The sequence below is a fragment of the Osmerus mordax genome, chromosome 21, assembly GCF_038355195.1.
Source record: "Osmerus mordax isolate fOsmMor3 chromosome 21, fOsmMor3.pri, whole genome shotgun sequence".
Taxonomy (NCBI): Eukaryota; Metazoa; Chordata; class Actinopteri; order Osmeriformes; family Osmeridae; genus Osmerus; species Osmerus mordax.
The window spans coordinates 2096527-2225013 of NC_090070.1; the positions used below are offsets into that span (position 1 = coordinate 2096527).

The 128487-nt window shown below is 42.5% G+C and overlaps 5 protein-coding genes and 1 long non-coding RNA gene across 9 annotated transcripts; 4 read left to right on the forward strand and 2 right to left on the reverse strand.

Moving 5' to 3' along the window:
* Positions 1-9018: 9018 nt before the first annotated feature.
* Positions 9019-12731, reverse strand: LOC136965548 (putative nuclease HARBI1). 3 transcript variants are annotated; one of them, XM_067259726.1, is made up of 13 exons: positions 12357-12731; positions 12005-12075; positions 11741-11917; positions 11589-11650; positions 11420-11506; positions 11291-11332; positions 11049-11222; positions 10947-10969; positions 10556-10600; positions 10281-10450; positions 10096-10211; positions 9888-9999; positions 9019-9793 (listed from the first exon to the last, which is right to left on the reverse strand). In XM_067259726.1, the coding sequence occupies exons 1-13, from the start codon at positions 12512-12514 to the stop codon at positions 9423-9425; spliced, it is 1608 nt and encodes a 535-aa protein (XP_067115827.1). In that variant the 5' UTR covers positions 12515-12731; the 3' UTR covers positions 9019-9422. The 3 variants fall into 3 exon arrangements, with proteins under 3 accessions (XP_067115827.1, XP_067115826.1, XP_067115825.1); XM_067259725.1 differs by having other exon boundaries at positions 10096-10187; positions 10281-10600; XM_067259724.1 differs by having other exon boundaries at positions 10281-10600.
* An 8608-nt stretch (positions 12732-21339) lies between these two features.
* On the forward strand, positions 21340-55091 carry nup133 (nucleoporin 133). Of its 2 annotated transcripts, none has more exons than XR_010879274.1 (26): positions 21340-21567; positions 21724-21839; positions 21932-22035; positions 22378-22482; positions 25184-25315; positions 25582-25752; positions 28015-28170; positions 38329-38399; positions 38739-38886; positions 39224-39374; positions 40097-40254; positions 40490-40581; positions 41260-41417; positions 43500-43594; positions 43808-44032; positions 47228-47350; positions 47493-47592; positions 49732-49974; positions 51174-51307; positions 51415-51573; positions 51703-51838; positions 52249-52367; positions 52475-52602; positions 52688-52752; positions 54596-54684; positions 54851-55091. XR_010879274.1 is itself a non-coding variant. In XM_067259014.1 (26 exons), the coding sequence occupies exons 1-26, from the start codon at positions 21437-21439 to the stop codon at positions 54985-54987; spliced, it is 3399 nt and encodes a 1132-aa protein (XP_067115115.1). In that variant the 5' UTR covers positions 21340-21436; the 3' UTR covers positions 54988-55091. The 2 variants fall into 2 exon arrangements, 1 of the variants encoding a protein (XP_067115115.1); XM_067259014.1 differs by having other exon boundaries at positions 52522-52602.
* Positions 55092-56993: 1902 nt separating this feature from the next.
* On the forward strand, positions 56994-60344 carry LOC136965039 (actin, alpha cardiac muscle). Its single transcript, XM_067259025.1, has 7 exons — positions 56994-57074; positions 57794-57933; positions 58481-58805; positions 58913-59074; positions 59192-59383; positions 59473-59654; positions 59805-60344. Exons 2-7 carry the CDS (start codon positions 57805-57807, stop codon positions 59946-59948), a joined length of 1134 nt encoding a protein of 377 aa, XP_067115126.1. The 5' UTR covers positions 56994-57074; positions 57794-57804; the 3' UTR covers positions 59949-60344.
* Positions 60345-67306: 6962 nt separating this feature from the next.
* On the forward strand, positions 67307-69500 carry ccsapa (centriole, cilia and spindle-associated protein a). Its single transcript, XM_067259372.1, has 4 exons — positions 67307-67384; positions 67992-68389; positions 68550-68896; positions 69211-69500. The coding sequence occupies exons 2-4, from the start codon at positions 68029-68031 to the stop codon at positions 69388-69390; spliced, it is 888 nt and encodes a 295-aa protein (XP_067115473.1). The 5' UTR covers positions 67307-67384; positions 67992-68028; the 3' UTR covers positions 69391-69500.
* Positions 69501-89926: 20426 nt separating this feature from the next.
* Positions 89927-91513, reverse strand: si:ch211-133l11.10 (rho-related GTP-binding protein RhoU). Its single transcript, XM_067258908.1, is given in 3 exon segments — positions 89927-90391; positions 91017-91075; positions 91246-91513. Coding segments are annotated over 3 exon segments (792 nt in total).
* Positions 91514-92944: 1431 nt separating this feature from the next.
* LOC136965683 (uncharacterized) lies at positions 92945-102531 on the forward strand. Its single transcript, XR_010879321.1, has 5 exons — positions 92945-93017; positions 101596-101646; positions 101801-101918; positions 102014-102075; positions 102384-102531. It is a non-coding gene; the product is annotated as an uncharacterized lncRNA (long non-coding RNA).
* Positions 102532-128487: the final 25956 nt, after the last annotated feature.

The window sequence follows — 128487 nt, forward strand, 5'->3', positions numbered from 1 at the left end:
GGACGAAAAGACAATAATATCATCCAAATACAGCAGTAATGTTTGGAACCGCTGGTCACCAAACATACGCTCCATAAGACGTTGAAATGTACCTGGGGCATTGCATAAGCCAAAGGGCAGACGATTAAATTCAAACAATCCAAAAGGAGTACAAAAGGCAGTCTTGTTCTTATCTCCCTCTGCTACCGGAACCTGGTTATACCCACTTGCGAGGTCCAATGTGGAAAACCACTTAGCCCCACACAGGGCATCCAGTGACTCCTAGATGCGTGGCAGAGGGAAAGCATCCTTCCTGGTCTTACTATTTAAGTGCCTATAATCAACACACAAACTGATCTGGCCATTCTTCCTCACAATCACTATGGGAGAAGCATAAGGGCTACTGCTCTCCCTTATTACCTGGCTCTGCATGAGCTGGTGGATATGTTGTTTCACAGCCTCGTAATCTGTAGGGGGTATGCAGTGATACCGCTGGCGTATGGGTACATTGTCCAATAAAGGAATCTCAGTGGTGATGAGCCTTGTACAGCCCAAATCACCCTCTTCAGCTGAAAACACAGACTTATGTTTGTACAACAACATCCTCACCTGGGCCTGCTCAGTGAGTGAAAGCTGGGACAAGTACATGTCTGAGATCATCTTCCCTACCCGATCAACACCCACAATCTGGGAGGAGCAAACCGCTTGAGCGACAACCTGTTCTTCAGCTGGCATTGTAACAACCACATCTGGCCATTCTACTGCCTGGACTGGACATAATGTCCCAACCACGACATGTGGTTGTACCAGTGCATCTTTCTCCCCCACATTAACTATGGGTACATGGGCAACACCCTTGACCACAGGGACCAGTGACACTGAGGCCAGTAGACCTGCCGGTAGAAAACTCTGCTCCTTTAGTGGCTCAAACAACATCATAGAGTTAGCCCCAACTAATAAAGAACAGGTTACGGCTACAAAACGCAAGGAATCAGCAGGAACCCGCACTGCTGTCCTACTTCCAACCTTTGCTTGTCTTTCCACAACCCCGGTGGCCTCATCCCCCACCTGTTGGCAATATTGTAGGGCACCTTGCCATGCGGGAGTGGCCTGTACACTTTGAAGATCAAATAATTTGCTACCATGTTGGTGGAAAAGATCCTGATAACATTCCTGAATGACATTCATCCCCAACAACCCAGGAAGTCTACTGTCTGAGGCCTGGTTAGGCAGATCCTTGACAATCAACACCCCTTTATTACAGATTGGTTTTCCCAGAACAAAAAAATCTAACTCTAGATATCCCACATATGGAATTTCTAGTCGGTAGCGCGGAGTGTTAACCATCCACAACTATGCAACTTTTCCTTGCCCCATGGCTCAAAATGTTGTCTAAAGAAACTCTCAGAAAGAGTGGTACCATAGACCCAGTGTCTAATAAACATGGAACCTCAACCCCACCCATAATAATAGAAACAGAAGGGCAATTGCCTAATAATTTCAAAACAGCCTGGGTACTACTATTTTCTGAGGCCTGTGAGCCAAGCAATACCCCTCCTGAAGTGTGGCTCCTTAATTCAGGGGAGGGAAGTTTTCCGCCTGCCTACTCTGATCCTGTGACTGCCGTGGAATTGTTGTTCCTTGTTCTACTGACCGGTTGTAGGCTCTTGTACAATCCCGCGCTATATGACCTGGTTGGTGGCAACGCCTACAGATAATTGGGTTATTAGGCCAGGGTCGACCGAGTGCCGGATGTGACCGCAAATGTTGTAAACCCTGGGTAAGTTGATTAAGCTGCTCTTGTTGAACTTTGAGCATTTCTTTCAGTTCAGCCAATTCAATATTTTTAGCTGTCGGGGTGGGGCTACCGTACCACCACCATGTACCTGATATTCGGTGGCAAAGGATGCTGGAACAGAATAGCTCCTTGCTCTCTGGTCAACTGAACTCATTCCCTCGTCCACCCACCTGATAGCCTCTTTCCGCACTTCCAGGAACGTGAACGTAGGACTGAGTCGCGTAAAACGCTTAAGTTCTCGGCGTAAGCCATGGTCAAACACGTGCTCCACAAACTGGTCTCGCAGTAAGTCACCAGAGTTTGGCATACCGCCGGGGGCATGTTGTATGATTTGCTCCATCAGTGCTAAAAGGGCATGTGAGAAGTCTTGTAAGGACTCTCCTTGAGCTAATGATTAAATAGCTCCCCCTACCACACTTACTTAAGTAGAAATTTTGGGTATCTATACTTTACTGAAGTAATTATTTTTTAGACGCTTTTCTACTTCTACTCCATTTTCAGTTCGGCTTGTTTTCATTCCGGCTTGTCATCGTTCAAAAAAACACTTGCCAAAAAATAACCTATCCAGATAAATCACGCCATCCGGATAGAGTGAATTTGATTGTGGTTGGAGAAGTATAAACATATACCATTCCGACACCCTATTGGTTTGTACACGATCCATCGCACCTGCACATGATGCAAATCATGTCACATTCCAGCAAGGAAATAGCAGACGTATGTAGCCTAAGATGTCCGTGGCAGAGACTCAAGAGAACTCGAGCAAAATGTCCCAACCAAGCACCAGCGAGGAGGTTGTACCTGGAAGACGTTTTCGAAATGGTTGGATGAAAAAACAACGTTTGAATGCTAAGTAGTATACATATATGGTTCTTTAATGTCTTTGCATTTGTAGCGGGGATTGCTCGTTTAAAGATAGAAATACTTAATTTATCATAAAGTCTCGGGGCACCACCCTAATATTGGTTTAGGACATTAGGGAATCCTATGTTTAATATGTAATAATCAGTCTCATCTTTAGGAATGAATTTGTTCTAAGTGTAGAGCCAATCGTAACATTAGTGAACATGCACGTCAAAATATCTTTACAATGAATTTATTCAAGTAAGGTAAACAGATCTTATGAACCAGTTAGATTATGGGATTGATATGAGAGATTGGTTTCAATGAACAGAATGAAATGGTCTAACTTAAAGAAAGACAGAAATTGTACAGTCAATGATTACATCCTTACAAATCATAAACAGAGCTCACGCCAATGCCATGTCGAGGAGGAAAGAGCGTTAGCCATAGTTACGTTTGATCAGGGGTTGATCAATGAGGTTGAGGGCGGTTTGCGCAAAAGGTCCATTTGAAGAATCTGAAGTCAAAGCGCGGCTGCGCTGGGTCATGTGACTGAGTCTGCGGAATCTCAGTGAAGTCGCAATCAGTCGTTTTTGGTTCTTCTGTTGAAACGTCCAGATAGTGATGCGTTCACTATGAAGTTGAATCTCAGGAGAAGCTTGGCGACGTCCTTGGAACGCCAATCCTGATGGCGTTCATGCCATGGTCGGTTTCGCTGGAGTCAGAGATTGATGGTCATCTTAGGGCTTTATACAGTTCAGAGTTCGAGGGAGGACCTGTCTGGGGTCAGATGTGGATTGGGGGAAGCTGGGTTCTCAACTCCCCCCTCCTTCCTTCACACCTACCAAAGGTGTGATCTGATCTCTGGCTGGTTCATTCGATTGTTCAAATATTGTTCTGGACATCTTGGTATAGTTACAAAATATAGTTGAATGATTAACCCTTGTGCTGCCTTCGGGTCACATGACCCAAAGGTTCATAACGAACCACTGTTGTGTTTACCCAATTTTACCCAATACAAAAACAAATAAAAATTATTTTCTTTTAACCTTCACAATGTGGGCGGTCTGAGACAGCCCGACGGTTAACAGAAAATGCTTCACTTTGTTTTTGTATGCGGTAAAGTTGTCACAATACGACGGTGGGTCACAATGACTGATAGGTCAGAATGACCCGAAGATAACACAAGGGTTAAAGGTCTCTCACAGTCAGAATCACTGTTTACAGGCAACGTTCGAGCTGGGGGGTATTCGTCGTAGCTCGCTAAGCAGTTTAGCGAGCTAATTTTCAGGCTAAGATAAAAAAACGCCCCTCTTTTTGGTTCGTGGAAGCAACTTTCGATAAATCACCATAGTAACATATCAATTAGCACTAACCTGCTCCAGATCAGGCTAACGTAAGTGTAGCTGGATAAGCTTGCCACACCCCCGGAAAATAACATGGCAGCTCCCTTTTTGAGAGACCCAGTTGACAAAGGAGCTATATTTTAGTTCGATTAGCTTTCCATACCAATATAGTTCTTCGCGATTGCCAAGATCCTTTATTTCACACGGATGAGTTCTTGTTTGAGCAATATCGATTCAGCCGACAAGGACTCATTTATTTGCAAGACCTTCTCGGGCCGTACATTGCAAATATCACACGCCGCAGCAAGCTTTATGCTTTATTATGAGGTTATGCTGCTGTATGTGAATATGTAACGCTATGTTTTACGAAATGTCTTGTCTTATCTGTTGTGCCTGTGCTTTTTATATGTTTCACTGTGGGAGAGTGGGAAACGTCATATCGATTCCTTTTTATGTCTTGACATGTGAAGAAATTGACAATAAAGCTACTTGAAACTTTAACTGTTCTTCAGACTGCATAGCATTGAGGTTTTTTGCGTCAGGTAGGCTATAGGCTACATTTTTATACAGTATAGGCGATGCAGAAAACATTGGCAAAGCCGCAGCATGCGTTGCTGTAAGAAAAGTGTACTTGGCGCTTAACCAGCTGATGAATCAATTCATCATATTCCCTGGCCATGTCCCAGTCAATTAAATCAAAGAGGGATTTACACATAGGCCTACATGCACATATATAGTAGGCCTACATGATATAAGCGCAGTATATCCTCATAATTGTCTATGTATTCGTATCAATTAGATACTCTTTGGCCTTGTTTTTATCTAGCCTACTTATTCTGAGAAGAGTTGAGATCATTATTTTCGCTAGCAAGATCTCATTCGATTATTAATTTCCATTAAGCCTATACCAGCAGGCACATTTAAAGAAATGTGATCTGATTGATTGGGGTAATGAGGCACTTAAAATGAGCCTATACATTTCCCCAAAACTTTCGCATTTAGCTTATTGGCAATTTTTTGCCAAGCTGCTTGTCTTGCTCTGGCAGCGGTGGCGGTGTTTGACTTAGCCATGATAATATATGCTTATTGTCTTATAGAGACTCATTATAATAGTTTGCTCGGATGGCGAGAATAGCCTATCACCGCTCTCTCTTTCGTATTTTCCGCCATCATACCGTTAGAAAATCACGGTTTTGGTGATCGACCTTTCCTGCCTTTTGAAGTAGGACGTGCACGTGCAATTTCCCTGATAAGTTTAGCCTGATTGAAATTAACCACATGATTTGGATGCGGATCAGCCGTTGACGAACCGATATTTGCTATTCTCACTCATCTCGCTAATGTTAACGGGCTAAAGGGACAATTGATTAACTTAGCTTCAACCCTTACGACGAACGGGGCCCTGGTCTTTTGTCAGATGTGTATATATTGACCAGTTTAGAGCTAAATGCTCTTGCCAGAGCCTGGAATCAAACCCGTGTTTTGAGTGACTTTGCATGGGTCTCCATCAGGTCAACACATTTGGATTCAAGGTCAAGTACAGTGGCGGCCGGGACTTTGCAGAGGCCCCCCGCAAAGTTGGAGCTCGAGGCCCCTCCCCTAAATCCACTCAAAATGTATCTCCATCCTATCTTATACATTGCTGTCTACCTTTAAATATAGCCTATATTCACCAATGTGAGAGAAATAAAAAAGTAAAAAAAATAACAAAAGCACAATAGCAGCCTAATTGTGTGGCATTCTGCGGAAACCCGTCGGATGTCGCGGCCGCGCGGTCATTGCTGGCTATAAGCCATAAAAGATCGAAAATTGTTTCCTGTCAAAATTTAGATTTTTGATGTTTTCTATAGTTAACACCCTAAACTTAATTGTAATGTACAAAAAAGTATAGCTTCTGAAAAACTGTTAATTTCAACGTTTTTTGGACATGTCAGCTAGCAAGATTTCACAAATTCACTGATGCAGAAACGGAGAAGACGCGTGCAGCATATTTTTCACCCGCTGAGCAGAAATTAAAAATGGAGATGTATGTGACATGGGTGAAGCATATTATTTGCAAAAAGGGGAATACGGCAGCCGTTATTAAACAGCGAGAACAAGCCTGGCAGACAATCGCTGACCGACTGAATGCGTAAGTAGCCTATTTAAAAATATGTACTTACAAGGAAAGTTGTACACTCTGTTTTAATTGCTTTTCATGTGCTTGTTTTATGTGCTGGTTTTACTGTAACGTCTCTTTGAGTAGCCTACCATGCAAAGCACTCTATAAATAAAATGTATTATTATTAAGCCTACTTTCCCTCAAAAGTGAGCAGGGAATTAAGGTTCCTCGGGAAATTTACCCTAAAGACTAGGCCTAATTTCAAACCCTTACACCATGCGAGAATATGTTTCACAACCATATGCACAAATCTCTATAAGATGTGTCTAATTCTAAATATCTTTCTACAATTAATGTTCATACAGAACAAACATGACTGGACAGAAAAGATTGTGGCAACAAGTCAAGATTAAATATAAAAACATTTCGCAGTCTGGTAAGTGCCTTAACAGTTTGCAAATGGTATGTAGAAATTACTTACACTATGCCTGCTCACATATTTTATCTAAACTGATTTTAGCAGTTAAGAAGAAGGCTCATTTGTCTGGCACTGGGGGAGGGCCACCAGCTCCAGGCTTCACCCCAGCTGAGGAATTGGCCCTGGATTTAAATCAGGGAAGGCCAGTGATGGAAGGGATTGAGGGTGGGACAGCGACAGACTGTGTTCCACCTGCAGAAACTGCCCTCCTTATCCATGGTACATTTTCCAGTACTGCATATCAAACACAATTACCCATTTATACGGGCATATGTGGACTGTCTGACCTTGTTTTGCCTTGCAGTGTCCGGGGACACAGTTACACTCCTGCCACCAGGCGAAGATCCAGTGAGTATTATTCGTTAAAAGCACAAGGCTTGGCACATCCTGTCAATAAAAAGTCTATTCAATATGGCAGGGGGAAGGAACTTCTGCCATATGGGATGACGAGGAGACTGTGTCACTGGATTCCAGAAGGCCTGAGGTATCATGTAAATCATATGGAAATGCATATTTAGACCCTAATGGATGAAAATTCAGTTATATAGCACTCATAATATATATTTGTAACAGGATCCAGACAGCTTGACAGCCAGCCTGGCAACATAGTACGTATGGGCTAAAGGAAATCTGAAGGTTGTTGGTTCGATTCCCGGCTGTGCCAAATGACGTTGTGTCCTTGGGCAAGGCACTTCACCCTACTTGCCTCGGGGGGAATGTCCCTGTACTTACTGTAAGTCGCTCTGGATAACAGCGTCTGCTAAATGACAAAAAAAGATGACAGTAATTACATAATTTTTACCTGAACATTGATACTGTGGAAGGATTTTCGATTGACATAATCTCCCTCATGGGCCCCTGAGGGGCGTTTAATTCGGATGTGTGTGCAGTCCAGCGCACCAATGACATTAGGGAAACCTGTAACACAAAATAGTCTGAGTATTTGGTGACTGTTCTAACGTAACGCTTTTTGTAATCTATAATTCATGTTACCTGCAATCTTGTGGAAATCCTCCTTGATGTAACACATTCTTCTACCTTTATTCAAGGTTTCGGCATCTCCCACGGCATATAAAAACATGCCGCTTGCGAAAAAGCGCAGTGCCACACAGACCATCTGTGGGATGGTGAGAGCAAGGCTTCGCCCTGTGCGGTGCTGAATATTGGGACCCAGCAGTCTACACAAGTAACGGATCCCATCTCCAGAAAACCTATACCTCTCATGCAGGTACTCGTCCGAAAAAGCCAAAGGGTCAGATCTGTCACGAAACACCCTCTCACGTCTGAAAGCACATCTCAGTATCAGTGCTTCGTCGTCCAATACGTCATTAAGAAATGGGCATGCCATGGTACAAGAAGAAATGAATAGGACTTTATATATCGCCTTCATCACTGACTTTATTGAAATCACTGTTGCAACTTCGTCAACCATTTCTAAACATCTAAAAACTGCAATAGTAGGCTAGGGTTTAAAATCAAACTTGTGACAGCAATAGTGACAAAGTAATGCATGTTAATAAAAATAAATCCGAACACATTCAGATGACAACGGAATAACTGTTAAAAACGTTTATTTCGGATAAGAGCGGCAGCTGATTTAACACGAGACTGCAAAGAATAAATCTCCATGGTTACTTGGCTGTGTTTAATTTAACCTGCTTTCGTGCAACCAAGTCAAAGCTAAATTCATCCAGGATAACTTGAATATCCCAACTTAATCCCTTATCCTGGTTTTGTGCAATAGCCCCCAGGGGCCTGTTGCACAAAACTAGGATAAGGGATTAAGCCAGGATATCTTGGTGATCCTGGCTCAATTGATCCGTAATCCGGTTGCACTAAAGATGGATAGGGGGCAGGAGGATATGTTATGGTATAAATTACCATGGAGATTTATTCTGTGGAGCTAGCCTGCTCCAGACCAGGCTAAATTCCAGGATCTATTTAATCTCATCCCTAATGTCAGTCAGCAGTCACCACAAATGGAAACCAATAGTTATTTCACTGCTCACTATACATTGTTATCACATATAACTAGACCCACTGTCATTATTTAAACGTTTGTGATCATTAATTTCAATGATTTTGGATAAAAAATGATTTTTAGATGATGTTGCTATCATTAGATAATTTACAGTTTCCCATAGACTATAAGGCTATATATAAAATGATAGAATATTAGGGCCACAGAGGGGAAAAAAACACAAGTCATAATATTGTAACCAGTTGTTTTAAAGGAGGACAGTTGTTAAAATGACAGATGTGGGGCATTTCGTGAAATTGTACTTCAGTATGGTTTCATAAACAAAGACATGCTGATGTGCCAGAATATTAAGTATCACATTGTCATAAGTATCAAAACTGTAAAAACAATATGTAGCTTTTCTGCAGAAAGAACCAGCCTCAAATTTATGACTTTATCCTTTTTCTTCAGTGTGGCCCTAGTACTCTGTCATATAAACAAATACACATTCCATATGAATATAAAAACACAATGTGTAACATTATGTTCCTTTATTGAATAAGGACAAAACAAAGCAGGTAAACCATCAGCTCCTTTCGAAACTGAAGTCACAGTGACTCTACAAGATGGAAAGCACAGAATCCAAGCATATTATACAAAATGATACATACACATTCAAAGGTCTGTATATAACACACCCTGCATGTCTGCACACTAAAATAAATGCAGGACAAATCCATACACATCAACTGAACAGACAAATGAATGGATGCAGTAGCCTCCCTGCAGCCTTGTATTACACACAGTATACCGCACAAACATCATAAGAGGCCAAATTCGTAAAAAAACGAACCCAAAAAAACCCAAATTCCTCTGCCACCGCAGGACATATTTAACCAAAATTGAAAGCACACATACTAACTAAAATAATTCAACACATATTGGTCCCTCAGCAGCCGACCACTGTCGTCATCAGGGAAGATTGCCGGATTGTCCCAGTCCATGGCTGGTGGCACTCTGGGGGCCCTCTCCTTCCTCAGGCAGGCCACATTGTGGAGGACAGCACAAGCCACAGTAATATCACATGCCCTAACAGGGCTGACCCTTAATTTGTGAAGGCAGTGAAAGCGTGCCTTCAGGAGGCCAAAGGTCATTTCAACTCTGGCCCTGGTCCTGGCATGGGCATGGTTGTAGGCCTGCTGTGCTTCCTGGGGGTCTGTGAAAGGTGTCAGGAGAAAAGGCTGGCAGCCATACCCCCTGTCTCCCAGCAACACACCAGAGAATTCACCTGTCAACACAGAATCTCATCATTACTACCTCATAAACACAGTGATATTCTTGACACAGCCATGATGGTTATAAATAGGGGTTGTGTGGCTTACCTTGTGATAGGCACTGATAGATTTCAGAGGCCCGAAAGATTCTGGAGTCATGGACTGAGCCAGGCCATTTTGCCACAACATTGCTGATCACACGGTCAGCATTGCAGACCATCTGAAATCATAAGATGAGGAATATTACACCAATCAATGCACATCACTGGCAATGCAGAGTGTTCGTCAATGGACAATATCAAAAAGTTATGTTCACCTGAACATTAATGCTGTGAAAGGATTTCCTATTCACAAAATCGGCCTCATGGGCACCTGAGGGGGCTTTTATCCTTATGTGTGTGCAGTCCACTGCACCAATGACATTGGGGAAACCTGTCACACAAAGTAATGAGTATCCTACTATGTGTTAACAGTTGTCCTGTAATTTGTAGATCCTCTTACCTGCAATCCTATAGAACTCCTCTTTGATGTCACAGAGTCTTCTGTGGCCAGGGAAGGAGATGAAGACATCTGCTAATGCTTTGATAGCCAGACACACACTCCTTATTGTGCGGCAAATTGTGGCCTTGTTCAGCTGTTCTGCATCCCCCACTGAGTACAGGAAGGCTCCACTAGCAAAAAAGCGCAAGGCCACACAAACCATTTGCTCCACACTCAGTGCATGGCTCCGTGCAGTGCGGTGCTTAATCCTGGGACCCAGTAGTCTGCATAGATACCTGATGCCATCTGCAGAAAACCTGTATCTTTCATATAGATGGTCATCAGGGAAGGCCAGTGGGTCCAACCGGTCCCTGAAGACCCTTTCTCGCCTGAAGGCTCTCCTCAGCACAAGTGCTTCTTCATCCACCACATCTCGCACGAATGGGCATGCCATTGTCAGAGCAGAAAGGAACACACAATTTTGGGCCTTCATATAGGCTAGTGGCCACACCTGGTGCTGGGGGGGTGGGCAAAAGAGGGCGATGCCTTATAACGATGACTTGGTTGTACTGATTGCTGGGAAAATAAAAAAAACCTTAGAAAGATGCCACCGTCCTGTGTGCTCACAATAAGAGCTCATATGTCATGGCTCACTTGACTTTACGAGAATATACCTAATTTTTATTTTCAGCTGTGTCATCTTCTTGGAGCTGGGGGAGGAAAGAAAAATAATGATTAATACATTTGTGTTACAGTTAGCATACAGTGTACATTGAAGGCATATCTCACCTCCCTCTCAAGTTTTTTTATTTCAAGGTCCAGTTTCCTAATTGTCCTCTTTTTTATTTCGGACTCCAGTGCAAGATTTTCCATCTTTTTCTTCTTGTACTGAATGTCTATGTCTGCCAGTTCTATTTGGCGCCGGAGGTGGTTGCCATACAACTTTCTGATAGCTTGTGAGCTCTGTGAACACAATACAATTAGCGCAGCTGGAATTTGGCAGGATGTGGTGTCCTTTTATTAATACGCACTATGTTGCCAGGCTGGTTTTCCCACTGTATAGCATCTGGGTCCTGTAAAAGAAATTAGATTTTTTGATTTTGATGAGGACTCCTCACCATTGTAGAGTAAATAGTACTTTCACAGTCTTAACATGATACCTCATGCCTTCTGGAATCCAGAGAGATGGTCTCCTCCTCATCATCGTCTCCATCATGTGCTGTTGCTGCTGCACTGGGGCCTTCACCCTATCACATTTAATCGGATTCATATTGAAGCTAGTAGACAAGACATGCCAGGCCTACAGTATGCCTTTGATGGAGTACTCACTGGATCAGCATCGTCTGGTGCTTGTGCTGGTGGCTCTAACAGGAACACAGTGCTGCCAGACACTGCAAGGCAATAGGTAAACCAAAGTCAGACAGTCCAAATTGATTCAATATGAATGTGGTTGTATCCCATGTAGAGATGGAAGGACATACCTTGAATGAAGCGGGTGGCATCTTGGGAGGAACCTATGCTCGTCTCTTTCCCCCCAGGGATCCCCTCTAAGACGGGCCTGCCTTTATTTAGCTCCAAGGCCATGTCCTCTGCTGGGGTAAGGTCAGCCTTTGGTGACCCACCACCCGTGCCTTGTCTGTGGGTATTCTTTTTCACTGCTAAAACAGTACAGACAATGTGTGAGCAGGCACCTTCTGGGTACAATATATGCTTGTGCTTTGTTAAATATTAGTCAGGGACCATACCATTCTGCAGAATGTTCTTGTATTTGATTTTGACCTGCTGCCATGTCCGTTTTGGCCCGTTCATGTTTAATCTACACACACACACACATATTTAATGGAGTCACACTGCAAAAAATTACTTGGTATTTTTGTCTTGTTTTCAGTAAAAATATCAAAAAATTTATCATAGCTTTATACAGTGTGATGGAGTTACTTTACACAATTTCACTCATATCTGCAGTGCATTTCAATAAAAAATTTAACCGTTTCATAATTACAGTACAACTGCATTTTTGGAGATGTGAATTAAATATTTGAATTGTAATTGTGATGTTTCAGCGGAGCGGTGAGTATGTAATTGTGCACTACTTACGCATTCAGGCGGTCTGCAATACTTTGCCACGCTTTTTCTCTTTGCTTTATCACTGTGGCGGTGTTGCCTTTCTTCTTAATTATATCTTTTACCTCCTCGTATGCCTCCATGAGGATTTGTGCTTCCGACGGGGAAAAGTACGCGGCTCTAGTTGCCATGGTAAATCAGTTAATCTGTGATCTGTGGCGGGGTCTATTTGAGTGAGCCGTGAGCGCGCACCTATCCAGGATTGGTTTCACCTGGCTTAATGAATCCGTGTCTGCTCATCCTGGCTTGGTCTTTGTGCAACCAATTAAGCCTGGACGCACATGTTTTGGCTTCATTGAGCTCAGCTGAGTCATTTATCCCGGATGTCTTAATTCTACTTTTGTGCAACAGGCCCCAGGAAGCCAGGAAAACCAATACCAAACATACCAGAGCTCTGCCACGGCTCAACACAAAACCAATCCTCTCTCACACTAAACACACAGAAACAAAGGGCTTTTAAAGGGAACCGGTTGATGGGAGATCTGGAACAGGTGTGGCGACGAACTGATGACCAATTGGACCCAGGTGTGCACATCTGATGACCGATGACATGGGAGAATGAGGCAGTAGGAGGAGACAGAACACAAAACAACAACACAAAACAGAACACAAGACAGGCAGGGCAAACACAACGTGCAAGCACGTAACAAGAATCTTAAATAAGAAGTATACAAGTCGAATTAATACCAAGGGGCTAAAAATGTAAAAGATATAGAATGAAAGAAAATATAAAATGGCTATAGTACATAGGCCTCAGTATGGGGCTGAGGTGGTTAAAAAGTTCCGTGGTGGCAGGGCCCCTGGGGTGGATGAGGTCCGCCCGGAGTTCCTTAAGGCTGTGGATGTTGTAGGGCTGTCTTGGTTGACACGACTCTGCAACATCGCATGGACATCGGGGACAGTGCCTCTGGACTGGCAGACCGGGGTGGTGGTTCCCCTCTTTAAAAAGGGGGACCGGAGGGTGTGCTCCAACTTTAGGGGGATCACACTCCTCAGCCTCCCTGGGAAAGTCTATTCAGGGGTTCTGGGGCCGGTCCTTGTACGACCGGTGCCAGAGTTTGGTCCCCATTGCCGGCAGTAAGTCGAACTTGTTCCCAGTGAGGGTTGGAGTCCACCAGGGCTGCCCTTTGTCACCGATTCTGTTCATAACTTATATGGACAGAATTATTAGGCGCAGCCAGGGCGTTGAGGGGGTCCGGTTTGGTGACCTCAGGATCGGGTCCCTGCTTTTTGCAGATGATGTGGTCCTGATGGCTTCTTCGGGCCGTGACTTTCAGCTCTCACTGGAGCGGTTCGCAACCGAATTGATTCCCATCCCAGCCGAAGCGGCTGGGATGGGTGCTTGAGGGTGGCTGGAGAGACAGAGTCCGGCCCAGCTGCTTTGCGGGGATTCTGCCTCTTGAAAAGTCTGTTAACTTCACCCTCCTGAATGGAGAGAGTCGTCACTGTAGAGGGGGGGAGGTGGGAGGCCTCCTGGGTGGGAAGGGGTAGTTCAGGACTGTCCAATTGTCTTTCAAATCTGCAGTAGAACTCATTCAGGTTGTTGGCCAGGCGGGAGTCGTTAGTGGAGTGGGGGGCTCTGGGCTTGTAGTTGGTAATCTGCCTGAGCTCTCTCCAGACAGAAGCAGAGTCGTTTGCAGAGAATTGGTGTTTTAGTCTCTCAGAGTACAGTTGTTTAGCCTCCCTCACCGCCTTGCTAAACCTGTTCTTCGACTCCTTGAAACTGTCTTTGTCCCCACTCCTAAACGCGGCCTCTTTCTCTGACCTCAACCTTCTGAGTTTAGCTGTAAACCAGGGTTTGTCGTTGTTGTAGCTTACCCTGGTGCGTGTTGGTATACAGCAGTCCTCACAGAAGCTGATGTATGATGTCACAGCCTCTGTGAGCTCATCCAGACTATTGGTAGCAGTCGTGAACATTTACATTTACATTTATTCATTTAGCAGACGCTTTTATCATATCATTTTGATCATAACAACAAGATAGCCAAAAAACATCGCGAGTAGCCAAAACATGAAGCACACATTGTGAACAACCAAAGTAAGTGCCAAAGGGAAGAACCATAAGAGCATGTAGTTAAACAAGTTACAATTAAACAACATGAACCGCTATAAGTGCAAGTGTACCTGTGGAAAAAAGCAAGCAACAGTAATAAAAACAATATATCACAGCGAGAACAAAAATTTAAAACAGTTACCACTAACCACAAGAGCAACAAGTCTCTAAGCAAGAGTCATTGTGATCCTTGAGGAAACTAACATCGGGTCAAGCGAACCATTCCTAAGTACCGTTGTACTCCCGGAACAAGTGCGTCTTGAGCCTTTTCTTGAAGGTGGAGAGACAGTCAGTATCTCTGATGGAGGTGGGGAGTTGATTCCACCACTGGGGGGCCAGACAGGAGAAGAGCTTGTGTTGGGACCGGGCGGTCTTGAGCGGTGGGACCACCAGGCGGTTGTCTGAAGAAGACCGTAGGTGACGGGTGGGGGTGTAAGGCTGCAGGAGAGACTTGATGTAGACGGGTGCAGTCCCGTTCACTGCTCGGAAGGTCAATACCAGGGTCTTGAATCTGATACGGGCCATGATAGGTAGCCAGTGGAGAGACATGAGGAGCGGGGTAACATGGGAGCGTCTGGGTAGATTGTAGACCAGGCAGGCCGCTGCGTTCTGAATCCTCTGAAGAGGGCGGGTTGCACATGCTGGGAGACCAGCGAGCAGCGAGTTGCAATAGTCCAACTTGGAGAGGACAAGTGCTTGGACTAGCAGCTGGGTGGAGTGCTCAGACAAGTATCTCCTGATCTTCCGGATGTTGTAGAGGGTGAATCTACACGACCGGGAGACCGCAGCAATGTGGGCCGTGAGGGAGAGCTCATCGTCCATGGTAACCCCAAGGTTCCTGGCAGAGGATGAAGGGGTCACCGTCGCAGATCCCAGGGTGATTGAGAGATCGTGGGAGATGGAGGGTTTAGCCGGGATGATGAGAAGTTCTGTTTTGGCGAGGTTCAGCTGGAGGTGGTGCTCGGTCATCCAGGCGGAGATGTCTGTGAGGCAGGCCTCAATCCTAGCTGAGATCCCCGGATCGGTCGGGGGGAATGACAGGTACAGCTGCGTGTCGTCAGCGTAGCAGTGGTAGGAGAAGCCATGGGAGGTGATGATTGGTCCAAGTGAGGTGGTGTACAGAGAGAAGAGGAGGGGTCCAAGGACGGAGCCCTGTGTGACACCAGTGGAGAGCTGGCGAGGTCCTGACAGTTTGCCTCCCCAGGAAACCTTGTAGGATCTTCCCGACAGGTAGGATGAGATCCACTGGAGTGCAGTGCCAGTGATGCCCATCTCAGAAAGTCTGGCGAGCAGGATCTGGTGGTTAACCGTATCAAACGCTGCAGAAAGGTCCAGCAGAATGATGACGGATGACCTGGATGCCGCTCTGGCAGACTGGAGGGCAGTGGTGACTGAAAGGAGGGCAGTCTCTGTGGAGTGGCCAGTCTTGAAGCCTGATTGGTTGGCGTCAAGCAGGTTGTTCTGAGAGAGAAAGTTAGACAGTTGGTTAGATACAGCACGTTCAATTGTTTTTGAAAGGAAGGGTAACTGTGATACCGGTCTGTAGTTCTGGAGGACGGCAGGGTTAAGGGAGGGTTTTTTGAGTAGAGGGGTAACTCTAGCCTGTTTGAAGGCAGAGGGGAAGGTGCCAGAGGTAAGAGAGGAGTTTAGGACATGGAAAAGAAAAGTTATGATGGAGGGGGAGATGGTTTGAAAGAGAGGGGAGGGGATAGGATCAAGGGGACAGGAGGTGGGGCGATGAGAGAGAATGAGGTCAGAGATCTCTGCCTCAGACAGGGGAGAAAAAGAGTTTAGACATTTAGTTGGGTCAGTCATGGAGGGTGAGAGGGTACGAAAGGTGGGTTTAGGGAACCGACTGCTAATGTCGGCGACTTTTTTTCTCAAAGAAGGAGGAGAAGTCGTCTGCTGTCAGAGTGGAGGGAGGGGGTGGGGGAGGTGGGTTGAAAAGATGATTGAAAATGTAAAGGGTGTGGAAGCATACCAGACATTATTAGAATAATCTGGTGTATATTTGAGATTTTTTGACACAAGTTTGAAAAATTATGGAGATTAGTGAGGATTTCATGCTATTTTCAGAGATTTGCGATTATCTATGTTTTTTTTTACTTTATTGAAAAAGAAAAGGGTGTGGAAGTAGGTCAGACATTATTAGAATAATCTGGTATACATTTGAGATTTTTAGACACAAGTTTGTAAAATGTATTGAGATTAGCGAGGATTTCATGCTATTTTCAGAGATTAGCGATCTTCTATCATTGAAAAAAAAAACTTTATTGAAAATGTAAAGGGTGTGGAAGTATACCAGACATTATTAGAATAATCTGGTGCATAATTTAGATTTTTTGACGCATGTTTGAAAACGTTATTGAGATTAGTGAGTATTTCATGCTATTTTCAGAGATTAGCGATTTTCTATCATTTTTGTAAAAGCTTTATTAAAAATGTAAAGGATGTGGAAGTAGGTCAGACATTATTAGAATAATCTGGTATATATTTGAGATTCTTTGACACAAGTTTGAAACAATTATTGAGATCAGTGAGGATTTCATGCTATTTTCAGAGATTAGTGATTATCTCCAATTTTTTTTTTACCTTATTGAAAAAGTAAAGGGTGTGGAAGTAGGTCAGACATTATTAGAATAATATGGTATATATTTGAGTTTTTTGACGCAAGTTTAAAAAGGTTATTGAGATCAGTGAGTATTTCATGCTATTTTCCGAGAATAGTGATTTTCTATCCTTTTTTTAAAAAACTTTATTGAAAAAGTACAGGGTGTGGAAGTAGGCCAGACATTGTTGGAATACTCTGCTGTTCGTCTGAAGTTTTATATTCGTAAAAATATTATAAAAGTAAAAAATGTTCTTAATTGTATGGGTAGTTTTCACCCGGTCCCTAACGCAACGCTGCAAAGTAGCGTATTCCGAATGTGAGACAAATGTCGAATATGAAACTAACTTCACCTCGGTCCGTAATATCGTTTTGTCATTTTAGTAACTCAAACACATATTCAGTGGCGGCTGGGAAGCCCCCGCAGCCCCCGCAAGGCGGGGGGCCCCCACGCCCTAAGGGCCCCGCCCTGCATATAAAAAAACAGACTAGGCCTATATTAAAAAAAATATATTTAAAAAAAACACTTTGAGGGCGCTCATTTAGAGCCCCAAGTTTCAACTGCCAGGTAAAGGAATTCCGTAATGTAGGCAACGGAACAGATCTAAATAGGCTAAATAGTCTCAAAATCCCTGAATCTGGCAACAATGGCTTTTGCGTATCTTACGTGCCTTTTGGGCCATTACGCCTATTGAACGCGCACATTTAAAAAATGCTAATCATTAGGCTACATTCTGCTAGATGACGGTAGAGACATGAGTAAAAGAAAATATGCACGCGGTGCTCAAAAGCGCAGCAATAAACTGTTGTCTGAATAAGCTCGAGCAAAACACCCGAAGATTACACACAATTTGCAATTTTCTATCATTTTCTTTTTTTTACTCTATTGAAAAAGTAAAGGGTGTGGAAGTAGGTCAGACATTATTAGAATAACCTGGTATATATTTGAGATTTTTTGACACAAGTCTGAAAAAGTTATTGAGATTAGTGAAGATTTCATGCTATTTTCAGAGATTAGCGATTGATTTGAATGTTGTTAAAACCTTTATTGAAAATGTAAAGGGTGTGGAAGTAGGCCAGATATTATTAGAATAATCTGGTATATATTTGAGATTTTTTGACACAAATCTGAAAAAGTTATTGAGATTAGTGAGGATTTCATGCTATTTTCGGTGATTAGCGATTTCCTATCATTCTTTTAAAAAGATGATTGAAAATGTAAAGGGTGTGGAAGTATACCAGACATTATTCGAATAATCTGGTGTATAATTGAGATTTTTAGACACAAATCTGAAAAGGTTTTTGAGATCAGTGAGGATTTCGTGCTATTTTCAGAGATTAGCGATTATCTATGTTTGTTTTTTTACTTTATTGAAAATGTAAAGGGTGTGGAAGTATACCAGACATTATTAGAATAATCTGGTGTATAATTGAGATTTGACGCAAGTTTGAAAAAGTTATTGAGATTAGTGACTATTTCACGCTATTTTCAGAGATTAGCGATTTTCTATCTTTTAAAAAAAAACTTTATTGAAAAAGTACAGGGTGTGGAAGTAGGCCAGACATTGTTGGAATACTCTGCTGTTCGTTTGAGGTTTTATATTCATAAAAATATTATAAAAGTCACAATTCTTCTTAATTGTATGGGTAGTTTTCCCCCGGTCCCTAACGCGACGCTGCAAAGTAGCGTATTCCGAATGTGAGACGAATGTCGAATGTCTAATATGAAACTAACTTCACCTCTATATTACGGCCCAATTTTACGTTTGTCAACACGGGTTGAAAAATAGAAAAACCAATGGCCACAAGGTACACGGACCCATCACACTCCCGACACAGCATATTACAGAACATACAACAAATAATATGTTACCAATGCCATCATAATTAAACAAATATTATACGGTCTATTAACATTAGCTATATTAATAAAATCCGACCACTGTCTAAAACTAAACTAAACATTCAACAGCGCTGGTCCAACCGCTACATACACTATTTATAAACTTTACAGGACTAAGAACAACAACCAAACATCTTACTTTTATCATGAACACACCATTTCACTAAATTGAAGATTGCGAGGATAAAAAGAAAACGTAGTGCGGTATTAGCCTACTGCAGAAGACCAACCGTAACTATAGCCTAGCTAATAAAAGTCTGTTGACAAGCGTAGTCGGTCTCCTATTGGCTGATCCCACCAGCCTTTGTAATGGTAATTATGCCCTTTGAAGGTTATTGGACACTGACATTTTCATGCTTTCAATTTGTGATAAGCACATCAAAATAATACTTTTTTAATTCGAGTAATAATAAAGAAGCTGTCCTACATTCATTATTCTCACTGTGTTGTGCTTGGCAAACTGCCACATCACCCCCAAAAAATTAAATATAATAATAATATATATATTCATAAATGGTATCGGTATCGGCGAGTACCAGAAGAAATATATCGGTACTCGTACTCGGTCCTTAAAAAATTGTATCGGTGCATCCCTAGTTACAAGTAGCCTAACTGTGATCCCTTGCTTAATAGTTAATGTCATTACTTAGTAGGACCAGTGTGCGAATTACGGGGGGTTTGGGGGGGTCTGACCCCCCCAAAAGAGGTAAAAACCACAGGTCGGGGGGGTCGATACATTTATATATCGTTCTTACCTGTAATCGTAAATATTACAATATATTTACCATATTCATTCAGTAACAGGTTGGCGATACACAGAAATGTTGACTTTATGGCAGGGAATATCACACACAGTATTACACTGACTGCCATCTAGTCAAAATTCACTCAATAAACACAGCGCGAGTGACAAGTACCCAATACAACTCAAGAAACAGGGCGAGTGACCAGGCAGTGTGCTGGTTCAATCACCTCAGTGTAGTTACGTAGCGGTACGTTCCGAGTCGTGAGAAAAGTTTAAGAAAGGCAGACATCCCAAGTCTCCCGGAAGGTCCGGGAGTCTCCCGCATTTCAATAGCGGCTCCCTGACGCCCGCAAATGCTCTACAATCTCCCGGAAATCGGGGGTTTTGTATTTCGAGCAAGCGAGACTGTCCAATGGTAATTTCTGGTAGAGATAGGTGCATATCGTGCGTCCTCATTGCGTCTGGGGGGGTGTACGTGCAGGTTGAGGGGGTACATGATGTCTCGATAACCTAGATAGGTAAATAAACACTCGACGACGACTTACAAAAAACCGTTGCGCCACCTACTCTTCAGGGGTTGAATTGTTTTCAGCACCCACAGCCTTCGGAGTACTATAAATTCAACCAATCCGTCCGACTCCGTACGTCCGTCTGTCCGTAACGGAGTCACGGAGTCCGACTCCGTTACGGACAGACGGATTGATCCTAGGTTATCGAGAAGTCGGAGCAAATTTACAAATTAGCCGTTTCATCAATAAAATACGCACATTTTCAGCAACTACACTGCCCATTTCTCGTCACATTTTAATTCAGATGCTGATTTACATGTACTGTTTAGCTGAACTATGAATTGTGAAAACTTACAGCAATGGCGGTCAAAGGATTCTGTTCGTCCTGTTTATCCCGGCAACCCCGCCCCCGCCCCTGACGCAAGCGATTCTTAATACTGACCAATCACAGCCAAGGGGGTCTCCGTAACTCTCCGTCGCTAACGACGGATAGTTAGAAAATTCAGGAGGTGCACGTCGAGCTCTCCGGGGCTCTCCGAGGGCTGACGGAGAGCTCGTAGAGGGCGTTCCTCGGAGAAGAGGGCGTTCCCATGTGTCCGTTTTTCGAAGCATATATAAGCCTTTAATACGGACCAATCACAGCCAAGGGGTATCCGTAAAATGACAGACGGACGGACAGATAGTCAGGAAAATCAGGAAGTGCACGTAGAGCTCTCCGAGGGGCTCGGAGAGGGCACGGAGAGGGAATTCCTCGTCGGAAAGGACGTTCCCTGTGTCCGTCTCCGTAAAAACGGAGAAGTATAAATCGGCCTTAAGGCGGTTAGGGAATCGGACTAGTAATCAGAAGGTTGCAGGTTCGATTACTGGCCGTGTCAATTGACGTTGTGTCCTTGGGCAAGCCACTTCACTCTACTTGCCTCGGGGAGAATGTCCCTGTACTTACTGTAAGTCGCTCTGGATAAGAGCGTCTGCTAAATGACTAAATGTAAATCTAAACTGTTATCTGTTTCAAGTTAATTTAACTGGATCTCCAGTAGGTGGAGGTAATGCACCTTTCCGCTCTGCCAGCTACCCTAAAAACTGCAAAGAACAACACTTGCGATTGTTGATGACGCATTCTTCATGCGACCGAGATTTGTATCGCGCGCTGAAATAGCTGTCGATGTCTAGTTTGGAGGCAGGGTTTTCTCCGATTAGCAACTGTTTTTAATTTGAGAACGACAAGACGATCTACCATGTTTACGCCTCGTGCCACCCCTGGTGGGTCCCGTAGGCAATCGTCAAGGATAACTGGTAGAAGGAGTCTCGCTAGCACTACACCAACGGGTTTACTTTTTTCCCCTCGCAGGACTTCGCTTGCTTCAAGGTGTGTGCATCGTTGTACCCGCATCTATTTGTATTTTTTACCATGAGTTACCTTATGTAAATTTAACATTAGAATTTGTCTTAAGTTTAGATCATTAGTTTCTACAGTTGTATGTATTTCTTAATGGACTCACTTACATTCTTTATGTAATTGTAGGTCAACTCCCACGCGCGTACAGAGCTATTCAACCGCAGAGTCGGTCCACTTCGATGTCCAAACTTTCGGTTCCTCCTTACCTGTCAAAGTCATGGAAGCTCTGACCATGGCCGAAGGTAGGCTCATTTTGACGGCATGAAGCAACACATGGAAGCCATTTGTTTGAGTTGTGAGCTAACTGGTTCATGTGTTGTTTTGGTACCACTAGCCGACGACCACATTTCAGTGAAGGTGGATGAAAGTGGTTGGGCTTGGATGGTATGTGGAGAGAGACTGATCATATGGAAGATCTGCCAGACGGCTGTGGCCAAGGTAAACATTGTGATTATGGCTGACCTTGTAGTGGTCTGTATTTAAATGTTTAATGAAGATTTTAGGAAATATTATATAGTATATGATATTAGAATTGGATCAAAGTATATGGGGAAGTGTTGTTCAGAATAGTAAAGCTCTCTGTTCTACCCCCCCCCCCCCATCTTCAGTCTATGGATGTATTACCACACTCAACATTGAACAGTATAACCCTACCCCTTTGACTTTGAATGCAGCTATAGTTCATATGTATTAAACTGTACTAACTAGACAAATCTTGCATATTTAGTTCAATTGTTGACAAATATGGGGCCTGTCTTTGTTATACTTGTTATACCATAGTTGTCCGTGTGTAAGGATGTCCAGTTGCCCACCAGTGAGTTCGCCTACAATGCTAATCTCATTGCGATTGTATCTCCTTGCCCATTGGAGTCAGCAACAGTTCAGGTGGGTAGTTCACCATGCTTCTTCACCCATGCCTATTTTATTATGTCTGTAAAAAGACATTCACCTGTTATATACGTTGGGAAATTCAGATACATTTATTGAGTAGCTATTTCTGGCCGGATAGAAGGAACTCATGTTGCCATCGAAACATTTCTGTCTAATGTAAAATAGGCTGTGCACATTAGGAAGCTAACAAATGTAGCTAGCTGCTAACATAATGCATAGGGCTGTCCCCGACTTTCTTTGGTCGACCAAGACTCGACTAAACACTTCTGAAAATCGACTAATCGAAATTAGATTTTTTTAAATATATTTATACATTTATAAATGTAACAATGTTTTTCATCAAACCCTTTTGTGTGATGTTTTACCTCACTGTTTTAAGAGTTAATATGAAAGAAATACATACGTTAGCATGAGCGAAGTAGGCCTAGGCCAACTTACGTTTTTCAGGTGGTAGGCTACTTCATATTCAACGTTGAACTATGAAAAATAAACCGTTGTTGGAGTATGCATTCAACGTTTTTCGAGTCACCCGGTACTTTGTAAATGTAAATATACTTTAATGAAATGCTGCCATACCACAGATTTCTTTGCCATTTTGACTAATAACACCGACAAAGTAGGCTATGGCAGAGTTTGTAGTTCGGCAGCCAATTGTGCTTGTGCCGTGTGCAAAAAAACAAATCAAAGTGCAGATTAACGAAAAGGAAAACAGTAACACCTTTTCTTTTAAATTTATATATTTTTTGAGTTGCTTTATTTGTCTTAAATAATATAATCTACAATTTCAGTAGAATTTTTTTTTAAATTCAGCAATAGTGACACAAGCGGGAATCAGATTTCACACTGCCATACGGCAGCTCGACTAAAAAAATCTTAGTCGACCAAGAGCTTATTGACCAGAAAATCGACTAGTCGACTGAGTGGGGACAGCCCTAATAATGCAGAGCACCAAGCTTATGATAAGGCATGGCAGAGCGTGGAAAATAACACCCCTTGACATTACTTGTCAAGGGGTGTTTTTGAGAAGCATTTTTGTCATATTTACCAAACATCACATCCTGATAGCAATCAATAAATCAAATGCTCTGACAGTAAAATTAAATAAATCTGTTATATGTGCAGTGTTTCCCCTAGGTTCACAGCTCAGGGGGCGGTGGGTTGACGGCGACCATGTAGAGACAGAAATGACATGCCGTCGTGTAAATAAAATAAATAACATAAGGCCATTTAGTTTGTTTAATAAAAGAGCAAGCTATATACCTGTTTTATAGGAAAGGTAACCTTAAATGACTTATTTTGTGATCGGGCGCTATAACCAGTGCGTTCGGACTGAATTCAATGTTTGAGCGGCATTCGGACCGATTGCAATTATAGGACGGCACTGGCGTGCACTGTGCAACTGACGCGTGTTCGTGTGTGAACTTTGAAGGGAGGGGTTGGGATATTTGATATATGAAGGGTTTTTCCTGCATAGAGAAAATGTTGGAGCGCGCCAAAGCCGTTTTCCCGAGCACCAATGACAAATCCCGAGCGCCAAAGGCAAAAAAAAGAGTCTGCGATGAAGAAAAGAAAATGCGTGCAATGCATGTCAGCAAATATGTTCTCAATAGTATGTTTCAAGTAGGCTACAGCCGACACCCTCGTTCTGTTTTGATCAATATTAATCGAGTTGATAAGCGGTCTTCTTGTCTGATCAATACGCAACTGTGAGGTGCGCAAGCAAATGGACAGAGTAAGTAAGACTTTATTTATATAGCACATTTCATACAAGAATTGTAGCTCCAAGGTGCTTTACATAAAAACAATAATACAAGTGATAAAAGTAATAATTAAAATAGAAAATCTATAAGAACAATAATATAACTAATAAAAGTAGTAAAACCCTTGAGATAAAATTACTTAAATGCTTCGGTAAAAAGGTAGGTTTTAAGCTGTTTTAAAAAAATGTCTAGCGTGTTTGCTTGCCTAATATTTATGGGTAATTTGTTCCATAGTTTTGGGGCGTAATTGACAAAGGCCGAATCACCAATCACCAGAGTGGCCACTAAACTGTCGTTCCGCTCCGAGGGTCAGCCCGACGTGCACGAATACACCTGTACAAATGCAAATGAAATTTCCACTCAAAATGCTGCCAAAAGTTTGATTAACGATTTCAAACGCAGCCTCCATTGGTATTCTTAACCTGGAATGATAATATATAGTGCAGTGTTTCCTCTATGGATACATTTCTGCCGCCACAGTATCAGAAATCTGGCTGTACAAAATTTTAGGCCGTCTATCAGCAGTGATTGTTAGAGTGCATGTCAGAGAATTGCACGGACACGCGCTTCACACCGCAATTGAGATTGCGTGTGTGCGTCCTTGAGAACTGTAAGTCGTATAACTTATGTTGTCAGTTAATTTAAGCCTGTTATTGTATATGTCTATAGTTCTTGCAAATTTAAATCAAGTTAAACAAAACACCTAAGATGCAAAACACTTGAGAATAAATACATTGATTAGAAAAAAAAGAATATATATATTTTCTTTTTTGGCACACCGAAGACCCATTTTGACCCAAGAAAAACCCTGTATATGTGTTGATTACTTTCAAACTCAAGCCAAAATTGCTATGTTCGCCAAAATTGCTAAGTTTGCAAAAATGACCTAACCTGCCTCTAATGTAATGTTGGTTGTTTCATTTTGGGCTTTGCAGTCCATTATGGTCTTGGCAGTAGCACCAGAGGGAACAGCCAGGTTTTGGCCTAGCTTGGCCCACGAGGGAAACTACATAGAGACTGTAGTGGACATGGGAGAAAACCTGAGCAACTTTGTCATTGCTGTTAAGGTAAGGTTGTACTGTGGACCAATTTCTTCATTTGTGTTACCAAATAGCATACCTGTACTATCTAATGTTGGCTGTACACCATCTACATAACTTCATAAATCCTAGCATCGTTAAGTCTTTCACATTAGCAATCAAGGACCTGCCTTGTAGATTTATTGTGCCAATGCTAAACAGTGTGCAAAGTAAACAGTTTTAGTGCAAGGGTCCACACACTACTAGAGTACGAGATGTATCAGTTGGTTGACAAAACATGACCTTTCTCTCAGGGTTGCAGTTTTGTAGCTTCATCGTTCCAAGGACAGCTGATGCGTCTTTGGACAGACTCATCAGGAAAGCTCCATCAGAGGGCATTCCAACCCGGTCATGGGATGTTGTCTGGGATCGGACGCAGAGTCTCCAGCCTGTTTGGCATTCTTGCCCCTCCCACGAATGATACAGTAAGCAGTGTCACAGATATGCCTTGGACCTTTTGGTTCTTTGACAGGTTGTATTTTTCCGGAATATGTTAGTCATTAGCATAAATTCAAAATGAGTGGTGGGCATAGATTAATTTTTTTAATCTCACTGTGATTTTGGCGTTAATCTACATTAATCTAGATTAAAGAGGCTCATTTGAATTCTGCCGAATGCATTCAGAATATTTGTGCTACCCAAATAATGACTAAAAGTAAGTCTTTGAGAACGGGTTTCTCAAGCCAGGTGGCGCATTAGACCAGGAGCTCATCTCCTGTTTCCAAAATGCATCACAAACTGCTTGAGAAAGCTGTTCTACTATGATAATTCGTGATGAAAATAAATTATGTTCAATAAGATGTACTTGTGTTTCTTATATACTAGTGTAATAATTGGACGCTGTTCCTATTGGTCCAGAAGACAAAAGTTAATAATACCGTTTATATACCTCCTGAAAGTTCGCAGAGGTACATAAATGGTCTGCTCGGCAACAAAGTAGCCTAAATTGCCCCAAAAAAACCTAAAACAACCAAATATGGTTTCTGCACAGGTCTGCAAACGCCCCGCAATCGCTTCCCGTTTTAAAGAAGTATCTGAAGCAGACAGAAGACGAATTGATGTTGTTGATATGTTGCCTTGGAGGTGTAGTGACGTCACCAGTGCAAGTGCAGCTGATTGCTCTGACAACATGGCGTCTGCTCCAGATTTGACGTGTTTGATTTGTGATCTTCCCACGTGTTGTTGTAGTATATAAGAAACCAAATGTTTACTCCTCGACAGGTCAGCAAACGCTTTGTCTCCACGATTTGTTTGTAAACAAACAAACCTAACAAACGTTTTAACAAATCTCGGTTTACAAAGGCGTTTGCAGACCTGTCGAGGAGTAAACATTTGCTGTTTATTAACTGTTTATTAGATTAGTTAGCGATAGAGCTGTGCTGACGGGCTTGCCTCGGTTGCACTCAAACATCGTAGTTTGACGACGACTCTTCCCCTGCGCTACATCAGTGCTTTGGCCTAGCATCTTCCGCATTAGCTAAGGGATGGTTTGCGTTTAGGTGGTATTTGAAACTGGAAGAACTCCTACAGTCAACTAATTTCTCATAGCACAAGGTACAAACAACCTTAGTCTTGTCGAGGTTTCCATTGGGAAGCTTCTTAAAAATACGTTTTCCCTGAAGCAAACCAGGCGGCTTCATAGCTGCATCCATGTTAGCACGTCACGTTTGATGTGATAATTTCATACACGAGGCATACACACAGGTTCGAAGACTCGTTCTCGTTCTCGTTCCCTACAGTACAATTCGGCTAGGTATACATCCGCGCTAAAATATCAAGGTGAAAGTAATCATAGCTTGCATAGTATAGACTCCCAACCCAACTTTGAGAATAGATTAGCGGCGATATTTTTTTTATCGCCGATAAGAGTCCGGCGGCGTTAACGCTGATAACGGCCCACCACTATTCAAAATACACATTCAGTTGAATTAGACTGCTTATAGGTAACGTTGAATCAAAGGTGCTTGTGCCATTTTAACGATGCATGATACATTTTTACTCTTGATCAGATTTATGCTCCTGTTCTCAAACCAGCACATACATTTATTAAAAGTGAATCTGTTCAATTTCCGCCTAGCTCTTATTGGCTAAAAAAAACTCAGACTACTTCCTCACATATAATATAGGACATTTATATAAATACCTGACCATCTGGTTTGTGCTTGGAACTTCATTTTGATACAGTTAAAATCAGATATAACGTTTTCTTGTAGACCAGGGCTGCGTTTCCCGAAAGCGTATTAAGCCTAAATTGATTGTAGAATCCATCGTACGACGAATCTTAGTTTTACGGGCCGTTCCCAAAGACACCGTAGCTAAAGTATCTCTTGAAAATTCGTAGCTCTTGAAATCGCATAGATTAGCCTACTCCTTCCGAAATGTTTGGGAAACGCACGTAAGAAATATAGATGGTTTTGTTATTGTCCTATCATTGCTACGATCCATCGTTATCGGGAAACGCAGCCCTGGTTGTCCTGAAATCTGGTGACATACTTATATATTTGAGATTGGTAAGAGGAGTTTGTTGGGTTTGAGGACACATCCATCTACATGTGTGAAGTTGCACTGTGCAACATTTTAGTAAAACACCAATCCTTGAAATTATGTCCTGCTTGCACGGATTGGAAAACGTGGGGCCCTAACCAAATGAAAAGTGAGCTAACCCACCCTACCTTCCTCCTCCTTAGCTCCACAGTGTGCTGTGGGTGGGGGACAAGGCTGTCCTGTACACCCTCACTTCCTCCAGACTGAATAAGTGGGAGATGGAGGAGAGCTCTGAGGTGCAGGTCCTGAGCTGGAACACCAATCCTGCCCTTACAGAGAGTATCAGAGATTCCGTTTGGGTAGGTGATACTACTAGTATGACATTCTAGGGCTGGGCGATATGACGATATATATTGTGTGACAATAGAAAAACATTTATCGTTTCATATTATGACCTATCTTTGTTGCACAAACCCCCTTCGTTACGGCAATATTTGTCGTAACGAAATATTAACCTGACCATGATCCGCTGCCCCCTCCTCCCCCAGTTACTGCGCACTCACTTTTAACAAATATATTTTTTAGACTGCTACACATGTTGTACATCATTGGAAAGCTACAATTCTTGTGCTTGTAGATATGTAAACCATTTCAAGATCGAGTCACAACAACAAGTATAGTCAACGTCTTTGTCCAGTCACCAATTTGTAGACAATGCCAAAGCCAAACGTCTCTACTTACCCTCAAAGGTTCAGTGTTGTCCAGGTATGCAAACAACCCATCAAAACTTGATCTCTGTACATTCCCAAGGGTCCAAAGTATCTAACCATGTCAAGTAGTTCGTCCAAATACAATGTTTTACATTCATAAATAGCCATTATCCTTTGTTTCATTATGCAAGTTAGCCGACGGAAGAAACAACTTGTTCACATAAAAGTGGTCTTCAGTGGTCTTTAAGGCCCAGATCCTTCAGAAGAGGATCTGGGCATGCGGAACCATCCGCACAAACAGAATTGGATTCCCGAAAACAAAAGTGAACAGTTTGGATACAAAATCTCCCCGTGGCAGTATTCGCTGGATCAGGAACGACTCCCTCCACTTTGTCCAGTGGCGAGACACAAGGGATGTCTTCCTGTGTTCAACGCTCCACACGGCAAATGCACAGGACACGGTGCAGAGGAGGGTCAAAGATGCAGATCAGCACTGGGTACTGAAAGACATCCCAGTTACGCCAGTGATAAAGGACTACAACCAGTGCATGTCGGTCACCTGACAACACATGGGATATGGCTTTGGCCTGTTCTAGCACCCTGGCGACCATTTTTTCTTTGGATCCCCATCTTGTTGGGCACTCAGTTATGAGGGTGTGCTCAGGAAGTTTGAGCTCCCTCTGTGCCTCAGTCATTGCTGCTTTCTTCTTCCAACTGTGGGAGAAGTGCCCCACCAGCTTGGACAGCCCTATTGCTCTCGACACTGATGATGACACTGTCATCCTTGAGCGCATTTTCTTGAAAAATAAATACATGAAAAGTGTAATTCATACAATTTAAGTTGTTTGATACAAGGGCAACGCTATCACCATTACAAACACTTACGTTGTCTCTATCACTCTGAAAACAGTGTTTCACTCTCTCACACACACAAACACAAACTTACCAATGGCAAGATGTAATCTGTGCCCAAAACACTGGACCATATTTGCCGCGTTGTCTGTCGTAATGCAGACAAGGTTCTTTTCGAGGAGATCACAGCTGGCAAGCCCCTCAGGCCAGCTGCGATATTTTCCCCTGTGTGGTTGTCTGGGAAGTAGGAAGTTTGAAGGCAGCGAGCATTGAGGTCGAAGTCTTCAGTAATAAAATGCACCGTAAGACGCCTATCCATTGTTTTAATCAAAGCCGTGAACCCAGGCCTGGTCACCGTATTGAGGGGCATCATGTCTTTGTAGATGAACTCGGTTATTGCTCGTGTCATTTCCAAGTGTCGTTTAGAAGTACGTGGATAAGGAGTAAGGCTTTCAAATATTTCAGTCAGTGTGCCCCGTCGGTTGGTATTAGGCTGATTTGTGATGTTCGGCATTTTTGCAACGCAACCGCCGTACAAGGTTTCGCAGCCTTTGCGATTACAAAATCTACTTTGTCACATTGCGATATAATCGCAAATGCAATTAATCATTCAGCCCTAGTATGCAAATAGTTTGTGTCTTATATAAACTGCTTTTCCACAATAGCACTTGTTTTGACTCTTATATGCACAAAGTTTAGTTTCAAGAAGGTAAAAAGCACTGTAATGCTTCAGTTACTCTGTTTCAGCAACACTAATGGTGAATCTGAATATGGGATATGATAGCCCCAAGTGTCACCTTTCATTAGAGCCCAAACCTATGACTGTAGGTGAAAGAGTTCAAAAGTTGTAGCCTTTTTATGATGGGTATGTGGCCATGGTTACCCAGGGTCCTTTTGGAGTCTCCAAAGGGCACTTATAGAAAACGCCTGGATGTACCCTTAGAAAAACATGTGTATAACATTCGATTTTCATGGTATTATATTCGACTTTTGAGTTGAATTGGGTAAGGCCTCAAGCTGTGGTCCAATGCTGTCTTCCAGCTAATATCTACCACCTCAAAACAAAATCTAGGCGGACTTAGAAACTTTCAATATCCTTGTGTTCAAGCCTCTATTACTCAACACCAGTAGGACTTACAGGGGTCCTGACAACAGGGGAAATAACTTCAGTGTCAGCTTTTAAAAGAGACCATTTACATGCATGTACTCCAAATGGTTCAAGAACAGCTTTCAATTTACTTTGGGTATGCTGTTTAGGCGTTTTCAGGCAAATTTAACTGGATTTTTAAAAGGTTAAAAGAGAAATTAAAACAGGTTGCACCACAACAATTATCTGCACTTGCACAAATGTATTTTGAGGTCGCACAGAATACGTTTCGGAAGCATATGCTTTCGAGCCTTGATAAAGGTGAAAAATAGAATATAAGTAAGTACTTTTTATATGTCAAGTAGCCTATATAATTGGATGTGCTCAAGCCTTTGGCGAGCACAACCATTGTTCTCTAGTTACCCTCTAGTTCTAATTGTAATAAGAAATTGGCCTCCATATGGTCATTTTATATAGACCACATGTGTCAAACTCAAGGCCCGCCACGTCATTTTATGTGGCCCACGGAAGCTATGCTGCTTTACAGCATGGATTTACCATAAACTACATCTCTTACAATGCATTTTGATTATGTTACGGCAAAGTGATGACATCCCGTGTCTAGAAAGCAGTGTATACACATCAGTGTATACCTAGTTTAAAGGCCATATGGCAGGTTAAACACTACTGTTGATTAATGGGTACATGAAGCACTCAAGACATATCATTTAAAATATCGCCAAATGGTGTTAAAGACCAATTTTTGGTGTTAGCATTAGCATATTAGCGCAAATCGGCGATGACGTCACGTTGGGGAGTCGTGGAGGAGAGAAGCCTCAGCCTAGTACTAGAACTATGGCGACTGACTGGGATGAAGAAGAGGTGGCAAAAACCACTAGTGTATGATGGTGTATGAGAGGGCAAATGAGGAATTGCCGAGACCTGATGGCCGTCAAAGCCAATTAAATGGATGGTCCGAGGAGAATGAGTGGAGAGTTGAAGTGTCCTGGTGAGTTGCTACCATTTAGCAACGCAGCAACGATCTCTGGAGCTAGTCTACGAACAGCAGTGCACATATACAATTTTCTTTTACTGTCAGTGAATAGCACCGAGTGAAAGTCAACGTTTTCTTTATATCTAGTGAGAGTGATCATTCAGGGCCTGACATTAAATTTTTGAGGCACTTGTCCTTATGACAAGTAGCCCTACATTTACGTTTCACTTTTCCATGCACAAAAGTCACGTCCGGGTAAAGATGGTGCCTTTGACCAACGCAGATGAGCTGTAATATTAAAATGATAACAATTGAGGTGTTATAAAAAAACAGGTAACATTAAACATTTACACAATTTCTGCAGAATGAAACACTTTCTGTTAGGTACTGTATTGCAGCTTTGTCCCAATATCTCTACAGACCATGCAGCTAATTTAATGCTCAACACTTGAACGGGGACTTATTACTTGAAAGAGGAATTACTGCGTCTTCTCAGTTACACTATCAGGGCTTGGAAATACTATGACTTGCAAAACTAGGCAAATGGCTAGTAGAACATAACATTTCAACATAATTTCAGTAAATCAAACAGCTGCAAAACCCAGTGAAATGTTATATACAGCTAGCAAACTAACATTAGCTAGCCTCGCTAAAGACATTGGCTAACTCAACTTTGGTAGGCTATCCTCAGTATTTGCAAGCTGGCCAGTGCAAGTACAGTAACATGGCATTTTATTTTGTTTGAGTTTAAACTTGTCCAGTGGGGCAGATACATTTCTCTGCCCTACAAAAAAAAATCCACTTGTCCCGGACAATCATGTCGTTAGCTGTAGTTCAGATAAGTAGACTAGTACTACCGGTAAACTTATCTAGATTTAGAAAGAAGACATAATGCTAGCTATGGGCTAACTTGCTAGTCCCACCTAGAAATCCCCAATTAAATATTTTCCCCGACGTTGTAAACACATTTCCGATTAGATGTCCCACGTTTTGATGGTACTAGCAGAGACCATATTAGACATTCTCTGGGACTAGCCTAGTGTTTATTTCTAATCGATTTCAATGGTCTCTAAGCGGGCTTTGGTCAGTCGTCTCCCCAACGTATTATATTCCGTTTTGTGACACCCAACAACATCAAATACAATGGATAACAGTTTAAATGTTTATTACCAACAAGCAAATAGCGCAAATTTGTTGGAAAAATAAACCTGCCATATGGCCTTTAACTAGGTGAAGGCGAGCATGCAAACGTACCCCATGCACATTTTCAGCCAAGATCCTCTGGCATTCAACCCAAGTTGGTATCGCTCTCGAACTTAGTTAGAGTACTCAGCCAAGCTAGCATGTTTCTGCTTCCCCTGTTGACAATTTGGAGCCAGAAATGGTAAAGACATCACCTTTACTAGACAAGGTTTTACCAATTGGAAAAAAAAAATATTTGACATAAAGCTCAAAAAGCTATTCTGCGCTCAAATGAAGGGCAAAAAACACCCGCTCGCATTGTGTTTAAGTCCATATCTAGCATCACAACAAACCCAGAGTACGTCCTAGGTTTGGGCTAATCCTTGAATTTTTATCAGGCCTGGCTCCACACTTGATTAACCCTGGGATCGATGAGCAGTCTCAAAAATGGTAGGCCGATCAATATAAGAAATAATACGACCCCTTCCATAATCATGATACCCCCCAAAAATGTTCACTGCACCCCCAGTCAAGGCAGGCTGCATCGGCCCTGGATGGAAGGCAGTTTCAATAAAGATGGGAAAGCGAATGTTTGTGCTTCAAGGAGAAAAACCAGTAACTGAACTGTGATTTGCAGCACTGAGAATCGCTCACTAGGATAAGTTGGTGTCCTGGCAACTGCAACGTCAGAGGTTCGAATCCAGCCAAAGCCGACAAGCTTGTCATGTCTCTGATTCTCTGTTTAGCGAGACCTAAAGCCACTGCAAAGGAAGCAAGGTACACAGGGTGTACCTTGGACTCAGGGAGTCAGTTGGCTGAGCGGTGAGGGAGTCGGGCTAGTAATCCGAAGGTTGCCAGTTCGATTCCCGGTCATGCCAACTGACGTTGTGTCCTTGGGCAAGGCACTTCACCCAACTTGCCTCGGGGGAATGTCCCTGTACTTACTGTAAGTCGCTCTGGATAAGAGCGTCTGCTAAATGACTAAATGTAAATGTACACCGCAGTCGCTAGCTACCTGTAGTCAAGCTACAAGCTATAGTCAATGCAATCCTCACACAAACTATCAATGATTTTAGATTTTCGAAACCGTTTGTCCGGTACAGCCAATCAAAATCGGCAGCAGAGCCGCCAAACAAAGTTGTTTCGTATCTCAGCAAATCTTTGATGGATTCACGCCAAACTTGCTGCGTGTACTCGGAACACTGTTCTGAAGATGTCGAAAGTCTCTTCTGGGTCATCTGACCTGCTTGGCCACCCCATTTGCTGCTTGCAGCTATATTTTTTAGTGTTATTGTTATCGGTCCGATAAGAAAATGTGTTCGATAAATTGTTGATTATTTACGCCCATTGAACCACTTTTTTCTTTCAGGCAATATATTTTAATGATATAAAAGAAAGTCGGCCATAGGAATGTATAATTAATTGTAAAATGTAAGAATTCTGTTCATTTTGGTAAAAGAAAGATCTAGATGTTTATGCAGTTAAGGTTTTAATAACATTTACATTTAGGGTGCTTTCACACCTGACATGTTTGGTCCGTTTCAATCGGACCATGGTTCGTTTTCTCTGAAAGTCCGGTTCGTTTGGAGAAGTGAGAACCAATTTTTAATGCTTTAATTAGCATTAAAAATCAAATGCTAATAAACAATATTTTATCTTTTTAATTATTATTATTTTTAGGGGTGCTAAAATATTTAGGAGTGGTTGATTAAGGAGTGGTTGAGCACCCCTAAAAAGGGTCTAAAATCGCCACTGATATATGCTATACGAAAATGTCTTATCCATAAGACAGACTGACCCATATTTTAAAAGTCACAAGCCTTCGCGACCCAAGCCAATAGACATTATTCGTAAATCACAAAATTAAGGTGGATTTGACCATTATTGAACAATAAGGATGATATTTTATTGTTATTTTATTGTTATTTCAGAACTTGTAGGCCTACTGCCATTGTTAATAAACTATCTCAGACTGAGTGATCACTTCTCGCTGAACAATTGAACCAGCAATATTTAAAGAAAGTATCCATTAAGTGCCTAATTGGACATTAAATGTAGGCTATAAAAAAACATATAGCCCATTTCTTCTTATTTTCAACATTCATTTGAACCAGAAATATTGCAACAAAATGTAATAATTACAAAAAGATTACAAATTATACAAAACATGTTGTACCATTTCAACATTGCTAATGGGATAGGTGGGCCTGTCTGCGTTTTTGTTGTGCGTTTCAGTCTGTGCATGCAGGAGGAGAGCGCAACACGCATATCAGGCGCAGCATTGAGTCTGTTTCTGTGCTTTGTCTTCATTTTTGTGAGCACAGAAAATCCCAATTCTCACATGTACGTGGTAGTGAAAGGAATAAGCATAGAAATACTGGCCCTACTGAGAACAGGATATTCTGACGAAATGCTTATCCAGAATGATAAGGTCACAGATCCATAGCGTCAATGCGATCGCAGCTGAGCTGCAACAACTCAGTTTCTTCTGCAGGTCTAAGCGTCAACTCAAGCAAAGCCTCAGGACTCTCAAATTCGAAGGGATTTTGCATCTACCTTTTATCATTCAGAATGGCATACCTCTCTGTTGGAAAATAGCGATCAAAGTTCTCAATAAGCGCAACAACATGAGTTTGAATAGGCGCAGACGGCTGCTGGTCTTTCAAATAGGGGAAGCTCATTTTCGGCCTAAATATATATATTTTAAATTAATTTTCTAGTTCACTGGCTAGTTCACCCCTACGACACTAGCCTAGCCTACTGTATATGAATGAATGAAGGAACGATCAACAAAACAATATTAAACTCGAGGAAAATGTGGGAATTAGGTTAAACTGAAACAAGGCATGTGGTGTAGCTATAATTGTATGAAATGTATGATGAAAATTTGCAAGCAACTTCGCCAAGCAAATACCAAGAAATAGGTTGCAGCAGTTTGTCTTTCGACTACACTTACAGAATCCGCGATGGGACTGAGCTTGAATAGCTTCGGTGACTTTTTATAGTACAAAATTACTGTCAATCAAAAGGAGACGCAGTCTTTCGACAGACCCTCCAATCATCACGCGGAAGCCCAGCGTCCAGGCCGACCCACTCCTCCATTCACCCCCAGAGACGCTGAGCGTCCATGGGCGGGACATAATTGCAGCATATATCCAATGACCGTATAGTTTCGAAGCACTGAAAAAAACTGTTCAAAGCTGCCCCATTGAAGTCCATGGAAGCTGAGCTTCAACAGGGAAATGCACTGTGGCGCTACTGGAATGTATGAGAAGGAAATCAGTCAGACGAAATGCTAATATATGTATCTGATTCTGAATGAACTCGTCTTCAATATGAACGTGTTCAAACGCATTTAAAATGTTAACACAATAGTAAATATTTGACCATTATTTGTTTAAGAAATCGCCACTGGCAGAGATGCAGATCGTGACAAGGCCCAGTCTTTGGGAAACAATGATCTAGGCTATTAATTGTGCTCTCAAAGCAGGGCTCCAGACTGCGACCAAATGGTCGCATTTTGCGACCAATTTTTGAGACAGTGCAAGCATTTTTTACAAGTACTCGCGCATGTGCGACCAATAGTGATGGGAAGTTCGGATCATTTTACTGATTCGGTTCTTTGAATCTTGTTCAGTAAAATGAACAAATCTTTTTTCGAGTCATTCGTTCATTTCAACGGGGGGGGGAGGGGGGAGGCATCACGCATCATATTCTCATGTAGGTTAGTGCATGACATGTGCATCAGCAGATACTATTTTAAAAGAAATTCCTGCATTAAAATAATGTATCATGACAGTTTGTATGATTTGGTCATTTATTATCACACTAGCATTTAATTATTACGGCAAACAATTACACTGCACTAAACTGTAAGTGTAAATATAAAGTGCAAATAACAAAACCAGTCAGTATGATGACTTGAGCGAATATCATTCACGTCTTAATAAAACAGCGGCCACGCGAAAGGGAATGAGGAAACCGTTTCCTGTACTAAAAAATACAATGCGGGTCACTTGAAAAAAGGATCCAGAGACTCGTAGAAAGACCGAGTCGGGAAATGAACGAACCGTTTGTTTCCTCCAGTACAGAGCCTATGCAGGTCACGTGAAAAATGATCCAAAGACTCGTAGAAAGACCGAGTCGGGAAATGAACGAATCGTTCGTTTCCTCTAGCTACCACTACAGAGCCTATGCAGGTCACGTGAAAAATGATCCAAAGACTCGTACCCTCTCTTTGAGAGGACTCGTTACTCCCAAGTCCTTGTAAAGATTCGTTAAAAATGAACGAATCGTTCACGATCGACACATCACTAGCGACCAACAAATTTGGAATTTATTGGGTGTACACAATGTCAGCACACGTTAGCAACGACGCATAGATACCACGTTCTAGTAAGACAGCCATATCAGCGAGCCCTCAGCATTAGTACTGTAGCTAAAAGTCTTGGAATGTTTAGGCTATTTTTCGCTAGGTTCCTACGAACATGTGTTTATCTGCCAGACAAGTGGGTTCCCCTTCGTTCTTTTGGTGAGCTGTCTCACGACCCCTTCTTACCCGGTGTCATGGAGCCGAGCAGCTAAATACTTATTTAGCACTAGCGTTGTTAACTACTGTATCCCTGCATGTGTTTGCGCTGTTGCTCAGCAAGTGTGGTGTAGGACAGGGGCGATTCTAGGATCAGACCTTAAGGGGTGCTCAGCCCCCAATGAGAATGTGACATGAATACAGTGCCTTGCAAAGGTGCTAAACCCCCTTGCTAATAAATCCCTAATTTCACTGGATAACAATTAATTCATTTATGTATTATTATGCAAAATATTGCATGAATGAAAAAACTAAGGACTACCAGCATCAAATGATAATAAACGATAATAATTGTTATTTTTGTATTATTATTTTTAGGGGTGCTGAGATGAAATTTAGGGTGCTTGAGCACCCCTAAAAAGGGTCTAAAATCGCCCCTTCTAGGAGGACTGATTGATAAGTGCATCATACATTTAAGGCATAGCTAAGACTTGCATACAGTACATAATGTCACATTAGATAATGTATTTAAACTCAAGCTTGTGTGGCGCGTCGCTGTATATCAGTTGTAAAAATGACCCATCTGCAACCGACGTAAGCACACCCCACAATTTCCCCAGAAATTGTACCCTCTCTAGTTACATTAATAATTGCATTGCAGGTCGATTTTAAAGGTGTGCCTCTAAATTTTCTGCTTGAGCTCCTATAATTTTCAGTCAGGGGCTACGGTGCTCCTAGTAAAAAAAGTTTGTCTGGAGCCCTGTCTCAAAGTGCACCTGATTGATGCGTTTAACTTTAAAATGTAATACATTTCCTTCCGGGGGAGCATGCCCCACCAGACCCCCCTAGATGGTCGGGGGTTCGCCGTATCCTTCTCACCTTTTTTACCCCTGACCTGTTTGCATGCCTGTATTGGGATATGAAAGGACCTACAGGATGCGAGATTTTGGTGATATCACACAGCCCCAGAACAGTATGGATACTGTTTATTCGGTGGTTATGCTTATGACGATAGTTAGAATATAGAACTCACATTCACAAAGAAGGTGGGTTAGAAAATTGTCTTGTAACTAGATTAAATTCTGAAATATGAACTTTTGAAGAACTTACCGATAAATGTGTGCTGTTCAAACTAACAATATTCTTCTGTTTATTGCTAATCAGGGGTCTGAGAGCAACTATGAGGAAATAAAGGAAGGTGTGAAAGTGGTTTACCTGGACATGCAGCTCAGTCAGTGAGTATTAATTCTAAATTAAGAACCATTACCTGGTTGTTGCCATTAACCAAATACGTTCAGGACACTTCCATATAACCCCAAAAAGTCTGGGGAATTTTACGAGTATTTATTTGATTAAAATGTCAAGTATATTTTCTATGATAGCAAAAAGCTATCAGCTTTGTTTCTTGTCTACACATTTACAATATTATATTTTACGGATACGTGTACACTTAAGTTTCTTGTCCATAAACCTGTGCAGTTTGACGGTTAACCCAAATATATAAACTTTTTCCAAATGTGTATGTGACTTCTGAATTGAAGGAGTTTAATCCCCCTTGATACTTTGTATGGTAGGAATGGTCTGGTGGTGTTAGCAGCTGCATGGCACCCGTCTGATGTGCCCTGCCTGGCATATTTTTGCCTGGTCACCTTGCTGGATAATGGCACCAACATCTCTGACGAACTGTCAGTGGAGGTCACCAAGTTCAACCCACCGTTCCATGTGAGACCTCATGAGTCTTAGAGATTTCATTCTCTTGTGTGGTTTATAAAATGTTTCTTACCACTTTCAAGTATGAGGCACTTTGAACTGCCCTCAATGCAAACTCCGTGTTTGTCCCCTCAGGCAAATGAAAGAGGATGTTTTTACTGTAAAGCCCCAATGAATTGCCAGCTGGAAAATGTGCAGGAAAAACAAATTCACTGAACTAAAATAAGACTAGCACAAACTATTTGATTTAAAAAATATATGTCTTTACTTACTAACAGATCTGTTACGTTGCATTTGTAAAAACAACCAAACATTTAATTTTTGATTGCTGATACGTTCTGTTCCACAGAGTGAAGATGCTCTCCAGACCACTAGGTTGGTGTTACCGAGAGCCTCTAGCACTGCAGCCTTTCTCTACAATGATGAGTTGGTGTTCGCCTGCTCTACAGGCACAGGCAGAGGAGGTCTGCCTGAGGAGAAAATCCTCTTCACCTCTCCTGGTAGGAGCTACAGAAGATCCCTTTTCACATTAGATGTTCATATATGACAGGAGTACTCTTAACTGGGAGTACTCCTGTCCTGTGGGCAAATAGAATGCCATTATTCAATCAATGCAGTGACTCAACGCCACTAGACATGTTCCTGCGTTTACAGATGTTTCTTCTTTGACAAGACACAAACTCGAGCCTACGTGTGACCTGCCAATATGTCCCTTCTTTGCACGTTGTATTGCACAATGCAAAAAAATGCAGCCCACAAATGTGTATGATGTTGCTGTTACGATATGTCGTCAATTGTGCTGCTCTGTGCTATGCACTACTGTTATTGGGATGTTATTTTAAAGGTGTGTTCTTTTGTATTATATTTGGTGCACTGAGTTAGGCTATCAAATTTCAAAGCATTTCTTGAGTTTCATCCTTCTGCCATTGGAGTTGCATTTCTCCAGTTTATGTGCGTACGCAGGGCTCAAAGTTTTCATCTACCTGTCAAGTTATTCATAAATCCTAAAGTTTGCTTAGAAAGTGGCTTACACACTACATAAAGGAGGTCTCTGATCCTTGATCTTCTGCTGTCTTGTCTAGATGCAGTTTGTGCGTCGTTTTGGCTAAGTGTGCTAAATGAATAACGCAACTGCTTCACTGCAATTCATTACAAGCCATGTATACTCTGCACTGTTAGCATCTACATTGTGAACTTGACTTGTGAAATCTTTCTCTGTTAGGAGACCACCTTCGAGGTGGGGGCTGCTGTGCCAACCTGCCTGTGTTTTTCTCCCAGAACAGCGGGCTGGTGGCGGTGGTCTCCAGGGAGAGCGCCTCCATCCTGCCAGAGACCATGGAGGACTCCCTATGCTCCTCGCTGGCTGGGGCTGCACCTGAGGTAGGCATGGTTCAAGCATAGCTAGACCCGAGGGGCCAGTGTGAGGAGTATTGAACTAAGGGGCCATGGCAGGTTAAAACTTTATGGCACAGACCAAACAATATGGCACAGACGAAAATGTGTCTAGATCTATCAAAAAATTCCAAAAGTACTGATTTGGAGACATGAGGCACTTTGAATGTTGTTTTTGTAGCTTGTAAAACAAATGATTAAAGGCCTGTTGCTTATTTTTTAGGCAACTGCCATGGAGACTCCTTCCAGAATGGAGTGTGTTGCTCCAGAGGACAAAATTAAACTCCTCAAAGCTGCTTTCCTACAATTCTGTCGGTAAGTGGTATGACAAAGATAATAGGGCCACTTTAAAGTACTGTGCCGGCCATAATAAAATGGCACCTAAATAATTATAAAAACAGGCTGTGGGGGGAAATACATCATCATGTTTGTTTAAAAAAAATCTAACTCTGAAGTCTTTGAGAACTTCAAACTGGTCACCAACCGTCATTTTTGTTGAAAAACTAAAATATAACTTTTTGGCAACAAACAGCAGATTTGGTGGTTGGTTGGTTTGGTGTAATGTTGCAGCTTGTGTAATGGTGTAATTTGGCTTTGTAATATATTCATGCCACAACCTTTTGTCATATGCTGAAAGTAGGTTATGGGTCTTCCAGCTGGACAATGATCTAAAGTTTACAGAAATTATTTGCTGACCATAGAATCAATGGCAATGGTCCTCACAGTCCCCTGACTGAAATTCCATAGAAAACTTGTGGGTTGACAATTTGAACTGAAGAGGACAACTAGCTGATGAACTTCAATTAACAATTTTATCTCAAATATAAAATTGTAGAGTCAAAAGAAAATATTTGAGCACTTTATGGAATATATTTTTCAGGATTCCAAACAAACGTAATCCTAGACTTCACATTTGTTAAGCATTGTAGGTCTAGTATGCTCAAATGGTCTTGGTTAACCCGTGTGATTCCTAAGGTGTGCTGTATTTGCCAGGCATGACGTGGTTGGGGCCCAGACTATGACAGATGAGCTTTTCCCCCCAGAAGGGGAGGGCGATGGGGATCTAGACGCCCTGGTAACCCGCATCAGCCTGGATCTGGTGGAGGACTACCCCGCCTCGGACCCCCGCTGGGCAGAGTCTGTTCCTGAAGGTGAGAGGGAGGGATGGCGAAAAGGTGAGGAGTGGAAAAAGGAGAAGAGGGACAAACTCAAACAAGGAGGGCTGAGGAGGACACAGATGGAATATATTGATTGATTGGAATATATATGGAAATAATTGTGGTGGAGTCATAGATTGAAGAATAAAGAATATACAGTGGGGTGGAATATTAATTATGAAGCACTATTATCAGTTAGGAATTTCATACATTAATATGTATTAGCTGTTTGTACATAAAGCATATGGAAGCATGCAAATGTGGAAAAAATGATAACTTGTGGCCCCCCATGCAAAATGCTGTTTAGCTGCAAAGCCAGCACGGTTCATAGTTGTATTCCAAACAATGTAAATTGTTGCACTGCACTCTGTTGGATTATAAAAAAGGACACCTGCAAAATATGAACTTTGCAGAGTGCCCGGTTCTCGAGATAATAGTTGGAAACTCACTTCCCTAAAATCTAATTCACACAGATACACACACACAACACACACAGATTCCTGGCATTTTTAGAGATAGCAACACCGCCACATTTCTTAGAGGCATGAGGAATGTGTGAGTACACCAAATCCGGAGTAGACGCTTCACTCAGAGCGGTATGTTCGTCAGGTTTTAGCTAAGTTTCGGTGAGTCCAATCAGGTCCAGACTGCATTCAGACATTAGGTCATTAATCAAAAACAGCCTTTGTTGATAGGGATCTGATGTTTTGGATTCCAATATTCCAGTATGAGTTTTTAGTAGCTTTAGTTTTAGGAGATATTTTCTCGGAAATAGTGACATTGTTACAGTTTTTCCCCTAGGTTTACAGCTTTGGGGGCGACCATATAGAGACAGAAAGGACATGCCGTCGTGTAAATAAGATAAATAACATAAGGCCATTTAGTTTGTTTAATAAAAGAGCAAGCTATAGACCTGTTTTATAGGAAAGGTAACCTTCAATGACTTATTTTGTGATCTGGCGCTATTTGGGGAAAAATGGTGCCAAATAGTGCCCCGCCCCCCTAATATAATGGTAGGGGAAACACTGTGTTAGGTGCAAACATAGTGTTATGGGAGAGCGAGGCTGAATACATATTAAATTGGTATGATTCCTAACAATTGAAGGCTGAGATTATTTGAAATTGGAGCGGGGTACTGACACTGCCTCAATGGGGGGAAAAAACACACCAGCTACCACAATGGCTACATTACAAGCTAAGTTATCGGGCCCCAAACAACCCGCAACATGCCTATCAGACTCTCTAAGAGACTGTGGTCTGGCTTGCTCTAGTGAGTGTCAGGCCTGCTCTAAAATAGCTTCAATGTTCCGAGACAAAAGAAAAGCACCTCTCCAGCTCAGGTGGAGCCTGTCACTTTTCAACAAGCCAGGTCTGGCCCAGAAATGAGACCAGTAATCTATAAATCCTAAACCCTGTTCTGTGCAGAAGCGAGCCAGACAGCAGTTAAGAGAGAAAATTCTGCTGTTGATGTCATCACTCCCCCCTAACAGGTAGTGGACTATTACTCGATGCCGACTCATTGAGCAAGGTCACATGCCTGTGCTATATTAACCTCTGTGACCTTTGACTGCCTCAGCCTAACATCATCTGTGCCGACATGTATGACAATATTCCTGTACCTATCATCAATGCGTGCACCATGTGCCTTAGCATTGGCCTTAGCCCTAGTGCTAGCCAGAATCCTAAGAATAGCTTCTATGTCAGAAGTTCTGGCCCCAGGTATGCAGTAAACTATCGCCGGTGGCTCTAATCTAATGTCACAAGTGGTCACCGATCGTTAACGTCTGATGAGGCCACTCCCCCGAGTAGACTAAGTGCCCGGCCGACCGGTTGAACCATAAAGAGGAGAGAAGCGTTTTCTAACCTCAATATGAAGCTCAACCAATAATGCTACCGGACGGGCAACGTGCCCCTGAGGGATAGCAACAAATCCGCTGTGCTGCTAAGGCAAAACCGTATCTTTCGTCACGCTTACTACTCTCTCTCGAGCTACTGGACATGACTCTCCTACTGGTACTTACTATTTTGTAGACTATCCCAACAGCTCAGTCTGTGTTTCTCTTCCATCCCATCCAGAGAGTTCTGGCTTCCCTCTGACCTCCTTAATCATCCTTCACCAGCTGGAGGACAAGATGAAGGCTCATGGCTGCTTCATGGACTTCTTGCTTCAGGTACGGTCGCCCACTGTTGTTTCACAGCGATACACCCACTGTAACTTTAGCTTCACACAGACGAATCTCTCACTGGCAGTATTTGACCAATTTATGTGCAGTAATTTGACATGCACAACTACACACTTTCAACTGACCATATTTGGCATTATGGGCAATTTCACAATTCCTCTCTCTCCCCTCCCTTTGTGTCTGTGTGTCCATCCTGTTCAGGTGGGGCTCCTGGAGCATCTGGGCCAGTCGTCTGTGCGCTCCTTGCCCATGGCCACGCGGCTGCTGCTGTGCGAGCACGCCGAGATGCTGCAGGCCGCCGCCGTGTTGAAAAACCACCACGCCAAGCAGCCCCAGTTGCTCAACCGGGCCATCCTGGCCGCCCTACAGAGGGCCCACAACACCATGCCCCCGAGCCTGACACCCGCAGATGTGTTCTTCAGAGAGGTATGCCTAACTCGCTACGAGTTTGTGTGAACGAGATCCACAAAATGTATGTACACTGCATGCCCAGTTTGAGGTGGACCACCCGTCTCAAAAAGGAATCGCTCTAAAAGCACAAGTAGCTCTGAGGCCGTGGCTCGCTTAGAAAGGTGGGAGACGGCCATTACAGTTACTGAGTATGTTCTTAAGAGAGGTGCACCTAACTCACAGCTCACAATGTATTTATAATATGAACATTTGTATACATCTTACATAAAATGGGCTTAGATTGAGGAGTTAAAAACTTGAGGTTAAAAATATGTCTAAAGTCGGGGGACAGATCAAAGAAATACAGTAATGGAGGCAGTATTTATGTGAATGATATCCACGGAAATGTTTTTTTTTAAAAGAACAAAATATTCAGTAACTGAATTATGAAATAAGACGTTTCTCCAATGGCAAGCATTGTCAGAATTGGTCCAAGCTCAAACAGCTGTAATTCAGTCATATTTTCGTATATCAAGGTGAAACTTTGCACGGTACTTCAGGGGGTTGTCATCTTAAAGCAGGGGTGGGGAACGTCCGGCGCCCTGGCCGTATGCGGCCCGCGAAATCATTTGGGCCCGCCATGGCACTGCAGGCACCATATTATTAGGTGCATTATTCGTTGGCAGCAGCACTATTAATATGTGGAGGAGGACCGTGGAGGTGTGCAGCGTTGTGTACCAATGTACCAAAACAATTTGCGCTCTGCGCGCTCTCATTAAGTGTGGAATTTCTTTCTAGCAAATCAAACCCAGAATACGTCGTTGGTTTGGGCTAAGCCACGAATGTTTACAATGCCTGGCTCCACCCCTGATTAACACTCGGATCGATAAGCAGTCTCAAAAATTGTATCAATATAAAAAATAATCCGATCCATTTCCATAATCATGATACCCCCCCAGATATGTTCACTGCACCCCCATTCAAAGCAGGCTGCATCCGGCCCTGCCAGCTAACATCACAAACCTCACCAAAGAGAAGCAGTTCCAGCCATCACATTAGGGGTGAGTTAATTAAATGTTCGAACAAATATAGCAGGCACATTTTTAAGTTGATAATTCTTTACGGCCCCCAAATGATTTTATAAATATCCAAATGGCCCTTGGCAGAAAAAAGGTTCCCCACCCCAGTCTTAAAGCCTATTAGGTTTATCCATCAGGAATATCCATCATGGTGGACCTTATGGGTCCTTGAGGCTTTTTTGTTCCTCATGAAAGATGAAGCATGTACACCAAGTTTCAGAAGAATTGGAGCAATGGGGTTACAATGCCATTTCTTTGAAAAGTGGACTTTGGGCATGGCCTGTGGCGCCCCCTAAGGTCTGATGTGGGCCATTTTTTGTGTGGGCGTTAGTTGTGGCATGTTGTATCAATGTGCCAAATCTCAAAACGTTTTACCCATGGGTTCATGAGATGGGTTACTAGAATAATATTAATAATACCAACAATTCCAATAGGTTTCCTCCTGAAGGAGGCGCAGCAGTTCTGTCGGTGAAAAAAAACATTGATGGAAGGGGTTAGGGTTTGAATTGTGCTAGCAAACAGACAAGCCACAAACTTTCCAATAACTACGCAGAACAGCATCTGAACACACGCTGTCCAAGGCATTCAGCCTTGTCGCAAACTGTTATAGATTGACCTTACTGGTTTAAGCGCCCATCAGCTAAAAACAGCAATCAGAAACACTATCACCTACAATTGTGTTGAAGTGATGAAACGACAATGAAACAAACCTCGTCCATGAAATCCAGGTTCCTGTTGCATTTACCCTTCATTATGCGGTATAATTTTGGAAACACTTAGGGTTTCCCACACGTGGCAATTTGGCATTCGTGATCTTGTCAAATTGCTCTTACTCTTGGCTCTTGACGAAGGCGGTCGCATTTTTCTCTCCTCCCTTCCCTGCTTGGCTGTGTCTTGTCTTGTCTCAAGATACTCTCTCATCATCACTCTTCGAAACTAGAAGCATGGAATTAATTAGCTGGTCTCTCAATGCTATTGACACCATCTTCTCGAAGAGAAGCTCGGGTTCGGGGGAACCCAACTGTCCGGACGGGACGTTCGCAGCTGGCTACACGATGGACGCGTGGGAGAATTGGCGTGTCGTGTGTCTAGCGGCGCTTTCCGTGGAGGACGTTGAAGACATCTTCATATTCGGAACCATGATTACAGGCTTTCTGCTGTTTTGAATAGGCGCTGGCTTTGTATATCGTAAAATCAAGGAAACGGCTGCAGCCGTCAAAAGCCCCGTTAGGCTGCCCGATATGATTGATGCGGTGGGCAGAGTTGTTGGAGCTCAGTCTGTGAACTTACAACGCAGCATTGATTACAACAGGGATAAGTTTGCGGCTCTGCAAAGGAAGATGGAGGACTTGGAGACCTTCCTGAAGGGTGGACGCGAAAATTGAGTTGCGGCTACTCGTCAAAACAACTACCCCAATCTTATCCTCTTTCGGCCCCGTAACCAGCACAAGCCCTGGCCAAGGTAGTCGCTGGAAAACAACTCCCCTGGAGAGCGCTGAAGCGAGACTATCTTGCTCCTCCCTTCCCCCCCCCCCACCCACCGACATCTGTGGTTTGGTCTCTTCCCGGGTCATGACCAAGGATGTCTCCTGGCCAACACAATCTGCATAGGGAGAATCGGACTGATTGTGGCCTAGGTCAAGGGCGCCAACCCAGACCTACTCACACATTAACTTTCACCTACTACAGATATCACCACCCCCCCACCCCCATCCAACGCCTTCGCCTGCTTGTTTCCCCAGGGTGGCTGGCGGATCTGTGTCCAGCGCCTACCATGGCTGCAGGTCCAGATGCTGCTTGTATACCTCCCCCCCCCCACTCCCCGTTGCAAGTATCGTGTTTTTGTAAATGTTGTTGTGCTTATGTGCTGAGGTTTTTGTCTGTTCCCACACTGTACTCCTCTAGGAGCATTGTCTGGGTGTTGCCTTTTTCTCTCCTCCTCTCTCCTCATGTTATGCTGTAACTTTCTAGTTGGCGCCGAAAATGGCTGTCTAGGTAGGCTCTCCTGCCAAAGTAAATTCCTTGTCTGTGCAAACTTTCATGGCGAATAAAAACCCATTCTGATTCTGATTGGACGTTGTTCGTTACAAATAATTTTTCACAAATCTAAATCAAACACACTATTTAACTTATTGCGTGCATTTGTGTACAGGTGTCTCAGATCTCCTCAATCTTCGAGTGTCTCCTGGAAGAAGAGGAGAAGAGCCTGAAAGAGAACCCAACGGATTCTGCAAACTGGGCCGATGTAGTGCTTAGTGTCAACACAATCATTAAGGTTCCCCTCCCAAAACAAGTGTTGTAGGATTCAGGGATTTTTAGCCGTGCGTGATAGTGTGTTCTCCTTTCGGGAAGTTTTTGTAAAGTGCAGCTGGATTAGAGTGTGTTCATTACTGTGTTCTGGATGTGTTGCTGTCAAGGACATGCTGCAAGCTGCAGGGCAGTACAGGGAGACCAAGGCTTCCGTCTACAGAGCGCCTGAGAACGCCCCTGCTGAACCTGAATACATTCCATGGACAGGTAGGATCACACTGCACACAGGCTCACTCACCTCACACACAGATACCTTCTGTCTAGGGCTGCAACGATTAGTCGACATTATCGACAACGTTGACATAAAAAAATTGTCTACATATTTCTGTTGTCGACAAATCGTTTGATCTCATAGGACCTATTTTAAGTGCCTGCAATAACGTGATTTGACCAGTGCGGTGCTGTAGCGCTAGACTAATGCAGCCCTCCCGTATGCTATCCAATAAAAGAAAACAGCGCTAAAATGTCAGCGTGCAAACGGAGCAGAACAAGTCGCGTCACTAAAAATACTGTCATCTGTAATGTGTGCAAGGCGGAACTTGCTTTCCATGGGAGCACAACGTGCATGCTGGAACATTTAAAAAGGAAACATCCTGGCACGAGAGGAGATGGAAACGGTGAGGAGTGTGCTCCAGCTGGAACCAAGGCTGGACTGGCCATCTGGCATACCGGGCCGACGCATTTTGGGGCCGAATCCCCGATATAATTTGTATGCTTTTTATTTTTTTTGTCTGGCCGGCCGGCCCAAAAAGAACTGACAGCGGCCCATTGGTTAATTTTCTTTATTGGCACTGGCCTGACCCAATCAAATCCAGGAACCCCCTTCCCCTGAATCATGATATCGCCTCCCGCAGGCCTTGAGACACGAGCTGTTGGCTAATGCGTATGCTGGTTTAGCATCGTTAAAGTTTTGCATCGCTAAAATGGAGAAACATTTAGTAATTTAGCAGACGCTCTTATCCAGAGTGAGAGAGAAACGACTACCAAAGCGCAAGGGAGGTACAGAAAAGTTAAGGGAGAAAAAGATAACAAATCTACAGGTGAATGCCACAAAATGTGCAAAAATTTCGAACATGTTTTGGGGGGGCTTTAGCTGCTTCAACATCAGCATTACCTGTAGAGGAAGGAGGAGAGGTGGCTGTCTCAGAGAGGCCGAAACATGGCTTCTTCCCTGACTCTGTCAGTAGCCTGAGGAGCAGGAGAGTGACCATGACAGGGCCATGGGAGCGAGTGAGGAAAAGATGGAAAAAAAGAGTAGTTGACAACGTGGTAAGGAGTAGGCAAATTAACAGGGATTTAGGAAGGGAGGGATGTTGTGTGTGTGTTTGTATTGTATTTAGCAGATACTTTTGTCCAAAGCCACAAAATATGAATCTTACAATAATTTCAATTAACAGTAAACAGTTTTAGAAGTTGCTAAGCCAATATTAAGCAAAATAGTAATAATAACAATACAATATCAAATATCTATGTATATATTGTTTTATACCATATACAAATCATAACTCTAAGAATTAATTCATTATTTAAGTGTAAGATCAACAGATAAGTCTTGAGACCCTTCTTGAAGGATCCAAAACTATCACATGAACGCAGAACACTAGGCAACTCATATTATAGAATGCACGCATATGTAAAGGACTGTCGGCAGGGAATGTGTCTGACCAGTCACGGTGGGTGTGGGCCGCCTGGGACAAAAATGCCAGGGCCGATTTTTATTTTTTTTCCCCAGTCCAGCCATGGCTGGAACTAAGCAAGATGGCCAGTTAGCGACACCCGTTGATAAAAACGCATTGCGCAGTATTTCACGCATACTAACACCGTAGCAACATGTCCACAGACAGCAGTTAGACATGCATTACAGACATAAAGCTAGGAATGTAAACAAATCTCTTAAATTAGGCAGCAGCATTAAGAGCTTCATTTGTAAGACAACAGGGTTATGTTCAATGAAAAACGGTGAGTAATCAGACAAAAAGAGATTAGCTCAAAGTGCAAAGTTTTTTTTCAAAAGCTGAAGTGATTTCCTCGTTTTATTTATTTGTTAGAATAAGTATAACTCAATGTTTTAACAAATTGCAAAAGCTGAAATCATTCAGAGCCTACTGATTAATCAGTGAAAAAATAGATTAGTCGACTAATCGTTCTAATAATCGTTCGATTAGTCGATTATCAAAATAAACGTTTGTTGCAGCCCTACTTCTGTCAAATGCTCCTAAAAACATTTGAAGTGAATATGAGAATAGTTCAAATTATAGGTTTCTTCCTTCTCTCCATTCCCTCCTCTTCCACCTCATCTTCCTCATGTCCTCTTCTCCCCCCTTCTTCTTCCTTCCCCTCCCCCAGCCTCCAGCAACGTACGAGGCGTCATCTCTCGCCAGTACGAGCTCATTCTGCGCCAGGTGTACCCTCAGGCCGACTCGGCGCTTCGCGGTGCCCTGAGCGAGCAGCTGGGGGCACTGTTGGACATCTGCCTGGGCAGCTTTGTAGCCCAGCTGAACTCTCTGGCCCGGCCCGAGTTACAGGAACGCTACAACACCCTGGAGATGGAGTACACCCAGCGACGCTCCCAGCTGCTCTCGCCACTGTGTGAGTGAACACCTCGTCAGGGGAACATCACCAATGCCTCTTCAAACACTTGCCACTGAAATTATACCAAATATAATAATCATTGTTTGTCATATATCTAAGTTAGTTGTAATTGGTAAAACTGATAATATCTTAATTCAGCAAGCGCTTTCTTCCAAAGTGGTGTACAGGGGGTACTGTATTTTTCGGGAAACAATACCCATTTTCTATAACCCGCACCCCACCAGAATAGGAGCTTTGTGTTTGTAAATCGGATTTTAATCCGCACTGAAATATATGCCACACTTGATATGGGAACAATGATACCAAGCAATGCACGAGTAGGCTATAGGCAATCTTACAGCATGCTGTAACACACTTCGGTTGTGGATAGTAGTTATGTCCATGCGTGGCAAAATCCATTGTTATGTCTACAAAATGATTTTAGATATACTATAAATTTAGCTAGCTTGCAAATCCTGAGCATAGCCTACTGAAGTTGAATTAGCTTTATTGAATTATGTTGTTAGCAATGCTAGCTAGTGGTTTGCTACCTGTATATAACATTTCACTGGGTCTTGCAGCTGTTTGATTTACTGAAATTATTATGAAATGTTATGTTCTACTAGCCATTTGCCTACTTTAGCAAGTCACTATTTCCAAGCCCTGATAGTGTAACTGAGACGACACAGTAAATAATTCCTCTTTCAATAAGCCCCTGTTCTAGTGTTTAGCATTAAATTAGCTGCACATTCTGTATCTTGGGACAAAGCCATTTTTTTTTCTAAAACCGGGCTATACGCCGCTTCGAAATATAAGCCATACAACCTCAAGAAAACTGTAAAATCGAGGTACAAGCCGTGGTTTTATTTCCGAAAAATACGATATTTGAGCTTGAGACCTGGATCTGCAGTCAGAATCTCTAAGTATGCGCTGAGCTATACAGATCTTTTTCGTTATGCAACAGAAGACCCTGCTTTTGTAGCAACCATTCATTTCTCAGTGTGTTTTATGTAGGTCTGTTCAATCACATTGTGCCTTTTGCAAACAACTATTACCTGGACTGATTAGACCTACCTTAACGGTACATCGTCATTTGCTACGGTATCAACCTATTGCTCTTTTGCATTACCAGGCCTAGTTTGGCATGGTAGTGTAACTTACACTTATGACACTTACACAACTGATGTTCCAACGGTTAATGAACGGTTGCGTTCCAGTGGAGTTGGGTCAGTACCAGTGGGCGGCAGCACTGGCTGAGAAGTACTGCGACTTTGACATCTTGGTCCAGATGTGTGAGTTAACAGACAACCAGACCAGGCTACAGCACTACATGACCAAGTTTGCTGACCAGGTACTCAAAACATCTCGCACACCACAAAGTTTTCTGTAAACTTGTCATTTGGCAGCCTGTATATCAGGAAGAAGTGGACTTTACGTTGTCACATAATTTTCTTGTAGAACTTTGCAGACTTCCTTTTCCGCTGGTATATGGAGAAGGGGAAGCGAGGGAAGTTGTTGTCTCAGCCCATCGCCCAGCACCAGCAGCTAGCCAGCTTCCTGCAGGCCCACCAACATCTCAGCTGGCTGCATCACATCCATGGCCAGGACTTCCAGAGTGTAAGAAAAACCCTCACCTTTTCATTGCCTGACCTACATCTGTTCGCGCACTCGGCTAGCTTGGTGTCCGACTGCAGTCTGCTTCATGTACAAACAGCATTCTTGAGGGAATCCCTTTAACCTGTGCAGGCTCACAGAACCCTGTACAGCCAGGCCGGCATGGAGACCCGCTACTTTGTGAAGAAGAAGACTTTGATGGCTTTGAGCAAGCTGACTGCCCTGGCCTCAGACATGCCTGAGGCAGCCATGCAGAAACACATTGAAGGTAAAGGCTGAAATTTTACTTTGTAATGAGAACTCCTATATCCCTTGTGTTATCTTCGGGTCATTCTGACCCATCAGTCATTGTGACCCACCATCGTATTGCGACAACTTTACCGCATACAAAAACAAAGTGAAGCATTTTCTTTTAACCGTTGGGCTGTCTCAGACCCCACACATTGCAACGGTTAAAATAAAATTATTTTTATTTGTTTTTGTATTGGGTAAAATTGTGTAAACACAACGATGGTTCGTTATGAACCTTTGGGTCATGTGACCCGAAGGCAGCACAAGGGATATTCTTTCACTTTTAAGCGGTCAAAATGTTATGTTATCTTCTGCATTGTAGCATCCTTTAACCAACAGGCAAATTTCATGGGTGATATAAAACGTATAGATGTGTGTGTGTACCAGACATTGTAGAGCAAGAGAGGTTCCTGTTACACCAGGAGACTCTGCCCAAACAGCTACTGGAGGACAAACAACAGAACCCCAACACCATGCCTCTGCTCAGCGCTCACAACCTGATCAATGTAAGAAACACTCACCATCTACCCCTGCTTAGTGCTCACAGTTTAGTTTGTTTACCTGCAATTTCACATCCCTTTACCTCAATTTAACCACTCAACTGAAACTACAGTTTCTACTTGGACCAACCTCTTTCCTACCTTTCTGCCCTGACACCAGCTGTACATTTGCGATGACAACAGACGAGCTAATGAGTATGACTTTAAGAAGGCTCTGGATCTGCTTGAGTATATAGACAAGGTACCGTCCTCCTTTTCTCAGCACGTTTAGTTGAACCAGTCAGGAGACGTTCAGGGGTCTCTGACAGGCTGTGCTCACTTTGCAGGAGGATGCCGTGGACGTAGAGGCACTCAAGTGTGAGATCCTCTGCAAAGCCCTCAAGAAAGACAAGTAAGAACCCCCATTCTACACAAGTTTTGTCTGTTGACTGCCTATATGAAGTTAAGATGTGGTCAAACAATGGGAGTAGAGGGGAGAGGCTAGGGGTGGAACGGTACACTGAAGTCAAAGTTCGGTTCATACCGCGGTTCAGACATCACGGTTCGGTAAGAGTTCGGTACAACGGAGGGAAAAGCAAAACAAACTAAGTTCCTCTACGACTGAATATGGGCGCATTGAAGATGACATGTAAATTCCAATTGCGTCAGTAATTTTTTTGGCCCTATTTGTATCTAATGGCTGGTTAAGCACTGTAGGGAGGAGAAGTTGGACATTTTTTTTGGTCTCGTTCCAGTGATTGGCACACCTGGGTGATGGCGTCGGATATTTTTAGTCATTTAGCACACGCCAGCGCATATGTTAGCATGTTATATGTATTTCCACTCACATACCCCACAAGTTATGAAAGACAGATTACCTAATTACATTTACATTTAGTCATTTAGCAGACGCTCTTATCCAGAGCAACTTACAGTAAGTACAGGGACATTCTCCCGAAGGCAAGTCTATTAATTACCTAATTAATTACCTAATTTTTTGAATAAAATCGAGCTTGGAGAAATTCCTCAACTCCGTGATATCGGCAGACACCGCTGCTGTCATTTTGACTTGAATTTTGCGGGGATTACGCTTACAATGTAGCTGGTGTAATGACGTTAGCTGCGCAAATGTCCAGTAATATCTCGATTTTAATTGGTTCATGTTTGATACATAACGTAGGTGATTACTGGCATAACATATTTACGTGCAAAGGCACAGCAGAGTTGTGCTTTTCAACGTACATGTTGAAGAATACAGGATCGAAGTGCTTGTCGTCCGCAGTGAACGGACAGTAAAGGCTTATTCTACAAAAAAAAATTGTAGCCTATTTGATTATGCGTAACTGCTACATTTGTCATCGTAACGTAACAATTGGAATAACACACATATTGCATAAACAGTAAAAATACAAGTTTATTAAATAAAATGATTTAATAAACATTTTTACGTTTGAATTTTGGCAGGGTAGGCAGTGCCTACTTTGCGTACCCAGACTGCGCGTCACTGCCCACAACTGCTGAACAATGCCGACACACAGTGCTTGTCTTATCCACCACTCTCTCGCCTGTACTACTGTAACTAAATGGGAAACCGAAGTTTTCCCAAACTTGCAATCTTAAAAAGGCCGGCGGGTCCTCTATCTCTCGTGTGGCGCCACCACTCGCCATACTCGTCCTTAGTGCTGCTAGCTAGCCTATCTCTGACTCACGGCGGTGCCAATCAGAGCTACAGATTAGATGTCCCTAAAGAACATGAGTATCTAACAGTAGTTCCGCATTACATTAATTAATTTGCACGCAAGTTTTATTTATTTTTATACAGTGTATTCTCCGTGTAATTTCATGCACCAAACCGTGACGCCCGTACCGTACGGTTCGGTACGAATACCGTTCCACCCCTAGGAGAGGCTATTATGCTAAATGGAAGTCAAATGTACTACAGCAATCATTCAAAGATACCATCGGGGGTATAACATTTACATTTAGCAGATGCTCTTATCCAGAGCGACTTACAGTAAGTACAGGGACATTCTCCCCGAGGCAAGTAGGGTGGAGTGCCTTGTCCAGGGACACAACGTCTTTTTTTTTTGGGCACGACCGGCAAGCGAACCAGCGACCTTCTGATTACTAGCCTGATTCTCTAACTGCTCAGCCACCTGACTCCCAGAACAACAACTTATCATAGCCTGAAATGTGTTATGTGGTTGTATTGAATAGTTGTAATGACATTGGCCTTTTGTCTCTGTTGACCAAAGCTGGTCATCTTCTGATGGGAATGATGATCCATTGGAGGCTGCCAAGGATAGCATATTTGTAAAGATCCTCCTCAAACTCATTCAAGAAGGTGTGTACTGGCTATTATATTAAATAGAACATTTTATATTTATTTAATTAAATGACTGAGTGTTAATGTTTTTGTTTTTTATATTAAACATTTCTGGTTTATTTTTGGTTTACACTTGTGCGTGACATTCCTAGATGTACTTCTTACATTCTTTCATCATTTCTAGGAGTTCCTCTACAGACTTACCTACCTGATGTTAAAGATCTGCTAGAATATGAGGAATTGGGAAGTTTGAAGTCGAAGCCCTACTTTGAGTTTGTGCTGCGCGCCAACTATGAACATTACCTGCAAGCACAGATTTGACACCTTTACCCGGACACCCACTTCCACAGTTGCACATGGGCACACATTTGTCATCCTTTGATTGACAAGATTGCATTTTTGAAATAAATTGCATATTTCTGTAATTGTTTTTCCAGTTTTTTTGATGGTAGAAACAGGATACACAATTGCACCAATGTACAAACAATATTACTTAGACAGATTGAAAATTACATGATTTTATTTGTTCTATACTGGTACCTAAAGAAAATATTTTAGAAAATTGACTCAAAAAATGACTTTAAGAAAAAGGTAGTTTGGCCATCGAGTACCTGAAAATACCAGCTTGTTAACTATTGAGTATATTGGTTTTTAATAAAGGTAGAAATGATAAGCTATCACTAAGTGAACAACAAACTCATACACATAAAGTAACCCTACAACTGGCTGGTAGTCTCCATATTAGATTTCTTTCGTGGCATAGTGTGTAGGGTTCTGCTCATTGGTGGTGCAGATGTTGATTATAAATAGCAGGACCTAAACTCCTTGAGTGTCTCTCCCACCCAGAGAGGAGTGTGCAGCTGATCCACTTTCAGTGATGGTAGGAGCAGATGGCCTCTACAGTGTCTACAGCCACCTAAAAATAGGGAAAGGAGGTTAAATTGGGGACATCCACAATAAATTACCACTGCCTTTATAGCAGTTTTCTGTGTCCCTATATGGGAAAGACCTAAAAAAAATATTTGCAAAGGTTGTTTTTAAGTTGTGCCAAGAAGTTAATTGATTTCAAATATATAATAAAACTCAAGTAATATTGAAATACATTCCTTTGGGGAGAAACTTAACTGCAACTAAACGGGTGTTATCTGTGATCCTGGTAATAGACGAACTACTCAGGACCCCCAATCCTGTTTTATCTCTAGACATCCTTGTGGAATATATATTTGGGTAGAGGTATTTATTGTTATGTATGGTATGGAGGTAACATTTTCTTCTGTTCTGAGTCATATGGTAACACAGTTTGTAAGTATAATATAGCTTCCGCATAGTATAATATCTCAGTAAATATTAGTTAACAGCTGGATAAACAGGAACCAACATTCACTTATTTGAATGCATATATAGTCTAAAAGGGAATAGGGTGAGGTAGAGGGGCTGCAGCTGTTCAGCTGTGTTTCAGGAGGGTCCTATCCGCTTTCACCTACTCCCTGTTTTCAGAAACTGGAGCATGGCCACTTCAGCTATTGCGGAAGTTACGATTATCTCAGCTCTTAAAAGAATCACACCCCTACCTCAAATTTTACAGAACCTCACGGTCCCCTCGCCCTTTTGATGCAGATTAAAGTTCCTTTCATGGAATACCCATGTTGTTTTCAGCAAACTTGTGTAAATGAATGCTTATGCTTTGGCTGTTTACTATGTTAGTATTTAAAATATTTTAAAGGTTTTACCAGTAGTTATCACTAATCCAGTGAAGTTTCTTTTTTCAAACATAAGCATCGATAAAATGCTTGTGTGATAAAAAAAAATAATACGAAATATATATATAAACCTTATTGTATTGGACCACTTCGGCCAATATTTTCTAGAGAATATCACACTTGCGGCTGATAAACTATAGCTGAGATAATAAATGAAATACAATACAATGCATTAGAATAGGCTACCTTGACAAGTTGCGTTCTGGTCAGTGGCAAACAGACGAGCAAAGGTAGCGTTCCTATGATATAGCATAGAATATGGATGTGTGTAGTCCTGCCTCAAGGCGCGCCTGTGTTCACAATGCCATGCAGGAGTACGACGGATTACAACCGTTGGCTCTCCATACACGGGCTGAGTACTTCGTTTTGGAATCGGGACTACCTCTCCATTTATGGACAGTCCTGCGCACTAAAGGCGCGCGGCGCTTGAGCGCTCGCACACAGCTTGCCCTTTGCGCATCTATCCAAGAACCAAATATGGATGAAGGGTAGGGAGAATTCCTGCGGAATACATGGACATTCCTAATGGTTGTCAGGAGAGGAAAAAAATTGGGAAGGCGGCAGAGTATATAAGCTTCTCGGTGGTTGATGTCATTCTCCAGCTGGAACCAGTTCTCTACTGAGCTTCTTCTAAGGCAGGAACAAGAGGTAAGAATTGTGGAATACAAGACCACGCTGTTGCTTAAGAGGGAGCAGCAGCATTGAATATTTACGAGGAGTGGATGTCTTGCTCTCTCGGGAACTTACTTAGCCTGCATCATGGACTCTGGATAATGTTAACAGAATTCAACAAAGATAATGAACTTCAGGACTGGGCTATTGAAAGGACTTGGCAGTCATCTGATTGCTAAAGTTTACTTTCAAAACCATTAACAATTTGATCTGTCAATGCAGAATAATTATTAACACATTTTGCATGACAAGTGGCATATCAAAAACGAAAAAGAAAGTTTGGTTATCTTAAATGATTCATTTACAGAGTTCAATTATTATTTCCATATTGATGTAATTTTAGAATCTGTAACCTACCCGATGTTATCACTTAGCAGGGTAGGGCGTATGGCCCTTCAATGCTGACTCAAGTTTTGTTTTTTAGGTCTAAATAACGTTAGTTTATTTAATTGTTTTGTTCTCCATACAGTTGAATGTTTTCATCACTATAAAGAAATACGTGCAACCAAAATAGCGTCGTAATAATTGCGGGAACAGCTTCGAGCTATGATTTCTGCATGGTCTAACACTCCCCTTGAGTAAACTGTTTCTAGCCTATGTCTGGGGCATCTAACATAATTTAAGATACTCTTGTGGCTGTTACAAGGCTCGTTGCATAATTCATCACAATAAATCTGGTTTCTGTCTTGTCACAGAACCCACCAAGATGTGTGACGACGATGAGACTACCGCTTTGGTGTGCGACAATGGCTCTGGCCTGGTCAAAGCTGGCTTCGCCGGCGATGACGCCCCTAGGGCTGTTTTCCCATCCATTGTCGGTCGCCCTCGTCATCAGGTATGTGAAGAGATTCAGTCCTGACATATACACAGAGAACCCACCATCTCACAACACTACCAGATCAAGTCACTTCACATGTACAGACAGGCTTATGTTATTCTTAGTTTAACTTAGTTGAGGTAGGCTCTTCTCAGTTATTAGGTGAATTATTATTCTGTGGACCAATGATTCAATATTTTATTTGTATTGTAAATATTGTTCATCAGAATAGCAGCGCATATAGAATTACGATTTCTTTAGTTTAGAATAAAATTATATTAAAGGTTTAGAAGGGACGCTACGAATCTGTCAGGAGGAGCAGGACCAGAGAATGTAGGATACCTGTCCTTGTTGCAAATGGCAATAAACTTGAACTTTGTGAGTAATTGAACCTTTTACAATGTATTGATTTATGTAGGGGAGTATCAATGACAAATCACGTTTTCGTGGTCGAAAGTGTTGAGTTAGTTCCGAATGAGTACAGGAGTAGTGTACCGTTGGACTGTGACATTCCGTATAGGCCTATACTCTTATGTCTAAATGGTTCTTGTTTTGTATCCTTCAGGGTGTGATGGTGGGTATGGGCCAGAAGGACTCCTACGTAGGAGACGAAGCTCAGAGCAAGAGGGGTATCCTGACCCTGAAGTACCCCATCGAACATGGCATCATCACCAACTGGGACGACATGGAGAAGATCTGGCACCACACCTTCTACAACGAGCTGCGTGTTGCCCCCGAGGAGCACCCTACACTGCTCACTGAAGCCCCCCTTAATCCCAAGGCTAACCGTGAGAAGATGACCCAGATTATGTTTGAGACCTTCAACGTTCCCGCCATGTACGTGGCCATCCAGGCTGTGCTGTCCCTGTACGCATCCGGTCGTACCACAGGTAAATAGATTACAAGTAACAAGTTTAAGTTTTTGACCAGTTTAAAGTTTAAAAACTTGATCAGAGTCTGTCATAGCCTACTGAATTAACCCTTTATTTGTTTACAGGTATTGTACTGGACTCCGGTGATGGTGTGACCCACAACGTCCCCATCTATGAGGGTTACGCTCTGCCCCACGCCATCATGCGTCTGGATCTGGCTGGTCGCGATCTGACTGACTACCTCATGAAGATTCTGACCGAGCGTGGCTACTCTTTTGTCACAACTGGTGAGCTATCTCTTCACATAGGCTATATTTTCTGTTTCGAACTGTGGTTTATGTGTCGCTCAAAACTAAGGTGCGCATGGATAACCTTTACGCACTGACGGCAATGTCTCCTTGCAGCCGAGCGTGAGATTGTGCGTGACATTAAGGAGAAGCTGTGCTACGTGGCTCTGGACTTCGAGAATGAGATGGCCACCGCGGCTTCCTCCTCTTCCCTGGAGAAGAGCTACGAGCTTCCCGACGGTCAGGTCATTACCATCGGTAACGAGCGTTTCCGTTGCCCCGAGACCCTCTTCCAGCCTTCATTCATTGGTGCGTATTACATTCCACTAGCCTCAGTAGTATCCAAACCAATTCGACAACCTTTTAATTCTATGTCTTATCAATGTAAATTTAAACAGGTATGGAGTCAGCTGGTATTCACGAGACTGCCTACAACAGCATCATGAAGTGTGACATTGACATCCGTAAGGACCTGTACGCCAACAATGTGCTGTCTGGTGGTACCACCATGTACCCTGGTATTGCTGACCGTATGCAGAAGGAGATCACAGCCCTGGCCCCCAGCACCATGAAGATCAAGGTGAATTCCATATAATTTATGATATGCCCACTTTTACGTAGAAAGGCAGTCAATACAAAATACATTTTGTACATTTAGTTAAGGTGTGCTATTAATTGTGTAGTGTATATGAACTACCATAATCGTATCTAATTGTTATGTTGCTTATAGATCATTGCTCCACCTGAGCGTAAGTACTCTGTATGGATCGGTGGCTCCATCCTGGCTTCCCTGTCCACCTTCCAGCAGATGTGGATCAGCAAGCAGGAGTACGACGAGGCAGGTCCCAGCATTGTCCACCGCAAGTGCTTCTAATTGCACTGTCACCTGTCCCCATCTCGTTCAGGATCAAAGCAATGGTGCATAGCCTTGCTTTCGACTGACAACTTTTTACAACTATAACATTGTGACAACGCGTTACACAGTGAAAGTACACAGAGAAAATAACGTCAACATCACGGCGTGTGAGGAAAATACCAACATGTGAATGTAAAATGTACATAAATGTTATTTATTGATGATGTCCATGTGGTATTTTTGTGAGCACAGTCTGTTTGGGAATAACCAAGAGGGACAGAGGGTGCCCACCGCGTTGTTTTCTCTGGTTACCCGGTGTGGGCTCCGGATAACTGTACACCTGTACACGAGTCAAAAGACCATAAACCAAAAAGAAGTCAACAGAGAAAATAAAATGAAAAACATTTTCAAGTATATTGTAGCTTATTATTTCTAGGATTTGTTGATATGGAATTCCGTGTAGGCCTGCCCACCAAACGAGCATTTGGTGTGCTGTGACGCGCCAATGTAAACCTCATAGGACATTGATAAGTACCAGATAATATGTAGCCTGAATGTTATAAGGTGGATGAGACGCTTGTTTATTGGGTGTGCTCACACCTTCGGCGAGCACAACCATTGTTCTCTCACATGTATATTTATTATTGTTTATTTTCGCCCCCCTAAGGATCAGTCAATATTTGGACTACATAGACAACGTCTTTGTCAAAATGTTCGTCTTGCTCTCGATTGTATGGAAGCAAATCGTTACCAAAATTCAAATGCTAATGCATTTCCAGAAATGCATTTGCATTTTAAGAATGTTGCTGCATTATTTGACTCATAAATGAAATTAGTAATCAATCATCCTATTTGCATTTTAATTTTCTTCAAGAGTGCTCAATCTTTCACTTAATTAAAATGAAAGACGCTCTGGATAAGAGCGTCTACTAAATGACTAAATGAAAAAGAAATAGACATTTGAGATTTAATTTTCAAAACATGCCCCAGCAAATAGATAACAAAATTCAATTTGAAATGTAAAATTTGAAAATTAAAATGCATTTCCAGAAATGCATTTTCATTTTCAAGAACGTGGCTGCAAAATCGTGACCACAATTCAAATTCAAATGCATTTCCAGAAATGCATTTTCATTTTAAGAACGTGGCTGCAAAATCGTGACCACAATTCAAATTCAAATGCATTTCCAGACATGCATTTTCATTTTAAGAACGTGGCTGTAAAATCGTGACCACAATTCAAATTCAAATGCATTTGCAGAAATGCAAAATGAACGAAAAAGCATTCTGAGCGGCGCAGCAGAGTGACGTCAGTAGCCGCTCTTCTTCAGCTCCCTGCTGACCGAGCTACCCATCTTGTTCGGTAGGGAGCGGTGCACATCTGCATTGCAATACATTGCAAATGTGCCGGGAAATTGATTGAATTGCCGGGTCTTTAGAGGACGCATCACAGACTGAGCAACTTGATGTCAAACAATGAATAAAACAGTGGCAGAGCTACTATTAATGTGTAAATCTGTGACGGCAGAGTATGCAGCCAAGCTCTCTATGACTTGTTCTACTCGGTCACGGGCATCAGACTCAGATATATCATTAGATTCTACCTGTTCAGCTAATTCTAACAGTGTTTGCACAATTTGAGGGAGCGCCATGGTCTGTGATGCGTTCTCTAAAGCAGCGGTCCCCAACTTTTTTGCGCCACGGACCGCTTTCATGTAAGACATATTTTCACGGACCGGCAGAACGGACTGGGAGGAAAGATAGGCCCTGGACAGCTGCGCTGCTAATGCATGTACATTCTGGGTTTGACGTGATCCTAGTTAGTGACTTCCACACCTAATGCGAGCGCGCGAGAAAAATAGTTTAGCTGATTTGAGCGAAAAATAGCTTTTTGAGTTTTATGTAAAATAAACAGCCGTTTTTTCAATTGACCCATCTTTAAGTTTCTTAGCCTGGTTTTCCATCGTTATATTGTTACTAGCTAGCTTTCGATGTGTCAGTCCCACTGTTGTGTGTGACTATAAGCTACGACAGTGACACCCGAAGTGCGTTCCTTATATCCAGTTCAGGCCTATTCCAAAATTTTGTTTGATTGCTGTCACGGCAGAAAATCCCGCTTGATGTTGGAAATGGAAGCAGGGTTTTCAGTGCTTTAGTGGCGATCTCAGGATAGCCTTCATCCAAAACACCGATAGAGTTGTTGTCTCAAACAGGCTTCATTGAGTGGTAACTATCACTTGTCATGTGTCAAGAGGAAGAGACGCGCATGATAACGTTCAATAAAGCCCACAAACTTGCAAAAAAATTAGTAAACACGTCTTTGCAGAGCTTTTTTGCTCAGGGGGAAAGGCCCACGGAGAAGGAGAGAATCATTTTTCAGAATAAAACGTCTTTCAGACTCTGATAATCAATTAAAAGGAAATAATGTTATTAATTGGGTGTGCTCAAGCCTTCGGCGAGAGAACAACCTTTGTTCTCTCACATATATATTATTATTATTATTTTTTTTATTTTTTTTATTTCTTTTTGCCCCCCTAAAACTCAGTAAATACTTGGCCTACATAGACAACGTAGGTGTCAAAAGTTTCGTCTTGGTAGCGATTGAGTTGCTTCTATTGGAATTTACGTTCCGTTGCATGGTTTGGGCGTAGGTTAAGTTTTTGTGGCGAAAAGTGAAGCTAACGGTGGCTAATTTGCTAGCCACAGTCACTGACGTTACTAACGTCACTGCGTCACTAACGTCACGAAAACACGCGTGACTACCTTTGCCAGAACATTCGTTTCACATCTGTTAACTTGGGGGATAGCTAGGCTAACTATAGCTTTACTGCAAGGCAGCTGCAGAAACGCCACAAGAAAAGAGGCCAGGGTGATAACTATTTACTCATTTTACTTTGTGATATGACACACAATTGTGATGTGTAATGTACAATATAAGCTGATATTATTAAGGAAGTACATCTACTTTCGGAAACAGTAGTCTACTATTTCACTGAAGTATTAGCATCATGACATTAGCCTGTGTTGCCCGGGCAACACATACTACAGTGGTCTATGATGTATCTGTTTTCAATCGTTAAAATAAACATTCCTCACATATACATTTTCGTTGTAGGATTTATTATGACATTAGATTACAAGTAAACGATTTGTGGGTGAAATTATCATTACCTGTGGTTTCAATCCAGTGTATAACTGCAACGCTGTAGCCTACGCGAGACACTACAAAAACATCTACACAGCTGTAGGAAGTCAAACGGCGACAGAACATGTTCGGCACTCCCCTTATATCGCATTTTGCGTTGTTACTGACAATGATCGCTACCAGTGAGCTTTTTATGAATGAGCGATTTTCCACTAAGTAAATGTCAAGCTTATTTACGTTTTGGGGGGCATATTTTCAGTTAGCAGATGGTACGGTTTGAATCGCGATTCTATCTTCTGCCGGTAACGTCGTAGAATAATCTTCAAAGGGGGTTCTTTATTATGAATGAATGCAATATGAGTAGGCTAAATTCCTGAAAATATCACGAGAAGGGAAAACTTAAAAGGACGTTCAAGTCATAGAGATTAGGTCCATTTTTACACCGGTCTGCCAAATGTATTCGTTTTGATTCAGCCTGTCAGCTGCCTCTTGCAGGGGAAATGAGAAGACATCATATTTCATTCTACACTTCACTCGTATTTTGAGTTGTAAATGAGCAGCAAAAAAAAGATGCTTTTAAATCTATGTAATCTTTATAAATAATAAGTAGGCCCGATGCATTTTTATATAAAATATACAGACCCCTGTGCAACCGACGCAAGCAAGCACACCCTACAATTTCCCCAGAAATTGTATCCTCTCTAGTTCTTTTTTGTGAGGCCCGGTACGAAATGACCCACGGACCGGTACCGGTCCGCGGACTGGTGGGCACCGGTTGGGGAACGCTGCTCTAAAGACCCGGCAATTCAATCAATTTCCCGGCACATTTGCAATGTAATGCAATGCAGATGTGCACACCGCCCCCTACCGAACAAGATGGATAGCTCGGTCAGCAGGGAGTTGAAGAAGAGCGGCTACTGACGTCACTCTGCTGCGCCGCTCAGAATGCTTTTTCGTTCATTTTGCATTTTTGCAAATGCATTTGAATTTGAATTGTGGTCACGATTTTACAGCCACGTTCTTAAAATGAAAATGCATTTCTGGAAATTCATTTGAATTTGAATTGTGGTCACGATTTTGCAGCCACGTTCTTAAAATGAAAATGCATTTCTGGAAATGCATTTGAATTTGAATTGTGGTCACGATTTTGCAGCCACGTTATTAAAATGAAAATGCATTTCTGGAAATGCATTTTAATTTTCAAATTTTACATTTCAAATTGAATTTTGGTAACAATTTGCTTCCATACGATTGCGTTGCTTGTATTTTTATTTATGTTCCGTTGCACGGTTTAGGAGGTTACAACGTTTTTGTGGCAAAAAGTGCCTTTAGTCAACTAAGGGTACTCAGTGCTAGCTACGTCAGCAGACGTTAGCAACGACGCATGGATTGATGTGCTGTTGCACAGCGAGTATCGTATTGTGCCGTGATACTACTAGCAGCATCATACATGTACATTTAAGCAAATCAAGACTCGCATGTACATTAAATAATGTCACATTAAAGAATGTATGTAACGTTTAAACTCAAGCTTGTGTGGTGCGTCGCTGGCTTCAGTGCCACAGCCTAAACTTTGTCAAAACAAACGTGCTCATTTCTGGCGCGTTCAAACAATCCCCTCACTCAGCTAGCCTTCTTTTGAATTAGCCATTTCTCCCTAAATAGATGTAAAGCTTATTTACGTTTTTGGGGGCATATTTTCAGTTAGCAGATGGTACTGTTTGAATCGCGATTCCATCTGAAATACTGCCGGTGACAACGTTGTTACAGTAGCTTGTTTCAAAGGGGGTTCGCTTGTTTCAAAGGGGGTTCTTGAGTAGGCTAAGTGCTTGAACATATCACTGGATGGGAAAAACTTAAGGGGACGGACCCACCTGCAAGCGAGCACACCCTACAATTTCCCCAGAAATTGTACCCGCTCTAGTTTTAAATGTTTTAAGTAAGGGAATAGTCATGACTAGAACAAGTAAACGGTGAACTAAAATCCAAGTGTCCAAATTTCACCCTATAGTCCAGGGCTGCGTTTCCCGAAAGCGTCGTAAGGCTAAATTGATCGTAGAATCCATCGTATGACGAATCTTAGTTTTACTGGCCGTTCCCAAAGAGACTAGCTAAAGTGTCTCTTAAAAATTCGTAGCTCTTGAAAGCGCATAGATAGCCTACTCCTTACGAGCATGTTTGGGAAACGCATGTAAGAAATATTGATGGTTTCGTTATTTTGCTCGATCGTTGCTACGATCCATCGTTATCGGGAAACGCAGCCCAGGGGTGTTCAAACCTGGTCCTCAATGTCTGCCGTTCTGTATGTTTTGGATTGTTCCCTGCTCAAGCACACCTGGGCCCCGTTCGTTGTAAGGGTTGAAGCTAAGTTAATCAATTGTCCCTTTAGCCCGTTAACATTAGCGAGATGGGTGAGAACAGCAAATATCGGTTCGTCAACGGCTGATCCGCATCCAAATCATGTGGTTAATTTCAATCAGGCTAAACTTATCAGGGAAATTGCACGTGCACGTCCTACTTCAAAAGGCAGGAAAGGTCGATCACCAAAACCGTGATTTTCTAACGGTATGATGGCGGAAAAGACGAAAGAGAGAGCGGTGATAGGCTATTCTCGCCATCCGAGCAAACTATTATAATGAGTCTCTAGGCAATAAGCATATTGTCATGGCTAAGTCAAACACCGCCACCGCTGCCAGAGCAAAACAAGCAGCTTGGGGGAATATTGCCGATAAGCTAAATGCGAAAGTTTTGGGGCAATGTATAGGCTCATCTTAAGTGCCTCATTACCCCAATCAATCAGATCACATTTCTTTAATTGTGCCTGCTGGTATAGGCTAAATGGAAATTAATAATCGAATGAGATCTTGCTAGCGAAAATAATGATCTCAACTCTTTCAGAATAAGTAGGCTAAATAAAAACAAGGCCAAAGAGTATCAAATTGATATTCATAGACAATTATGAGGATATATGTAGGCTACTGCGCTTATATCATGTACTATATATGTGTATATGCATGTAGGCATATGTGTAAATCCCTGTTTGATGTCATTGACTGGGACATGGCCAGGGAATATGATGAATTGATTCATCAGCTGGTTAAGCGCCAAGTACACTTTTCTTACAGCAACGCATGCTGCGGCTTTGCCAATGTTTTCTGCATCGCCTATACTGTATAAAAATGTAGCCTATAGCCTACCTGACGCAAAAAACGTCAAGGCTATGCAGTCTGAAGCACAGTTAAAGTTTCAAGTAGCTTTATTGTCAATTTCTTCACATGTCAGGACATAAAAAGGAATCGATATGACGTTTCCCACTCTCCCACAGTGAAACATATAAAAAGCACAGGTACAACAGATAAGACAAGACATTTCGTAAAACATAGCGTTACATATTCACATACAGCAGTATATAGCTCATAATAAAGCATAAAGCTTGCTGCGGCGTGTGATATTTGCAATGTACGACCCGAGAAGGTCTTGCAAATAAATGAGTCCATGTCGGCTGAATCGATATCGCTCAAACAAGAACTCATCCGTGTGAAATAAAGGTTCTTGGCAATCGCGAAGAACTCTATTGGTATAGAAAGCTAATCGAACTAAAATATAGCTCCTTGGTCAACTGGGTCTCTCAAAAAGGGAGCTGCCATGTTATTTTCTGGGGGTGTGGCAAGCTTATCCAGCTACACTTACGTTAGCCTGCTCTGGAGCAGGTTAGTGCTAATTGATGTTACTATGGTGATTTATCGAAAGTTGCTTCCACGAACCAAAAAGAGGGGCGTTTTTTATCTTAGCCTGAAAATTAGCTCGCTAAACCGCTTAGCGAGCTACGACGAATACCCCCCTGATTCAAATGAATTGTTATGTATGTTTCACAGTATATTGGCTCAAAGGATAAGCATGCATTTTATAGTCTATGTATTCACCTGTTCAAGCAATTATAGAGCCTGCTTCTCACAATAGCATCACCAGAATGAGGGGTGAGAGTAAGCTCTTGTGAGCATGCGCACAGCACCTGCTCGCAACTATCAATATTCAAGTGCTATTCGTTGAGAACTGGACCCAGAGGATGTTGTGTGCCGGTTCGTTCCTGCAGACCAAAAATATGATTATCTGCTGTATTTTTCCACAATGAAGACGCCTGAGTTTGTGTGTGTGTGTGTGTGTGTGTGTGTGGGGGGGGGGGGGGTTGGTAAGCCTATAAGCACAAAACAATTCTGACCGTGTGTACATACGGAGCTTTAGCCTACTGCGCCCAGGTGAAAGAAACATCGACGCAATCAGCAGCTCCATGGTTTCGACAATCCTAGTCGTGAGTATTCTGTCATTTGATTAGGCTATTTACACAGCTCTAAGCAGTCATAAAAACAGGTCTATCTAAAACTCAGAAGCCAGGTGCAGCCAACGATTGACAAACCCTCAAAGTAGCTTTGTGTATACAACCAGTCAAAACCTACAGCGGTTTAAAACGCTTAAAATAAACAAATATTCGGGAGGTCACAGAAAATATATTGTAATCTCCAGCACAAAATGTTTTTGTTTCCTATGACATCTTTTCGTAGCCTGAAAATGTGGTAAAGGGAAATTCATTATTTATTAGATGGCCGTTGTTTAATTAATACAATATTTTTGAGAAAAATGATTCCGTCTATAGCAGCTGTGTTATAATATGCTTGATATAGTTTTAAAAACAGAAGCCTATGGACATTTTGCTTGTCGCTGCTGGTGTTAACCACAGTGGGTGTTTTCAGATGACATAGGCTAGTGGAAGGGGGAGGGGGAAACCATATCATTTGTTTTTTTCATTGTAGATTAGACTGCAATTCAGCTTAGTTTAACAGTGGGGTTTTAGACAATAATGCCTTATAGTCAATTGAAGAGATATAAACACATCTTTCATTCCTCTCCATCTCTTCTAGTTTAAGAGGATTTTACTCAGTAGCAGTAACAAGAAACATGGTGACCAAAATAATCCGGACTGAGTACATGAAGAAATTCAGAGATCCGAAATGGGAGACATTTTCCAAATACTATGAGGACTCATTAAAATACAGGTTAACTCGTCGAGTGATGGAGCATGCTCACAAGCCGTGGGTGTGGGAGGGATGGGATAGCGGCTCGGACTCCAGCGGAAGATCAACTCCAAATATGAAGAACAAAGTTGCGCCCATAAATGTTACCTCAACACCCTTAGAGTTGAAAAAAGAAAGGTCATCAGTACCAAAGGACGCTCCAGAAAGGGAACTTAATTTTGAGAATGATCAGATGGAGTTGAACACTACTTACACCGATGTCTTGGATAACTTGCCTAATTCAGGTTTGTAACTAGTAAATAATTTCACTATGCTGTTTTGACTTCAATGTGTCAATTTTCCAATAGGTTGTTTTAACATGGAGTCATAACAGACTACTGTGTACTTTCAGATTAAAGTTTAATTTGTTATCCTAAATGTAACAGCATTTTATCCTCTTTATAGAACCTGTCATTGAGAATGGACTGACTGAATCAGATGAGGGAACTGGAAAGGAGGTTCTACTGAGCAGTAGTCTGTCAGATGAAACACAGACTGACAACAGACCATTAGACAACGGATCCTCAGATGAGGAAACAGTGAGGATGCAGCCTAAACGCTGCCACCGCCTTCGCACCCCTCTGTCTGAGCCAGGTTACAGAGACAGTCTCCATGATGACAAGCAGATCCCTGTCCAGAAGACCATCAGGGCAAAAAGCCAGCCTCCCACCAGCAAGGAGAACAAGCAATGTCTCAGTCAGGCCGACTGGACAGGTAGACACATGGCCTCTGTCAGAAAGACCCCAAACGAGGTTAGTGTGTCTAGGTAGATGTGATGTCAAATTTGATTATATTGAGCTTCAGACTTTTTAACATTAAAGAGGAACCTATAGATGGCTGGTTATACAGGACAACAGTTTTCCTCATGTAAGAAGTTATGGATCAACGAAGAGACACAACAAACTCTGGTTTGTATCAGAACCAGAGACATTGAAAGAGAACCTACAGCAGTGTGTCCTTTTAACATTCCCCCCAGAAACTATTAATAATAGAGCAGTGGTATTTATTACCAAAGCAAGCACCTATCTCATTTCCTTTGACCCACCGGGCACCTCTTTCCACCCAGGGCCGCATGTCAGACGCAAGCATCCAAACCAGACGGGAGTCAGATAAACAGGGCTCCAACCTGGATCGCAGGAGGGCACGGTCAGCTGACCTTGAGAAGATGCAGCGCTCAGAGTTGACGGTCGCAGAGGATCGCTGGATGACTGAGTACATGCGTTGCTTCTCTGCCAGGTTGAGGTAGAGTGCCCAGGACACAGGTATCAGGCACAGTCTGCCAATGAATCTGAACATCATATTCCTCATTAAATATGGGATGACAAATAAATATGTTGAATGATTTATATTTCAAGGGGTTTGGTCCTTTTATTCTTTTAACTTTATGCTTATAGCCAACAGCGGTTGAGGTAACAACACGTCTAACAATACTGATCTTTAAACAATGGTTAAATGTGTTGTTACTTCATTGAAGTTGCATCTACGCCCGATTTTAGTTGAATTTATGACTTGTATCTCCTGTGTTTTCTACTTCACATACTTTTTATTGACTTGTGGAATTTGTCTGAAACTAGATGTATGATATTGTTATTCAATTACCAGCTTTTTCATTTTTATTCCACTGGCACTAGATGTTACTCTATGAATGTATCTTATCTCTGAGTCTTTATATTACAGTTAATTGGTGTTTAGGTTCTCTCACATAGGCAGCTGCATTTATTAATGGTATTAAAATATGAACAAAGGTGTATTCATGGTTTAGCAGAAAGGACACAAACATTTAACAAGTTCAATTGTTGAGCATTTGAGAGCTAATTCAGTCTATAGGGTTTATACAGTAAATACTATACGATATATCTATCTATCTGTCTTTCTTGACATCAACATCGATTCCAATACTGCAAGACGTTTTTTGTACTTTTTAGTAGAAGAGTTAAGTGTAGCATACTTTTATTATACATACACATACTTGATTGTGTTCCAGCAAATTGGTCTTAACATGAATTTCTTTAGCAAATTACAGTATAACATGCATTGTTTTTGTGGTATTGATGAAACCATACACATTCACAAGAGAAATTTATTAAATGGCTAGAAATTCAAAGAAGATATTTTGTTTTTTAACATTATAACATAGCTGTTAAATTCACCACAGTTTTGACTTGCTGTATGTAATGTATTTTGGTATTGATGAAAGAGTTACAGAATCATAAAGTACTGTATGTTTGCTCACCAAAGTCCTTCACTTCATTATAACTGTCCTGATTGAGTTTGCATTATTGGACTTTTTTGATAGTTGTTTTCTGAATTGTGAGTGAAACTCAGTTTCTTATAATTATGAGGGCTGATGTTAAGAAAGTGGTGTACCGTGTTGTGAGTTGTCAGTGATTCTCAGTTTACACACTATTTGTATTTCTGGATACTTTGTGCATAATATTCATTTAAAAATGTTTACAGCCCATCTAACATCTTCAAGGTCTTTTGGGTATAAAGCTCAATTCCCACAAGCTACTTAATTAAACATGTAAAATGTGATGTAATAATGTAATTAACTTGAATCACTGTCGTGATCAGGTTTGCTACTATGCTAGCTGGTATAGACCCACTGCATGTATTATACCAATGTTTTGCCTATGCTGTGTGTGATAGTAAAGAGAAGAAGAACCGTTTTGTTCCCTTAAACCTCTCAAATATATTCCTAGACTGTAAAAACAACACAGTTTGGGATATAGTAATTGATTGGACTGTGAACAAAAGCTATACCTAAAGTATCAGAATATATAAAAGTATTTTTAATAAGTATACATTTTGGATTCAGCTAAAAAAGTTTACATTTTGATCACTATATTTGAATTTAAAACCAATCACTACATATTTTGTCCACTTTCAAATTATGCTGAATAAATTGTATTTGAATAGGTCATCAGCAGTTGGATTATTTCCATCGTTGTTTTTTTTATATTGTAGTAGAAAAAGCATTTAACATTAAGCATTGTTGCTTGATACACTTTGTCCTGTTAGTGTCCTAGTGTGGTCAAGAATATTTAACGTATCGACCAGCCATTGTCTACAGTGTATGATGGCACTGTCTTATATAAGTATCAGGGGCAATAGAGAGAATCTAATCAAATCTAATATAGTCGTATTTGTATTGCCCTTTTTACAAGCAATATCAGTGGATAGGGGTGAGGTCCCCAATGATTACATGTGATCTAGTGCAGCAGTTCAGTTGTAGGACTGACTAAAGAGAAATACTTTTAATTAAGCTTTAATCACAGAAATCATGTCTGCCCCCCTGACTGAAACAGGAAGTCTGTCCCAGAGGAGAGGGGATCTATATAAGACAGCCCAATCCCGCACTGTTATCTCCTTAATTTACCATTACTACCATATATTTAGCATCTTTAGTGTCTTTTATCAGAGTTGAGAATTCAGAAGTAATTCGTCCATTAGGGGCTCAAGAAGGAAGCTGATGGGCTTTAGATGCCATTAGTTTGAAGAATAAATAGAGAAATAGAGACTTCAACCCTTTCAATAGAGAAAGGGTTGAAGTGGAGAGACAGCTTCATTTTGTAGGGATCTTGTTATTAAGGATTAGTTAATCAGGTCCATATTTCAATGGCTAGTCTGTAATTGGTCACTGATTTCTTTTTTTGTGGATGAAGAATTCCAGAAAATCATGAGTCTGGAAATCTGTGCCAGTACCAAGTAAACATTTTCTTGGGAGGTTAGAAATTGTATTGTGGTGGCTAGCTTCCGCTAGAACCAGGTTGCGTCTTAAGAAAGGCTCGGAGAGGCTGAGTTCAAGTTCAGATGAAAAGTCTCGTTTATTGACATCAACAAACAAGGGACACATTCGCTAGGTTGCTCTGCCGTGAGCCAACCTCCCAAACATGATTTTCAACAAGCAATTATACCCCACAGGAAATCCCATAATTCGTCACATTGAACCCTAGCATGTGTGGATAACTTTCAGTTATCGATCTGAACAGTGTCTGTCAGTTTGCCTCGGTCCCAGAAATCTGGGCCTATTTGTACTAGCCGTTCAAAGTCTGGTCTTCGTTAGCTATCTTTCACTATCTGGTCAGCAGGACCCACTCAGTGTCCTTCAATGGAAGATTTGTATTCATATGCTAATTGTCTCTGTACTCAAATATGTAATGTTCTCGTTATGACCTCTGATACACGATCATTTCTCTTACATGATCGTGGAATCAATAGTGCTATTTAGGTTTTATGCTTAGTGGCCTATAGTTTAAGATAAACTCGTTCAGTTGGTAGTTTTCCATCTAGTTCCCTAGATAGGCCTAGAATGGGGTGTTCTATCCAGTTTTCGGCCCACAACAGTATCAAATAAGAATATAGGATTATTCTCAGGATGATCAGATGGGTGTGCTGATCTAGCCCTGGTGAGGGCATGCGTATAGTTCAATAGGCTTTTCTTCTAAGCCAGATGGAATACCTCTAGATTTGAGGTCCGCAACTTCCGTTCCATTTTAAGTGGACTGCAGTGCAGGTGTCCTGTGAGCAGGGTTCCCGCGGGGTCTTAAAAAGTCTTAAAAAGTCTAAAATTCGGAACTTTAAATTTAAGGCCTTAAAACGTCTTTAAAAAGGCCAGATTTTCATCCGAGGTCTTAAATTTCATTTAGTCAGGTCTTAAAAAGGTTTTACCCTGGTTCATTTCCAGAACCGCTGGCCGCAGAAAGTTATGACAAAGTAGCAAAAAAAAGTATTGAGTCGCAGCCTACAAAGCGGAGCTCTACAAACGAAACCAGCAGAACGCTGCCCTCAGAACGTTGGTTCGGTGTGTTGTATTTCTTTCTGGGGGATATTGGTGTTGGTATGTACACGGTGATAAAACTACAAATCCTGTTATAAATGCAATACCTGCCCGCGTAATACGTCTGCGCTTGCACAGAGTTTGTTAAAGTTCGGCTACGTGTGGAAAATGGGAAAGTGTACTTTCAACGAGACATGGCTAGATCACAGCGATTTCCGCTGTTGGTTACAAGCGGTACCCAGCTCCAGGTACAAGGCTCGCTGCAAACTTTGCCCAATTTTTTTTCCAAAAGTACTAATGTGATTGTTTTATCTGTCAATTACATTTATGCTTTTTCAATGACTGAATTCATTTTTTTTTTTTTTTTTTTTTTTTTGAATTTCTTTGATTTGAATTTTTTTGGGGGTGATGCGTCGTGTAGGTCTTAAATTTCAATCTTTATGGTCTTAAAATGTCTTTAAAAGGTCTTAAATTTTACTAACTGAAACCTGCAAGAACGCTGTGTGAGTACCAAGGGAATGGAGGCACGGAATGAAGAACTATATTCAGAATCAGATTATCAATGTTGGCATCCAGTGATTCATTTTGGACGTTGAACATTTTCCTGATATGATGCTGGCCAATTCCAGGGCTGTGGTTTTATAAAATGGCTAGAATGTAATTTTGAGAATAGAGCATGTCCATGATTCTAACAAAGTTCCATTTGGAAGGTGATCAGGGAAGGGTCTGTAGCATCAATTCCCTATTTGAGGACTATATCTATATATGCCAAGGATAGCGAATTACATTTTGGGGTGGCACCTGGGGTGGCCAGTCCGATATCAGGGGGGTCCAGTGCCACCCCAGCCACCTCTCTGGCTCCGCGATTGATGCCTGGCCAGGGACATTTTAACACATTCCTCATGCCTCTATGAAAGGTGGTGTTTTTATGATTGATTTCAGATTAAACCTCACCCTGAGGTCTGTGAATTCATTTAAAACGTTTGAGATAATCTTCCCAATTTCTACTGGAATTTTCTGATTTACAGTATTGACACTGACAACATCCTAACCAGGGCATGACATTAGCACCCACCCACCCGCCAAATGCGGGTAGAATTCGGCTGTGGCGGGCAGTCGCGGAGCCAGAGGGGTGGCACTGGACCCCCCTGATATCGGACTGGCCACCCCAGATGCCACCCCAAAATGTAATTCGCTATCATTGGCAATTGGATGCTGATTGACATTTAATTTATCTTGATAAAAGAACCATTTCTTTAGACATATGACAGCGCATTTTTTCAATCGAGGATATTTCCACAGTTCACTAATCAGTCACAAATCACTACTCCAGCGTCTGATACAGCGCCAGCGACGGAAGACAAGAGCATCATATTAGTTATCGTTTTAAGGTTTAGCATTGGGTTTGAGGCTTCCTGAACAAAATGTTATGAAAGTTGAGTTGCTGGGCCGCAGAGCCATAGAAAAAGATTCATATTGGCAATTTGGTTCCATAACAGATAAGAGAAATGTCTCTGTTTTTGTTTAGCACGTAACACTACCTTAGTAGCTAACAGTGCAGTTCCTACTGTGGTGTAGTTGATTCAATTTCATTTTCATTTATATAGCACACTTTTAAAACAACAACAGTATCATTTAGCCATTTAAGGAACAATCGTCCAGGCATAAGATGAAGTTCTCGAATTGACGTTTATTAACCACAGGTACACAGGCTACTAGTAAGGCAAACAGCTGTTTGGCCCTAGTCCACGCTAAATAAAATAAAGGTAGCCCACAAAACAATAGTGACCGGCTCTTGTGAAACCCAGACGTAACAGAAAGAACAGACGCTAAACCTGGTCTAAACTTCGAATGCGCCATCCCACCTCAATGCACCAACCACAAAGATGCCCGGCATTCTAACATTCCGGGCATTCCCGTGATTGGCAGACAGCAGGTTGATTGGCATGTCGGACCCCGCGAACACTACTGGTAAACAACCAACTAACAGCCTTATAACACACGTCTTACTGTGTGGGTACACTATTTTGATTACTTTAACTGCTAAGATTCCTTGATGAGATGCCTTATCAATCTATTCACGTTACAAAAGATTAACACTGCAGGCAGATAGCTACCCTGTTTGCTATTGTATAATCAGGGCTGCCAACTTTTCCAAAAAGCTTGGCGTGAGATTTGGTAGCAACCCCCTCCCCCACCCCCCGGGGCGAGCTATCGCGAGCTTCACCCCCCACAACCCCCCCCCCCCCCCCTCCTTTGGCGAGCTTTCGCGAGCTTCACTCCCCCACAGGCGAGTTTACACGGCTGTTTGCGCGTCAATGATGCTTCACTCCGTTAACCTGCGCCTCGTCCGTTACTGTTTACAACGTTAGCTTGGCTACTTGTTTGGCGTTGCCTTTTCAGCATGAGATATACAATGTGTGGCGTGAGAGCGTGAGATTTGTTTGAAATGCGTGTGTCACACGGCGTAGCCGTGAGAGTTGGCAGCTCTGGTATAATGCCTGTTTGAAATACGTATTTCAGAGTAGGGCTAGCCATGATCTAGTAACTTAAAGGCTGGTATTTTGATTGAAGATAATAATGGGGATATGTTTAAGATTGAGATTAGACTCAAATGTGGGTAATTGGATGTGTAGGCCTACATGTAATTTATTATTATTTTTGCTTCACTTTTTCACTTCAAACATAAAAAGAAAGATTGAGATAGCAGACTTCTTCAAAAAGCTGAGCAAACAGGATCAGGTGGAAATACACCCCAGTCCTTGCACCAACCCAAGACCTCAGAGCCGCTCCCTCCCCGAGGCTACAGGCACAAGGTCAGAGCATAGGCAGTCAGTCACGTGCCAAGTTCAGCTTGTGTTTGTAGGCCACACATGTAAGCCTACACAAAAGTTTTTTTCCGATAAAAGCCTCACTTTAAAATGTTGGTTGTTGATTCATGAGTGTTCTTGTGTTGATGGCTGTGGCATTTTTTGTGTGAGTATACACTAATAGTTATGTTTTACTGTAAAAGAAGGATTCTAACCTCTCACCTGGTTAGACCCAGATTATATATTCATGAAAACAAAGTGACAAAAGTCTCTCCAGTTTGTGAGTAGCCTACAGTACAGTGTGTGTAAGAAAGAAATTAGTTGCAATTCAGATGTAGAGACACAGTCTATTCATAGTAAATGTAGAATTTGATTAAAGTAACCCTAGTGGACCATACTAGGCCACACTGAAGAACTCAGGCTTAAGTGAATTTGAATTTATATTTCTCATCAGCAATCACATTAATATTTTACACTGCTTAGATGCCAGGCTAAGGTTACACACACATTTTCAGTCTTGGTCTGTGGACCCCCTGAAGTAGCCCTGGCCACCCCTTGGCCACCCCACATATAAAAGTCTGGTTCCACCACTGCCAGGCATGAGGTGAGCACTTGGACTTGACCCCCCATCGCCTTGGAACCTGGTCAATATGGTTGATCACACCTATTGGCTGCCCTCGGAGGAAGGACAGCAAGAAGAATGTGTCGCAGGATTGACCAATGAACCACAGTTCATTTTTTGTCTGTGTTTTATAATTTTACAATGCATTGTATATAGTATGTATCTGCCATATATGCAGGTTCTGACAACACTGCAAGTACTTCTGCTGATAATGTTACCCTCCAGACGTCTTAGATCTCTATTTAAAGCTACCTGGCATTTTGACATGCAAGTGAGCTAAAAAAGGGGTCTTAGGAACACTAGTATGCATAGAAGGGTGGGGGATCTTTTGAGTAAAAATAGCCCCCTCACGTGGTCCTTTGCCAAAAGAGGACTCATGCTAAATTACTCAAGAAGAGTGTGTAAGGGCAAGAGAGAGAGCCGGAGGGAGAAAGAGAAGGAAAGGCGAGAAATAATTGGTTAATTTTTTTAAACAATGGGAGTCTGGGTTTGTAAGTCAGAGTGAGTCAAAGACAAGTAAAACACAAGGACTGGTGTGTCATCAACAGTTGGTGTTCATAAATGAAGCAGTGGCTTTGAATGGAGCTGCTGAAAGCCAAAACACACTGTTCATGGGAAGGTGGAGTCTTTAACTTGGTCAGTTTATCTCAGAGCTAATATGCCATTGGAGAGCCCTGCTAAGACGCGTGATGGAAATAGCCTCTAAAAGCCTGTTCTTCATAAAGTGCGAAACGTGGAAGCATTTCCTTAAAATTAGGAAGGTCCTAAGAATGTGTTTACTTGCATTTGTGTTTGTGTGGAAGACTTAGAATGTGTGTTTTTTTGTGATACCATGGAGTTTAGTCCTATGATAACATGTTGACCCAGAATAGTTTTCATTCTGATGGGTCTGGACACGACAAATACAATATGTTTTACTTCTCTAATAGATGAACAAAGACGATGAGCTCCCCAAAAAACACTGATGGACCATGTAGGATTAAGGGACTTTTATACTGTATTTAAACTGTACAAATTATACTGTATTTGTGACATCTAGTGGAACCAAAAATAGCTGATCCTAACAAGCATTTCTTGGCTGGAAGGATATTCATTCTTCAGAAGCATCAGTAGCTGTCTTAAAACATTTGTTAAATCATACTAATTTTACAATGTGCTGTAGAATTCTGTATTCATTTACATTTTGGGGAATACAATGTTGATAATCACGTTGAAGTAGCACTCCTTAAGACAATCAAAAGATTTATTCTAGGACAGACATAATTGTGTGGCAAATTTCAATTTATCTTGCAACTACAAAACAACAAATTTGCTAAATACAGTAAAAAGCAAAATATTCAAAATGTCTCTATAAGTAGATCTAACAAACCCATGAAGAGTCCATAGGCAACTTGTCCATCTCATGTCTACCCTTAAGTTTTAGGCATGTTAACAAGTGTCTTGTGTTTTAAGTCCTAAAAGGTTAACTCTGATATTGTGGCAAAATGTTCTGTATCATTCTGAATCTAAGTTACAAGCTGTTTGGCGATTAGCTCCACTAGTCAGATGCTTGTAGAGTTAACTACACCACCTTGTCTACATGCCATCTCAAGCTGCTTTCGTCATTGTGATGTATATAGGACAAGGGAAATTAGGTCACATCCCCATATTTTTCTTACTCCATTAAGTTAACAGTGGATGTCCACTGCGCTACTGAAGATTACTCACAGTCCACCATTAGTCATTTTCAGTGTTATGAATGTAATTATATTTGCTACGCTGTCTTAATTGTTATTAAAACAGGTTGAAGGTGTGTTAACATTCAGGTAACAAATCAGGCACCATATGTCCATCTAATCCAATCCAGGTGGTCTTGTCTTGTCCTATTAAGAAGACAGTGTGAGGTCCACTGAAAACTACTACCAGACAAGGGATCAAGGGGAAAAGCCAAACAAACTGATCTTCAGCTTAGAGTAAGATGAAAAGCTAATTGGCCAAGAGACTCTCCCTTTGCGTCCGTAGATAACTGGAAATGTCTGTAACATACAGGAATCAAATAAATAGAGGCACATAGTACATGATTAAGTTTTTAATACCAAAAGCACAGACTTTGTACATGATGCCAGTTATTTGGTGTTGCTGTTTCATTTGGTCACATTTGACTCCTGATGGCAGTTAAACATATGGCAGGTCATCACTATTGCTCCCTCAAGTAGAATTGCACAAGATAATTAATTACAGTAACCTGTCTTGCAAAGGGTACAAGATTTTAGCAACACATGATGGCGCACAATTAATTATAAAAAATTATATCAAGAAAAAAACTAAACTAGAAAGTGCATTTGCTGCAGAAAATGCTTTGGAATGCTGAAAGCTGAAATGAATAAAAAAAAAAACCTTTGATCCATCCCCCCTCTCCGCTGACCCCGCTCAGCAACTGCAGGAATGCGAGGGACCTGATAACCAATAGAGGAGGTGATACTCCCTTGAAATTACAGGATTGGGTGAGGGAGAGAGGGGGTGAGGAGACAGATTCTGAATGTTTGGTATATAGACTTGCAAGTTTTAAAATTATGCACCTCATTACAAGAATTACATATAGAATTCCTTCAACAGGGCTTTTATTTTGAAATGATGACTCCCCGTTGCAAGTCACGTGTTTTTGTAAATGTTGTTGTGCTTATGTGCTGAGGTTTTTGTCTGTTCCCACACTGTACTCCTCTAGGAGCATTGTCTGGGTGTTGCCTTTTTCTCTCCTCCTCTCTCCTCTCTCCTCATGTTATGCAACTTTCTAGTTGTCGCCAAAAATGGCTGCCTAGGTAGGCTCTCCTGCCAAAGTAAATTCCTTGTCTGTGCAAACTTTCATGGCGAATAAAAACCAATTCTGATTCTGATATGTGCGTGTGTATGTGTGTGTGGGTGGGGGGGGGGGGGAATATGTCGGAGGTATGCAGAAGCAGAAAAGCTTTAAATCGTGGTTTTAGAGGAGAACACCCTCTTAAAATACCTGAGTGACAAAAAAGCCTGATTTATTTAGAGATATTGGGGGGTGGGGGGGTCAGTGTGGAGGAGGGAAGGACAAGCGAGGGGTTTGCAAAATGTCAGTCTGAGTTGACTGAATAGCTCCGTCAGACTCCATTAATCAGCTATCAATCACCTGTGTGAGAGACTGAGTGGTGAGTGTCTGTGTGGTTGCCACGGTGATGGCGTAGCTGTGAACATTAATGAGCTGATCAAAAGGCAGAGAGAATAACAGAAATGTACCTAGAATCCACACCTCAAACAAGTTAACCTAGACGCAAAACTATAAGTACAATCCAAAAAATAAAGATATTTTCAGAGAAAAAAAAGGGTTAGGGTTTTGTCAACATTTTAAAGTTTAAAGGTGGCTGTAGCTGAAATATTGAAGAAGAAGAAGGATTTGAAAGTTGAAGAAGTTTAAGAGGATTTGAAAAAAAAACCTCAATTGGAAAACCATGTAAAAAATATTATGAATATTGATTTATATTACTTCAAGTATAAGAGGTAGAAAGCTGTAAAGTATAAGCTGAATTTTTTATTCGAAGAGAATGCGAAGTTACGTCACTGTAGGTTAACGATACGTCACGCCGTGTTGCATGTTTGGACGTCGCCGCCATCTTTGCAGGTACACGCCCTTTCCAGCCGGCAAGTCCAAATATGTAAACTTGCCTTAATATCTTCGCCGTCCAATCACCAATTTTATTTCTGAAAACTGCCAGATACTCGTGACAACATAAGCTAAAAGCAAATCTAATTTGGTTAAGGGGTTAATGGGTGTGAATTAATAAATGTATCGTTATCCATCTTTTGCCTAAGCAGTGTCAGAGAGGACACCATGGCATGGGAGATGTCCTACAGTGTTAGATGAGCTGCTTCAAATTGAAAACTGAGGCAATATTTAAAGTAAAGACACGTTTCTTAACCCTCGTGCTGCCTTCGGGTCACATGACCCAAAGGTTCATAACGAACCATCGTTGTGTTTACCCAATTTTACTCAATACAAAAACAAATAAAAATAATTTTCTTTTAACCTTCGCAATGTTGGGGGTCTGAGACAGCCCAACAGTTAAAAGAAAATGCTTCACTTTGTTTTTGTATGCGGTAAAGTTGTCGCAATACGACGGTGGGTCACAATGACTGATGGGTCAGGATGACCCGAAGATAACACAAGGGTTAACATATGTTGTCAATTTTGTAAATTAAAAATCTAAACTTTTGTTACAAAGCATTTGTTTGTTGGAGTAACGCAAATTTTACACGATCCGGCTTCTGCGTTTGTGACAGGCAGCTACTGACCGTAGTAGCCTGTATGCCTCGTTGTTTGCAGATTTCTGTGAAACTTGCTAAATAAACATTAGGTAGCTACACTATGTAGGCTAGGGTGACCAGACGTCCTCTTTTACCCGGACATGTCCTCTTTTTGAGACCTAAAAAATGCGTCCGGAAGGGATTCCAAAATTGTCCGGGATTTTGCCTCATCGGATATTTGTGTTTCTCTGGGTCTTTCAAAAACTATTAGGCCCTTACAAGTTTTGGAAAGGGTATCTCCCCTTACGTTCCACCTTCTTGCGCGAGCTCTGACTGTAGAGAGAACTGTCAATTTGATCAGATAGTCCGGCAATAGTGCGGCACGCAATACACGACCAGAGTCGTCTTTTTCACAAACACAAATCTGGTCACCCTAATGTAGGCTATCCTTTAAAGATCCTGTAAAGTAAATTCCATGTTTTGCTTCTATGTACAATATATACGTGTGAAATGAGTTCCTGAAAGCATGTAAAAGCGCTAAAACTTTGTCGCACTTAAATGTGGAGTTAGACCGAAGAACAGTTTCTCTTCCGTTTTCAGATCAGGTTTTAATAGGCGGAGCCAAAAAACTACCTATCTATCATACCTGTCAGATCACTGAATGGCTCCTCCTGCTGTGCTGTTATTGTAGCTTACATCAGCTAGCTAGCTAGCTAGCTTCAGGATGTCTCCCACCACCCGCAACTGCATCTTCCCTGATGCAAGAACTCCAGCTGCGCTGCCACGCCATTTAAGTTCCCTATTGATAATGAAAGGAAAAATAGGTGGATAGATTTTGTGAAGAGCCACGCTCATGGAAAGCTTCTGATAAACTCCAACAACCGCCTCTGCACTGACCATTTCACGGCGGACAGTTTTAACATGAACCAGAGACAGACGGGGTTCACCAACACACGGCTTCTCTTGCAGCGCGGAGCCGTACCGAGCATCGCCCCCCCGGCTGTTCATCCTCCTGTCGCACCTGGACCATCCACCGCCGCCAGCAGTTCATCAGTCAGTTCTGTGTGCTTGTTATAATTATACTAGATAGCTTTTCCAGAGGTATCTCTGCTATGAGTTAGTGCAAACAGCTAACTTGATATTAGGCTACTCGGTGTAGAATGATGGTATTTTGGTGAAATGGTAGCTAATGTGCTAGAAGTAGTTGGAGAGCTCACTGTCCGCTGTCTCTGGTGTCAATTTTTACTCCTGTGTTACAGCTCAGGGGATCTTATTCTATACTGTTTTGTTCGGCTTGACGTAGCGTCCATTATCTGGGTCGTAGGTAGCTTACTTGAGAGGTGGCACCTTCCAGCGAGGGGGCCGAGCTTCAGCTCCTTCAGGCGACACGCCCCCCAGTCTCGAACAGAGAAGACTGCTGATTTTCTTACGATTTCAAAGCCTAATTTAACATACTTATCTGTGTTTTTTTTTTCATTCAAATTTGGATGGGTAGTAATAACACATTATTCTGTGGTGTGGTGAACTTGAAACTCGTTTTTAATTCCACTTTACAGGATCTTTAAGCTAAATATCAGAGAGTCAAACCTTCTAAGTTATGTACAATTCCGGTTCATCCACTAATCACTAGAATGGTCATATCTTTCTAACAAAATAATATATTAATAATCTGTGTGCTGTTCTACATTGCCCACAATTATGTATATTTCATATGTTCTTAAGTTTTCCTCTATCTTGTAATGAAAGTGGTTGAGTTTCTAAACACATCAACATACCTTACTTAGCAAATGACGCTAGCTAGTAGTGATGGGAAGTTCGGATCATTTTACTGATTCGGTTCTTTGAATCTCGTTCAGTAAAATGAACGAATCTTTTTTCGAGTCATTCGTTCATTTCAACGGGTGGGTGGGGGGGGGGGGGCTATCCGTCCACTGCAAACAAGTAACATATTCTCATGTAGGTTAGTGCATGACATGTGCAGCAGCAGATACTGTTTTAAAAGAAATTCCTGCATTAAAATAATGTATCATGACAGTTTGTATGATTTATTCATTTATTATCACACTAGCATTTAATTATCACGGCAAACAATTACACTGCACTAAACTGTAAGTGTAAATGTAAAGTGAAAATAACAAAACCAGTCAGTATGATGACTGGAGCGAATATCATTCACGTCTTACTAAAACAGCGGCCACGCGAAAGGGAATGAGGAGTTTCCTTTACTAAAAAATACAATGCGGGTCACGTGAAAAAAAGGATCCAAAGACTCGTAGAAAGACAGAGTCGGGAAATGAATGAATCGTTCGTTTCCTCCAGTACAGAGCCTATGCAGGTCAATTGAAAAATGATCCAAAGACTCGTAGAAAGACCGAGTCGGGAAATGAACGAATCGTTCCCTCTAGCGTTTCCTCTAGCTACCACTACAGAGCCTATGCAGGTCACGTGAAAAATGATCCAAATACTCGTACCCAAAGACCGAGTCGGGAAATGAACGAATCATTTATGTTTACTTGGACGAGCCTATGCAACAGTCCCGATGCGTGGCCACGAGAAAATGAACTTATCACTCTTTGAGAGGACTCGTTACTCCCGAGCCCTTGTAAGGATTCGTTCAAAATGAACGAATCGTTCACGAACGACACATCACTACTAGCTAGACTAGCTGTAGTCGGGGGAAGGGAAGCTTCCGAAAAAATAGCCAGGAAACGAATAGCAGTCTAGCCTATTGCTACGTCTGTCAAGATTATCTATTTGAAATAACTAGAGAAAGGCAGGTGCTAGATACAGGATACGTAGGGAGTCAGGTGGCTGAGCGGTGAGGGATGGAGTCGGGCTAGTAATCTGAAGGTTGCCAGTTCGATTCCCGGCCGAGTCAAATGACGTTGTGTCCTTGGGCAAGGCACTTCAGCCTACTTGCCTCGGGGGGAATGTCCCTGTACTTACTGTAAGTCGCTCTGGATAAGAGCGTCTGCTAAATGACTAAATGTAAATGTAAATACGTTAGCATTGCTAATAACTGTTACCGACAAAATCATACTACAGCTTGCGGTTGTGATGAACATAAGGTCGGAATGCACCTCTTTTCAGCAACAGCAACAAATCCTGCTTTACATTGTCCCAGGTTTTCTAAACGTCCTTGGTAAAATGGTTTGCGCAAATGTGTTGAGGGTCCAACTGCACATGGATCTTCTACGCTACGGTATAGACAAACATCATGCCCGTCTAGTCAATGTTAGCTAGACTCTAGCTCATCTGCTTTTTATTAACGCTGATTTGCAAGGAATGCAAGAACAGCTAGCGTTAGGTAGCGAAAACACCTAGACTCAGGGCTGCCAACTTTTCTAAAAACTTTGGCGTGAGATTTGTTAGCAACCCCCCCCCCACATTGAGATATACAATGTGAGAAATGTTTGAAATGCGTGTGTCAGGGCGAAACCGTGAGAGTTGGCAGCTCTGTAAACTAGTTTAGCTTGCTAACGCAAGAGCTTAGGTTGAACGTGTGATGATTTAGCCTAGTTTATTGGCAATGGGGCTAACGTTATTTCACGTTCCTGACTGTTTCATTCAAATAAATAAAACGTGTTGTCATGTAATTCTACAATTCAAGATGCATGTTTGTCCAGATCTATTTTTCAGTAAGATAGCTAGAGCTAACTGAAGCTGAGTTGAATCACGATAGTTTGTTTGCTAAACTGTAGTGCTAACGTTACCCACCTAAGGCGATCCTGTTTGCTTCGACAACAGAAGTGGAAACAACTAACATAATCATTTCAAATGATATCTAGTCAATCTGTTGCAAACCATGTTGTGTAGACACAATAGATTTATTTGTACGTTTTTTATTTCAAGTCTCCAACTTCATGTTTCAGTGAGTGTTGGTAGTGTTGCATCTTTGCTCCGCAGCTTCATTCGTTGTAAACCAACCAATCAGCGCGCAGCTCATGTATATATTCATGAGCATACCATAAAAGGAGAAAACCTAGCGTTTTTTCCAGGGAAAATTTCACTGGATGTATCAGGGGGCATAGAACAGCACCCGGGCCATTTTCAGCCCAACCAATGTTACATACCCTATTCGGAGACCTTAAGGAACAGTGTGAAATCCCCCCATAACCCAGTCAATCACCCCTTTAACCATATAGGCCTACAGTCTATGGTTTTAAGTTAACCTATTGCAGCTGTCAGTTACTGAAATGAGGTGGTGGAACTCGAAAATACTCAAACCATTATTTGTAATGGGAAACGTTTATTCCTTTCAACTAGCAATAATAGTGACTTGGATGAACCTCATAGGCTGCATCCTGCAATAGCCTACTGCATCTGCCCCGCTGTAACAAGGGCCGGATTAAGACATTTTGAGGCCTGGGTCTAATTACCAGGATGAGGCCCCTATATCGCCCCAACGCGATATATATATGTGTATGTATATATATGTATATATATAATATATATATATACACATCATGACACGCACACAAACCCACGCCAGGTGCACTGAGACATCAGTGCTTTAAAGTCAACAGAACCACTCTATAAATATGATCAGTTTAAACATGTGACTCACCATCATCACATCAATGATATTAAAAGGCCAGTTTTCTGCTCTTTCAATGCAAACTCATCAATGAGCTCTACAAAGTCCAGTTGGCGCAGTATGTCATGCTCTATTGACTAGGGATGCACCGAATCCAGGATTCGGTTTCGGATTCGGCCGAATATTGGGCTTTTTGACAGGATTCAGTTTCGGCCGAACCATAGATTTTTTTTCCACCGAACCCGAACCCTACGCTTGCACGAAGCGCGCTACGCTGGTCGAAATATTTACTATTGTGTTAACATTTTAGATGCGTTAAGAACACGTTCATCTCAAAGACGAGTTCGTTCAGAATCAGCTACGTAGCAGGTCGACTGACTGATTTCCTTCTCATACATTCCCCTAGCGCCACAGTGCATTTCCCTGTTGAAGCCCAGCTTCAATGGACTTCAATGGGGCTGCTTTGAACAGTTTTTTTCAGTGCTTTGAAACTATACGGTCATTGGATAAATGCTGCGATTATGTCTCGCCCACGGACGCTCAGCGTCTCTGGGGGTGAATGGAGGAGTGTGCTGGCCTGGACGCTGGGCTTCTGCTTGATGATTGGAGGGTCTATCTAAAGACTCCATCTCCTTTTGATTGACAGCGATTTTGTACTATAAAAAGTCGCCGAAACTATTCGAGCTCAGTCCCATCGCGGATTTTGGCCACCCTCTCGTGCTGTCTTTGACCGGACATTTTCGCACAATATTTTTGTTTACACTCTGAATCCCACTAGAGCAAAAATACGTGCGCACGAAAGTCCATTGATTTACACCGCAAGCTATACCAGCTCACAAAATTTGGTTAAATCGTTACGTATTTGTTAACTACGTTTATCGCCAATGGTAGCCTAATGTAGTGCGCACGTAGCCTATAGGCCTACTTTCATATTTGTTGCAGAAAATATGAGATCCGACTTGAAAATAGCCAGTAATATGTTTTTGAAGTTGTGACGAATCTGGTGATAGAGGCAGACCGATAGGTGCACGCACAGCTGTGGAACCAGTTAAATTGGGAACCAGTTGGGACGTAACACCGGCCATGGCTGTAACAGTGCGTGTCCACTGCAGCGACGCGATGCGAGTGACAACATGTTTTCCATTCATTTTCAATAGAGCCAGGCGAATCGCTTGCGTGGTGCATTGTGGGTAGCGACGCGACGAAGTTGAGATTTTCTCAACTTTATGCAAATGAGGAGCGATTTTCGCTCGCGATGGCCAATCGGAGTGTTTTCTTGTTTCTCGTAACGTAGCAACCATGGTGAACATTTCTAGCTTTCTAGGTTTCAAGGTGGAGGAGAAACCCATCGTTTGTGTGGCTGCTTACCCAGTCCTGTACGATACATAGCTGTATTCGTACATAGATGTTAATAAAAAATGATGCATGGCGCAAGGTTGCCGAAGTTGTTGGTGCTTGTACTTTCAAATTTAGTCTAGTCACATTACGTAACTTTGTTCTGTGGTAACTAGCTAGGTAGCCCGGCTGGAACTCCCTATCGTATCGACAGATTAGCAGAGACTTTGAGTAATATAATAACACGTTTTTTACACATGTCAACGTGTATGTCTATTAAACAGTTTTGCATTTTGTATACAAGTTGTATTTTGATCGATGTTGCGAGTACGTAAACCCAAGTCTGCACACTTGGCCATGACAACTACAACAGTGACTTTAGAGAACTACATTCTACATTAATCTGTTTGAAACGCCTCCGAGCATGGTGAACTGTGGGAAGTTGAGCGATGGCAAGCGATTCGCGTCGCTGCAGTGGACACGCACTGTAACAGCCTGTCTATAGCGATCTAGCTAGCTAACCTTCACCCTCAGTGTGAATAATCGAACTAAGCAAACTAACATCCAACACTACACATATCAAAATAAACACAAGAGTTCAACAATAGAAACTTAACCCTTGTGTTATCTTCGGGTCATTCTGACCCATCAGTCATTGTGACCCACCGTCGTATTGCGACAAATTTACCTCATACAAAAACAAAGTGAAGCATTTTCTTTTAACTGTCGGGCTGTCTCAGACCCCCCACATTGGAATGGTTAAAAGAAAATAATTTTTATTTGTTTTTGTATTGGGTAAAATTGGGTAAACACAATGATGGTTCGTTATGAACCTTTGGGTCATGTGACCCGAAGGCAGCACGAGGGTTAAACAATGCTTCCGTTAACAAAATTAACCCCCCAACTAAGTTCCCTATGTCTGCCGCAAGGCATGCTGAAAACCAAGAGCGCCGACCGTTGCAAATACAACATAAAAACTATCTACATTTTCCATTAACGAGTAGTTTGAACCAGAGCCATAGAAAAAGATCTTTTTCTATGGCTCTGGTTTGAACCATTGACTGTAAACACAAGGTTTGAACCCATCCACCACCAATTACCTCATTCGGATCAGTACAGACGGGCCCTCCATGGAAATGTTTGATGCCTCCAGAGAATGTCTAATATAGAGAGAACCATATATATATATAAAGGGTAGATGTCTCGTCCGCATTGCCGGAAAACGGAGTCGAACGTCCGCACATGGCGGCCATCTTGCTACAGTCAATTCGCTCACCCATAACATTGTGTTGATGCTACATGTACTTTTTAAATGACCATAACTTGCTCAATTTTCAACCGATTTTGAAACGGTTTGGTTTGTTATCAACGTCAGAGATGTCGTTATGCCACTGCATACTTATGAATTATTATGTTTTTTTTTTTTTAAATAGAATAGAAGTTATGCAGTGGCATAACGACATTCTGCTTTGGATGCCATCAAGCGGGATCTCTGGTCGTAGTCAGTCCTTCACTAACCAATCAGCATTCGTTAGCAGAATGCTAGCGTGTTATGGGCAACAACGACTTACCCTGTAAGAAATCGAAAGGACATAAATACTCGTTCATTCAACTTTCGACCTGTAATCCATGTTGAAAATGCAAAAACTACAATCAAATCCGAGATTTCTCAACGACAATCAGGTGAAAGAGACAAATTTAGCCGTTTAGCTCCATAGACTCCCATTCATTCTGCACTCGACCGTGATCACTCCCAGTGGAACTCTGGTGGAACTGCAACAAAATTCGGTACAATGGGGCTTAATAGGGAGTGGCCAGGCTCTCCTTAAACAGGCTCTGATGCCTCTAAATGTGCTGATCAAGCAGACCCCCACCCCTCGCCCCTTGGATTGAGGCAACGGCCCCGGTGGGTCTAGGTGGTATTGCATTTCCGATTTGCTACCTGACTCGTCCGGTCGTTTTTATTCTATTAACTCCAGTCAACATATCTAAAACTATCTCCCCCAATAATTTTTGTTCGATTCTCGAACCTGGCTCATACTACTAGCTTTTTCATAGAATAATTTTTTCTGATTTTTGCTAAGTTTGAAACCAATCCGAAATGGGTAAACTAGCACCCCATTTATTTACTTACGTCAAGAAAAGTTGCCTGGAAACGTGCTCGCGGATACGAACAGGGGACGAGCACAAAAGGGAACATCAGCAAATCGCTGATTTACCAGAGCTGAATGCGAACAAGGAGAAAGGATTTGTTAATCTACAGTTGCCTGGCTTTATTGTAGCAAGTTTTACAAATGTTTGCACATGGCGGTTGTTTGTAGAGTTTCCGTTATTTTAAAGAACATTTAACAATTTTGTAATGAATGCTATTATGCTCATAGCATGACAAACGTAAATATAGCCTAATATAATTAGTTATAATATCGTGGCATGTTACGGTGTCATTATAAATTGTTGACATGTTATTCTGGAGCAAAGACGAAGATGTATAAATCATGTCTGATAACCACAATATTGTTATGGTCGTTATAACGACTATATTTGGTGGCATTAACAATAAGCTAGTAAGAGTAAGCAACATTCATCATCATTAGTATACAGTAACATAGTAACATATGTAGGCTTAATTTAGCTTGCTTTGCCGAGCTAGAACAACGACGGAGCCAGATATTCAAGTTTACAGTTTCTTTAATCCGACACAAAACTTAAGCAGTCAAACTAAAAACACAAAGCAAAAAGAGAAACGTATAGGTCCTGCACATATAATACTACAGTACTAATAGTACTGATTTTCGTAAAGTTCACATGTATCTGCTTCTTGATCGGACTTGTACCACATTCTGACAATTTTATGCAATGCCTTAGCTCCAGCTCACAAGCTCGCGACTGGTTGTCGCAAAGTATGACGTATAGAGCTAGTTGCACGCATGCACGAGTTTTGGAGCTAGGAACAAGCTTCTGCGCAAGACCGGCCGAGTAAGTCTGGAAAGATGGCGCGGTCCATATCGCGCTCTCGCTTGCCCCACTGCGCCACTGAGCACTTTTCATAGAAATGAATGGGGACGCCATCTTGGAAGAAAAATCTAGCTGTGTCTATTAATATATAAGTCTATGTGATCAAGACGCCCACTGATGTATGTTGTATATGTCCGTTGTGTTGTCCGTTGACCTCACAAGATGGAGCCCAAACAAAACGGTTTTTCCATTTACCCAGAATTCAACGCGGCGGGACGTCAACTTCGCATTCTCTATAGTTGGAATATTCAAACAATAAATGTTACCTTTAAAAGTAATAAAAAATATTACTTTTCTATATTTAGATTTTAGATCAATCTGAGTTTCTGGATGAAACATTGTATCCAGTAAATTGTGAAAATATTGTAAATGCTAATGTAAAAAAAAAAACATCCAAAAGGACTTCCTAAATGGACGACTGAGTATTCTTGATGTTTACTTCATCTCCTGGTCTCCAACAAAACAACTTAGCTTTTTCCACCATGACTCTGAAAGGATTTTTATCTTATGAGGTGTCTTCTTCCTCAGAGTCTGCATGCTGTCTACTTCTTGAATCCCAGTCAAGATGACCGAATCAAATACATCCTTCAGGTTCTTCTGGGTCAGAGCTGAGCACTCGATAAAGGTGATGGCCCCTATCTCCTGGGCACATTCCTGGCCCTCCTCTGCGCTCAGGGGTGTCTCCTGGTTCTGTGCCAGATGGATGAGAACCTGGACATCTTCTCTCAGGTCCAGCTGGGTGCCCACCAACACCACGGGCACCCTGGGGCAGATGCGTCGGACCTCAGGCACCCACCTGTTTGTCACATTACACAATGAGGAAGGGCAGACCACGCTGTAGCAGAGCAAGAAGACATCGGCATTTCTGTAGCACAGGGGCCGGAGACGGTCCAACTCCTCCTAAATAACAAGAGGCAACAACGTAAAAAAAAAAATTGACCGGAAACAGAGAAAATACTTTTTCTAAACTAGTCACACACCTTCTGACTAGTGTGACACGTTTTAAGCACAGCACATTATTGCTCGACAATGTATATCTTTGGTGTACTCTAATACGGAGTCTTGACCAGAAGGGTCTAAAATGTAAACTGAAGGGGGGCAATAATAACCAATGAGAATCACAGGGGGTCATGTAAACCACTTGTACACATCCTACAGGGGGCGATATAGGGTTTGGAATTGGGGACAGAGTGCTGTCTGAGAGAAATGCTCAGACAAACTGCAATGAAGAAAATAGGGGAGGTTTTAAGGATGCACCCAAAAGGGGACTAGTATATTACTAGTCTACTAAAACGTTTACAACTGTTTGAACCACATACTATATATTATAAACTATTTGAAACTGGAGTCTAAAATCAGCCTAAAAACGATATTAGATAGATTTATATTACGGCTTACGTTAATAGTTTCATCAAATCCCCATTTCTATTCACAAGCACAGAATGTTGGAACAGGAAAACAAAGAATAATTATTGAAAACTTCATCTGATCAAAATGTAGACTGTATAGATCTAATTTCACTCACCTGGCCAGCCATGTCACAGAGTTGTAATCTCACTGGTTTTCCATCCACAACAACCATTGCTGTTAATGCAGATAGAAAACCATTTATAAACTGTGTTTGAGGATATACATGTTTTGAGGATCACATAGAGTGAATGTACAATAGCACTGACTGCTGAATGGTTTGTGTCGATGTCAATAACGCACTACTGGCTATATGATTTAACAGAGATATCATATTACAAACAGACCTGCAAAGTTGTCAAATGCTGTTGGGATGTACTCTGTTGGGTATCCATTGGTGGTATAACTGACAATCAGGCTCGTTTTGCCGACCGCTCCATCTCCAACGAGGACGCAATTCACTTTACGCTCAGGTACGGAGCCTGACCGTCGTCGTTTCGAATTTAGTTGACAATCTCGGTATTTTGGACAACTCGGTACCTCCGGAGAAAACTGACAACACACCGGGTCCGACACTCGACGGGCTTTCTGCATCCCCATATCTTACAGAATCATTTTGCGCCTAGTAGATAGTTAAGGTTTCTATATATTTCCTATAGCATTTTCATCTCGATACTCGTGTGGATAGTTTTGTTCGAATCCAGACTATAACATATTAAACAAGAAATTATAAAATAGCCTGCATTTTGATTGCAAATAGCTGTCCGGCTGAACAAAGTTCAAAGACTACCGTTTGATTTGTCCGTAGCATGATATGAGTCGAATGGCTTCTCTGCTTCTTGTGTTCATGGTCGTAAGAAGCTTAGACTACTAGACGCCATGTGATATGCGTGCCTTCAAAGTGAACTAGAACTGATACAAACATTTGCTTTATTTAATATTGTATTATTGGTACTCCCATCAAACTATGCAAGCGAGATGGGGGAAGACAACTTCGGCTCCTTTCCCAGTTACCAATGGGGTTAGACAAGAATATTGTCACCTGTTCTTATTAATCTGTATATGGATGACCTCTCTAGGGCATTAGAAGTGTGTAAGACTGGCTGTATGGTGGGGGATAGGTGTATGAATCATCTGATGTATGCAGAGGATTTAGTTGTTATGTCTCCATATAGTGCTGGCCTACAGCAGCTTAGAGTCTGCTCAAACTATGGACTACAGTATGATATCAAATTCAATGTAAAAAAGAGTGTTGTAATGATTGCCAGAACTAAAGAGGACAGGAAGGTATGCCTTCCCTCCTTTTACTTGTCAGGGCAAGAGCTGAAAGTAGTTGCTAAAGCAAAATACCTGGGCCACTTCATCAGGGATGATTTATGTGACGATGATGACATACAGCGTCAGTGCTGTAAATTATATGGACAAGCAAATATGCTGGCATGCAAATTTCATATGTGTAATGTCAAAGTTAAAACATCTCTTTTTAGAGCATACTGTACTCCACTGTATACAGCTCACCTATGGTGCAGCTACAGTAAAGCAAAGATGCATAAGATAAAAGTGGCATACAATGATGCACTTAGAATCTTGTTGAAGTGTCCAAGATGGACCAGTGCTAGCCATTTGTTTGTGATGAATAATGTTCCCACCTTCCATGCTGTGCTGAGGAATTTTATGTACAGATTTATGTGCCGATTAACAGAGTCAAGGAATACAATTTTAACCGCCTTAACCAACCCTGCACTTAGTGATACCAGATAACTCTGGAAACACTGGAATACGCATATATACCTGTTTTAATTGTTGTGCATTGTATGAGCTATATGTATATTTGTATGTATGTGTGTATGTTTTGTATGTTCCCCTTATGTAATATGTGGTAGCCAGTATGTCTGTATGTATTTATGTTTATGTGTACCCTTTTTGTAATATGTTATGTGTATTTTTCTATCTGGACCTTGAGTCTGCAAATAAAGTTAAATTAATAAAAGTAAATAATAATATTATGATGCATAGCTCATACCTACATCACAGCGTATAAGGCAATATGTTTTCTAACGGCATCAATGACATTTTGGGGATCCTTATGGAAGATTATATCTGTACAAATCTTAAGTAAGTAAGTATGTGCTGTATTTGTACCATATAACTCACTAGAAATCACAAATAAAGCAACCCTAAAGTTATTAGCCTTAGGAGATATTTCCTCGGAAACAGTGAGGTGCAAACATAGTAGTATGGGCAACGGGCGACCAAGGCTGAATACATATTAGATTGGTATAATTCCTAACAATTGAAGGCCGGGATGTTTTGGGACAGGAGTGGGGTACCGACACTGCCTCAATGGGAAAAACCACACCAGCAACCACACATTACAAGCTAAGCTATCGGGCCCCAAACAATCCGCAACATACCCAGGGGCGTAGCCAGGACATTATTTCTGGGGGGGGCCAGCTCTGGCCAGTCTTTTATTTTTGGTGGCACTTGATTGTCAAAAACTACTATTTTAAAACTCACACACTGCATCACTCAGAGCAGCAGTTTTCTAACGGTATCCAGTGGTTAGTTGCTAGTCTCCATTGAAGCGCTGTCAGAATGCAGGTACGTTGGTTTGTGTCTTGCGCTGTTGATGGGGGCGTGGCCCAACATGTGAATATGGGGCTTGTAGCGTAAGTGACAAATGACAATATAAGACGACATTATAAAAAAATACTAATGCATTTATTTTAGCTTTATACTGCTTCTGTTCAGGAGGGTTTTGTCTTTTTTTTATTTTATTTTTTTGCCGTGAGGTTGGGGGGGGGGGGGGGGGGGGGGGCGGCAGGGTGGCCATTTTATGACCTGTCCCCCCGGACGTTCTTATTTAGTCTCTTCTGGAACAAACTTCATGTAGTATAGTAGATAGTTACTGTGTACCTGGAGTCCGAGCTACTGACATAGAAGCTATTCTTAGGGTGCTGGCTAGCACCAGGGCTAAGGAAAAGACCAAAGCTAAGGCACATGGTGCACGCATTGATGATAGGAACAAGGATATTGTCATACATCTCGGCACCAATGATGTTAGGCTGAGGCTGTCAGAGGTCACAAAGGTTAATATAGCACGGGCATGTGACCTTGCTCTAAAGATGAGTTGGGATTGAGTAATAGTCTCTGGTCCACTAGCTGTTAGGGGGAGGGATGAGATCTACAGCAGACTTGTTTCTCTTAACCGCTGACTGGCTCACTTCTGCACAGAACAGGGTTTAGGATTTGTAGATAACTGATCTTGTTTCTGGGCCAGACCTGGCTTGTTGAAAAGTGACAGGCTCCACCTGAGCTGGAGAGGTGCTTTTCTTTTGTCTAGGAACATTGAAGCTATTTTAGAGCAGGCCTGACACTCACTAGAGCAAGCCAGGCCACAGTCTCTTAGAGAGTCTGATAGGCATGTTGCGGGTTGTTTGGGGCCCGATAGCTTAGCTTGTAATGTAGCCAGTGTGGTTGCTGGTGTGGTTTTTCCCATTGAGGCAGTGTCGGTACCCCACTCCTATCCCAAAACATCTCGTTTGCACATTTTGAATACTCACACATACTTCATGCCTCTTAACCCTTGTGCTGCCTTCGGGTCACATGACCCAAAGGTTCATAACGAACCATCGTTGTGTTTACCCAATTTTACCCTATACAAAAACAAATAAAAATAATTTTCTTTTAACCTTCGCAATGTTGGGGGTCTGAGACAGCCCAACAGTTAAAATAAAATGCTTCACTTTGTTTTTGTATGCGGTAAAGTTGTCGCAATACGACGGTGGGTCACAATGACTGATGGGTCAGAATGACCCGAAGATAACACAAGGGTTAAAAAGTGGCGGTGTTGCTATGGTTTATACTTCCAGATTCAACCTCAGCCTGAAATCTTTGAACACCTTCAAAACATTTGAAATTATTTTCATGAAACCACTTTCTACGTTAAAGAGGAATAATCCTACGATTCCTGCTCCTTCCCCTCATTTTGTAAAGCCACTCTGTATCGCCCCCCAGGCCCGTATTCCCTCTTCTTAGAGGAATCTGATGATTTTGATGCTGAGCTTGTGATGTATACTGATAACGTCCTAATTATGGGTGACCTCAACATTCATGTGGATGTCCAGACAGATCCATGAAGAAATGCCTTCACTGCTTGCATTGATTCCACTGGCTTCACCCAGGTAATCTCCAAACCTACCCATCTTCACTTGCATACATTAGATTTAGTTCTCACACGGGGAATTGTGATTACTGACCTCATAGTCTTACCCCCACAATCCTATACTATCAGACCACCGTCTGGTTACCTTCAAAATGGAACTATGCCAGATCCCTGGAGGCTCTCAGAAAATTATTACTAGCCGTTGCATAACCTCAAACATAGCCCTGGAACTGGCTAATATACAGTACTACCAGGAGCACTTGAAGCACTCAACGTCCCAAATAAATCACTAAATGCTAAAACTAGCAATCTGAATATGGTTTTTCAGGTATCACTAGACTCTGTTTCCCCACTCAAACCTAGGGGGAAAAAAGATAAGAAAATGACTCCATGGTATTCAGAGGAAACCGGCACTCTCAAAAAGTCCACTCGAAAACTGGAATGTAATTGGCGGACCACTAAACTGGAGGTTTTCCACCTGGCATGGAAGGATAGCCTTTTGGAGTACAAGCAAGCCCTAATCAGGACCAGATCAGAATACTTCTCTAAATTGATGAGAGAGAACCAGCACAACGCAAAATTCCTATTTGATACCAAAACTCACAAAGAAAAGTACAAACGGTGTCAGTACTGATCTCTCACCCGATGACTTTCTAGACTTTTTTGACCACAGAATATATGCAATCAGGGACAGACTACACACTATCCCTAGACAAATTACCATGACCACAGAATCTTCCTCCATACCAAGCATACTCCATGTTGAGGCTCTCACCCACTTCAACCCTATCTCTACGGAAGCGTTCCTCAAACTAATAGATTCATCAAAACCCACCAGCTGCCTTCTTGACCCCAATCCTGATTTTAAACAAGCAATTATTAAGCCCCTGCTTAAAAAAACAAACCTGGATCTTTCAGAAATTGCAAACCAATTTCAAATCAGCCATTTCTCTCAAAGATTCTTGAAAATGTTTTGGTACAACAGTTCACTGAACACCTTTCTTCAAATCAGTTGTATGAACCCCCCCAGTCCGGATTTCGTCCTCACCAGCACTGAAACAGCACTCGCCAAGATAGTCAATGATCTACTATTGGCCTATGATGCAGACTCTATTTCTGTCCTGGTTCTCCTGGACCTAAATACTGCAGCATTTGACACTGTGAATCACCAAATTATCGTGGAACGTATGGAGAACTATGTTGGGATCTCTGGTACGGCACTCCAGTGGTTTAGATCGTATCTATCTGACATATCACAATTTGTCCACTATGACGGCCAGTCATCCAGGAGTACCGCAGGGTTCTGTCCTAGGCCCTCTATTTCCTCTCTACATGCTGCCTCCAGGAAATGCTGCTCAGAAGGAAATGTTCACTGCTATTCAGATGACGCCCATCTATACATGTCCCTAAAGCCTGGAGAACTACCACACGCTCTTGAAACGTGTCAATAAGAACATAGATGAATTTCCGACTCAACTCGGATAAAACAGATGTGCAAATTGTTTGACCTAAAAAACATGGGAAGAATCTGTCCAAACTCACCCTGGACTTCGAATAGATCAGTCTTACCAAGCCAACTTGTAAAAAATCAAGGAGTTACAATGGACCCAGACCTCTCATTCGAATACCATATCAAGAACATTATCCAAACTGCATTTTTCCATTGACGTAACATCGTCTCAAAGGATGATGGTGAAAAATGAATACATGCATTTGTTACATCCCGACTGGACAACTGCAATGTATTATTCTCTGGCCTCCCACGTACCTACTAAAAAAATGACCAGACCAGAACTAGTCAAACGTGCGCACGATTGAACTAAAACGAGGGAACTAATTAGTAAAACGTGCGCATAATTTAATAAATCATGGCCACAAAATACAATTAATTTTTATTTATGTCACTTCCGGGGCTACGTACTTGGGAAATGCATATGGCGTAGTTATTCTAGTGATTCAAACTGAGTTGTCTATTTTTAGCAACATTTACGTTGTTAGGCCAGCTCATGATGTTGTTACATTTGCTAATTGGCTAATGGCTACATTGTAGAAAGTCCCTTTGAAGTAGATTGTGTCATAGATTGTATAATATACAAATACTTGAAAAGGGTCGTAGCTGACCTCAGAGTAAAACGGAAACGGAATATTTTGGTTTCAAACTGTTTTTACAATTATATAAAAGTACTTGGTCAAAATATGTGCATTTGGTTCATTTTAAACATTAACATTTGTGTAAACATGTGAAAGGATAACAGTTTGAAACCAAAATATTACGTTTCCGTTTATTTTTCTTTGAAAGTTATCAACCAACACGCAACCAGCTGTGTGCCCTGAACATACGACTGATTACTTTGGGTATGAATGTTATATTAGTGCAACACTGCTCTGGTCTGGTCAACCGAGATGATCAGGCAGTCCGCTTGTGTGGACAAGGCACACAGTTCACTCACTCGCTTAGCCGTAGTCAGAGCAAGGAGTAAGCTTGTCTTAGAGAAACAAAGTGCAAGGGTATGCTGTTGATTGGTTCAAATGAAGGCTTACAAAGAGCTTCCAGCGCCATGGACAGTACCTTCGGGTTACCTTCGGGTCATTGTGACCCTTCAGTCATTGTGACCCAGCGTCGTGTTGCGACAACTTTACCTAATACAAAAATAAATTGAAGTATTTTCTTTTAACCTTCGCGTTGTATCAGACCCCCCACAGCACGAAGGTTAACTGCATACACGGCCACTGCATATACCTTAAAAGTATCCGCGACAAGTCCCTTGTCAAACAGTGATTGTAAGAAACACACCTGAAAGAATATTTCCCAGCGTTTCGCATATCCTCTCACAGTGGACTGTGCGTGTGCGCTCTGTATAGTTTGGATGACAGCTTCAGACAGTTCTAAGAGGTCCTTTTGAGAAGCCATGAGAGGACCCCCGATCACTGGAAGGCTCTTCACCATGCCTCCGGTTTGGGAGAGCGCCTCCTGCATGCCCAAAGGGCGAGGGAGCTTGTCTAGCCACCCTGTGAGCGTACAACCCGTTCTCCATTCTGTGTAGTATACAGACGGTTTCAAGATGACAACATAAACAAACGTTACTGCGCATGTGCGTTGTTATGGCTCAAAGTTAACTTCCGGCAAACTCGATAACAACAGAATTAGCTATTTATGATAAGTGTGTTACTATATAGCCACCTAATTAAAAGTTACTATATAGCCAGCTAATTAAAAGTATGTCTAGCCAGTATTATATAGGGTTACCAGTCGTAGAAAAGAGCCATTCCTTGGACAAACTGAAATGCAATAACATTACACTACCAGACCTGTTCAACAAAAAGTTGAGACAAGAATGTTTTTCTACAGACCTGTGTGATTTACCGGAGATCAGTCAGGTGCATATCTTTGAATACCTATTCAAGAGGGAATGTGTATATATGTAACAGACGTGGTCTTGCAAGCTCCGTCAGAGGTATCAGACAAATCGTCCCGCACTGGGTTCGAACTTGCCACCTCTGACATCCCAAGCGCCACCACTACCAACTACGCCAACGAAAAGCTAGCAATTCGTTGACGCGGGTGGCCTGTTACATACCTGAGGAGTGAGTTTCACCGATACACACCGGCTACATTCACCCCTCAAACTCACTCCGGCCGGTTAGCTGATGCTAACCTAGCGATCCGGGTCACGGCACCAGTGTAACAGACGTGGTCTTGCAAGCTCCGTCAGAGGTATCGGGCAAATCGTCCCGCACTGGGTTCGAACTTGCCACCTCTGGCTTCCCAAGCGCCACCACTACCAACTACGCCAACGAAAAGCTAGCAATTCGTTGACGCGGGTGGCCTGTTACATACCTGAGGAGTGAGTTTCACCGATACACACCGGCTACATATACAAGGGAGGCGTTCAAGGCTTATCACAACTTGGATTCCTATAACTATTTCCACTCTGAAAAAGTTAAAAGCATCCTTACATATAAGAATTTTAATTGTGAATTGAACCTGTGTGGTTGCGGGGAAATTGAGGTAGGTCAGATGCTTTACAAGCGCTACTCCGCTTGGATTGTTGCGACTAAGTCCGGCAAAGTCCACAGTGGGCATTGCAGTTGCATGGCAGGGTAAGTAAGGCAGGCTAAAAATACAGCCATGTTTCATTGATATTAGCATTTGGATAAGCTTTTACAATGCTTGCAATTATCCATGATAATGGAATGTCTCTGGATCTGTGCAGCAATGGAGAGGTGTGTAGCCATGTGGGCAAGATTGTGTCATCTGTCTCCTCAAAACCTGCGATTTGTAGTCAGGTTCAACTTATATATTAAAATATATATAATTTAACATGTTTTTAAATGTTAATTTATTCTGACTGACATGAACCAATGAGTTCAACGGAATCAGTGATGTGGAATGAGATCGGGAGCTTGGTGAACTACCCGTAACTTGCTGGTTGGACTCGCTAGCTTGTTATGTTAATTTAGCCTTTTTTTGCCTCCCAGGTATGTTCTTTATGCTATTGTGTAGCTGAATAACTGTTAATGTGTTACGTTAACATACCGGACACCTATTCAGCCTGTTGTTCTGTGTGCTATTGTGTAGTTAAATAACTTTACTTTCCAGAATAAATGTCTGTTCTTGGTCTTGGATTTTGTGAAATAAATGTGATTTATAGTCCAGTCCGATTTATATATGTTTTTTTTCCTCTTCATTACGCATTTTTTGACTGATGCGACTGATACTTCCGAAAAATACGGTAGTCAGGATTTCACCAGCAGTCAGGGAGAGCAGGATGTGCAGAGAGAGGAACCTGACGTGTCAGCAGCTTAGCTATTGGAAAAATTTAAGATGTAACTGTTATCTGAACTCTTGAGTAACACTAGGCTTACGCAGAGCCATAGAAAAAGAGAGTTGCGACACTTCCATAGACTCCCATTGTTATCGAGGAATGCGGAAGTAAAACGTGTCTCACGCGACCTATAGTTCCAAACATTGTATTTTCCACCGTTGAACCCCATTCATTTTCAGTGTCTCCGAAGCAAGTTAGCTGGTAAATTGATGAAAATCCTGCATTTTTTCATATTTCAACCACCACATATCAATTGTTATTAGTAGTATTTCATATAGCCAGCTTTAGATAACATTTATTGTAAGATTATAGATTGTTAGATTCTAAATGCAGTTAGAGCTAGACTGTAGGTCTAGTATCTAATGTAGAGCTAAGCAACACTTTTACTGTAGCTAGCTAGAGAGCACGTGTATCATAACCAGAAGTTCGTTGGTTTGTAGTCTGTCAAATTAGTTCTAGTTATTTGTGTTCGTTGGCATACAAAGTTACTCTTATTAGCCTATTCATAGATGCCACCTACGTCACTTCCAAACAGACCGCCGCCATATGCACTACCGATCTCGCCCAGTATGGCCGCCCACACTGCCGATTACAATGAGAAAGTGAGACAGAGATATGTCGGGAAAAAAATCCATTTTAAGCTCCGATCCTTTGCCTATTTGTTACCCCCAGTTTTCTTTGGTTCCTTATTATCTGCAACAGGCTTGTCCCAATTGGCTTACCATGACAGAGCTAGCTATAAACATTTATCTTGTACATAACCCTCCCCATACAGTGGGGATAGCTTGAAGGCTTTCAAGAGTACGGATGTTTATCAATATGCTGTGGCTGGATGGGCGAATGACGTGAAAGTGTGGCACATGGCCACCAAGGACTTATATTTAATCATGGGAAAGTTATTTATTATTTGAAAGAAATCAAATGTATGTTTTTGGTGCAGTTTACTCTGACTAGGTAGCGAGTTGTTAGCTAAGTGGCTAACAGCTAGCTAGCACTCATCTTAGTGCCACTTAAGCTTAATTTATACTTCGGTCGCGGACACTTTTGAAATGGTCGCCGATGGAAAAAAAAAAGTGTCGCTCAGGCTGCTGCATTTATACTTCGGAAAACAGTCGCCTGTGCTCAAGGTTCGCGTGACGTAAACAGAATAATTTTACCGTTACATTCATAGCTATGGTTACATTGTTAACGCTTTGTAGCCTAGGTGATCAATCGGAGAAACTGACAATTTTAATTTTTCACTATGTGACGACATCCGCGCCAGTAGAAATTTCTCCTGGTAGGCGACACTTCTAAGCGACGGTTAAAAGTGTCGACCGAGACGTCATTTCTGTCGGCGACCTTTTCAAAAGTGTCTGCGACCTAAGTATAAATTGGGCTTAAGGCCGAGTAGGTAGGCAACATGGCGGCGCAAAGCTACAGTGACGTCATGTGAATCAAATCAATAGTACATCTGATTAGAGCTAGCAACAATGCATTTCAGATTAATGGGTCCCCTATCGTCCAGCTAGCTCTCAACGCTCGGCAGGAATTTCAGGTCCACTCACTTGCTAGTTAGCTCAACTAGATGCATCTACTACTGCATCAATCAAAAGGATAAATGACCTTGTGATAAGATCATCACAAGTGTGGATGATGACAAGAAAAAGAAAGTATAACTGCATGGAGACGACAACTTTAATGATTATTATCCAAACAGCAACAAGGTATTGTCAGGCTGGTGGAGAGATGACCAGGTTGTTGCATTGACACGGCTGGTAAGTGGAGAGTTGGAGAGGTTGTAATAAACAATTATATGGAATGTTAATTCTCCCAAATTACAGATTTTTTTCATAAATAGTTTCAGCTATGTAGCACCTGTTAGTGCAGATTTTACATTAAACACATGATATCAATTTACTGTTTGTGTAGGAGTGATGGTGAGGCTAGTGGAGTGATGCAGCTGGTGGAGCAATGGAGAGGCTGGTGGAGCTTGCCATTCCTGTAAGCGGCGGAGTGATGACGGAGCTGGTTAGTGGGGATATTGACGGTGAGGCTGTAAGATTAGGATAGAATGATGTCTGATATTAGTATGTAAATTGCCAGTTACCACAAACAAACATAACTTAGCATTTTCTGAAGTAGATGAAGCAGATATGTTGACCCTGGTCCTGGGGATCCACATACCTATAGAAGCTGAAGTCAAGGTAGGTTGTGGGACATTTGTTGGTGCAAAAGTCAGACCGAGCACCTCCATGGCAACGATAAAAGTGTTTGATGGTGGCGTGGTTGTTGTAGGCCTAGATGTTGCTTGGCTTTGCTGGTTCTTCTTTGCTCTTTTTGTCTGGCTTTGACTTCCAAGATGCCCATCTTTTAAGAGCCCTTTTTTTCTTTCAGCTCGTATGTGCTTTGCTGGGATTCTCAACCTCAGCCTGATGTATCTGTTGGTGATTTTTTTTTGTACATCATTACATGAGGGAAGCCTGCAGTCGATCACCATAGCTTCCTTCTGCAGCACATCCATGGCATTTTGGATATGCATTAGGGAGTCACTGGTCCTGGTTCGGAACAGCTCCTCAATTTGCCGGACTAGGTCAAAGGCCTCTTGCGACGGCCGACAAAGCGCACCAGGCTTGAATTCTTTCAGCTTTAGTAAAGTACTGTGCTCTCCTTCAGGTTTGTCAGCATTGTTGTTAATTGCTTTTTTGCATTCATTACAAATGTTGTAGTATTTGTTAACTTGATTTACTATGTATCCTGTCAGATGGTAGAGAGCGCAGGTCTCTGTTTTAGTGAGGTCAGGTGCAGGACTGCGCTCCATCAGCTCCTCCACACGCAGGGCAGGACTGGGTAAGGTCTCCTTTGCATCCATAAAGTCAGCCAAAAGGCTGTTCTCATCTTCCTGATAGCTTCCTGATTTTGTTGTTCTTAAAAACTGCCCAACAGAAATTGACTTCAGTGCTTGGTGAAACTCCACGGCAGTTGGGACTGGATTCCTCTGTCGGATGCAGCCAAATAGGTTTTCCAGACAGTCTTGGGTAAACCTGCTGGTCAACACAAACAAGTGTCCCTGTGACAGCATGTCTTCTTGGATGGACAGTATTGTAGATGCTGTTTGTACAGGCTTCCAGCTACTCGGTTGTCCAATCTTCAGCCCACGGAACAGTTGGATCGTGTCCTGGAGGAACTTGATGGCCTTTTGGTACTCCTCCATCTTGTGCCTGCTCAGTGCCATTACTGGGTGGCGAGAGGACATGAGATCAAACCAGTGGTCTACCTGCCCCAGGAGCCATGCTGTTGTCCGGTAAGAGGTGGGTCGTTGTTCCTTCTCAACCATATATTTCAGGCCAGCACATGTTGCCTTGCTGAAAACATTTAGTGCAGGGCCTACCTTCATCTTGTCAAAATGACTGGGCTGAAGGGTTTTCATTGAGATATTTGGAGCAATTTTCAAAGCCATTAAAGAATATATTGTGCTTATTAAAGTTATGCATTGTGCTTATTAAAGTTATGAACTTAGAAGTGTGGCCAGGCTTAAACATTGGGTCTCACACTGAGTGTGGGAAGCAGGCTGTTCTTTGTGTCTCTATCTCTTCATTTTCAGAAACAACCTTGAAACCGGGTGTAGATGGCACCCGAGCAGGTGGGACGCGGAGGCAAGAACAACTCCCTGATACACGAGAGAACAAGCTCAACCCTCTTTTCATCTTTCTGTTTTAATTGCACTGTATAAATATATGCTGGGGAGGGACAGATAGCGAGTTGGACTTCGTGAACCAGCCCAAACTCTGTTGCGGGTAGGGAAACGTAGACAACCCCAGAGCTCTGTACTTGTTGATTTCCAACTGCTGCATTAAAGCTGATATTATGGGACCTCTGCGACTCCAGACCACTCTTTCTAGAACACAGATTTGTGTCATTGAATACTATCATTACATATTGGAATAGACACAAAGATTTTGAATCCTTCAAATGGTGACCCCGACGCTGAAAAGAGGGAGTCCAGAGGGTTCCGGCCCGACCGACAGATCGGGAGAAAGACCCATACACCGGTACGAGGAGGCAGACGTAATCATCAGAGGCGCCTCAACATTAAAAAAAAAGGTAAGCAGACACCTGTTAATTCAAAGTACTGCTATTCGGTACTGAGAACCAAATTTAGACGATTACTATGTTTCATCGTACCTAGTCAAACGAACAGTGGTGGGAAATCAACCGTTTTTGTGTTTTGTCCTTGTCCAAGTGGAGGTTAGAGTCCTCTCCAGGGGTTAGAGTCCCTAAACTCGTTGTCTTGTCCAAGGGGAGGTTAGAGTCCTCTCCAGGGGTTAGAGTCCCTAAATTCGTTGTCTTGTCCAAGGGGAGGTAAGAGTCCTCTCCAGGGGTTAGAGTCCCTAAACTCGTTGTCCTTGTCCAAGGGGAGGTTAGAGTCCTCTCCAGGGGTTAGAGTCCCTAAACTCGTTGTCTTGTCCAAGGGGAGGTTAGAGTCCTCTCCAGGGGTTAGAGTCCCTAAACTCGTTGTCCTTGTCCAAGGGGAGGTTAGAGTCCTCTCCAGGGGTTAGAGTCCCTAAACTCGTTGTCTTGTCCAAGGGGAGGTTAGAGTCCTCTCCAGGGGTTAGAGTCCCTAAACTCGTTGTCTTTGTCCAGAGGGAGGTTAGAGTCCTCTCCAAGGGTTAGAATCCCTGAATACTGTCTATTTGTGTGGAGTCAGATTGAGTTTAATAAAAATAGAGAGGAGTGTGGTGTGTCTTTTCTTTGTCCTCTCCGGTACAGGGGGTTACAGAATTGAATTGATGTGAAAAAGTAATATTTGTGTGGAATCGGGTTGAGTTGAACGGTATTTTAAACAGATCTGTCGTTCTTTATAAATAAATAAATAAATCCACTAGGTGTCCTCCAAGGACCATAATTGCCTTCAGTGCAAAGTCTAACAAGTTGTCAAATTGTGAGATCACTCACTTTTATCAATCTCGTGCTTTTTTCTTTGACCAAGAAGTTACAGAAATCCCGAGGAGAGTTGGAGAAAGGTGGGGGCTAAAAGAGTCCAGTTACGTTGAGATCTTACAAAGGTTATCCCAGAGGGTATACCCCTGGTTTATAAATAGGTTCTAATACAATTGGAAGAGTTATACTAGAGCAAAATTAAGTGAATAGACGGTAAACGCTAAACAGCTGTGTTGGTCAAAGAATGGTTTGAGGAAATGTATGTGAAAAATTATGAGGATGCAATTGGAAAGTTACATAAAGGATTGGTTTAGAGAGGATCATGGAAGGTTATGAAATAAAACAAGAACGTTTTGTGGATGTGAAGAGATGATTGGTTTAAACACTGATGTTTTGAAGAGGAAACTATGAATATACTTTGAAGGTATATGGGATAGCATTTTAAGTCAAATAGTAAAATCTAGGGTTTTTAAGAGTTTTGATAAAGGTATTAGATATAATTTGGTTAAAAATGAGAAAGAGAAAATAACTAAATGTACTTTTATTTGGAGTTTAATTGTAATTTGGTTTTAAGTTTTATTTGAGAGTTTTATCAGAGCCTGGCATACTGTTTGGGATAAACAGTTAGGCTGTGATAATGTTGTATTATGAAGAGGGTTATTATAACATTCAGTTCTGAAATAATTTGGGAATACTCATCAAGTCTGATAAATTGTGGTTATGATGGTTTGAGCTAATTGGCTCGTTTTGAACTGCAGCAAAACGAGTTATGAAGTTCTACCTATCTGACCTTTATAGAAAATATAGTTGGGAAAAATGTTTGGTTAATAGCTACATTAAGAACATTATTTGGTTTATATTTCATCAACAGTTGATTTTCTAAAGAAGGGAACAAAGAAACAGATTGTAATTTCTAGGCATGACTAATAGGAGTTGACTATCAAATGATGATACTGTCTTATTAGATGCTGTTTCATGTGTTTGCTCAACAATAAGAAAACTGAAGGGTCAATACTGCCTGCTAATTATATAGATATGTTTACAGTGAATTGAAATATTTCCCAGTCCTATACCAGATGCATAACACCATTTGAATTGATTTATTGGAGATCATATGTAATACCACAACTTAAACCTTTCACATAGCATGATGAAGAGGCGAATCAAATGGTTAACCAATTTTATAAAAAATGCTAACTAGAAAAGAGATGTCTTCTGCTAAATTCTGTTCCAGGTGAAGCAGTAAACCAAAGAGTGGAGGAGTCAAACGAGGAGATTGGGTATTGATTAAAGTTATCAATGAAAGGAGGGATCTTATGACAACTTTAAAATATCCTGTCTAATTTCTGGTTTTTCTATTTGTTTCGAATTTAGTTTATTTTATTACAATTCTAAAAGCTTGGCTGAAGTTGTATGTATGTGGTGAAGGGGGCCTGTGAGCATGTCCAGGTCTGCCGTGGATACATGGATGTCGAATGTCCACTCTGTGGAGTGACGGTGGGTTTTCCCCTATAACATCATTAGGGTTTTCCCACTGTGTCCAGTGTATCCTCACCACATGGCCATAACGCTGCATAGTCTCATCATTATTGTTGATTTGTATGCCAACATTGTGTAATCAGTAATGGGATATTTTTAAATTTGTGTTTGTTGTCACACCCTAAAAGGGTGTGAAAGGAGGGATTTATTTGAACTTTAAGAATATCCACTTTAAATCCTTAAATGGGTTCTTGATTTCAATATCTGTGTTTAATCATTGGTGTTGGACTGTTCGCATCTCATTTGACTCAGTTACTGCTTGATCATGGGAGATAAGGTGATGTTGGGACTGTAACTCTTTTCTACTTCAGGACGAGTCAGACCGGCGGGTCTGACTACCTAACCCCTGTTCTAAGGCCCCATTCCCCTGGAGACCCTGCCCCCCCCCCCCTTCTCACTGGATGATCTACCCATTCCCCTGGAGACCCTGCCCCATCTGCCCCTATGCCTCATCAGACCTATGAGTGGTCTGCCCCCCCCCTTCCCCTTGAAGACCCTGCCCCACTTGCCCCAATACATCATCCGATGTTCGGAGAAGCCTGTTGTACGTTTATGGACAGGACCATTCAAGGTCATCGAGAGAACCTTGCACGCCCTAAGGGTGCTGGGGAAAGGAAGTACGTGGTACCAGTGGAGCATGTATTGTGCTGCTCCAGAATCCAGTTGTACGTTGCAGGAGTTGGTGGAGAAGGGCCAGTGAACCTTTTGCTATTGCTACGAATGTGAGAGTCCGTAAAAGAGGGTTACGACTAGGTCAAGAGTGATACTGCTTGACCACACTAGAATTGTACTGGACTAAGAAGGTTTCCGCTATTTTACTTAAGAGTGTGCTATATCAATATCAACATGATTGTTGCTGTATCCCGTGTATCAGGTCCCTGTGAAACCGAATCATTGTCTTGGCTGTGGAGAACCCAAAGACGGGGTTCCAAATGCCGTTGCTGGGGCTGGCTGACCAGGACGAGGAGACGGTATTTGGTCCGGGCTATGTTGATTGATCTCTGGTGTTTTCAGAGATCAAAAGAGGGATTAAAGAATATATTGTGCTTATTAAAGTTATGCATTGTGAATCCTTCACCATCCCTTCTTGAAAATGAACCAAATCTTTCAGTGGACCGACTGAAGCTTCATTGGAGGGGAGGTTCTCCCTCTCTACCATATCTGGTGGGATTGGGAACGTCTGTCCGCGGACCAGGGCACTCTTCAAGTTCTTCACCAGGTCTGGGACATCTGGCATGAAGTATAGCCTTGTAGCGGGGTTTGCTCGTTTAAGATTAGCAATACTTAATTTATGATAAAGTATGTAGTTCTTGGGGCACCACCTCTTATTGTTAAAGGGATAGAGGAAACCTTATTGAATAATATTGAAATAATAGCCTTTGTTATAATCAGTCTAATCTTAAGTAGTGAATTCTATGAAAGTAGAGCAGATCAGATAACGTGAGGGATAACGCAAGTGTTATAAACAATGATTTATTTAAGGAAATGTAATTATAATGAACAAATACCAGAGAAGTTATAGGTTAGTTGAAAGTGAGTTGAGTTGAACTGTATACAGTAGGTCCTAAACTATGATGAGGGTTGGTACAAGATGGTAGGTTGAGAGCGCGTGGGGAGGGGGAAGGGAGAGAGAGAGAGATAGGCTTCTGGAGAACAATGGGAGAGTATGTTAACTAATCCTAACGAAAGTTAGGTTAAATCATTTGCAAACTAAAATCAAACGTAACAAATTAAATCACAATATGTCAATGTTCACAAGTAAGAAATGTAGCAATATCGCAGTTACTGTTGTCAGTTTGAAGAAGAAGAGTCAAAGTTCCGTTGTCGTTGTCAAACGGTTAGAGCAAAGGAATCTTTCGTTCAAGTTCCTAGTGGTCCAGTGAGTTGCTGATTGAGAAGGATAGGTCAGATGTGTCGTGAACACTTCCGGTGAATCCTTGCGAAAAAGCCAGGATTGCTTGTGCGTCGAGGTTTTATAATCCTTGCGAAAGGGGGTATCCTTTTGGAGGTGAACTCTTTGATTGGTCAGTTACTCCCACCTGGGCGTCCATCCTGAGATTGACGTATGGGTGTGAAGTGGTTGATAACTTTTCAGAGTTCAGCTATTTCAAATGTCCATGTATTGCTTATACTTGAAAATATAACAATACAACATTCATAAATGGTTTAGTTTGTAGATTTGAAGATCAAGATTGACTGATTTATCATAACAGGAAGGGAAGTTACATTAAAACATCAAATTATCAAATTATCATCACATTATAACACATCAACTACTGTCATTGAAATAGTGTCCCTGAGCCATGTAGTCCTTGAGAATATGTTTGTAAATCCAGAAAAGTTAGTTCTTCCTTAAAATCCTTTGTCTCCATACTGTAAGGCCATTTTGGTCTACCTTCTGACCCCATGCTGGGCCAGAAGCTTTGAAGCTCCTGCTCTGGAGATAAGGACAAAGGGGGAAAAACACCCTTTCTCCTTGTCGGGGGTAGGGGAAAGGTGTGATGGTACGTGGTTTGTCTGTTGGCTCTGCTACATATCCCCCTGCTGGCAACGTCCGATGACTCGACGTCGTTGGGCTGTTGGCACGTAAGAAGAGCAGAGAAAAGACAAACACGACACTACGACAGCATTTCAACTGTAAACATTGGCATTAGTGGACACTAAACAATGTAGGAATCAATGGGCGCTAACTTGGGTCTTATTACTAAGTTTCTTAGAATGAAAGGAAAGAAAAGAGATAGAAGTGGAAGTGGGTGCCTTGACTTCCTGGAGTCATGGTCTTATTTGTCAGGGGCCAGGGAAGGTGGCTTATGCGGCGGTAGCTCTAAGGAATTCCTTTTGACAGTACCTCAAAGTAAATCATGTTGGGTTTCTGGTAACAGATTTAAGAAATAAAAATATTGGTAGAATGGTGGAGCCATATTCGTCTTGTGACGGTGTTTGCCTATTATTTTGGTTTAAAGGAGGGTTTGTTTTTGTGACTTTGAGACACTTTGGTCAAGGCACCTGTTGTGCACCTGTTTCATCAGCAGTTTGACAGGGTCAGGTTGCTGGTATAAGGCCAGGCCTCTGTGCATGGCCTGTTGTTCGCGAGTAGCGGTGTTTTCTTCCGGGGGTTGTGCCACCTTGTCACAGTTGGCGTGCTTCTTCTGGGATGCTTGTCGGCCATGGTAGGTTTTCCTACTTTCTGCACTCTCATCCAGTTGGCATCATGTGACTTCTTTTGGACTTGTGATGCTTCTCGTCGCAGGTGGGTTTCTGATGGCACCCGACGGTCATGGCGTTGTGCTGATTCTCTTTGAACCTTGTGTCTCGATGGGTGAGTGGCGTAGCTCTGGGGCGGTCTGGAGCGGCCATCTAACCCATGGATCGGGTCCTCTTCTGAGAGATGTGGATCAGACGTGGGATGTCCCCCCCCTTCCACTGTGAAGACTGTGTTCTGGACTTCAGGGTGAGGCAGTGGATAGGGCTTCTTGACGTGGGTCCACATCTTGTTTCGTTTGAAGTCAATGAGGGGTTCCAGTCTGTTGAGTAGATCGTGTCCAATCAGCAGTTTTTCGGTCTCAAGCGGTGAGACATGGATGGGGTGGATTAGGGACATTTCCCCAAATGTTAGCTTCAAGTACAGTGTCTCTGTGACTGGAGCTTTGTTTTGGGTGAAGCTTGTGATGTTGAATTCACTATCTTCACTTTTAATCCATCTTCTGTTTGATCTGGCTATTTCTTTTAGCTGAGCGGCCAAGGTGGGTGCAATCAGGCAGATTTCTGCACCCTTGTCCAGCAATCCTTCGCAGGGCACTTCATCTTCAAGTGTGATGGGGACATAGCTTCGGTTAGCTCTTCCTTTTCTGGAAAGCTCACCCAGAAATGTGTGTAACTGTGAGGCTTGTTTGTGTGTTGTTGTTTCTGGAGGTTGTCTTCTTGTGGGTTTGTGGTGTTTTTGGGTCCTCTTCCCTTTCTTCCATCCAATGGGGAGCCTTTGAGGTGTGTTTTCCGTGTTGGGGCCTTCTAGTCATGCTGGGTCTGACGGATCCTTTTTGTTTGCTTCATCCAATTTCCTTAGTATGTCACTAATGTTTTCCTTCATGATTTCTATGTTCTCTTCACGTTTTTCTTTTTGTTGATACTCTTGGGGTTTGATTGTTTTGTTATAGTTGTCCTGGTGTCGTCCAGGGTTGTTGTGTTCGTTTTGGTACGGTGTGGGTCTTGTTGAGTGGTTTCTTGCGTGATAGGAGTGTTGTTTGTATCCATAGTTGTTGTCTGTTGTAATTGTTTTGATATTGTTCGGGTCTTGTTGAGTGGTCTCGTGCATTATAGGAGGGTTGCTTGTAGGCAGGTCTGGGTTCGTAGGGTCTCGGGAGTTCTCTTCCTTCTAGTTGTAGGTGTGAGTCTGATTCCACCACATGGACATTTGAGTCTTGAGATCGATTGTTGTTCGCCCATGATTTATATGCCATGTCTCTCAGCTGCAGAGCCGTCATGGTTTCCTGGTTCGCGAAGGTCGTCATGAAGGGTTTTATGGATTGGGAGAGGTTGTTGATGAACACTGACTTGAACATGGGAGTTTCTTCTCCTCCGGGTTGGTTTTCTGTTGCAAAATAGGTTTTCCGGAACCTCTCATAGAATGTCTTTGGGTTTTCGTTGGCCTTTTGTTTTGTGTGCAGGGCGGTAGTGCAGCAGGAGCTTTTACTTTCTGAATGCCAAGCCTTGAGGGTACGGCAAGCCATGTCATAGCTGTGGCGTTCTCCAGCAGGTTGCCTGTCAAGCAGGGCTCTGATTGAGCTGGAAGAGGTGCTCTTCAACAGGTACAGCTTGTCTGCGTCTGTAGCTCTAGGTAGGCGATCGAGATTAAAGTTCAGTTGTTCCAGATACATCACAATGCTCTGAGTGGGATTGTCTGGATCAAACTTTTCTATGTTCCTGCTCATTTTCAATAGCAGATTTAGTGACACTGCTGATGGCAGGTCATGCATTTCCCATGCATTTTGTGGATAGGCTGGATAGGCTGAACGTGAGGGTTCATCATCGTTATCCCATCTGTTTGGGGCTGTGGTCTGAGCGTGTCGTTCAGGTTGGGATTGTAGTTCCATCTTCTGGTCCCGTTTCCTGCTCAGCTGTTCCGCATCTTCTGGTCTCCTTCTTCCGTCATTGTTTGGATCATCTATGGGCTGGATTGTGGCGGTCGCTTTGTACAGCTTTTGAAGGGTAGATAGTTGTTCAGTTCTTGCTTCAAGTAACTCGTCCCTCATCATCCCCCGATCAGCTGTGGCGTGCGCGAGATCTTGGTACAGGAGTTGGATTTTTGTGTGGAGAGCGTGGCATTCTTCTTTTAAGTGGTCGTAGTCTGCTATTTTTCCATTAGTTTCATCCAATACCTTCTCTGTGTTTTTCAGTAGTGATGCTGAGTCCTTGTTGCTTTTCTGAACCCCCTGCATTACTTCTTTCAGTTCTTCCAGTTCCTCAGCTAGGCCGCTGGCTTCCTGTTGCAGTGTCTCCCGTAATTCTTGTTCCTTTTCCTTAGCCATGTAGTCCTTGAGAATATGTTTGTAAATCCAGAAAAGTTAGTTCTTCCTTAAAATCCTTTGTCTCCATACTGTAAGGCCATTTTGGTCTACCTTCTGACCCCATGCTGGGCCAGAAGCTTTGAAGCTCCTGCTCTGGAGATAAGGACAAAGGGGGAAAAACACGCTTTCTCCTTGTCGGGGGTAGGGGAAAGGTGTGATGGTACGTGGTTTGTCTGTTGGCTCTGCTACAGCCTCCTGTCTGGTCTTGTTGGATGTGGGACAGACGTTTTGTTGTGGTCCACTCCAAAGGCCTTCCACATTGCCCGATTAGGGATGCTCATGTCAGTGGTGACCTTAATCACATGTAGCCCGATGGAATCTGCTCTGTGAATAATGTCCAAGACAATAGGTTTGTAAATGGCCCCATTAGTGGAATTGCCACTGTAGTGATAGGCCACTACTTGTTTCCACCTTGTCGTTATCCCTGCCAACATAAAAACACACGCATATGTTGCCTCTCCTGTGTGGCCAGGTAACGTCACATCCCCATACAGCTTCCTTGTTCCCAGGTGCAGCTCCACGCTTGGTGTGATTGACATCTCATCCAGAGTAAGTACGCACTCCCTCTCCATCTCTGTCAGGCCATCTACCTTCAGCTTCAGCATGTCAAACACCTCCCCTAGTACTCCTGGTTCCATCTTAATGTGCTGTATTCGTCTTTGCAGGGTTCTGATGTCGAGGAGAGGAATCAACATGTCCTGTAGAAGTTTGTAGCCTGTTGAGCCAGTAGCAAAACGGACTTGAATAGCCTTTTTAAGGATCAGGGGAGTCAGTTGGCTGAGTGGTTAGGAAATCGGACTAGTAATCTGAAGGTTGCCAGTTCGATTCCCGGCCGTGTCAAATGACGTTGTGTCCTTGGGCAAGGCACTTCACCCTACTTGCTTCGGGGGGAATGTCCCTGTACTTACTGTAAGTCGCTCTGGATAAGAGCGTCTGCTAAATGACTAAATGTAATGTAAATGCAAGGATGTCATTTCCCCATCGTATGCTTCTCTTCAGACCGCTCGATTTTATCTGATCTTTTGATAACATTGTTCCAAATTTACTTTCCATTATTATTATTTTTTTCGTAGGACCACATTCATTTTTGACAATTTAGGGCTGCCTGTAACCTTGTAAAATTTGTTTTGTTAACTCCTCCCTCAGGTCTTTATCACTGTACCCTGGCTCACTTGGACACTGGGCACAGGATCCTGGCTCACTGGGGCACTGGAACCTGGCTTACTTGGACACTGGACTGGCTCATTGGCTGCTGGTATGCCCCTCTCAATTTCCTCACAGTCTAAACCTTCAATAGCCTCTCTTCCCTCACTTTCCCTTCTCTGACTTCCCTCAGTATCTGAAATGATGACATGGCATTGTTAGTGTTATAAGGTGGGGAGGGTGTGCAATTATAAATGTTAGATTCATTGTAAGTTCACATTGTTCATACCAAAGTTCATCATGTGACAGTAGGTGTGGTCACTGGCCACTGAATTAACATGTACTGGAGGCTTTTTGGTGGTTCTCTCACTAGGACCCTTCCTCTTCTTGGGCTCAGGACGATGCAGAAATATGCTGGGAACAGCATCAGCCTTCAATTTCAGTTGGCCTTTTTTTGTTTTTGTGAATTGGTCTCCCTCAAAATGTGTCTGCGATGATATTGGCACAATGGCTTGAGTTTAATTTCCACATGCATGACTCACCCCATAATTGTCAATCCCAATTTCATTATAGTCATGTACATATTACAGTAAATTCAAGTACATTCAAATGAATGGGTCGTTATCCAGCTCTGCAGAAGCCTGCTTATGACCATTCATTTGAATCAGGTGTGTTGGAGCAGGGAAACATCTAAAACATGCAGGACAGGGGAGCCCCGAGGCCCAGGGTTGGGAACCACTGTGCTAGGTAATGCTGGATTTCACAGAGGTGTTACAGTAACTTCACCAACACAACAAATATAGCTAAAGCACGTAAGAGTGAAAATGCAGCTCTGGAGAAGGTTTTCTGTATTTTGTATGGCAAGATGTACAGTGGGGTCAGTGTATAGAAATAACCTACTGCAAAATCAATTTTACTGTTACAATCTTGAGTGCACCACATTTTATTTGAAAATTAGTTAACAGACATTGCATTCTTATTAAAAGCACAGACAGGACGGGCAGAGGAGAGGATGGGCAGGACAAAGAAGACCTATAATCTGATGTGGAATACCATGCCCCTCTAGTCATCAGAGTGTCTGCTCCCATGTTTTTTGTACAATTAAGGCTATAGAGTGAAGAGATTAAAAATCATAATCTTTAGATGTTTAAGGACAGAGCAAGAAAGACAATGACGAAGGTTAAAGGTCAGGAAATAACTTTTAGAGCAGACCGAGACCTATCGCTCGTTTGATTATGTTGACACAGCTCAGTCTCCCATCACCAGCCAGCTCAGTCTACTATCTCCAGTCAGCTCAGGGTCCCATCACCAGCCAGCTCAGTCTACCATCTCAAGTCAGCTCAGGGTCCCTTCACCAGCCAGCTCAGTCTCCCATCTTCAGCCAGCTCAGTCTCCCATCTTCAGCCAGCTCAGTTTACCATCTCCAGTCAGCTCAGGGTCCCATCACCAGCCAGCTCAGTCTACCATCTCCAGTCAGCTCAGGGTCCCATCACCAGCCAGCTCAGTCTACTATCTCCAGTCAGCTCAGGGTCCCTTCACCAGCCAGCTCAGTCTACTATCTCCAGTCAGCTCAGGGTCCCTTCACCAGCCAGCTCAGTCTCCCATCTTCAGCCAGCTCAGTCTCCCATCTTCAGCCAGCTCAGTCTACCATCTCCAGTCAGCTCAGGGTCCCATCACCAGCCAGCTCAGTCTACCATCTCCAGTCAGCTCAGGGTCCCATCACCAGCCAGCTCAGTCTACTATCTCCAGTCAGCTCAGGGTCCCTTCACCAGCCAGCTCAGTCTCCCATCTTCAGCCAGCTCAGTCTCCCATCTTCAGCCAGCTCAGTTTACCATCTCCAGTCAGCTCAGGGTCCCATCACCAGCCAGCTCAGTCTACCATCTCCAGTCAGCTCAGGGTCCCATCACCAGCCAGCTCAGTCTACTATCTCCAGTCAGCTCAGGGTCCCTTCACCAGCCAGCTCAGTCTACTATCTTCAGCCAGCTCAGTCTCCCATCTTCAGCCAGCTCAGTCTACCATCTCCAGTCAGCTCAGGGTCCCATCACCAGCCAGCTCAGTCTACCATCTCCAGTCAGCTCAGGGTCCCATCACCAGCCAGCTCAGTCTACTATCTCCAGTCAGCTCAGGGTCCCTTCACCAGCCAGCTCAGTCTACTATCTCCAGTCAGCTCAGGGTCCCATCACCAGCCAGCTCAGTCTACCATCTCCAGTCAGCTCAGGGTCCCATCACCAGCCAGCTCAGTCTACCATCTCCAGTCAGCTCAGGGTCCCATCACCAGCCAGCTCAGTCTACTATCTCCAGTCAGCTCAGGGTCCCTTCACCAGCCAGCTCAGTCTACTATCTCCAGTCAGCTCAGGGTCCCTTCACCAGCCAGCTCAGTCTCCCATCTTCAGCCAGCTCAGTCTCCCATCTTCAGCCAGCTCAGTCTACCATCTCCAGTCAGCTCAGGGTCCCATCACCAGCCAGCTCAGTCTACCATCTCCAGTCAGCTCAGGGTCCCATCACCAGCCAGCTCAGTCTACTATCTCCAGTCAGCTCAGGGTCCCTTCACCAGCCAGCTCAGTCTCCCATCTTCAGCCAGCTCAGTCTCCCATCTTCAGCCAGCTCAGTTTACCATCTCCAGTCAGCTCAGGGTCCCATCACCAGCCAGCTCAGTCTACCATCTCCAGTCAGCTCAGGGTCCCATCACCAGCCAGCTCAGTCTACTATCTCCAGTCAGCTCAGGGTCCCTTCACCAGCCAGCTCAGTCTACTATCTTCAGCCAGCTCAGTCTCCCATCTTCAGCCAGCTCAGTCTACCATCTCCAGTCAGCTCAGGGTCCCATCACCAGCCAGCTCAGTCTACCATCTCCAGTCAGCTCAGGGTCCCATCACCAGCCAGCTCAGTCTACTATCTCCAGTCAGCTCAGGGTCCCTTCACCAGCCAGCTCAGTCTACTATCTCCAGTCAGCTCAGGGTCCCATCACCAGCCAGCTCAGTCTACCATCTCCAGTCAGCTCAGGGTCCCATCACCAGCCAGCTCAGTCTACCATCTCCAGTCAGCACAGGGTCCCTTCACCAGCCAGCTCAGTCTACAGTACACTCAACAAGAGATAGACACAAGACAGCTTACACCCTCTACCTGGAACACATTATAGCATCAGATGTTTAAAAAAAGTCCAACTCGGATGATGTGTATTACTTTTTACAGGGTTTTTGGGGATCACTTGCAAGGGCTACCCCATTCAGGGTCAGCCAGTGTCGATTTTAAGTCTCCACTAAACACAAGAGGAAGAGCCAAGGCTACATAAACACTTTAAACATGCTACATATTATAGTATTCGTTGTATAAAAACGTCTCAATAATGTTCTCATATTTCTTTGTGTTTTTTGGCTATCCTGAGCTCAGCCAGCTAAATCTCCAGGCCAGTGAGTGCCCAACAGTTTTAATTACCGCCGCTGATTTAAAAAATAAAGAAAATAAGGTAAATTAAAGACAGACAGTGACACGGAAAGCAAGTATTTAATTAAAGCTCACCGAGCTACCATTGTGGTGCCGAGACTTGAAGGCTTACTAGGCTAGCTACTTGACGCATGGTCACCTAGTTTGTTTTTACTATCAGCTGATCCTGTTACGAACCATTGGATTAGCTAACAAGATGATACACAAGTTCTGGTTGGTTGGAGAGTTAGGTAGTTAAGACGATTGCCTGATAAAGTTGCTAACTTTGAACTAAGCTACAGAAAAAATTTGCAAGAATTGGATGTGCCAACAAACGAAAATGTTTTAAAGATCCTGTAAAGTAAATTCCATGTTTTGCTTCTAAGTACATTATATATGTGTGAAATGAGTTCCTGAAAGCATGTGCAAAGCGCTAAAACTTTGTCGCACTGAAATGTGGAGTTAGACCGAAGAACAGTTTCAGATCAGTTTTTAATGGGCGGAGCCAAAAAATGCCCTATCTACGTCATTTTGCCCCATCTACGTCAGATCACTGAATGGCTCCTCCTGCTGTACTGTTATTGTAGCTTACATCAGCTAGCTAGCTAGCTTCAGGATGTCTCCCACCACCCGCAACTGCCTCTTCCCTGGATGCAAGAACTCCAGCTGCGCTGCAACGCCATTTAAGTTCCCTGTTGATAATGAAAGGAAAAATAGGTGGATAGATGTTGTGAAGAGCCACGCTCATGGACAGCTTCGGATAAATTCCAACAGCCGCCTCTGCGCCACTGACCATTTCACGGCGGACAGTTTTAACATGGACCAGACAGAAGGGGTTCACCAACCCACGGCTTCTCTTGCAGCGCGGAGCCGTACCGAGCATCGCCCCCCCGGCCGTTCATCCTCCGGTCGCACCTGGACCATCCACCGCCGCCAGCAGTTCATCAGTCAGTTCTGTGTGCTTGTTATAATTATACTAGATAACTTTTCCAGAGGTATCTCTGCTATAATTAGTGCAAACCGCTAACTTGATATTAGGCTACTCGGTGTAGAATGATGGTATTTTGGTGAAATGGTAGCTAATGTGCTAGAAGTAGTTGGAGAGCTCACTGTCTGCTGTCTCTACTGTAAATGTTTACTCCTGTGTTATAGCTCAGGGGAATATTTCATTTATATGCATCTGTATGTTTCACTCATTGAACAAATAGGCTACATTCTAATTCTATACTGTTTTGTTCGCCTTGACGTAGCGTCCATTATCTGGGTCGTAGGTAGCCTACTTGAGAGAGGCGGCGCCTTCCAGCGAGGGGGCCGAGCTTCAGCTCCTTCAGGCGACACGCCCCCCCAGTCTCGAACAGAGAAGACTGCTAATTTTCTTACGATTTCAAAGCCTAATTTAACATACTTGTCTGTGTTTTTTTTCATTCGAATTTGGATGGGTAGTTAATAACACATTATTCGGTGGTGTGGTGAACTTTAAACTCATTTTTATTCCACTTTACAGGATCTTTAAGGAAAAAACGACGTTGATAATATCAAAAATCCAGTTCCTCCATCGACAGGGACAGGTCATTTCAAAAACTAAAGCAGATACGCGGGCTCGGCCCACCACCTACTGGGCTTGATCAGAATCTTACTGGAGAGGCCATAAAAGAGTTGGTCAAGCTTAGAGGGGTCAAAGAGCGCACACACACGAGCCAAGTCTATGCAAGGGAGCCAAAAGAAGAAGAGCCATGGGACATTTGCATGCCTTTGTTTTAACCAATGACTGTCAAGAGCGGATCTGTTTAAATAGCTAGCTAGCACAACATGCTAGCAGACAAACTTTGTAGCACAATGTGTGATGTTTTTGTCTCCTTGTCTCCTGCAGCCTTACACCCCCACCCACCACCTACCGTCTTCTTCAGACAACAGCCTGGTGGTCCCACCGCTCAAGAGCGCCCGGTCCCAACACAAGCTCTTCTCCTGTCTGGCCCCCCAGTGGTGGAACCAACTCCCCACCTCCATCAGAGACACTGACTGTCTCCCCACCTTCAAGAAAAGGCTCAAGACGCACTTGTTCCGGGAGTACAACGGTACTTAGGAATGGTTTGCTGGACCCAATGTTAGTTTCCTCAAGGATCACAATGACTCTTGCTTAGAGTCTTGTTGCTCTTGTTGGTTAGTGGTCAGTGGCGAAAATCTGCTATCAACTTTGGGGGGGACAATTATATGAATTTTTTTCAAGAGCAATTTTTCGAGGGGGACACCAAAATTACTGCTGTATATGTACATGTATATTGAGGAACCATAATTAATACTAATAGTAAGTAACTGAAGGGTTGTCTCAACTTGTTCAAATGTAGTTATGTAGTGTTTCTTATCAGTCAAGTATTAATGCAGGTGTACAGTATTTACAACCAGCAATACCAAGAAATGCCAGTACGTACTGTACACTGTATGGGTGCAATTTATGTAATTACATTGGGTAATTACATTGGGCATGGTGCAGTCTCCAAATAATCTCCATTGAACCATCATAAAGTCTGGCTCAGAATCGAATCTTTAATTTGACTTTTTCTGATACATTTATTTAATTATAAAATGTGCCACTACAATAGCTTTACAAGAACAGAAATCTCTAAATAAGTACAGTTCTAAAAGCAAAATAATTACTTCAAAGAATAAGCCAAATAAATCAACCAAAATATCCTTCAGAAATACTTTGTTGTTCAGTCAGTGTCAATTCTTCAAACAACAGCGATGGACAAGTATGTCACACAAAGTATGCCATTTTAAAATATATATAAAATATATCATTGTTAAGTGTACTGTCATGTACTAAAAATTGAAAACTTATAAACAAAAGAACAAATCATACTATACACACTACTCAACTAATGATCAAAAGAACCGAACATATGTTTGCGGGTTTCACTGGATCCAACAAATTGCTGGCAGATATTTTCCCTCTTGAGTCTTTCCAACCTGTCCTTATGTACATTACAGACCACAACGCTGTTTAGTCTCTCTTGACCCGTGTTAGCCCGTAGCCAAGTCTTCAACCTGCGGAGTGCACTGAAACTCCTCTCAGCCTCACAAGAGGACACTGGCACCATAAACAAAATTCTGATCAGCACCTCAACTTGGTTAAACAACCCCCGCACCTCCACTGGAAGCCTCCTGAGGACCTCTGCTGCCTCTCCACTGCTGCTAAAGGGGTATTTGTTGCGAAAGAGAGGCAACTGCACTGAAAGAGAATCCATGTTCAGCTCAGGGTACTGATCTAGAGACTCATCCAACTCCCCTGTGAGAAGTGCTCTTTCCAACTTTTGCAGGACGTTTAGACTGTCCTGGTCAAAACGGCTGCCAAACTGAACCTCCACAGCATCCAAAACTTAAAAAAATTCTGCCCTATAGTGATCCACTGCTTTCCCAGCAAATCGTCTTGAGTTTGTCTCAATGGATTCGATTCATTCATTGGAGTCAATCAACGTTGTTGCTTTCTCATACAGTGCAAGGTAGCTTTCATCATTTCGCTTACCCCTAAGAGATGTCCGCACACACTCGACTGCAGCCTGCATACCAGAGACAGTCTGGGTTTTTTTCTGCAGTGAAATGTTTAGGCATTCAAGCTCTCCAAGAACAGCAGAGGCAAGTGTGAGGCCTAACACAGTCTTGCCTTTGCTGAAGTGCTCAAATAAGCCACTGGCAGTTGCTGCTGTCTTGGATGCACTTTTTGCCATCTCCTCTAGGCTGCCTAGTACCCGCTCATACTGCCCAAGCACAGCTCTAATTGCAGTATTCCGCACAGTCCACCTTGTTGGACATAGGGGTTTCAGGGTGGTCAGATGTGTATCTCCGGTCCTGGCAATTGATTCAAACATGCTCTTAAACTTTCCTGACTGGCCATAGAGGACACCTAACTGATGGACCCAAGACAGAGAATCCCGGATCAGTGGGGAGGCTGAGCAGCCAGCCTGTGTAATCAGATTCACACAGTGTGCTCCACAATGCACATACAGGGCTAATGGCTGCTGCCTCCTCACAATTGCCTGTGCACCTGTGTATTTTCCTGCCATGTTTGAGGCACCATCGTAACTCTGCCCACGTAAGCCAGACATGGGCAAATTGAGCGTCAACAACACATCAGTTACCACTTTCGCAATGCCCTCGCCTGTTGTCTCCGACACCCTGTATAGCCCAATAAACTCCTCGTGAGGGACAAGGTCATGGTCAACATAACGCAGGCAGACACTCTCCTGTTCAGCACCAGAGACATCTTGAGTACCATCAACAATTACTGAGAATTGTACAATCGGAAGAGATCTAATCTCAGCTGCAATGCCTCGAATTACTGTATTGGCCATGATGTTCAGAATTTCATTCTGTGCTTTTGGGCCTGTGTACATTGTGCTACGCTCTGTTAACCATTTCAGTAAAATGGGATCATCCTCTTCTGCCCTAAGTTTCAAAAGCTGGTATAAATTCCCATTGTCATCGGTGTGGCCTCTAAAGGCTTGTCCCTGTCTTGCAACATGCCGTACTGAACTAACTATTTTCATCAAGCAATGCCTCGAGTTCTCCTGCTGCTTACCCCACGCGCTGGATAACTGGGCACTGACTGGATTTAGCTGGTGTGCTGTTACAGTTACAAAGTGGCGATGGGTTTGGCAGCTTTGATGTGCTGTGAATTTTACAATGGCTTTTTTCCAGTTCCTAAATCCTGCGCTAATGAAGCCAGCATCCGCTTTTTGGCCAAAAGATCCGTTGGCTTGAAAACCCTCGGCTACAGTGAAAACATAACACACCTTTTATTGATGGATTATAATGTAGCCAGGGGAAATCGCGAAACCATTTCTCTTGAAATTTTAACACTTTGTTGGCAAGAGTCTGCGGTTCTATGAACTGTGGGTGTGGCTGATATGGTTCTGTGCCACTGAGGTAGCTAGATAGTGCTGTGCCACTGTCTCCTATACTGCTGCTGCTGCTTCTGTCAAAAAGGTTGACCCCCGGTCCTGCCATGGCTATGACACTGTCATCAGAAGTCTCTCTCCCTGGCTCTTTCCCTTTCACCAACCTCACTGACTCACTGTCTGTCTCCTAGAAAAGAAATAAGGTGTTTGCCATCCTCCTAACTACCAGTACCCAAAACTACACAATTAATCACAACAACAATACCATTGCCTCAAACTAATCTTGGTTCAGTCACTACTTTAAGTAAAGACTGTGGGTATCCATGGCATTGTCCAATTAAGTCTAAAGAAGTCATGTTGCCAAACTGAGACTCAACCAACTTACCTGAGACTCCCTGACTCCCTGTGCCTGCTCTGTCCCCAGCTCTATTCTCTGTGTCACCTGGTACCTGCTCTGCCTAATGACATCATTATGAAAAATTCAATTAGCATTTCACATCATTTTTATGAACATTTTATCAACTAGTCTTTGAGATTAGGCCACTAGGGTTATTACTTTGCGTTTGGGTGTCCTGAAAAATTCTCTGATGTCCATCTTCCTTTTTTCTGCCATTTTTCTACCACACACAAAATGTGCAGGTTATTTACAGTAGGAGATGGGCTTCTATCATGTATTACCATTCTTATAGAATGAGCTTCGATCTACCAGCTAGACAGTCAGCTAGGAAAGGTGAAACGGATTGCATTGACAAGGATTGACAGCTGTATGAGTGTCATTTTCATTTTAATATAATTCATGTTTTGGTTTTATATTGGCTGGCTTCCCAGAATAGCTGAATTTGCAGAGCAAGCAAGCACCAATTCCGCTTGTGTGGTATTTGCCATCATCTTTGCTATCGCCAGTTTACTCCAGATCGTGTGCTTCAAAGTCCCTAGAGCCGATTTAGCTTTTGCTACGAAACCATTTAAGATAATTATGACAATGGTAGAATATAGTGTAGTTCTGTTCAGTATCGCTAACCTTGGCAAAGGGATTTCGAAGAACTACAATATCAATGCTGGTCTTGGATTAAACAGACGATAGCAAAATTTCCTTCCAAATCTTTTGACGACACCACATAAATGGAATAGGTGCTAGCTAATGTTTGCTCCATCGGTTAGTTCGCTAGCTATGCAAATGCAGCTACTATGTGTGAACCATGCCAAGTAAACACTGCCAACATAAAGTGAAATCGCTATGGTGCGATTAACTGGATTTAACTCACGTTAGTTACGTGCATTTCATTTGGTAGACACTCAGTCACCTTGCCAGATAAGGAACACTACTACTGCATTGCTAGCTTCTCTCACTGACTAATTCAAAAAGCAGGTGATGTTACTTAACTAACTAGCTAACATGACCAATGCAGGGAAATTGTGACAGTTATGAATGTTTTATTGTATTGAGTGGTAGAAATAAATTGTCAAACCAATCCTTTACAACTACTTACTGGACATCAGCCACCAATGACACAAACAGTTACTGCCAGATTTTCATACACGGACCTGCATCACTGCTGAGGGCTGGGGGGAGGCGGCTGTGGATCAAACCATTGTGGGACCCAGGGCGGGGTTTGCAATCTTTTTAAACTTTTACAGAAGCGCCATTGTGTCCATAATCAGCAAAACGCTTTCATTGCGTATTATTAATGTTATGAAAATGACATAGTTATGTTTACAGGGATTTATTGGGGGGGACAAATCATACTTTTCCCAGGATTGGGGGGGTCGTGTCCCCCCTGACCCCCCCGGGATTTCCGCCCATGCACACAGGGCTATATCGCATTTTGCGTTGTTACTGACAATGATTGCTACCAGTGAGCTTTTTATGAATGAGCGATTTTCCACTAAATAAATGTCAAGCTTATTTACGTTTTGGGGGGCATATTTTCAGTTAGCAGATGGGACTGTCTGAATCGCGATTCCATCTTCTACTGCCGGGTAACGTCATAGAATAATCTTCAAAGGGGGTTCTTTATTAATGAATGAATGCAATGAGTAAGCTACATGCCTGAAAATATCACGAGAAGGGAAAAACTTAAAATGACGTTTAAGTCATAGAGATTAGGTCCATTTTTACACCGGTCTGCCAAATTTATTCGTTTTGATTCAACGATGAGGCTGCCTCTTGCAGGGGAAATGAGAAGACATCTATTTCATTCTACACTTCACTCGTATTTTCAGTTGTAAATGAGCAGCAAAAAAAAAAGCTTTTAAATCTATTTAATCTTTATAAATAATAAGTATGCATTTTCATATCAAATATACAGAAATCAGTTGTAAAAATTTCATTCAAAAACGGACCCCTGTGCAACCGACGCAAGCAAGCACACCCTACAATTTCCCCAGAAATTGTACCCTCTCTAGTTTAAATTGTTGTACTCGCTGTGAAATATTTTTTACTGTTGCTTGCTTTTCTACAGGTACACTTGCACTTATAGGGATTCATGTTGTTTAATTGTAACTTGTTTAACTACATGCTCTTATGGTTCTTCCCTTTGGCACTTATTTTGGTTGTTCACAATATGTGCTTCATGTTTTGGCTACCCGCAATGTTTTTGGGTCTATCTTGTTGTTATTATCAGTGACCTATGCACTTTGTAAAGCTCTCTCTTGGAAGTCGCTTTGGATAAAAGCGTCTGCTAAATGAATAAATGTAATGTAAATGTAATGTAAATGTAATGTAAATGTAATGTAAATGTAATGTAAATGTAATGTAAATGTAATGTAAATGTGGGCCGGCCGCAAGCAATAAAGCTTTCTTAAACTTGTTCATTGACTGTGCAATGCTTGATAGATTAATATTTCTGACATTAGCTCAGCCCCACAGTGAGCATGGTAGTGCTCTGAGTTGTCCAAAGTCCATGAAATGTTATGATGTGCCTTGAGCAAGTGGTGGAACTTGAAAGAAACACCAGAAAACTGAGCATAGGGGAGTCAGGTGGCTGAGCGGTGAGGGAATCGGGCTAGTAATCCGAAGGTTGCCAGTTCGATTCCCGGTCTTGCCAACTGACTTTGTGTCCTTGGGCAAGGCACTTCACCCTACTTGCCTCGGGGGAATGTCCCTGTACTTACTGTAAGTCGCTCTGGATAAGAGCGTCTGCTAAATGACTAAATGTAAATGCATAGAACCACTCTGGAATGATGCACACAAGCTGCGCATAACAGCAAGCACAGCCAGCAAGGTGCCTCAGCGAGAGACAACTGACCCAGCTAAATTTCTTGCTGAACACCTTTACCCAAGGTTCCAGGGGAGTGTGGCCACAAGGTATGAGAAGGAAAGTGAGGAACTTGCTAAGATGCAAATGAAGGAGAGGGGACGCAAAAGGATGGACAAAGGGTTGGTGGTGTGTACAGGAGACCCATGGCTAGCAGCAAGCCCTGATGGTATCATTGATGATAAGCTGCTAGAAGTCAAATGTCCTATCACCCTCAGTACTTGCACATCCCTTAATGATGCATTCACTACCACAAACCAAGACATCAGAGAGGAGGATGAGCAGTACTTTGAGAACCCAAAAGGCCACAGAGGTTACTACAGGCAGGTAAAGTTAGGGATGCACTGTCTCGGGCTGCAAACATCCAGTCTTGTCATTTGGACCCAGTACAGCACCTGGAGCTTGATGTGCCTAATGACAATGACTGTCACCACATATATGCAAAGGCTACATAGCTTCTACTTCAAACACATACTGCCAAAAATTGTGGATGAATTTGTGGAGGGAAGACTGCAGTTGAGCAACAGATACAAGGAAATGGTCTTAAACGCAGCTCAATAGTGCTGATCTAGAATCAGACATGGAGGAAGGGCAAGGCGTGTTTTTCTTGTAGCAGCATTGGTTGCTCTCCTGCTTTTTAAATATTTTTGTGCCACCAATATTTTTCATTAAAACATTTTGATGAACAGAAATGTTAGTCTACAGTGCTTTTGTGGTCAATAATAATTGATCAAACCATAGTTTTTGTTCAGTCTTGCTTTATTTTGGTACCAGTGGTTTCCCCAGATTTGATAGTGCTGCACAAACAATCCAAATGTTGTTTATTGTGCAAAGACTGTTATCATTTCTCCGTTTTACCATACTGACAGGGTGTTCCGCAGAATTCTGAATGACTTCAGTTTTCTTATGGCCCTTTCCACATGGATTCTCACTTGTGAAATTTTTCTAATGTGTCACCTCGAATCCTGTCAGTTGTTTTCTTCCTTTTGTAGATGCTGGTACATGGAGACAGACACATTTGGTGGAAAAGTTTTCAGGAAAGTTGAAGCCCTGATCAGCCAAATGGTCTCGTTCAAGAATGTCAATCAACCCAGAGTTTTTTGTTATAACCTTGTCGCTAGCATGACCAACCCAGACTCTTGATAAAAATGTAAAAGCTCCTGTTGGACTAATGCCAACAAGGAACTTCACAGTATTATGTGACTTAGTGGGAGTAGGTGATTGATCGTGTTTGCAAACTAGTTGGTCTCTCAATGAACACTTCAGTACAGTCTCTGATACATCGAACATGTTGGAAACCTGTAGTCTTGAAGAGGGTGGGGAGATTTATTCTGATATATTTTCTGAAGGGCCACTGAACAAGGCATTGCAACTCTTTAGCCATCACCTCGAGCTATTCATGGAAGATGTTTGAGACAGTTCCACAAATGAAGCTCTGCGCAAGTCAGACCGATGCCTGCACTCGGGCATACTCGATAATGTTTCACTACTAACTCCCTAGAACGCTCTACTTTCCCTCTTTCCTATGTCAGGCTGTCATATGGTTTTAGTTCGATTAGCACTCCCGTCTACATTTACATTTACATTTAGTCATTTATGAGACGCTCTTATCCAGAGCGACTTACAGTAAGTACAGGGACATTCCCCCGAGGCAAGTGGGGTGAAGTGCCTTGCCCAAGGACACAACGTCAGTTGGCATGACCGGGAATCGAACTGGCAACCTTCGGATTACTAGCCCGATTCCCTCACCGCTCAGCCACCTGACTCCCTATCAATTAACGCTGTCAAAGGATTACATGATCCCATGCCCAGGGGCGGTTTTAGGCACGGGCGGACCGGGCAGACGCCCGGGGCGGCATTTTTTCATGTCACGTGGGGGGCGCACGAGCATAAAATAAATAAATAAAAATCTCTGCGCAGCGAAGCGGTTTTCTCTTTTCTATCATTTCACTGTGTGGGGAATTGGCAAATTGGCGCCCCCTTCAGGCAGCTGCAGGCACCCCTGCTTGCTGAGAAGGTGCCGTGCACAGAAGCTGTGTGAAAAAAGGGGAGGGGGACAGACAGCTCACCTGACTGGGTCCACTGTATGGTGCAATACTCTAAATTAGTGGGCTAAAGTCAGTTGCACCTCGACTTTCTTCCAAATAACGCACATTTCATTCATAATATTATAAATATAGGCCTAATGTTCCTGCACATTTTTTATTTATTTTTATTGTGTGAAATGGCTAATAAAAATATGTAACACAACGATTGTGGTCACCAAGGTGAATTGGTTTAGTCTTGACTTCTGGTCGTGAGTGACAGTGTTGGGGGGATGGGAAATCTGTTGACTGTTGAGTGCCAAAGAAGATGGACAGGAAAAGGTCAAGTAAGCCATCAGGTGCCCAATTTCGAAAAAAAAGAAAAGAAGAAGAGGAGAAACAAGAAAAAGATAAAGGTATGCAAATATGTCTCTGTATGATTATTACGGTATCCATGTCATAAATTAAGGGCTAATGTTAATTGGTGGGTATAGGCTAACTCTTACGTTTGTTAGCCTTTTTGCTATGATGCTTGCTATGCAACAACAATATTTCGGTTTTAACTCAACAAACACGAGATAACATTTCACCATAATAGTGTGCTTTGCAACAAAACTGTTACAAGTTCAGTTATTATTTATTTTCATTATTTAATTAGGCCCTGTAATTAGCCAACGGAATTTTCAAATCTGTAGGTAGTTTCAAAGACGAACATTTGCTATTTGCTACAACTATATTTCGTGACAAAGTATAGTTTAACGTCATAACTAAAAGTGTTCCTCCCTAAAAGTTATATTAATATAGCATGTAATAACAGACATTTAGCGTGTAAGGGCATGTTTATGTAACCCTCCTATTATGTTTGGTGTCAATTTGACCCCAGGCTGTTTTAGCTGTATAGAACATAATTGGTCTTATCATAACAGCCTTTTGATTTCAATGGGGGGGGGGGGCGCGAAGGGCGTCTCGCCCTGGGTGTAATTCAATGTAGAACCGCCACTGCCCATGCCTTGAAATACGATTCTCTCCCTGTGTAGTTTGTCCATGCTATCAAGTGCGCGACCCTCCACCTCCCCGTTAGTGATGGGAAGTTCAGATCATTTTACTGATTCGGTTCTTTGAATCTTGTTCAGTAAAAGAGACCGAGTCGGGAAATGAACAAATCGTTCGTTTCCTCTAGCTACCAGTACAAATCCTATGCAGGTCACGTGAAAAATGATCCAAAGACTCGTAGAAAGACCGAGTCGGGAAATGAACGAATCGTTCGTTTCCTCTAGCTACCACTACAGAGCCTATGCAGGTCACGTGAAAAATGATCCAAAGACTCGTACCCGAAGACCGAGTCGGAAAATGAACGAATCATTTCTGTTCACTTGGACGAGCCTATGCAACAGTCCCGATGCGCGGCCACGAGAAAATGAACGAATCACTCTTTGAGAGGACTCGTTCAGGTCTCTCTTGATTGAACTAACTCTGAAGCGAAGAGCTAGGTCTTGATGAGTTAACTAAGCCTAAGCTTCATCAGGACCACAAGAAACTACTCGGGAAGGGTAAGTATGGTTGATGACGCGTTCCACATTGCCGTCAGGTAAGTGAGGACGGTGAAAAACACAGCAGGAGATGGTAGACCAGTGTAAAAATTAGTGTTGTTCTGCCCCTGGCATAGAAAATAGGTTTGGCAGTTTTGCGCCATCTAGTGGCCATTATAGAATATACGCTTTTTTCCGTTGGTCATTTGCAGCAGCTACAGCTGGCTCCTGTTCAATAAAGCGAGTTTACCGAATAAGCCCGACTTATGTCAGTTAGTCGGACTAATTTCTAGTTCATTCGGTTCCA

Bases quoted from the DNA above. Each gene is read 5' to 3' on its own strand.
- LOC136965548 (XM_067259724.1), bottom strand. From the start codon at position 12,514: ATGGCAACTAGAGCCGCGTACTTTTCCCCGTCGGAAGCACAAATCCTC. The intron at 12,076-12,356 runs GTAAGTAGTGCA...GTGTGTGTGTAG, and splicing joins ATTGCAGACCGCCTGAATGC to ATTAAACATGAACGGGCCAA. The intron at 11,223-11,290 runs GTGCGTATTAAT...TTGTGTTCACAG, and splicing joins AAAACCAGCCTGGCAACATA to AGCTCACAAGCTATCAGAAA.
- nup133 (XM_067259014.1), top strand. From the start codon at position 21,437: ATGTTTACGCCTCGTGCCACCCCTGGTGGGTCCCGTAGGCAATCGTCA. The intron at 22,036-22,377 runs GTAAACATTGTG...GTTATACCATAG, and splicing joins GCCAGACGGCTGTGGCCAAG to TTGTCCGTGTGTAAGGATGT. The intron at 25,316-25,581 runs GTAAGGTTGTAC...CCTTTCTCTCAG, and splicing joins ACTTTGTCATTGCTGTTAAG to GGTTGCAGTTTTGTAGCTTC.
- LOC136965039 (XM_067259025.1), top strand. From the start codon at position 57,805: ATGTGTGACGACGATGAGACTACCGCTTTGGTGTGCGACAATGGCTCT. The intron at 58,806-58,912 runs GTAAATAGATTA...ATTTGTTTACAG, and splicing joins CGCATCCGGTCGTACCACAG to GTATTGTACTGGACTCCGGT. The intron at 59,655-59,804 runs GTGAATTCCATA...TGTTGCTTATAG, and splicing joins CCAGCACCATGAAGATCAAG to ATCATTGCTCCACCTGAGCG.
- ccsapa (XM_067259372.1), top strand. From the start codon at position 68,029: ATGGTGACCAAAATAATCCGGACTGAGTACATGAAGAAATTCAGAGAT. The intron at 68,390-68,549 runs GTTTGTAACTAG...TCCTCTTTATAG, and splicing joins GGATAACTTGCCTAATTCAG to AACCTGTCATTGAGAATGGA. The intron at 68,897-69,210 runs GTTAGTGTGTCT...CTTTCCACCCAG, and splicing joins TCAGAAAGACCCCAAACGAG to GGCCGCATGTCAGACGCAAG.